Source organism: Colossoma macropomum, unplaced genomic scaffold (genome assembly GCF_904425465.1).
Source record: "Colossoma macropomum unplaced genomic scaffold, Colossoma_macropomum, whole genome shotgun sequence".
Classification (NCBI taxonomy): Eukaryota; Metazoa; Chordata; class Actinopteri; order Characiformes; family Serrasalmidae; genus Colossoma; species Colossoma macropomum.
This window is the reverse complement of record NW_023494803.1, coordinates 17,795,040-17,939,218: the sequence shown is the minus strand read 5'-3', so window position 1 is coordinate 17,939,218 and position 144,179 is coordinate 17,795,040. Positions and strand designations below refer to the sequence as shown.

At 38.1% G+C, this 144,179-nt stretch overlaps 3 protein-coding genes across 5 annotated transcripts in view; 1 reads left to right on the top strand and 2 right to left on the bottom strand.

The window, feature by feature from the left end:
• The window catches only part of LOC118823886 (adhesion G-protein coupled receptor G1-like), a 14,959-nt gene extending 11,324 nt beyond the window's left edge, over nt 1-3,635 (bottom strand). Inside the window, exons 1-5 of the mRNA XM_036593730.1 lie at nt 3,535-3,635; nt 3,206-3,297; nt 2,566-2,652; nt 2,376-2,450; nt 1,257-1,409 (exon numbers count right to left, since the gene is read on the bottom strand). Coding sequence (XP_036449623.1) covers nt 1,257-1,409; nt 2,376-2,450; nt 2,566-2,652; nt 3,206-3,297; nt 3,535-3,581 — 454 coding nt within the window. The 5' untranslated portion in view covers nt 3,582-3,635. The remainder of the gene's footprint in view (nt 1-1,256; nt 1,410-2,375; nt 2,451-2,565; nt 2,653-3,205; nt 3,298-3,534) is intronic.
• Nucleotides 3,636-27,456: 23,821 nt separating this feature from the next.
• fsip1 (fibrous sheath interacting protein 1) lies at nt 27,457-100,972 on the top strand. 3 transcript variants are annotated; one of them, XM_036593512.1, is made up of 11 exons: nt 27,457-27,507; nt 28,525-28,699; nt 28,775-28,838; nt 29,431-29,585; nt 29,708-29,789; nt 31,852-31,947; nt 33,120-33,256; nt 37,790-37,909; nt 44,503-44,670; nt 76,217-76,369; nt 100,479-100,972. In XM_036593512.1, exons 2-11 carry the CDS (start codon nt 28,532-28,534, stop codon nt 100,716-100,718), a joined length of 1,383 nt encoding a protein of 460 aa, XP_036449405.1. In that variant the 5' UTR covers nt 27,457-27,507; nt 28,525-28,531; the 3' UTR covers nt 100,719-100,972. The 3 variants fall into 3 exon arrangements, with proteins under 3 accessions (XP_036449405.1, XP_036449406.1, XP_036449404.1); XM_036593513.1 differs by having other exon boundaries at nt 27,460-27,507; nt 28,522-28,630; XM_036593511.1 differs by having other exon boundaries at nt 27,460-27,507; nt 28,522-28,699.
• A 3,732-nt stretch (nt 100,973-104,704) lies between these two features.
• LOC118823447 (thrombospondin-1-like) lies at nt 104,705-114,576 on the bottom strand. The gene is given in 24 exon segments (XM_036593071.1): nt 104,705-105,879; nt 105,999-106,138; nt 106,228-106,325; nt 106,443-106,714; nt 106,800-107,027; nt 107,132-107,366; nt 107,842-107,960; nt 108,063-108,222; nt 108,731-108,813; nt 108,816-108,837; nt 108,931-109,149; nt 109,398-109,550; nt 109,641-109,768; nt 109,881-110,054; nt 110,209-110,385; nt 110,534-110,707; nt 111,190-111,286; nt 112,040-112,165; nt 112,468-112,577; nt 112,681-112,773; nt 112,889-112,964; nt 113,103-113,662; nt 114,165-114,249; nt 114,382-114,576. Coding segments are annotated over 23 exon segments (3,516 nt in total). The 5' UTR covers nt 114,229-114,249; nt 114,382-114,576; the 3' UTR covers nt 104,705-105,871.
• Nucleotides 114,577-144,179: the final 29,603 nt, after the last annotated feature.

Here is a 144,179-nt window from a genome sequence, read left to right as displayed (position 1 = left end):
AGCAGTTAGCATTTTGGTCATGTATTTGGAGAGCTGCTTTGTATTATAGCACTTCCTGATGAGACTGTGCTGAATGTGATCTGTGGTACATTTATGGAAGCCCACACAGACACTGGGAAAAAATATAGCCATTTAGTAAGTCACAGCATCTCATAATTGACTCGCTATCTCACAATAATGAGATAATATCTCATAATTATGACTTTGTATCACATCATTTTAAAATGTATACATTTTTAATCTATATATTCTTCACAGATTATCCCTTGTTCAATATAAATATATTTGTACATAGCAGAGAGGTTTTTTTTTCTTACATAGGTCCCTTCTGTCTCTATATTTTGTGTATATTTTGTGTATATTTTATATATTTCAGTTTCAGTACTTTCTGTAGAGTGATTATCTGAGCTTCACCACAAGCATTTCAGTGCATGAATGTCCTGACATGTTGTGCAAATGACAAATAAATTTGAAACCTGAACTTGAACATGATCATTACTACTTAGCATCTCACTATTATGACATCTTATCACATAATGGAATTCTATGACTTATAATCTGATATTTATGATTTGCTCATAATAATGACATTCTATCTCATAAATATGGCTTGCTATCTTTCTTACTATGACTTGCTATCTCCTAATAATAAGATCCGGTCTTGAAACTGTAACAGTATCTCATAATGTTGACTTGCTATCTCATAATATGGAGACATTTTCTCATAATTTTGCCTTAGTATCTTATTATGATCTTAATTATGATTTACTATCACAATTTTGACTTGCTATCTTATAATTATGACTTCATATCTCATAATTATGACTTAGACAATGACTAAAATTTTCTCATTTTTATAAGATATTAATTCGTAATTATGAGATAGCAGGTCATAACTATGAGAAACTTTCTCATTATTACGACATACTATATGGGTTTTTTTTCAAGTGGTAAAAATAGGCTTCTGTTCATGTTAGGTCGCTTAAAAAATAATAAAAAGAGATGCTTTTCAGTACCACCAACACACATCTGAGTAAGGTCTTAGTGCGAACAGAAAAAAAGGAGCTGTAACTGTAGACTGCAGGCTGCTTCATATGCTAACAGACCAAGAATCCGCTGAGACAGGGTGTTTTTAAATCCAATTGCACTCATTATCTCTAGATAGCACAGCACACTTCCCTAACCTTTTCATTCTGTTACTTCTGAGTCAGCAGTCAATAATAAAATGGGTATAAAACACTGTGGGGATAACAAACCTGCATTAGTGTAAGTCACTGATGGCAGTAGTGTAGAAGCATTTAGTATAAATCGTACAGTAAGTCCAGAAATGTCATTCAAATAGATTTCATATTTCTCTTTAGGTGTCGTCACATTCCAGGTGTAGTCAGATATTCCGATGGAGCAGATTCCTACAAAATAAAGCAAAATATTTAATGTCATTAAGAAATAAGGTACATACAGCGCATTAATGTGTACTGTTCACTTTTTCATTCCAATATTCTAGTATCTACTGTTAGTGTTTTAACAAATCCTAACAAATGTTATGAATAACTGTCCCTGTTAGTGATTTAACCTTTATAACATTTATTTTAACATCAAATATCTTTAGTTTATGGGTTTTATTAACTTATACTATCTTATTATCTTTTACTGATCGGTGGCCACTTGCATAAAGCATCCTAAGTTAAAATTCTTAAGACAGTGGTCACCAACAGATCTACTTTCCTGCAGAGATCAGTTCTTACCTGCATCTAACATGCCGCCCCCACCTTACTTAACACCAACACAGCAGATAGAGCCAATTAGGAACTTCTGAGGAAGCTAACTAGCTGGAGCAGGTGTGGCAGATTGTAGTTGGAGATAGACTCTGCAGGAGGGTGCAGGGCTGGTGACCACTGCCTTACAGGATCCATTTTAAACTGTTCAACTGAAACTTTGCAAATGTAAAATCTTCAGCACTGAAACATTAACTCAGAGTCTAAAACCCAAGTTATGGTTGATTCTGTTTACTTTCCATTTAAATATTTCACTGAAGTGATTTCAAGTAGCTCACTTAAGGTAAAGGGCAAAACATAAGGCCAACGTTCACTTATATGTTATGCAAGTGATGGCTGGACAGTATTTCTACTGCTAAATACCATTTCAATATACTGTGATGGGTAACAAGTTACATGAACTATAAGGAAAAAATGGATGTGTTTGTACTTTGCTAAGTATTTTCAAATGAGACCTTTAATTCTGCTTAAGTATTTGTGAAGAAAATAATCTGTTTTTACTCAGTTACATTAAGTTATTAATTCTGAGCTGCTTTGAGACATAATATGACTGACCCAGTAATTAATTCTGAGCTGCAACAGAGGCATAATATGACTGACCCAGTTTTGACAAATTCATGAAACACTGATTCATGATCCAGGGAAAAGCCGTTGGCAGACTCTGGTTTTGTGGGTCTATAAAAGCAACATAAACAACAAGAAAATAGCATTGCTCAATCCAGATTTTCCACGTTTACATCCATTTCAATATAAGATATAACAGCATTATTATAATGTATTACAAACTCACAGGAGCTGAAGTTGCATGCTGAAGTTAAATTAGTAGCTCCCACATACGAAGAGTTGAAGTCGGTTATGAAAATATACTTTTTACAGGCTGGAACGATAAACAAATAAATGATAACACTTTATTTGAAGTGGTCCTTTGTAGATGATTAATTAACTCTTAACAGATTATCAGTAACACATCAACAACATCATCAGTGAAGTAGCAGTAGTGAAGTATCAGAATACATTGTAGTAAGTATCTTGTACATGTACTGTTGATACATTACTTACAGTAAGTAGATATATTGTTAATGTGTTACTTCCATTACACAAAACCTAACCTTACCCAACCTTACCCAAAACCTAACCCTAACCCTGGCCATAATCCTAACCTTAACCTCAACCCAAAACCTAATCCTAACCCTCACCTTGGTCCTGATGTTACTGAGAGTCTGCTGAGCGTTAGTTTCAACTTTAGAAATGACACTGGCACATTTTTCATGAATTGAATCTGACTTCAGAATAGCACTATTAGCAAACTACATCAGCAGTGTTTTTACTCATGCTAGAATGTAATCTAGAGACGAATGCTGTTATTTTGACTGTAAAAACTAATAATATAATGGATAACGTTAACTCTACAAGCTTTAAATGTGACATACATTGAGATGAGACGTGAGGGTGAAAGAACGTCAGAGCTGCTGACAACAAGAAACTCCACTTGATCAAAGACATCATTCCCATCTTCTGGGGCCTGCCGGAGACAAGAATACCTGAACATTAATCCCCTTGAACTACAGCTGTAAATTATTCTGTAACTTCTTTGAAAATAAAGTGGATGTTATGTAGTAATGAGAGAAAAGTATTGAAGTACCCCTGCAGATTAAAACTATAAACAAATTAATTTAATGTACAAGACTAATGTTTATTAAACGTATATGAATATGACTGAATACTGTAACTGTAAGCATGAATACATAGGAGTTCTTACCTGAAGAGAGCCAGTTCGTATATGTTCATAAACAGTGTTATGAGCATTCAGCAGCATCATCTGTTTATTTCACTTGCAAATCATGCTTGTTCACTGACGAAGATGTAGGTTATTACTGGTATAGGGTTAGTTACTTATGAAGAAACTCTGCTTATTTCAACTAAATACTATTCTAACCCAGTAGATCAGAAGTCCAGCTGTTTCTGATATGTTCAAATATCACAAGTCCTACTCAAGCCCAACCCCAATTTCTCACAGTCAAGTTAACATTCATTTATCCTTGTTCTGTCAGTTATGAAATTATTATATCAGGAGAACATTCTTAAGTTTAATGTACAAACGTCTGGATGGTATGTGACATGCAAATAAAAAAGAATACAGTGATGTGTAAATCCATACTTACCTGTATTTAAACAAGAACAGCACAAAGACAAGATATTCAATATTTTACCTTTTTAACATTATCGTTTTTTTTGTTTGTTTGTTTTTTTTTTAAATATATGCTCAATCTGTGGCAACACATTCCAAAAAACGTGGATTAAGCGCCGTTTAAGACAACGGAAACAATGTGAAATGTTCAAATAGCATCATAAGCTGGTGATGCAGTCATGCTTGGGTATAAAAAGAGCATCCAGGAAAGGATTGAGGCTTACCACTTTGGCAAAAAATGCTTCAGTGATTAACCCAACAGTTTAAAAATGTTTCGATTTTAGGTTTTCCACTCCCTATGGTGCATGATATCTTTAAATTATTCAGGGAATATAGATGTATTTTGGCGTGTACAGGGCACGGCTGAAAACCACAAATGTATTCCTGTGACCTTTGATCCCTCCCTCATTAAAACACACACACATGGGCTTGGGAATACTTTGACTTCCACTGTCAGTAGTCATCACTGCATCCACAAAGGCAGGTTAGGGAATGTACTGTGCACAGCAGCAGTCATATGTCAGCAATATCCAGCAATGCTGCTGACTTCTCTGGGCTCAAGTGCATCCGAAATTGAATGGTGCACATTGGAAATGTGTATTGTGGTTTGACAAATGAACTTTTTCAGATTGTTTATGCAAATAATGGATGTCATGTTCTCCAGGCCAAACAAATAAGTTCAAAAGCCATGGTCTGACAGGAATATGCCTATTTCAGCATCACAACTTTTTGTTGCAGTTTTTGAGCTAGGGTTGCAGTTTTAGAGCTAGAACCATACAACTTTCCAAAACCACGCGGTCTGTATGGAAATAGTACATTTGTGCTTTGGGGACTGATTGCATGTACGATTTTTGTACATGCATTTCAACATTTTGAACCTGCATTTAAATACACATTTTTCCCATTAGAAATGAAAGGCAGAAAACTGAAATTTAACTGCCACAAAAGATGTCACAATGTCACACAGACATTACATACACACATATTAGCAACCACCTGGGATACCATAGCAAAGGCCTATCAACACCTTAGTATCCATCTGGGACAAAATAGCAACAGCCTAGCAACACCTTAGCAACCACCTGGGATAACATAACTACAGCCTAGCAACACCTTAGCAACCATTTGGGATAACACAGGAATTGCCAAGCAAAACCTTAGCAACTGCCTAGGATTCCATAGCAGTGGCCCAGCAACATCTTAGCAACCACCTGGGACACCATACCAACAGCCTAGCAAACCACCTGGGATTTCATAGTAATGACACTGTGAAGCCAACTTAAAGATCGCTCACAAACTTTCTCCTTCTACTTTAAAATGCAGCTTAAGACCACCACAGGCAGAAATGACAAATGTAGTGTCATAAAAAGAGACTCCATACCACTATCCCACCTCCCCATAGACAATGAATACCTTCTGAATAGTGTTTAAGACTACATGCAAGCCTACATGCATGCCAGGTTCAGAATGGTAATTCATGCTGTGAATAAAATGTCATTCGATATGCATCCTTGATGAATGCTACTATATTGATGGTATCTTTGAGTCTAGTTCCACAGTAGACAAGTGCGTAAGTAAACAGAGTACAACGTACACAGATTATACTAAGGGCCGTTGTATGTGGACAGTTTTGCTGTGTGCTTCATGTAACTGTTGCAACTCCATGCAAATAACCTCCAGTTGTATCTCCAGGTATCTAGACTTGTTTGTGACTTTACAAAGGGATGCAAATGAATTTCTAAACAGAGCTTCATGCATGAAAATCTATTGCCACGGAGTCAGTTAGGCAGCACTGAGAATAATGCTGTTCAGTACTCCTCTTACGCAGATGGAAATCAGACACACAGTTTTTTCCAAATTTCACGGCACTCTAAGTAGAATAGATCAGCGGAACTGATAGCTTTTACATGCAAATATTTAATATTTAATGTGACAATTCCTCACTAAAAGCTTAAAGTTTCACTGGTATTTTTAAGGTAACATCAAGCTGATAAAACAACAGATATATTTTAATAGTCTTTTAATGGCCTGTTGATGAATAGCAAAAGTGAATGATGGAATAGAATATCATATTATTATACATAATTCAGATTCTCTGAGCTGGCATTTGTTCCTCTGGTTGGGTAATTTACCACAGCATAATTAAGGTTCAAATTTAGAAATGTATGACATTCATAATTTCTGTGGAAAACTAAGGAAAGCACCCTCAGATACACCCCCCCCGTGCAGTTACACCTTTATGCAAATTATATGTAAATCAACCTTGCTCGTGACTTTGTGATTAAGGCGTATCAAAACTTCATACTAAAGACTAACTAAAAGAATGTTGGATGACATTAATCAACATAGGCCATATGGGCTGTGGCAAATTAGAATCTTATTAACATCAGCGTTGATGACCCTGAGAGGCTCCACCGAGTCAATTATATGATGATGGGAATACCCAGTCCTCTACCAAACACTGTAAGACATAATAATTGCATTAACTTATTATTATTTTTTCGTTTACTTTACTAATCTGTCAAAATTACTAATGCAAATCTAGGAACACACATACTACTTCTGATATAATCCTAAATTACTAAGGAAAATCTCTTTAAGATCAGTTAATTTGGATAAATCCTGTAGATTAAAGAGATTTTTGTCCAAGCACTCATAGCAGTTTTGTTAGTTTCTATTAATTACCTCTTTGCAAAATGTTTCATTGCACACTCTCATATTAAACATTTTGATGTGTTTTACATGTTTTTGTCATTCTCACAATGATAGTGTTTTGTATACGGGCTACCAGTTCAGCCCAACACCATGAATACTAACAGAACGGCAAATATGTATTACAGTTCTCAGAAATGGATAATACCAGTTTTATCTAAGCCACTTATTTGTTCCTGTACAAAACAGTCCAATTAATACAATGGAATTGTTTTAATTGATGAAAATAGATTACACAAAGAAGAATATTTGATTCAAGTTAACCAGACTAATACAAGAGTAAGCAGTAGAGTATTACCAACTAATTGAAGTTTACAATGCAAGCTGCCGGTATGTCTGGTAGGATAGATTGGAGATGGCATAAACACGTACTTAGCTCATGTCACAACATCCTTCACAAGGAACATTACAACAAACCTCACAGAGACACTAAAGCTACAGCACTATTATTCCTAGGTTTTTTTTTTTCTTAGGAAAAATCTTCTGTATTAAGATGATTCAAATTTATTCGATCTCTCTGATGTACATATAATCCAAATGTTGATGTAAACACAACATGGAAATTGAATGTTCTGCAGGCCTACTCTCAGCACATTTACTGAATGGCTGTGCCCTGGCTAATTTTGTAATTTCATCTGAATGGCTGCATTTCTGTGATTTATTCCCCCAGACCTTTTGATTTATTTTTTATTGTTATTATGTAAGAGTAATCTATGAATTTAGATATATGATTATGAGGAGCTGTGGTGAAAGCAATTCATTTTAAATGCTAAAGGCTCTAACAGTGGGGCAAGACAGGGTTACAGCATTTTTAATGTTGTCCCATAACAACAATATTGCCTGCTGTCCCAATTTATTTGCCCTAACTGTGTGCTGACCTCATCATCATTGCATTCATGCTAAACTCATGTTCAAATATAGTTTATTTATACAGTCAACACAAACTGCTGAAAGGGATACCAGTGAAGCAATATACAGCTGCATGCAAAAGTTTGAGTAAAGTTCAATCAACTTACATGTTTTGTTGATCTTCTAAGTAAAAATAAATTAAGAAATCCTATATGTAAACAAACATAAATATATTCGCTGTGTATGCAATTTCCTGCAAAGTGTAGAGCTTAATTTCTATTTATTTGCTGAATTTAACATAACGGAAAAAACACATAACTTTGTGCATGCCACATTTTTTGTTCTAATCTCCCCCATGTGTTAAATTCAGCAGTGCAACAGTAAATGTACACTAAAATGTGCAGAAGTGTATTCATGCCAATTTGACCCTGGTGCCCAAACTTTTCCTTATGACTGTCTACTTTCTAAAGTGAAAATCCTTCATACAGCCTTCTGTTATGACATGTTTCAATTTTAAGTCAAATGTTTCAGTCAAACTTTCAGGAAAGCTAATTTGCGTAAAACTAGAGGAAACTTTGTTCAGGTGGAATGCACTCCCCCTCAGCTAGGTTAGAGCTAGTCTGCTAGCTAAGCAAAGTTTGTAAGGCAGAGTATTTTGAGATGTCTGAACAAAATGTGCATAAATTGACATAAAGCTTTGCTTTAGAAACATCATATATTGCCTTTACTTTTTAGGTTTTTGCTAGCTGTGTAGACTTTAGCTTGCTAACTAGCATGCTAGCAGACGAAAGTAATAAGCCCTTTTCAAAAAAAAAGAAATACTTATGTTCAAATAACTTCAGCCCACTATGGAAAGGTATATCACTTCATCTTTGTCATAGTTGGCAAGATCGAAATTTGAATTGTTCAGAACAGTTGGAGGACACCAAACACACAACACTGTGGAAGTCCAAGCTGAATAAAGAATATAAATTGTTTGTGGAAGAATTGCTTCACAGCTATCACAGTACGACAGCATCAGCTAGCGTCGGCAGAATGATAAAACAATGGATGAGAGAAAATAACCATAATGAAAAAGCTAGACTAGCCATGTTAGCTGGAGATGTTGAAAAAGCTTGCTAACTAGAAAGTAGTAGGCAAAAATATGCACACACAGACACAGGCCGGGAGGCCTGACAGCTTTTGAGGGAGAAATGAAAACTGTTCCACTAAAGCAGCTGAAAACAGCACCAACTTTAAAGAGTAAATTGTCATCAGTGTAATGTTAGCAAAATGCTGACACAAAGATACTTCCATCAACTAATGGCACAAACCCATTTTTTCTCTGCTCACCAGACTGAGGTAAGGTTGCTTCAAACTCAAACTCACTTCAAGATTGTTTGTTGATCTTGTATTTGGCCATCAATGTTACTGTAGTTGTTTTAGGCAGTTTAACCCAGCAACTTCTATTATTTCAGCAGAAAAAAAAACATTGTATCAGCAGCTAACCCCTTAAAATCCCTTATTACGTACTAAGGCTTGTTATCCAGTAACTACAGGGACGTCAATGCAAACTAGCTGAGTTATTTCTAGGTTATAAAAGTGTGTAATAAAATTTTGAGCCTGCCAGTTGGCCTTGACCATTTAAGGGGTTAAGTATAACAGATGGAATAGTTTGCTACCTAAAACTCAGTCTGAACATAGCAAATTAATGCTATGGTAAAGCATTTTAAAGCATTTTGTTACTATGGCTTTAAACAGCATTTTTTGGGGGTTTGATAATGGAAAAGCACCAGAATGCAATGAGTTCTGAAAAAGTTCTGCTGCTAAGGTCAACACTTTGCTCAACGTCTCACCTCTCCAAAAGCTTACCATAGGTAATTTGACATAGTAGTGGGTTGTACGGCCAAATAACAATAACAATTTTTATTTATATGATATAAAAACAAATTTATATCATAGTATAAATAAAATTTCTGACAGTCTTGGTATATATCATGCTATATATACACTATATGGCCAAAAGTATGTGGACACTGACCATTACACTTGTGTGAGCTTGTTGGATATCCCATTCCAAAACCAAGGGCTTTAATGCAGAGTTGCCCCTCCTTTGCGGCCATATCAGCCTCTACTTATCTGATAAGATTTGGAAGAGTGTTTGTGGGAATCTGTGCCCATTCTGTCAAAAGAGCATTTGTGAGATCAGGCACTGATGTTGGATGAGAAAACCTGACTCACACCCAATGTTCCAATTCAGCCCAAAGGTGTTCAGTGGGCTTGAAGTCAGGGCTCTGTGCAGGCCAGTAGAGTTCCTCCACACCAAACTCATTAAACCATGTTTTTATGGAGCTCAATTTGGGCACAGTCATGCTGGCTTCAGGCGTCACAAGTGCAGTAATCAGTCTGGTGTCCATGTTAGGCTAAGGCTATACCATATGAACCAGTAAACTGCCCACTACTAAATGATGACAATAGAGAAGCAATATCAACAGTCTGGACCTGCTATGTTATTTTTTAAATATATTAAATTATGTTTTGAGATGGTGATCAGCAGCAACACTGCTTGATTACGGGTACATAAAAGTGTTAATAGAGAATTTGCTAAAAAGCATGTACAAATGTGAGTTTGCGGTTATTAATGGAAAGCAAAAACATTTTTTTTTGTTTTGTTTTGTTTATGGCAAAGAAACCTCTGCAAAAACAAACAAAAAAAATGACTGTTTGCCTGTCATGCCCTGTGATGGACTGGTGACCTGTCCAGGGTGTATCCTGCCTTCCACCCAGTGACTGCTGAGATAGGCTCCAGCTCCCCCCACGACCCGAAGGATAAGCAGCTTAGAAGATGTGTATGTGTGTGTGTTTGCCTGTCATCCCACCTGGAAACTCTGAGTCCCTATATGGTTATATTTCTCCACAGAGTAGTTTTTCCAGCTGCCATGACAAGAGGAAACTGGGCCCTAACTGTTCAAAAGCACTGTGGCTTATTTGCATGTGAAACAGGCTACTATTCATCATGGGGCAAAGTTTTACAGTCCCTTCTGCTTACACCAATCAGGCATAACATTATGACCACCTCCTTGTTTCTATGCTCATTGTATCAGCTCCATTTACTATATAGGTGCACTTTGTAGTTAGACACAGCAGTGCTGCTGGAGTTTTTAAATACCTCAGTGTCACTGCTGGACTGAGAATAGTCCACCAATATATTTGTGCATTTAATCACACAAAACATTTGTGTAGGAAGATTGTCAGGTGAGGTATTTTATTAGATGACTCTTTTGCCAGACCAATGCACCAAAACCAACAAAGGCAAAATATTTAATTATAGCGTGGAATTGAGTGATGAGAATGAGAGAGTATGCAGTACACTTTAGTGACCCCTACTGGTGATGATCACACCCCAACTATCTTTAAACAAACAAAGTTAGATGAACATACATGCATAATGTAGCTGTTTTTATTCCAGCAGATGATAAAGATATCTAAAAGACCTTCTAAATATACAGTACTCAATAACTGGTCATATTATCAATCAGTCATGCCTAATTTAATATGCAGAATATTAGATGTTAAAGCCCCAGGGAACCTAAATGGCAAAACACACAAATGGGATGACAAAGTGATAACATAATAAAACCAACATGCACAACTGACAGGGGTTACAGAAAACACACAGACAAGTTACCAGTGCTAGACTAGTGCTTTTAATGTGTGCTTAGTAAAACCTTATAGATTTGCTTTCATCTCTCCTTGTGACGATGCAACAGAATTCAGATGCTTGCGGATAAAAAATGTACGCCAGGCTTTATTTGAGTGCGACAAAGAAGAGGTCAAAAAACATGTGTGGGTCGTAAACAGAAAGCAGTACAATATCACCTAAGTGATCATAACCAAAGCAAACAAAACCAAGGGAGTGATCCGATATCGTAGTCAAAAAACCAGGCCAAAAAGTCAAAACACGTATCCGAAAACAGTCAGCAAAAGTACAAGAAGGGACAGGCAAAAATCAAGGTCAGTGAAACAAAACGTAGGTCATAACAGGTAGTCGCAAACAGATAATAGAAACGCTCAGCAAGTTCAAGAAGAAACAATACCTCGCAACGACTAAGACTAAAGCCCGGGCTTATAAACTATACTAGGTGGGTCATATGACAATAAACACAGGTGAATGTATTTAGTACGCCGGTGAATGTGAGCGCTGATAGGTGTGTGCACAACCATCCAAAGTCATATGATCTCCCGAAGGGTTGTGGGCAATGGAGTCCCTTCTGGCTTCAGAGGGAAGTTGCTCAGTCACATGATCTACTAATGTATTGTGGGAAATGTAGTCTGAGTCCTCCTGAGGCATGACAGTCAAAGAGTCCGGGCAGGTCTCAGATCGAGACCTGCCAGGACAACCACCACGCGCACCACTGGATCTCCGAACAGGGGCAGAGCCTGAGCTGCCGAGGCGCTGGACCGATGAATCCTTCTGCTGTGAGACTCCTAGACGCATGGGAAGAGAGCAGGACAGCTGTTTCCTCGGACGACCCCTGGGTCTGGGAGCGGGCTTCTGTGGGTTGTGGCTGTGAAAATCCGCAATCAGAGTCAGGTCCAAAACGTCTTTGGCAGCCACCTAGCACTGTTCTTCTGGACCATAACCCTCCCAGTCAACCAGGTATTGCAGCTGTCCCCCACGTCTCCAGGAGTCCAGCAGCCTACGGACAGCATAAACAGGAGCCCCATCTATCACCTCTGGTGGGGGTGGCAAGACGTCTGGCACAGCCTCCTCCAACGGCCCTGTAATGGCAGGTTTGAGAAGAGAAACATGAAATGATCTTGATACTCTAAAGCGAGGGGGTAAGTCTAATCTATAGGTAACATCATTGATGCGCTTCACTATTTTAAATGGCCCAATATATTTGGGTTGAAGTTTCTTTCAACTTCCCTCTGAGTGTCGAAAGTCCTTCGCAGCCAGCCATACTCGATCCCCGGGTTGATACACTGGAGTAGGTCCACGGTGACGGTCCGCCTGTTCCTTGTGTTTTTGGAGTACCGCTTCTATTCGCTGGTGAGTTTCTTCCCATACTCGTTCGCTCCTCGTCATCCATTCATCCACAGCGGGGAGGTCCGTCTGTACCCCTGTCCAAGGGGCTAGAGGTGGCTGGTATCCTAAAATACACTGGAATGGGGTCATGCCTGTAACAGAACTGGTTAATGAGTTTTGTGCAATTTCTGCCCAAATCCAATACCTTGCCCAGTCCGAAGGGTTGTCATGAGAGAAAACCCTCAGGAATTTACCCAGTTCTTGGTTTACTCTCTCGCATTGCCTGTTAGCTTGCGGGTGATATCCAGAAGTTACGCTGACGGAAACCCCCAAATGTTCAAAAAATGCTGCCCACACTTGTGACGTGAATTGAGGTCCTCTGTCTGACACTATGTCTTCGGGGATGCCGAAGTAATGAAACACCTGCTGGAACAATGTCTTGGCTATTTGAAAGGCACTAGGAATTGTGGGGAATGGAATGAATCGCACACCTCATGAAAACCTATCCACCACTGTCAAAATGGTGGTGAATCCTAACGATTCTGGCAAGTCAGTCACAAAATCAATAGCTATTTGGGACCAGGGTCGGAGGGGTACAGGTAAGGGCATGAGTTTGGCGTGCATTTAATCTTTTAGCTTTACAGAGGTATTCGAGATTTTTATGGTCTGTGATGACCGAAAAGGGATGATTTGCCCCTTCTAGCCAGTGCCTCCATTCTTCCAAAGCTAGTTTTACTGCCAAGAGCGCTCTATCTCCTATCCCATAATTCTTTTCTGCTGGTGATAACTTATGGGAGTAAAACGCTATGGGATGCAACTTTTGGGGAAAGCCTGTGTGACAAAACCGCCCCTACTCCAGTTTCCGAGGCATCTACTTCTACTACAAAGGGTTGTTGTGAGTCAGGGTGCTTTAGAATGGGGGCAGAGGTAAATGCTTCCTTGAGGTTTTGGAAGGCCCTTTCTGCCTGTGAATTCCAGACAATTCTCTTTGGGTTTCCTCTTAACAAAGACGTAATAGGGGCTGCAATAATGCTGAAATTTCGAATAAATCGGCGGTAGAAGTTTGCGAAACCTAAAAACCGTTGCAATTCTTTTACTGTTTCAGGGACGGGCCATTGTATAACAGCATCCACTTTCTGATCATCCATGACTACCCCCTGTTGACTTATAATATAACCTAAGAAAGCCACAGATTGCAAGTGGAACTCACATTTTTCCCCTTTCAGATACAGATTATTTTGCAAAAGTCGCTGCAGTACAGTTCTAACATGTTTTACATGGCTTTCAAAATCGGGAGAGTACACCAAGATGTCATCCAAGTAGGTGACGACGTATTGTCCCAACATGTCCCTAAGAACGTCATTAATGAAGGCTTGGAAAACAGAGGGGGCGATAGAGAGCCCGAATGGCATCACCGTATATTCATAGTGCCCCCTGGTGGTCAAAAATGCAGTCTTCCGCTCATCTCCCTCTTTTACTCGGATGAGATTATAGGCGCTTCTCAGATCTAATTTGGTAAAGTATTGAGCCCCTTGAAGTTGTTCTAAGGCCACAGGGACTAGGGGAAGTGGATACGGATAGGCTTTGGAAACCTGGTTAAGGGCCCGATAATCAATACAGGGACGGAGCCCCCCCATCTTTCTTCTTGATAAAGAAGAAACTTGATTCTATGGGTGAGGTGGAGGGTCTGATGAAACCTTGGCTGAGCGCTTCTTGAATATAGACATCAAGAGCCTTTTGTTCTTCTTGAGTTAGGGGATAAATTTGGGCTTTGGGGAAGACAGGATTTTCTACTAAGTCTATTGCACAGTCATACGGCCTATGAGGGGGCAGTCTAGTGGCATTGTGTTTGTTAAACACTTCCTTCAAATCAATGGATTCAGAAGGGATTTCGAAGGGGTTTTCGGCGTTGGGGCTTTCTACTGAGGTCGAACTGAGGGTAAGGGTAGGAGTATGTATACAAGATTGTAGGCAAAAGTCCGACCATCTAATTATGGTGTGTTCAGACCATGATATGACAGGATTATGTCTCTCAAGCCAGGGGAGTCCTAGGATGAGTTCAAATTCAGAATGTTCCAGAACTAGGAATGACATGTTCTCTAGGTGTAGGGCGCTGGTTTGAACTTCTAAAGGATCTGTAACTTTTGAAATTGTGCCCACGCCCACTGGTCCTCCGTTCAACGCCGCCACCTTAAGCTGAGTATGTAGATTTCTTACTGGAGCTTGTAGTTGTTCAACCATCTTGGCGTGGATGAAATTCCCCTCTGCTCCAGAATCGATCAGGGCTGAAACGACAAGAGATCGGAGATGACAGTATATTGTGACAGGTAACAAAAGATTTCGAAACCAACCCCTTTGTGGGAACACTCACCATATTAGCACGTGGAGTAGACTCCACGTGCTGTCCAGGGGTCGGCGCCTTGCGTTTTTGAGGTCGGACGTGGCACTCCCGTACTTGGTGGCCAGCCTTTCCACAGTACAAGCAGAGGTTGTTGTCAAAACGATGTTGCCGTTCTTCTCGTGACAGCCGGGAGGAGTCACACTGCATGGGCTCGGCAGTGTCATTGTCTTCCAGCCGGAATCTCCGTCTATTTGGAGCGCTTCGTGGATTGCGATCACTCTTGACTTTGTTTCTATGGTGGATTAGCTGATCAAGCTTTATGCCTAGTGTGATCATCGTCCTTACTAGCCAATTCACTTAATATGTCCGCATGCAATCCTTGGCGAAACATAACTAAAAGTGCCGCCTCGTTCCAGCCACTGCTTGCAGCTATGGTTCGAAATTCCAATGAATAATCAACTACAGATCGATTCCACTGACGTAAGTTCACCAATAACTCCCCGCTAACTTTCCCTTCATAGGGATGGTCAAATACCGTCTTGAAGTCTTTCAAAAATTGTTCATATGAGAGGCGGTGTATACGAGCCCAACTAACTGTAGCCCATTCGAGAGCCTTACCGGCTAAATGAGAAACTATAAAAGCGATTGTTGCTTGATCAGAGCTCGCCAGAGAATTCTCGAAATACACAGAACATTGGAGCAAAAACCCTCGACATTTATCAGGCTCTCCATCAAATTTATCCGGTTTACTTACGGGAAAGACTACACGCGAGGGTGCAACAGTCATGGTGGGTCCTCTGGAAATAGCGATGGGTTCAGTAAGGGTCATACTTTGTAGTTGGCCTGTCAAACCTCTTACGCTAGTCACCAGTTGGGCCAGTTGAGCCTGCTGTTCCACCTGTTGAGTCACCCCGGATAGGACCTGCTGGTGTCGTCCAAGAAGTTGTCCCTGTTCCGTCTGGATCCGCCGTCTGCACGTTAGGCGAGGTATTCTGTGACGATGCGTTGAGTTCAGACGCTTGCAGATAAAAAATGTACACCAGGCTTTATTCGAGTGCGACAAAGAAGAGATCAAAAAACATGCGTGGGTCGTAACCAGAAAGCAGTACAATATCACCGAAGTGATCATAACCAAAGCAAACAAAACCAAGGGAATGATCCGATATCGTAGTCAAAAAACCAGGCCAAAAAGTCAAAACACGTATCCAAAAACAGTCAGCAAAAGTACAAGAAGGGACAGGCAAAAATCAAGGTCAGTGAAACAAAACATAGGTCATAGCAGGTAGTTGCAAACAGATAATAGAAATGCTCAGCAAGTTCAAGAAGAAACAATACCTCCCAACGACTAAGACTAAAGCACGGGCTTATAAACTATACTAGGTGGGTCATATGACAATAAACACAGGTGAATGTATTTAGTACTCCGGTGAATGTGAGCGCTGATAGGTGCGTGCACAACCATCCAAAGTCAAATGATCTCCTGAGGGGTTGTGGGCAATGGAGTCCCTTCTGGACTCTGTGTCAGAGGGAAGTTGCTCAGTCACATGATCTACTAATGTATTGTGGGAAATGTAGTCTGAGTCCTCCTGAGACGTGACACTCCTCCTTTGGCTTCCCGAAGCGAGATCCAAAAACAAGCAAGCAAGCAAACAAAGAAAGAAACAAACAAAACCCCCAACAAATTAAAAGTCAAAATATAGTTTGAGGAAACAGTTGAAATATTTAATCCTGACTTTTATAGCTTGTTCTAATTAAGCTTAAAGGCATGTTTCACCCAAAAAAGCCAGTTCATAGTGAATGTTTGCATAGGAAATGGAAGTCTGTGAGCTTATGCACAAAATGATTTGGTACCACTTCTATTTTTCATTTACAAGTTAAATGAAATCAATTCTATTAAATCTAATCACAAACTTACACTTAACCCTAACCTTACACTCAATATTAAACTTAACCAAACCTAAACATAACCTATACCCTAAAACGACTAATAATCAATTAAGGCTGGCACTGAACTCTAAAGGAAGGTAGATCTCCAGAAGCAGGGTTGCTGACCACTGGATTCAATGGTGGGCAAAAGGCAATAATTGAACAGTTTGCTAACATTTACATTTACACACAGCACAAGATTCACCTTCCTGTATTCTACTTCAGCACTTTTCTCAGCTATCAGTCCATTACACCGTCTTGCTGCCCAGTTTCTTTAGTTCATTCCTCTAGCCAAATCGTTTCATCCACTTCAGCTTCACTTACTCATCCAAGTTCTCCCAGTCAGGCCTGGTAGTATTAATGTCAGTCTTCATCGGTCTATTGCCTTTCAGGGGTGAGACCCCCATGTGGATCAGAGGGAGATGCAGCACCCTTGGAAAATCAGTGTGGAGGTGGGAGGTCTCAGGATGGAAGGTAGGCCCAGATACAGCTACTCTGTTGAATGGCTCCAACAATATCTCTTTCTCCATCCCATTGTTCTCCTCACCACCCACCTGCTGATACTCTTCACCCTTCAACTCTTTTATTACCATCTCCTCTTTCATCTCCACTTCTGCCTCCGCCTACCTTCCTAACCTGCTCCTCCACACTCACAATTCTTCCCTTGGTTTGTGACTTTCTCTTAGCATGCCTTGCTTGGTAGATTAGAACTGTGTGTGTGGTGATTATGCTGAGTTTGATTAATTTAAATGGCTTTTGTATGGAGTTCATTTTGTGGCAAAATGTTTGCGAGACGATCATGACGTTTGAGAGAGGAATGTTCCGGTTTGAGAGGACAATGCATTTCCCTTTCAGAGCTTGTACGTGCAAAACACTCTGGTTTTCACTAAAAACTGGAAAACTTGCTCAATCGTGCTCTTCACCTTCAAAACTCGTATGTACTCGCAAATCATTTCTGCTCTCAACTCCACAGCGTGCTCTCCACTTTCACATCTGCTCGCTGTAAAATGTCTGAACATTTGTGTCAAAACTCCAGCCAATCAGAGCTGTCGAGGGGCCGTTCCTGTCAGCGCACCAATCATGGCATCTTTTCTTAAGCAGCTTTATTGCAATTGGTCAAGGTACATTCGTAGCTGTGGTATTGAGTTGGCTAGTGTGCTTGTAGCCTTGACATTAGCTAGATGGTTTCTAGCTTTTTAGTATCAAATTAATAGAAATGATTTAGCAGTAATACTCACGCATTAATCTAACTAACATGGGTAGCTAGGCCATTTGTTTCCTACCAGAGGCTTAACGTTAGCTAACTTCAAATAAATAGCTTAACATTAATCAACTTAGCTGACGTTAGTAAAGTTTCTTTATATGTAGCTAACAATGTCTACCAGTCCTTACTCTCCTATAGCGATTGTCTGCATAGGCTCATCATGTTAATCCTGTATATTTATCTTGTATAATGGCCTCATCAAAAAACAATACTGATGTTGTGCAGTTATATAGAGACAAAAAACTCTTTTCAATGAGTACAGGGAGTAATACATTTTCTAAGGCCCATACACAATGTTTTTTCCTCTGCTTGATGTTAACACATCGGTTACTGTAAATCATTGTTCAAAAATTTCAAGCACACAAAGTATGAATATAAGTGATCATTTTTCTCATTATCAGCTCTTTGCTACCATCTCTGGATTTCCACCAAGCCCTTTGAATAAGTAGTATACTCTAAAACCCTAACATAAAAAACAGATTATTCTGAAACTTACTGTTAAAAGACTTAATTGGCTGACTTATCATCTGTTGTCAGCATTTCGATGTGTTAATGCAGTTAATATCCTGGACACTTACTCCCGGTTAAAAACGTACTGCTGCTGTCGTGTTTATGAGAGCAGCTTAGGGTGGGCTTTGCAGTTAACTAGTAGTCAGAGGTGTAAAGAGTACTGAAAATCCCTACTCAAGTACAAGTACTGTTACTGTAGTGACAATTTACTCAAGTACAAGTAGTATTAGTAAATAAAATTACTCAAGTAAGAGTAAACAAGTAGTTCGTTGAAAAACTACTTAAGTACTGAGTTACTTAGTTACTTTTTCGTATTTCCGCTGTCACAACCTGAACATATTTCTGCGCTGACTCGGCTACATCACTGGAAATAATCTGTACAGAAAAACACTACAGCTAAAGTTCTGAGAGCTGAGACTGATCACAGTTCGCTCTGCTAGTGCACATTTACACACCTTTTTGTGAACTGTGTACGGAACATGGTTTACATTAAACTGCAGGTGTTTTATGGTTAGATGATTATATAAGATGTCCTAGTTTATCTGTTTACAGTAAAGTATTTCAGAATCCCTGAAAGACTGTGCAGAGATTGTTAATGTTTAATTAAGTTCATTTAAGAGAAAAAAAATGAGTCAAAATTATGAGTAGATTGCTTAATTAATATTTCACTAATCACTAATTTTAGTGAGAGTCCTGCTGCCCATCAGCTCCCTGGACTCTAGCTAACGTTAATAGGTGTGAAACTCTCACAGCCTTCAAACTGTATATTTTCACTGATATCTGTTCAGAACATTTACACCATTAAAATCAGCAGCAACAGCAGCAATTTACCCAGCTTTGATTTTTACCGTAATGTATTTCACATGCTGATCACTTCATACAGAATCAGAGATTATTACTGCATTCGTCAGTTAAACGGCTACACAGCCTCTCACAGTTAAAGACAAACACCAAGGCAGAAAGAAAGAGAGAGAGAGAGAGAGAGAGAGAGAGAGAGAGAGAGGAAGAGAGAGAGAGAGGAAGAGACAGAGAGAGGGGAAGAGACAGAGAGACAGAGAGAGAGCAAGAGAGAGAGAGAGAGAGAGAGAGAGAGAGAGGAAGAGAGAGATAGAGAGAGAGAGGAAGAGAACGGAGAGGTGGGGAGGGATCAGATCAGGCTAGTCAACAACAGTGCGACAGAATCACTGTCCAGAGTTTATGAAGAGTCTGTTTTAGACTAGACTTCCTGTATCACAGCCGTTCATGACCATTTATATATATTATATATTATACTTGCATAAACAGGCAAAAAGCGTTTTATTCTATTTGGTAAGAAGGTTTATATTACAAAATTCTTCAAAACGGTGTAGAGGGTAAAGTCTATAACATCATTAAATCAATGTATGTCAATAATAAATGTGGAATAAAAATTGGCAATAAAATGAAAGATCTCTTCACTCAAGGGTGTGGTGTGAGGCAGGGTTGCATACTACCCTATTTAATCCCTACTCTATTTAATATATACATTAGCGATTTAGTGGTGTTACTGGAGCAATTTCTCCTCTACGCAGATGACCTTGTGCTGCTGTCGCCCACTGAAAAGGGCCTACAGCAGCACTTGGATCTGCTAGAGCAGTACTGTCAGAACTGGGCCCTGACAGTAAACCCAAATAAATCTAAAGTCATGATCTTCCAAAAGAAAGCCAGATCTCAGGAAAGCAGATACATGTTCAATCTAGGAGACACCACCTTGGATCAAACGCTTTCATATGATTACCTGGGACTAAAGATTAGTGCCTCAGGAGGCTTCGGTCTGGCAGTCAATGCACTGAAAGGAAAGGCCTGCAGAGCTCTCTACTCAATCAGGAAACAATTCTACAAGATTAATATCCCAATTAGAATCTGGACAAAGATCTTTGACAGTGTAGTCCTGCCCATTGCGCTTTATGGTAGTAAAGTCTGGGATCCACTCAGTCATCATGACTACACTAGATTGGACAAGCATCCCACTGAAGTCCTGCATGCAGAATTTTGCAGAATGATTTTAAATGTCCAAAGAAAAACACCATCAAATGCATGCAGGGCTGAATTAGGCAGATTCCCTCTAATCATGAACACTGAAAAAAGAACACTTAAATTTTGGATGCACCTTAAATCAAGTCCCAAAACAACATTGCAGTTTCAGGCACTCCAATCCCAGGAGCTGAACCCTGAAAAGAGTTCCCTGTGTCAGCTTGTACAGAGATTGACCACCTCACTGACCCCCAACAACCCAAAATCTCTGACCAGCAGTGCTTCCCAAACACCAATCAGAGTAAACCAAATTATTAAACAAAGCACCTACCTGGGACACTGGAAACAGCAAATTCACTCACAAAACAGACTGAACTGCTTTCTGGCCCTAAAACAGGAATATAAATTGGCTGAATATCTTGTTATTGCCCAAGATATGAAGCAGAGATGGAGCCTCACCAAATACAGACTCAGTGACCACAGCCTGGTCATCGAGAGAGGCAGGTTTAAAAAGTCCTGGCTAGCAAGAGAGGAGAGAGTGTGTGGTCACTGCAGGACAGATGAGGTAGAGACAGAGGTGCACTTCCTACTAAACTGCCCAAAATATGAATCTATTAGAAATAAATATTTTAATCAATTTGAAAAACAAATAAACAACTTCAGGACGTTGGGGGATATTAGGAGAGGTTCATCAGCGTCCACTGCAGCCAGATATGTGTGCGAGTGCCATACACTCCGGGACAGTGAGTGACCACCAAACCACAGCCTTTTCTTTTACTCACTGTTATATATGTATATATGTAATATAGATGTCTTTTTTTCCTTCTCTTTTTTCCATTGTTACTCACATAAATATATTTGATAATTAATGTTTTTTTCTTCTGTCACGCATCCCCATGGCTCAGAGGTTTCCTTGGACTCCTGACCCTCCAACATGCTCCTATCACAGAGCTCTCTCTCCTGAGTACTGATCTGTTACACCTGTTGAGCTCTCTCTCCCAGGCTATTAGAACAGTTCAGTGCGAGGTATTGTTTCTTTCTAGAGCTACTGAGCGTTTATTTCCTGTGTTGTGCTTTCCGGTTTTGCCTTATCCTCTGTATTTTGACTCACCCGTTTTTGCCTGACCCCTTTTGGATTGTGTTTGCCTGTTGTTTTTACTTGCTGCCCTTTCTGGATTTGACCTGTGCCTGTTTCTTGACAATGATTTTGATTGATGATTCAAACAGTAAAGCCTTTTTTGTTCTTTTTATCTCCGAGCGTCTGAGTGGTTTTGTCACGTTACAGAATACCTCGCCTACAATGCAGACGGCGGATCCGGAGGCTTTACAGAAAGCTCTCGCTGAGCAGGGTCATTTTCTGGGCCGTCATCAGCAGGTGTTAGCAGGGGTTTCTCATTCACTCGAGGCTTTGGCACAACAACAAACAGAGCAACAAACCCAACTGCTACAGCTCGTGGCAAGTGTGAAGGGTCTAGCCAACCAACTACAGACCCTGACTACTTCCAAATCAGAGGAAAACACCACCAGTTCTCCACCCCAAGTGGAAGCATCTAGAGCTCTGTTCGCAGTGAGTAAACCCAACAAGTTTGATGGAAACCCAGATAAGTGTCGTGGGTTTCTGCTACAGTGCTCTATTTTTTTTTAATAACTCCCCCGTAAGCTCAGATCAAGCCAAAATTTCTTTTTTGGTTTCTCGTTTGTCAGAGAGAGCATTAGAATGGGCTACTGCTAGCTGGTCACATGTCCACAATTTATCTTACTCTCAGTTTTTGAAAGAATTCCAACTTGTTTTTGATCATCCCCACGAGGGCAAGATAAGTGGTGAACTTTTAGTTAAACTACATCAAGGTTATCGTTCTGTGGCCGATTACGCGTTGGAATTCTGCACGCTAGCAGCAAGCAGTGGATGGAACGAAGCAGCTTTGCTCGTGATGTTTCGCCAGGGACTTAACCAGTAAGTTCTGACCGAACTGGCTTGTAGGGACGATGAGCTAACTTTAGACCAACTGATCACTCTCTCCATCTGCTTGGAACAACTCATTCATGACCGACGTAAACAAAAGACTGATCAAGCAAGAGCGAAGACACACCCTGATCCCATTGAGCACAAAGACGTGGAGGAATCCATGCAGTGCGATTCATCACGTCTGTCTAAGGAGGAGAGGTTCCGATGTATAAGAGAGAACCTGTGTTTGTACTGTGGCGGTGCTGGTCATCTCCTCCGTGACTGCAGGATCCGTCCACTCAAACATTTGGCACCGACCCCTGGAAAGCACGTGGAGATTACTCCAAATCATTTCAATTACCAGTAGTTGTCTGCTGTCATCAAGTCTCTCTTGTGATTTCAGCCCTTATAGATTCTGGTGCAGAGGGGAACTTCATCCATTCTCGTCTCGTGGAACAGCTGGACATCCCTGTGGAGGACCTGAAAACCCCCTTGAGAGTGGCTGCCTTGGATGGAGGTCCTGTTGGAGTCGGAACGATCACAAAGAGAACAAAACCAGTGCAATTTGAGAAGCATAACCCCACCATATCTTGGCCTGAGCTTGAGCTGCTGAAGTGGTCAGAAACCTGTTTACAGACTTGTATAGCTTCCCCCTCAGTAACTGTCAGGTCCACCACCATAGAAAGCCCTAATGCTGAGGTTGCTATAGAAATTCCCCGTGAGTATAAAGACCTCAAGGAGGTTTTCAACAAAAACAATGCCATTAAATTACCCCCTCATCGCCCCTATGACTGCGCCATAGACCTGATAGAAAACCCAGTCCTTCCCAAGTCTAGAGTTTACCCTTTGACACAAGAAGAAGAACACGTTATGGAAACATATATCCAGGAGGCCTTAGATCAGGGATTCATTAGACCCTCCACTTCACCCGCAGCTTCTGGATTCTTTTTCGTCAAGAAAAAGGATGGAGGTCTACGCCCGTGTATAGACTATAGAGGACTCAATCAAATCACCAAAACATACCCTTATCCTCTTCCACTGGTCCCTGTAGCACTAGAACAGTTGAGGGGAGCTAAATACTTTACCAAGCTAGACCTCAGAAGTGCTTACAACCTCATTCGAGTTAAAAGGGAGATGAATGGAAAACTGCCTTTGTGACCACTAGGGGGCACTATGAGTACTTAGTGATGCCTTTTGGTCTCTCTATCGCCCCCTCTGTTTTCCAGGCCTTCATTAATGGTGTCCTAAGGGACATGATAGGGAAGTACGTTATTGCCTATATTGATGATATTCTGGTTTACTCCCCTGACTTTGACACACACATTGAACATGTTCTTTCTGTTCTGAAGCCACTCCTGGACAATAATCTGTTTGTAAAGGGTGAGAAGTGTGAGTTTCATCTGCAATCTGTAGTTTCTGTGGGATACATCATTAGTGCTAACGGGGTGGTTATGGACGACCAAAAAGTAGACGCAGTAGTAAACTGGCTCGCTCCAACTTCTGTAAAGGAGCTACAAAGATTCTTGGGTTTTGCAAATTTCTATAGATGTTTCATTAGAGATTTTAGCAGACTTGCCGCTCCCCTTACTGCCCTCTTGAAAGGTAACCCGAAAAAACTCACTTGGACCGAACAAGCTGAGAGCGCCTTTTGTGCACTTAAAGAAGCTTTTACCACAGCTCCAGTTTTAAAACATCCTGATCCTTCTCAGCCTTTTGTCATGGAAGTAGATGCTTCGGAGACTGGGATAGCGTCCTTTCTCAGCGTTCTGGTAACCCAGAGAAACTTTACCCTGTCACATTTTATTCCCATAAACTTACTCCTACAGAGAGAAATTATGGAATTGGAGATTGTGAGTTATTAGCTGTGAAACTCACACTAGAAGAATGGAGGCACTGGTTAGAGGGTGCTAATCATCCCTTTGTGGTATTAACAGACCATAAAAGCCTAGAGTATCTTCATAGTGCCAAACATCTCAACGCTCATCAAGCTCGATGGTCCCTGTTCTTTTTTTGATTTCAGTTTAGTATCACTTACCGTCCAGGTTCTAGGAACACTAAAGCAGATGCCCTCTTAAGAATGTATCAGGGTGACAATAAGGATATAGATCAGTTTGAGCAAATGCACATTCTTCCCCCTAACATTACCATTTCCTCTATTCGCTGGGAGGTTGATGTAGAGATCGAAAAGGCATTAGAAGGTACTCAAATTCCTAGCCAGTGTCCCCTTGAAAAGCTTTATGTCCCCAACCAGTTTCGTGACAAGTTGATTACCTGGGCCCATTCCTCTCTCACAGCTGGACACCCAGGGGAAACACGTACACAGCAGCTTTTGTCTAATCAGTACTGGTGGGAAACCATGAAGAAAGACGTTCACTCTTTTGTTGCTTCTTGTTCTGTATGTTCCCAATGTAAGACTCCTAAGACTTTGCCCGCCGGAAAACTAGTTCCTTTACCAGTACCTAATTGACCCTGGTCTCACATTGCTATCGATTTTGTCACTGATCTGCCTGAATCACAAGGTTTTACCAAGATTCTCACAGTTATTGACAGATTTCACGCAGCGTCAGGTTCATTCTATTTAGTTCACTCCCCACTGCATTTCAAAGTGCTGAGACTCTTTTCAATCAGGTGTTTCGTTATTTTGGTGTCCCTGAGGACATTTTATCTGACAGAGGCCCACAGTTTACATCGCAGGTTTGGTCTGCGTTCTTTGAACACGTGGGGGTCTCTATCAGCCTGACATCTGGATATCGTCCTCAATCCAATGGTCAGTGTGAACGCATTAATCAGGAATTGGGTAAATTCCTTCAACTGTTTTGCTATAATAATCCGACAGACTGGTCGCGATTCCTTCTGTGGGCCGAAATCGCCCAAAATTCACTCATCAGCTCTGCCACAGGATTAACCCCTTTCCAGTGTGTACTGGGTTACCAACCTCCTGTAGCACCATGGACTGGCACTACGACAGATGTTCCTGCAGTGGACACCTGGATGCTACGGAGTGAGAGAGTTTGGGAAGCGACCCATCAGAGGATCAAAGTTGCTCTACAACGCAACAAAGAGCAAGCGGATCATCACCGAGGAGAGACACCCATCTATCACCCTGGAGATCGCGTGTGGCTCTCAACAAGAGACTTCAGGGCCTTTGAGGGAAGTAGGAAACTGCAGCCACAGTATATTGGCCCATTTAAAGTACTTAAACATATTAATGAAGTGACTTACAAACTTGACTTACCCTCCCGTTTTAGAGTATCACAGTCTTTTCATGTCTCACCCCTCAGACCTGTTATTTCAGGGCCATTGGACGAGGCCACGCTGGATGTCACTCCACCCCCTCCGGAGGAGAGAGATGTTCCGAGGCCACCCTGGACTCTTTGGGGGGGGCTACTGTCACGCGTCCCTATGGCTCAGAGGTTTCCTTGGACTCCATCTCCCAGAATCCTCTGGGAGATCACATGACTCCTGATCCTCCACCATATCACAGATCTCTCTCTCCTGAGTACTGATCTGTTACACCTGTTGAGCTCTCATTAGCTTTAATATAAAGCCCGGGCTTTTAGAACAGTTCAGTGCGAGGTATTGTTTCTTTCTAGAGCTACTGAGTGTTTATTTCCTGTGTTGTGTTTTCCGGTTTTGACTTATCCTCTGTATTTTGACTCACCCATTTTTGCCTGACCCCTTTTGGATTGTGTTTGCCTCTTGTTATGTTTGTGTGTCTTTACTTGCTGCCCTTTCTGGATTTGACCTGTGCCTGTTTCTTGACAATGATTTTGATTGATGATTCAAACAGTAAAGCCTTTTTTGTTCTTTTTATCTGCAAGCGTCTGAGTGGTTCTGTCACGTTACATCTTCTCTTTCCTGTTATAAACTACATACACATAATAATACAAAACCTACTGAATATTACATATACTTTTATATTATTAATTGATAATTAACACTTTCTCTTCTTAATTGTATTATCATACATTAATCTTGGTTTGTATTTTGTTTATTTTTTTGTTTGTTTTTTTATTAACTTTTAATATATAGATCATTTTTGTTGTGCTTTGACAATACAAATGTAAATTTGTCATGTCAATAAAGCAAACTTGAACTTGAGCAAATTTAAAGTTTAATAAACAGAAACATTATAAAAGAAAGAAGAAACCCGTGAACACGGTACCTGTTTAGCTCGGATCAGCTAGCTCGGCTAACGCTCCCTCAGGCTGGAGTCGAGTTATGAGAGCGGATCTCAGCAGGTTTCGTGTTTGGCCGCTGATAATAACGCCGTTTTCTTTAGTTCATGAGAAAATGAATACAGATGACCGTTTGGACGCGGCCTGTTCCTCGTCTGTGCTGGTTTAGTTCTCCTCGGTCCTTCTCCACTAAACTGGACGTCTCTGTGATGCTTTTCCTGCCGGAGCTATTGTTTTTTGATTGGTGAAGCTTTTCAATTTAACCGCTCTTTGTTCCCATAGGTTTCTGAATTTATACGCTCATAATTTATTTTTACTCTGTAACGTTATGAAAATTAAAGTAGCGAAGTAAAAATATTTCATTAAAAATTAACTCAAGTAAGAGGAAAAGTACTATGATTTAATTCTACTCCTAAAAGTACCATTACAGGGAAAACTAACTTACTCAATTACAGTAACGAGAGTAAATGTAATTCGTTAATTACACCTCTGCTAGTAGTTAGAATTCATCCTAGGTCGTGTTCTCCTGCCTTACGCTTATGTGAGTAGTTGTAGCGCTGCGCTGGGTTTTTTGCTGCCTCCTCAAAACAAAAAAGTTATTTACTTGTTTTCCGTATTTTCTTCTACACCGAAATTACAGCACTTTGGTACCTGTGAGTTTACTACTCATCTGTGCCCGCAGTCACGCTGTTTCGTTCACACCACTCAAACGGGGATTTCAGGATAGACGACTGGCAACCCCAGCTGTTGCCCTTGGATACCAAGTCGCCGGAAGTAAACAAAAACAGTTCCTATGAACTTCACGTGAGACATATAACAGTAAGTTTAGTATAGAAATATATAAAATAACATCTTTCAGCTGTAATATCGCATAAATCTTACGATTCTGCTGTCTTTTAGTAAAGATTAGTTTAGCTCCTTTCAGATAACTTAGCCTGCCTCAGTCTCAGGCTGAGGTTTGTGATGACATCTTTTCTGGCTCAGTTAACGTTAGCTACAGACTTAACTTCCAGACAGGGCCGAACACGGGGCCCTTCTCTTTAAGCTTTTCGGTTTAAGCCATGAGTGTGTTCATGCTTTATTAGGATAAAGGGTTAATATGTCACTGCGTTTTTTGAAAGCGGCGTGCAGTTGTGCTACTTTGTCGAAATGTCCTACGCTACCATATTTGTGCATGTTTATAGGAAGTTCCCTATATAACTTATAGGACATTTTTAGAGCCTAAATCACTCTGTTAGAAGATTTTACCAGCATTACAACTATATGTAGGATATTTTGACAGCGTAAAGCACCCTATCAGAAAATATTACCAGCATTAAAACTATATGTATGATATTTCGATCTCCTACACTGTAAAAATATGCAGCTTTTACACTCAAAAAAGTACGTAACCGTGTTGACTTGACATGTTGAGTTAATTGAACTTCAAACAATCAATTAATGAATGTAAAACACAAATAATTTTTCTGGTAATATTAAAAGTTAACTCAGTTACTTACTTTTTTAACTTGTGCAGACTCATTTGGACCAGTAAAAAGTTGAAAAATTAGCATTTAAACCTAAAAAAGTAAATAGTAACAGTAGTAACAGTAGTAAAGTAAGTAGTAACATCAGACGCTTCTATTTCAGTCAAAACATGGTTTGAAAAAGTATCGAGGCCACCGAAAGGTCCTTACCAAGTTAGCTAATCTAGCTATGAAAACTTATCTAAACTATATTGCTCAGTCTATAGACATTCCATATACTAGCAGTACAAGAACTTTTTTCTCTGATTCTGATTCTTCTATATGTTTAACCTGCTGTTCACATGCTTTGTGATTATATTAATTTAAGCAGATATTAAATGGACATCACAAAGGGCAGTCTGGATGACATCTCTCGGCCAGCTTCCAGTGAACGTTCTCGAGCTGGGAGTCGTGTGTCCAGCGTGTCTCTCTCTGAGGTAGGCAAAGTGAGCCAGGATAGGCCAAGGTCCTTGGAGGTCCTCAGCCCAGAAGTCTCAGAAACACAGGTAGAGTTGGCCTCCTTCTGCAAGCAGATAATGAACAGCAGTCCCCAAGTTGATGTCAGATCTCTCTTATACTAGGATCGATGGAGTGAACAGGATAATAACTCAGACTGCATGTCAGAAAATGTGCCTCCTGGTCAAGGTAGGTGATTACTGGGGGGAAATAATATTCATTTGTTTATGTAGTTCTGTTCAGGGTAGAAACCTGGTGTTAAGATTCTATGTCCTTAAAGGTCAACAAATGTAAATCTACAGAATGTAAACCACATACATATACAAAAAGAAATGTTAAAACTGGCCCCAGCATTTGCAATTGTGTGGTTTAAAATAATATTGCATTTATAGTGGTATTTTAACTTTGTACTCCAGATTTGAAGTGAAGCTACTATGAAGATAAAGAGCAGAACATTAACATTAATTTGTGGTTATATACTTTTACATTAATTATGAATTATATAGGAATCACAGCCACTCACCACATATATGATCTTAAAATATAGATGCAAATACCTTCTATTGTAGCTGACATTGTTCATTTTAACCTCATGGTCATTGTACTGGAGAACTGAGATCGTAAAAAACAACACACACACTAAAATTGTGTTCTTTTCTCATAACTTTATAGAACATGAAGCTGATATAAGCAACATAGTTTAAAATCAAAAGGTGAACTTGTTTCTTTTTCACCCAGTATCAACCATCTTGATACCCCTTCTGGATTGTTTGCTTTGCAGATGTATCTGATGAAGAAAATGAAGATCCAGAGTTACTAAAAGCCATCAGGAAAATGAAAAGACTAGACAGGATATTGGCTATGAGGATCTCCAATGAAAAAGAAGTGAAAAAGCAAGGAAGAGAACTTCACCAGAAACTTTGGCAAGAACTGGAGGTAATATTAGATGCAAATGAAGTTCCATAGAAGCAGAATCCTGATTTCATTTGCAAATGCCCATCCACCTCCATCAAGGATGCAGTCTATAGTGTTCTCTTTTGTTTTGACACACTTCGTAGGATCTCAAAACCGAAAGGACTGCAGAGTGCAGTGATGAGGCAGAAAACACCCGCTTGTTCTTGGCACTAACCTCCAGCACGTGTAAGTCCTGCTAACAGAGGGAAATCTTCAAAATCATTGCATGCATAGTGTTTTCGTATGTGCATAGTGTTTTCTATTACCTAATTGTAATATGAATGGATAATCCGTAAAGGTAATCAGTTGCTTTTGTGGATATTGTTTTACATATTAACAGTAACCATGACAATAACAGTCAAACCTATATTTTCAATATTACATAAAAGCTGCTGTACTCCTTTTATTCAAATCCAAAGTAAAAGTGATACGTGAAAGAAAGCTTGCAGAGCCACCATTATGGAATATGTGATATCTTAATTTTGTCAAAATTTCAGAATGTAACATTCACTCTCCAGTCCATGAAGTCCAAATATGGAAACTAAGCTGCAAAAACAGTTTTGAATTCAACATGTTTGTGTTGTCAAGCAAACCAATGCATTTACATATCTTGGCTGTCGGGATGAGATATGTATCTCTATAAAGTAACTTTAAAGAAAAGGAAGAGATATTATCGGCTTTCAATTGAACTTAATGGAATGAGATCTCATTCTAAGTAACTGTGGGCCATATCTCTTGCTCTATTCATAATTTCAATACAATGTTATGGGCAACTGTCAATTTACAATCTTGTGAAAAAAATGCTAAAAAGACAAAAATGTAGATGCGAGTTTTTGTTCCCGGCAGTGACCTTACAGTTTAGCCCCAACCACTCACATTGGACTTATAAGAAGTGTTTCAACTGATTTTGAATAAGGCACAGAGCAGCTAATTAGAACAGAGATCATTGGCATAAAGGTTTGAAATGGTTGTGTAAAATGAATGAACCCACACAGACATTATAAGTGAGGGAAAAATAAAATGTAAGAAATCTTTGGGATATGTCCCTAGAGCTGGGCAATATGGCCAAAAATGTTATCACGATAAACAAAATTCATATCGTTCGATATCGATACATACCGCGATAAATGTCAAATCATTATTTCTTTAAAGGTTGAAGGCTGATTTTTGCTCCTGGGTGGTTAATTGCTGTTTTAAACTATCCTTTATGGTCGGAACACGACAAACACTCATCAAACAGTGGAACATTTCACAAATCTGGCATGGGAGAGTGAGAGAAAGTGTCTGCTGAGCTGTTTTTATCAGCTGGAAAAGCATGGCTATTTTGTAATAGTCATAACTTAAGAAAGAAAACAGATTATTTTTAGCTGGTGACGAGCGCTCGGCTACCCCGCTACAAATGACATCGCAGTATTCAAACACCAGCTAGCGACGACTGGATATTCAATTGTAGTAGTTTAAGTGGTGAACTGCAAAATATCAACACTAGACAAACAGAGTCCTCCTTTTAGGTTTAAACTGAAAGCGGTGCTTTTGTGTCGTGTTTGATCTACAGTATCATCAATTCTCCGTGTTTTGGAGTGACAGAGTGCAGCTTCAAGTTAGCCAGCTGCTAAAAACAGCTAGCCTGGAAAGATAGCGCTCCCCCGCTCTCCAATGCCTCACAGCTTCCTCAGTTTACTTTCATTTAAATCGAAGCTGTAATTTACATGAACCCACTTCTTTCTTTCACTTTTGTTGCTTGGGAATGCACTAATACTAAAATATGACTGCCCGAGCGCTGCAACAGCGCTTTAGTTGTGAGGATTGTGATTTAACGCTGCTAAAGCTGGTTAGGATGTACAGAAAGAGGTGAGTTCGCTGTAGGTCAGTACAGTTACACCACTGACCTCGTCACTCACACTCGGTCACAGGAGAGCAGATTGTCGGTCGCTCCACTCAAACAGGGAATGTATAACTCTGCTAAAGACTCATCTTACTCCTGACCCCCTCCCTCTCTAATCATGTAGAAAAACTCGGAAGTGCGCCCTCTCCTGGCGACAGCAGAGTAGTGTCGCCTTCCTTGCAGTAGAAAACGCCTCCAAGGCTTTCGCTGAACGTGAGAGTGTGAGAATGGTGTATTACATCGAACATTTATCGAACATGTCGTATCACTCTATCAAGGAAAAGTTAAATCGCGATAATTATCGTTATCGTTTTATTGCCCAGCCCTATATGTCCCCTTTAATTGTGTGTATATTCCTTGTAGCCAAGGGCTGCAGTGAAGAAGTGGACTTTACACCTGTGTTTGGGACCCAAGTTCCGGATGAAGAGAATGACCTGAGCCTCAGGCTGGGAAATGAAGGCAAGAACTATTTATAATATATAATGTTTTACATTACATACATGAATTCAGTTCATGAAGGCATTGCTAATTAGCTGATGAGCTGTGTTTAATGAGGCAGTGTGCTGAAGTCTGCAGTGTTTTGGCCTGTGAGGAGTAGAGCCTGACACATGTGGCTTACTGTGTTCAGTGTAGATCAGCACCTGATTCAATTTTGCTGATTGTGCACTAGGGGGAGTCCTAACCTCACAAATAATTATATCCATTCATGCTCCAGATGTTTGCAGTTTTGTTTGATGTGGGGTGGCGGTTTTCATGGCTGTTCAGAGATTTCAAGAGAAAGTAATGGAAAGATCTGTTTAAATGTTTAAAGAGGGATTACTCTGACAAATAATGAGGACCATTAGTACAAATAGGAAGAAAGATTTACTTATGCTCCTTTACATTTACACCAGTGGTTTCAGTAGACCAAAGTGAGTGCTATATGTGTTTATTCTCCATTTTGTTGAGTCTTTCCAGAGGTTTTATCTCCGTTCTTTGGGTTTAATCATAATGTCTGTGTAAAAACAGTTGTATGCAAATGTTTGAACACCCCTGTCAGTTGAGATGTTTTGTTGATTTTGAGTGAAAATAAGTTAACACATTCTCTATAGGGAACAAACTTAAATATGGTGTTTTCCTATCAATGTTTCAGCAATTTAACCTATTGCACAATTTCTGTTTATTTTCTGAGTTCAATATATTGGGGAAAAAAAAACAAAATAGAAAAGATGCCATAACTTCTGCAACTTCAGATTTTTTGTTTTATTTTTTCCCCAATATGTTAAATTCTGCAAACATGTAATTGTACATAAAAATGTGCCGAAGTGTGTTCTCTGTAGGGGATGCATTGACTTCTTATTTTCATTTAGAAAATCAACTTAACATGTAATTTGACCTGGGGGCCCAAACTTTTGCACAAGTGTCTCTTCCTGTCACATTTGTGCGTTCACTCTAATTATTTAAATTAATCAAATTCTGTTGAAATTTGAGTTTGCTAATGGATCATAATTGGATTTTGAGATATAGATATTTCAGATATTTACAGCTCTTGGTTAAACCCCATCCTTTTGCTTTTAGAGCTGAAGTTCAAACTGTCTGCTGAATGTACTGCTTACTTGATCTGTCTCCTGTATGTTCATGACCCCACACAGAGGTCGAAGTGCACTCTGAGTCTTCAGGCTCTGTAGAAGGGGGTCAAGAGGTGAGGCGAGACAAGCAGACAGACAGCAGACAGACCTTGAATGGCAAGAGCAAGCACAGACAAGATTTTGTCAAGAAAAACATTGAGGTATGTTGACTTCATGTCCGTTCAAGGGCTATATGGGTGACTGAACAAGTCAGCCACTTTTTCACATTCAGAATAATTAACAGAAGCACAGTGCTCAAAAGAAGTTTTGAGAAACGTCTTGAAATTAGGACAAAACAACAATACATCACAGCAGCAAAGAACTTTTTTCTGAGTGGAAAACACGGGTAGCACCAGAGAACTTGTAGTGAGGAGAGTTACCACTCTGTAATGTCTTCCGGGTTTCTCAAATGCTAGAGGGCACTCCTGAGCGAGCTCAAAATTAATGGGTTAATAAGGAGGATTTGAGTAAAATCATAGTTTATAAATGCTTAAATGCTTAAAGAATGCATCCATATCCTGAACACAGAACAGCATAAAACATTTTAACACCACTGTTATATTTTTGAACACTTTTGAACTCGTGTTGTAGAAGTTTACAACGGCACCTCATGTACGTTCATGTCGGCAGTGAGCGCAAACAGCCACTGAGCTGCTTCGCTCACCAACCATTTGGCGCTCACTAGCAGTAATGCTGGCGTTGTGCTGCTGAAAACCCGCTTGCTGTAGAAAAAAGGAAACATACAGGTGAGTTTTCTTTGCTTTTTTAGTGAAATACATCCTTCTACTTCCTAAAATTAAAGGAAGGTTCTGGGCAAGTGGTTTCATTTTTAGCCGTTTAGTTCCGTTCACCCCCATTCATTGAGGACTAGCTCGTGGGTGCCCTCTGCTGTTTTACAGTCATGTTTTGATATAAGGGGTTAATAGGAAGTGGCCAGACTCCCCGTAAACCGGCTCTGGTAGCGCTGCACTAATGCAATAGGATTTTGTACTAATCCTCAGAATTATTTATTAATATATATATATTCTTTCAGCTCATTTTAACTTGAAGTTTAGCTAAGTCCTAGTTAATTTTCTACCTGCTCAAGTTCATTTTCTACTCAAGAGACAGCTGGAACTGTTATCTACAGTTAACAAATGAATGGTCTTTTTGGTCAGTTTATGTAACTCTAAAACGTCTAATTTGGCTAATTAGCTACCTCACTTGCTAGTTAACTTAACATATAGGCTCATATGAAACAATATACTGCACTGTTCTGCACACGCACTCAGATAAATCTCTTACACAGAATCATGTGTGATTCAGTATGAGCTAAAACACTTGTTCTGTGGTCGTTAGCATAAATGCTATTAGCGTTAGCTCCTTAACTAGCTTATGCTGCTTTATATCAGACTCCTCACAAAGTTATAGTAGTAGTAATTATAAAAATAGCATATTAACAAAACATATTGTCCTAGTTTACATTTTGGTGCTCTTGTTGGTTGTGTGGTAGTGCTAAATTATTATTAGCTTCAGCTGCAGGTGTTAGCAAAGACAGAGGATCCTACTACTAAAGTTACCTGCTCATTAAAAAAGATGGTTCTTCAAGGGGTCTTTAGTAAAGACAACATATCTATTCAGAGTTTCATGCCTAAATGTTTTTTTGAATGGTGAAATGGTTCTTCAGAAATGGTTATATATAGAACCTTTTTTGAAAATGGTTCTACTTGGCACCAAAAAGGTTTTCTATTGTTATAAGCTTGACATCATAACAATAGAAAAACCACTGCCTTTTCGAAAAATCCCTTGAAGAACCGTCCTTGTTAAGAGTTTGTTTGTTAAATTGAAAGCTGAGTGTATTAAATCTGTGACGTACTTGGGTACGTTTGACATTACCGCCTAAAACACTTCTAAAAGACATTATTGCCACTGTTTTGCCTGTTATATGTCTATTTATTGTAAATTGTGCTGTAAATTGAGCTGCTTCCATGCTGACTGGAAGCAAGTATAGCCAAGCATCATGCTTACAAACATTCTGATTTAGTCTATAGCAAGCTAAAAAATATTTACCTAAACACTCATTTTACTTCAGAACAAACTTTGGGACACTAATCCAAATGCATATGTTCAAATCAGAGATCTCTAACGTACCATTCAACTCTCTTCACTCTAAATTTCTTAAACATTCTGAAAGAAACTAAGAAAGCTTAAATATTGAGTTGAATTAATGTCACAAAGAAAACTCTGTCTCTTGGTAATAAAATGTCTCTGAGAAAGACTACAGATCCACTGAAACTCCAGAGTGAAAAATATAGAGCAGCAGTAGACAGGAGACAGGACATTTGTAAAACCTGCCACACTCTGTCCACCCAAAAGTGAACATCCAACAAGCCTGGCTGAACATCAGTTTTGCAAACTTATGCACTCATGCCTAGAACACTTCAAGCTGTCATCCAAAAGACGAAATACACAACAACACACTGACCTCAATAAAATACTACATACTGACCTACATAAAGGACAGAGATGCTGTTTGTCCGTTTCTGATGTATACAGATGAATAAATTATACATTTGTCTTGGAAAGTAGTAAATAAAAAAGATATAGATTGTATTTGGAGAGTATCCCAAGTCTACTTTTGAGGACTGTAAATTAAAAGGAAAGATAATGTATTAATCAGCCTGTAATAATGAGTTTGTAGTCTGCAAAAAAAATTCTCATTCATTGTTACATTTAAGTCCTTACTTGGTAGTTTTGTGAAAAATCAAATTTGCATTATTTAGTTTTCCAAACCAACTTACAGTACAGGGGTGATATGCACTATGTCTGCTCCCTGGGAACTGAACCAATGTTCTTGGCATTGGTAGCTCCATACGCTACCAACTGAGCTACAAGGCCGCAAATAGACTAGTTTATGTGGTTTCTGACACAGCTCTCTATAAAATGGACAAAAATGTTGCAAAGCTAAAAACAATAGTATAGGCATCTTCAAGGCTGTAGTTTATGTGTACTTTGTCCTATATTTGTATTTTTAAACTACATAAGCAAGATTATTTACGTGTGATTATTTAGACACGCAGTTTGCACAATGCTAATTAGTAGGTAGAAGCTTTTTGCATAATTTAATTAAGATGTAAGCAGAGTCAGTCAGAGTGGTTTAATGTGAAATGTTCTGTTCTAGAGAAACTTGCAGAGTCAGAATTATTCACAGTGGTGGTGATAGGAACCAGATATCTGAAGAGTTTAATCACTGAAAGCTATTTCACAAAATGGTTACAAATACACTGCCTGATGCCTGAAACATCATGTTCCAGTAGTGTTGCGATAAGAGTTTGGCCTAAAGTGTATTTTTTAAACTCCATTTACTGGGAGATGTACAGTACTGTGCAAAAGTTCAAGGCACCTGAGAAACTTAAAAGCAGTTTTTCTGGTCAGTTATCATTTATTTCTCTGGGAAAAAACCAATATTACACTAAATACTAATAATATTAACATATTAATTACTGATTTTATGTTTAGTGGGGTCCAAAAGTAAAATAAAGAAGAATTATTTAAGATTCTGCACTATTTCTAGGTCTAAAGTTGAAATGTAAGCCAGTTTATGATCAGGAGTCTTTTGTTTAAGAGGTCCGATTTTTTATCTTATTTCTTCCACTGAGGCTCGTGTTCTGATGACTCTCTGGAAGACTTGATCTACTCATCAGAGGCTTTTGCACAAACTTGTGGAGTCTGTACTTGCTCACATCCACACTGTCATTAAACAAAAGGAGTGCATACCAAATACTAAAATTCTGAAATTCATGTTCAAATTTCAAGGATTTTACTTGTCACTCAGTTGTTATACTGATGATAGAATTTGTAAAACAAAAATCTTTGTATGAAATTAGAAAAGAATGCAAAATAAAAGCTTTTTCAGTAGTGGTCTGTATCAACCGTTTAACCATTTCCAAACCTCTCCTCATAGAAGCCCAGTATTATTTGTGTTTATTGCCCAATTTGGCTAATCATTGCTTCATATGTTAAATTAAGTGTGCTGGTGATAAGTGTCCAAAAGAAATCTTGAACCAAACCTGTGTTCATTAAAGTGGAAGACAAGATATGATCTACAATAAGAAAAATGATTTCACAATAAGAAATTCTAATTACTTTTTACTGTATTTATGCTTTTTTTACTTCTATTCTAATGATATATGGTGATTTTACAAGCAAAAACATATTTATTGCCAGGACAAATAGTTTTCATGTAGGGCTTTTGTAAGACAAAATAGTCCCAAAGGAAATGTATTTTTTTTTTTCACGCACCACTGTTTTACCATTATCAACATTACATATAAAAACTCAGAAGACATGTGTAGGTTCACTATTGGTTTTGGATAGTAAATAAATGGCTTATATATCTGTGTGGTAGGCATCACCACCCCTGGTTCCTTTTACCACCACTGCAGAGAGTCTTTCTATGATGAACTGTTTCACATCAAACCCTCTGAATGACTTTGTTTACATCTCAGTGGTTGAATTCTTAAAGCTTCAGTGCAAAACTAAACAAGCAAACCTTGGGCACTAAAGATATCTTGACATTTGGGGTAGTTTGTGTAGATTTTGTTTGTTTGTCTGTATAATTGCTGCAAAAGCAGAACTATGGCATTTATTCCTGTGCTGGACCCTCAGTCCGTCCATGCTGAAGATGATGTGATGTTTGTGTGGAAATGAGGAAGCTTGCAGGTGGTGCGGGAAGTCTCATACTGGTGACTCAGGAGGAGAAAGAGCGCTTAGAGGAGCTTCTCAAGGACTTAGAAGAAGAGGAGGCTCATGTTGAGCCGCTGAACAACCCTCAGGTACACTTCAGACTGCGAGAATATGTTCTGTATTAGGAAGGTTATTTTTCTCCGTTGTGTCTAGGGTACTATTACGCTGTTAAGATGTTGTCTGAGATGTGAAGGGCAGGTCACATGTCTTATCTTGCCTGGTCAGTCATCCCATTGCAACTCAGATGAATTAGAGGAATTACACTCTTCTTTGATAAATGATGTGTTGGCAAGCCCTAAGGCAGAGTTCATGGCTGCAAAGGGTGTGTACACACTGTCTTGGTTTGATTTGATTAATTGTTTATGTTGCTCATTTGGCTTTTGATTTTTCTCCCTTTCAGTTTGTTTATGCTTCATTTTACAAATGTAGAAATGCAAAGTACTTATTTATGTACTGGGAAGAAAATTGGGCTGAGAAGTAATATTATTTGAATGATCATTGACACTTATTCTGTAAGTCCTGAATAGTTTCATATGCTGTAAATGGGTCATTGAAAAATCTGAGATTTCAAAATGATCATTTTAAAAATTCTAAATTCAAAAAGTATTACAAATAAATGTAAAAATATTGAAAAATATGCCTTGTGCATTTTTATATCTGCAAGAATCTATTTGATATGTTTAAACATATTTTTACATAGTGGTATAAATTCATAAACACAGTAACTTTACCACTCAGAAAATGTCACATGGCATAACCACACATTATTACATTTATACTTTCACATTACTGGAAATGTATAAATCAGTCTTTGTACTTGGACACCCGTAGAAACCTTTGTCCATGAACAACAGAAAAAGAAAATATTATAATAATAACACATTTTATGGTTTTCCTGGAGTCACACCGCCTGACATGGTAAACTGAACCAGCCTAACCAACACTTTTTTAGTATCTGTGAAAGGGCTACTGACCTTTGCATTGCATGTTAAAGGCCTCTTGAGATCTTCTTTAAAATGCAATACACTGTCCACTCTTTCTTATAAGCGTGCCAGAATAAAAGTCCTTTGTTAGTGGTTGTGCCATGTGACATTTGAGGCAATCAGAATTTACAGACTATACAGTTTTTTAATGAGTTAAATACTTTTAAAGCTGCCTTATTTAGCAACATGGTTTAATTTTAAAGGTTTCAAACATAAAATCATACCAAACTGTTTATTTTGACTTTAATTTGACTAAATGATCTTTTGTAATAGTTAATCTGCAGATATGGTTGAATGGTCACACTACCTGACATTTTTAGACTTTGGGAGGCGTAAATGCATAATGAAGCCACAAGAGGCCATGCGTTACTGCGATTTTATCACGGGGAAGACACGACGCAACACACACTTTTCAGACAACAATTTAAAAAAGTTATTAATAATATTCGACATAAACATGTATTTCTTTAGGGTATGGTGTCATTGCCAAACAACCATGGACCATTGAAAAAGGAGAAGAATGCCTATCGCTGTGTATTGCAATCATTTCATGAGCTTTTAAACTTTTTGTTGTATAACAATGAACATATGATAACACAGCACTGTTTAATGCAAAACTTTTGCTTTATGAGTACTTTTTGGTCATCAAATTACCATAGCACCAATCCAACGGCGCCCCTCCTGGGGCTGAATCTCAAATGGGTCCCTGCTCCCTACGTAGTGCACTACGCAGTAATTTCAACACCAGTTCCTGCAGCCCAACAGTGAATAATATAGCTAAAATCCCTAATAGTCATTAAGGATTCAGCAACATCCATACTCAATAAATGATGCACTATTTGGCTGCAGAGGCTAGACTTTCTAAACTTTCAAAGCCAGCACAGTATTTAGGGATTTGCCTGGGTTTGACGCTACTTCTGACTGAAACACAAACATTTGAACCGTGTAAGTAATTCAAGGGACATTCTTTAATGTTTTATATTGCCTTTTTACAGTGAATCATAAGTACTTCAATTCAAGCCTGTGATATTAATGATGGAGTTCTTTAGGCTGTTAACTATCGTGTAGCCTGTTAGCTAGCTGGCCAACCTAGTTCTAGTTAAGAAAATAAGGTGCCAGCTGCTCAGTTTTAACAAAAAACGGGTTCTTACTTCGTCAGTACACTTGGTGGTTCCTGCGTGCAGCATTAGAGTCAAAGATTATTCCATTAACTGTACAAGGATTTTTTGTGCTGTGGTGCAGTAATACAGAATTCAGTCACTATGAGGCGGTCATAGGTGTGCGTAAATCATGGATTTTACAATGGCTTTGAACGCGGCTCAGCCAGTCAGATCAATTAGAACTATCTGTTTTATAAAATGAATTTTATTTTGAAACACTGAAAATATATTGGCATAAAGTAGTTATTGTAGAATAATGGATCTGCTGTGTGCCCTACTTATAGCTGTAGAGAGCGAATGCATTTTATCTGGGTTTTTATTGTGATCTGCTAGGAACTTCCAAGTCTGACTATCATTGGGTTTAAATTAACATTCTTTACTCCATCATTGGTGCCAAGACCTCATCTGTCCATTTCCTTTGTTTTTCTCCATTAACCCACTTTGAGGCATCTACTCAAGGAAAGAATAGGTTTGTTAGTATAGCTGTACTATCTATACCGTCTCCAGCACACATTTACAATACTTTATTCACTGTTTTTGAAATTTGTGAATGGTCGTTCTGAGACATAACGTCAAAAAATGACATTTTCCTTTCCGTCAGCCAATAATTGAAACAGTATGTGAGCTGTAGCATACTCTTCGGTAGTCTGTAACTGGATTTTCTTATGTATTTTTACACTATGCATATGATGTATGCTTCACTTGCTGAGAGTTTGGAAGCCACTCTGATAAATGCTAACTAGAGGCTTTATTTAGCTCATTTTTTTCCCCCTTTCATGCTGCGTACTGCAGCTTCTTTCACTGTGCAGCGTGTTGCCAAAGGAGCTGGCTGCTACGTTTATGGTGTCCTTCTTCCCTTTGCAACTCGTTCATCTGCAATTATGCATGGCAACCAAACAGAGAGCAATACAGATGCTCAGAGGCCTCCTGAAGGGTCACACCAAAAGACTTCCTGTTATTGCGAGACCCTGTTGTTGTGCGCACTGCAGACATTTTTGATGTCTTTTGGCCCTTCGCGGTGACATGTGAGTGACCAGACACAGAAGGGTCTTGGCAGGCTTCGATATGACCTCATAATCAAACACAGATGCCTCCTGTTCTTCTCTTCTGTGTTTTATAGCCCGTCAGTCCGGAATCGTTTCCCAAAGGCGTTAAAATGTGACTTCTACCTGTGGCAGGGATATCTTTACGCCTGAGTGCTATTTGAAACGTTCCTCTTCAGACAGGAGTTGCTGGAGATGGTTGATGATCTTAAAACTAGTTTGGTAACAAATTCGGAAAATGGAAAACAGAAACTGGAAATGAACTGAATTTTTGTAGGAATAAAAATAAAAACGTATACCTAATCATCCTTAACCAGAGATTCTCTAACATAAGGGGAGCTGGCAATCCTCTGCTGTTTAACACTGACCAATCAAATCAGACCTCCTAAGTTGTACACCAATCATATTTTACAAGTGTTCTCTTCAGTAATGGCAAAATTACTTATCACTGCTGTTATAATACAGTGTTTACAAATTTTAGCCCAAAATTTAGCCCTAAATGTACATGTACATACACTATAAAGAAATGTCTATGCTGATGCTAAAGCTAACCTTTTGGCTGATTAACTCCATATAGGGTGAGGGGAAAATAGTACATTTGCATTTATGCATTTGGCACACATTTTAAACATGTAACAGAGGTAAGCAAATGTAGTGTTGCCCAAGGATTCTTTTTGGTGTAGTGCAGTGTTTTTTTATCAAGGGGTAGGGCTAACAAATTTGGGCAAAATATCTAATTGGGCAAAATGTCTTAATTTCTGGTTTGTGGCTTGAATATTATCAACAGTCTACTAATCAGATAATGCTGTCTAAACGATGACATGACCTAGTTTAATGCAACTGAAGTCTACTTGCTCATACATAAAGACGTTCATCTTGCCTTAATCTTCACCATTTACAGTGCAATAATACAATCCTTGTCTTAGGATTTCCTTGTCTTATGTCTTTCCTACATATAAGGAAAGTAGAATCTGTTTGCATTAAACTAGGTCATGTTATTTGATAATAGTAGATTTCCAGGAAAAGAGAAGCATTACTTACACTCATTATATTCTCAACAAGCAACTTAATAATCTTTAATTGCATTCTTGACCTTTGTCCTCCTCTTGCTTGATGTGCTTCCATCCACTTTTTTCTCTTGGTGTTTTCTCCACACATCATAATACAGCAACCAAGGGCTACTTGATATTCAGCACAACCACAACCACATCCAGATGTTTGGTATTACATCATTCTTCTTTTTTAGGGTGTTTAGGCAGATAGGAGCAAATCAGCTTCGGAAGTAGTGGGCGGTCCCTTAGTTGTATCTTAAATCTTGTGTTGTGTTGCCATGGAAGTGGCAAACGGAAAAAAACAGTTGATTAAAGTAGAATATTCTGACAAAATGTTTATTTTTGTGATATCACATTTGAAGCATAAAGCTAAATCAAAATGTAATAGATGTCTAAGTTTTTATTCTTCATTACTGCAGAGAGTCACTGAATGCTGACTGAACTGGTGTTTGTGAATAGTGTTCTAGTTCATTGATTAATACTGAGACCCTTTTTGCTGCAGTTCACTTTTTACTGTCTTAAAACCTGTCCCATTTGGCCCCCATGTCCCATAAAACCCATTGTTATTTCTCAGAAATATGTCACTTCAATTCAAAGAGGTTTTATTGGCCTTCCATCGACTATTGCAAATAGCTCTAAATGCTAACTTGTTACCACTTGCTATTGGTAATCTCAACCAGAAAAGTTCCCCATATTCTAATATTGCCACTCAGTGAGATCATAGTAAGAGGCAAGGAACAAAGCGATTTGGACATATAGTGACCCTCCAGCCTGCTGTGGGCAGCAAGACAACCATTACCTCAGTCCTTCAGTGCCCCTGACCTCACCATATACTGCACTGCCTCATAGGCCCACGGTCTATTGGGAGATTTGCTCATTTGGAAACTGGGGTGGGAAGGTTAGTCAGTAGTGAGAAACTTGCTTTTAACTAGGAGCTTTTGGCTTGGGAATTGAGCAGAGCAATAAGGGTTTTGTCAGAATGCCAAAGGCAAATACCAGGTGCAAGAAAAACACTAGACCTTTCTTTATGTGATGAAGAACCTGATACTCATTTGGAGTGTAATGTTTAGTTCTGTGCAGTGTTTCAGTTCTCACCAAAATAAAACAGTCAAAAACAATAAACAAATACTACCCAGTATTAAAACCTGTTATACCATAGCATGGTATATAGCAAGTCATTTTCTTATTGTTGTAACACAACCTTGGATCTCTGAAACTTTTGTGTGTTGATATAACAGATTTTATTCTAGGTCATTTTAGACCAAAAGATTGGTCCATTCTTCGTGAAATGTTCACACAGTGTAACGGGTAGGTGGTGTTGTTAAATGTAAAAGTGGTGATTTGTTCATCACATTCCTACAGTATTAACCCTTTTGTGCCAGTTTTCTTATAAATATGATCAAAAGAATACATATTCATGAGCATAAACAGAGATGTTTAAAAAAGAAAAAGCAAAAAGTATTCTGACACCGCAAACTAATAACATTAATACTTTGCTGCAGAGCCGTTGTTGGCAATTACAGCTTTGAGAATTCTACAGTAAGACATAATTGGCTTTTTAGCAAACTGTCTTCAATTCCTCAATGTTATGAGGGCCCTCTGGTTGGTTTGCAAATTTAAAAATCCTCCATATTTTTTCAAAGGAATTCAGGTCAGGAGATTGGCTAGACCATGGAAGCACTTTCACCTTTCTGTTGAAACGCCAAAATTCTCGCCAGTCAGTTTCTTTGCTGATATGATTAAATTCACACTACATCACACTGTTTGTGTTTCCTTCAATGATGTGTAATGCCCAATTCTTCTGACTAGAGTACGTTGTTTCAAAAGAGGTCTAGAGGTCTGATTTGTCTAATTGCTTGTGTGCAGATTTTATTCCTGTTGCTTTCAGGATGTCCTACAACATTTTTGGAGTGACTGCTAGCCTCTCTCTTACCTTCATCTTTAAATTGAGAGCATGTTGTAAAATCTTGCATGGTGCACTTGTCTCTGTAGCTTTTTCCATTCAAGTGTTTTTTAATGATGTTGTCCGTGAGAACTTTAGTAAGCTAATTTGCTTTCACCCTGATTGATACTTGTTACATGTTGCATTTATTTATTTTAATGTAGTGCCTTTGAAACTCTGCACCTCATGAATGTGTAGTGAGTAGGTGGTCTTATGCACAGTTTGTGTGACTCCCAGCAGCACAGAATCGTGTGTTAATTTCAGATGCATTGTGGTCAAATTTTGCAGTTTGCATCAAGATCCATAGCTTGTAACAGAACCAGGCTAAGTGCTGATGTGCTGAGTAAATTGTTACCCACTTATAGTGATATTTATCAGATTCTTTTCATCAATCTTAGTCACAACCTTTATCCCCATGTTTCTGTACCCATTTAGGATCTATTTCTACTTTTAACACATCTCCAGTATTTGCTCTAATCCTATTCACTTGTCCTCTTTTCAGGCAAATGTTTCTCTGTGTACTGTACCCACAACATCTGGTGAAGGTTACACACCCCAGCCAGACGAGCTTGACCAGCTCCTTCATATCGATGCCAGACTGCAGCTTCTACTTCCTGTTGAGAACTTTCTTTCTGTGAAAAGCCCTTATACGGACCGCAGCCTGACCCAGGTATGTGCTGTTGTCCTCAGTTTGGAGGTCTGTGACTTTTAGGAGCCTTTTGTTCACTGAGTCTCTGTTTAACATGTGCAGAATGCGAACCGCCTCAGGAGCATGACCAAAGCCATTAACTCTCACTGCAGTGGGCGCAGTAGGGATTTAGCCTCAGGTCCTGAGGAGAAGTCATGGTTTCTCTAAATGAATCCCAAAAGGGAGCTTGGCATTTGTTTGCCATATACTGTAAAATCTTTATTTGGGGGTGTTGTCTTTCCCTTAAGAGGAACAGAGCTGTGTCACTTTTTCCACCTAAAGCATATTGCATGTTCATGGCTACGTTACCACATTGTGGCCATGCAATGCACCCCCTGCTTCTTCCCCTGGCCTAAGTTAAAACTCATAAAGATATATCTCAGATCATCTATGTCCCATCATCTCTATAGAAAAACTCAAATCTAAAGGTGCGATTTGTTCAACAATATAGTGGGAAAAGGTTTAACCTGATGCTTGAGAGCAGATGACTGTCAGGGGAATTAAGGGGTGTGTATGGAAATTTACATTACTTTGGTAGAGGATGACTTTGGCAGAGCAGATATGTGCTTTAGGTAAAGGGGCGTCAGGTTTTGTTTATAGCCCCAGGAACACACACTGATGCCAGTCTGTGAATGCAGCCAAAGAATGAAAGATGACAGAAGTGCGAAGTATACTCCTATTCTTTTGTTTTAAAGTGGTAGTTTGTCATGCAAAATAAAAATTGATGAATTTTCGGCTTTGTTAGATCATGTTATTTACATATCAAACTAAACAGCACTGAGAAACCAGATTATTGAATGGAAAACGTAGGTTAAAAGGCAGAAATAGCTTTTTTTGGACTCTTAAAGGGTTAATATGTAGCAAACAAATACTTCTAAGAGCCTGTTATTGAAATATTTTCCTTTAGTAAATGAGGTGCGACATTGTGTTCCCCACAAATAAGACACCTTAATCGGCTTAATCCGAAATGCCGTACTCACTTAAAAGTGGTCTCTGCAGGGCATGAACTAATGACTTTTACACAGTATGAAGAGCAGTACTAAAAATCAATTCGTGCTGGCTTTTGGATTCAGCCAAACAAGCCTCAAGAAGCAGCATTTAGGATGATTCCAGATTTATCACTTCCAGATTGATCTTCCGTTATGGCACCTAGGCTAGTACCACATGCACATGTTTCTTATTTAAAAGGCCAGAGTGATCTTAAAAACCTGGTGTAATAAAAGGTAGAGGGTTACATAACAGTGCCGTAACAGTCACAAAGACATTCTTTGGTCTGCACAGAAGGTTTGGAAATAATTTAGCCAAGTGGTCAGAGGTGAAGCTCCACTGAAGACACACCAAAAAGTGTGATAATATCTTTATGATAATAATATGTAGCTGTCATAACTGCACCCGTATAGATTCTTTAGAATATATATATATATATATATATATATATATATATATATATATATATATATATATATATATATTCTAAAGAATCCCGTAAGGGCACTAGCAGAAATTAGCATTATGATAGGTGTATTTCCTTTCATTCTTTTTGACAGAGTTTTGATATTTATGACCTAAAGTGAAGGCCTAGCAATAATAGATGAGGTTCACTACTGCTGAATATATGTTTTGTATAATCTTAAGAAGTTTTTGATTTAGAGGTTTGTGAGTAAATGCGTGCAATTTATTTCCAAATAATGTCATGGCCAGTTTCACCTGCTTGCTAGGTCTCCCCCTATCACAAGATGCTGCCAATCCGGGGGGTTAAAGGCATGTTTTTCTTCCGAGACACTTTATGTCATAAAGTCAGACATTGCATCTTTTCAAACTGCTGCTAATCACTGAACAGCTCAACACGCTTGGTGGTGAGCATTAACTGCCAATTCAGCTGTGTCAGCTGACAGATGCCTGCATTCAGCATCATACTGAATAATGGTTAGAGAAGGGGGAGCCATCTTACCCACCCAGAGAGAGCCAGGCCAAATATGCTGTCATGGACTTACGGTCATGTGGTATCACCGGGGATTGAACTCGGGCAATTGTGCCACTTGGGAGTCTTCCAAAAAAAATGCTCCCTCATAAGGTGAACGAAGTCTCAGCCAGAGGCAGGCAGTGGAGACTAAATGAATACTCAAGTGAAAGTACTGATACATAGATAAAATAATGACACAAGTAAAAGTATCTTCCCAAGAAACAACTTGTGTAGTAGTACAGTATTAGAAAAATACTGAGTAACATACAGACCTGCAGTGGAACCTCTTAGTAAAACCAGCATCTATCAGCATAGCAACAGAAATTTGTTAAGCTATATTCTTCTCTTTTTGGGATATGTTTGGTGTAAAATAAAAGGCAAAAGCTCCAAAGTCAGAGGTGTGACCAATTACAAAGCAGTACAGGTGTTCTCACTAAAAAATTTTTTTTTAAATGAAACACAAAAAAGGAATTAGTAACTAAATATGAATGACTAAAATGTAACAGTGTAAAAAGTGGATTCCTTAACTCATTAATACACCTGAGTAGAAGAAAAAGTATAATGATTGGGAAAACGGCCGGAGAGTACAAATACATCAGTATCTTACAGAAGTATATGTATTTGAGTAATGAAGCAATAAAAGTGTGCAAAGCTGCATGAGGACAAAGAGGAGCTACTTTGAAGAATCTGAAAGATTTTTATTGGTTTATCATTGTTTTGGTCACTGCTTAATCCCACATGTCTCATTTCATAGTTTTGATGTCTTCATTATGATTCTTAACTGTGGAAAATAGTAATAGTAATAATAAGAAAACCTTATTATTGACTAATAGTCCTAATCAATCCCCTGTGTGGTAGCTCAAAGTCATGAGAGGCCAGGCCAGGGCTAGAAGTCATCAGGGCCAGATGGCTTTTGTCCTATACTGAGACTCTGATGAGGGACAGGAAATGTCATGAGTGATGAAATATTGAGATCTGTCTTGGGAACTGATTCAGATATTCTCTTCTTTTGACTTTCCACCTGGGAGTGAGGCAAGGCCTATAATCGCAGCCTTTGGGACTATAGCATTCAGTAATTTGCTGCACTGTTAGTAGGAAGGAGTCACAAAGACATGACTTAAGTGAATGTGAATGTCCATTTTGCCTTGGAGGTTTTCATCACTGAGGCCAGTGATCAGAATCACAATGTGTCAGTGAGGTAGTATGCTGTAGAGTTGTTATATGCTGTTCTGTAAGCAGATGAAGGGTGGGAATGGGACTTCAAGCCCTTCTCCCATCACATCCTACATGCATCTTGGTTCTGGCCCTCAACCAAAACCACATTTGTCTGCATCTGCAGACATTACATCTACACTCTAACACATGTTCTCTGAATTAACCTTCATAAATAGCCATGCTCCACTTTATTTGTGAAGGAAATGGGAGTACAGTAGAGGGGGGTGATCTGGCAAAGATAGATTATTGCAATACTTCAGGGAATCTTTTCGTAATACACGATATGTCACAATATTTATTTTTTCAGATCTCTGGTCAGTTGGAACAGAGAAAAAAGAACCAGTAGTACATTTTAAAAATAATATTAAAAACTGTGAATACAGTGAGACTAATTTTGCTCTCTTTATAAAGAATCATGCAGTTGGTCAGTGTTCTACAAGTACTGACAATATCCACAATAATGACATATATCGTCATATTGTCTAGCCCTAGAGTACATTAAAGTACAGTATCGCGCAAAAGTCAGAGATCACTCTTCATTTATTTAATTTCCTGTCCTTTTTATTTAATGTAAAAATGATTCATTTTTCAGGAGATACTTTGGAGGAGATTAAATATAATACACTTGTATAACGAGGGGAAAGTCAAAGGAGAATAAGTGAGTTTCCGAACCTGAACCAAAAAATGATCAAGATTTTCCAAATCAAGAAATTTGGACTCCAAACAACCGTGCAAGACCTGGTAGACCACCAAAACTGACACCTTCACATAAACAGTATGTAAGCTCTCATCTTTGAGAGAGAGGAGAAAATCAAGCTCCACTCTTGCTTCAGGTGTTACTGTCCATCCTTCCACTGTGAGAAGACATTTCAACACTATGAGACTGAAACAGATGTGCAGCTGTCAAGAAGCTGCAAAAAAGAAGAAAACTTGCAAATTAAACTAAGAAGCTGCAGGTGTTCTCAGAACAGTACACTGACCACCCCAGAGTCCAGAGCTCAACATCACTGAATATGTTTGTGATTACTTGGATTGTGCAACCAACTTCTAAGACTGAACTTTGGAAATATGGAAAAATGTCCCCACAGACTTTTCTTTAAAAAATGTAAAGCTGTAATAAAGGCAAATGGTGGACACACTAAATACTGAAAAATATTTCTGTGTAGTTCTAAAAATCTTTGGTTAAATTTTCTGTTTTCTGCTGTTTTTGTCCAACACTGAAAAAAGAATAATGTGTACTTATTGGTTGTTTGGACTGGAAATTAAATAAATGAAGGATGCCTCTTAACTTTTTGGCATGTCTCTCCCTTCTGGGGAGATTCTACTTGGACTCTCCCTGGCTCCACCCACTTGCACACCTGCAAATCATTCTGGACTTAACTACCTCATATAAACCCCTTTGTTTGATTCAGAGGTTGCCATGTCTCTGTGTTTTCCCAAGTTCTGAGCCCATTTCTTTGTGTTGGTTTTCCTTATTCCTGACCCCGACTTATTTCTCCTGTTTTTTTTTGGAGTATGGATCTACCTCTTATTTTGCCTGCCTGTGTTTTGTCCCCTGCCCGATGTGACTAAGTACTGGACTGCCACAAGTAAAGCTACTTTGCATTGGCAACCTGTCTCAACATCTGTGTTACAACCCTGTGTTACTGCCTTTATGTTACACTTTTGCACAGTACTGTATATGGTGTAGCTTTCATTCAAAAGTAATCATAGTGAAAACCAATTTAGCTGAATTATTCTGAATAATTGTGCTTTTGAAAGAAAGAATGATAGAAATTATACAGCTGAAGAGACAAAATGTTTGCTTTCTGCAACCTGCAGGTTTAACCAGTCTTGTTTTACCAGCCCATTTTACCAAAGCAAAATCAAAAAATGTTCCCCTCCTTCAAATCCAAATCTCAGTTTGCACTGATTCAGATAAGACACACCAGCATTTTAGAGCAGGAAGTGGGACTACATCCCTGTCCCTCATGACTACATGGGGAGCAGTTAGATCCCATTGTTTTAAAGTAAAGGTGAAAATCACTATGTAACATAAGAGTTGTCATGACTGAAACACCTATTTTCTTCAAATAAGTAATAACTTTTTTGTGTTTTACTGAAAAATATGATTTTATGTGTTCAACTGTTCAGAACAGTGTTTGCTAGTTATGTACTGGCTAGCGTTTTTGAGTCATGCTCAAAATTAGCCAAAATTGTCATTGTGATTCCATTTGTTTCCAAGTGTTCCAAGTGTTATGATTCAATTTTGTCACTAATAAAACGATCATTTGTTTTAATAAAATGAACATAATTGAGGTACTTGCTCACTTAAAGCAAAATAATTTTGGTCTAAAGTCCAAGTCAGTTAAAAGTCTGAAATGTGTTTTCACCTCTGACTTTGAATTGATTTGTTAGAATGATGTATGTGAGAAATGCGTAACTAACCCTGAACCTCCAAGTTCTGACATTTGTGACTTTATGAAAATAAAAATATAAAGGCTGTACTGGTGTGTTCAAGAAATGCTAAGCCTTCTGTATGGCATACGGTGTTTGATTCAGTCTCAGGGTCGACTACTGAATTATTATGCAGCTGCATAGACGCTTGATTAAAACCACTTGGGTAATACAGCCCGTCTACTCACGTGCAGAATTGCTCACCTCTGCATCGTTGTGCACATTGCCTGCTGGACCTGATCCCTGTGAAACCCCAGGTTGCACATTTTACCATTATTCTGATTGGCAAACACAAGCTGTCTCTTCCACTGGCCAGAAGAGCATTGCTGGGCTATTCTATCATTGCACAGCACTTCCAGGATCCATGACAGAATTGCTGTTGGAAGGGATCGTTCGATTTGTTTCAGGCCTGTCAGCAACAGGAACATTTGAAACAGTCACTAGCTAATCTTCCTTAGGTTTTCTGTCAGATCTTAACCCTTCCATATGTTGTCAGACACATGTGCAAGACTGGAGCCATGTTTCCGTCCCCTTGTAAAGGAGCTCAGCTAAGGTTTCTCAGGCCTAGGACCAACGAGTTCAACTGGGATCGAAGTCAGTTTTCCAAAGGTTACATCCAGCAGAATGACTGGAGACTTTGTGGACAACCTCCAGTTTTAATAAAAAGTCAAAGTAGCCTTCTGTTGTAGTCAAAAGCATTGCATTTTCTTGTGACCTTGTAGAGTTTTATAAGAATCATAGCATGAGTGCTTTCTGCATGTACCGTGACCTATTATGTTCATTACGTTTATTATGATTGATATTTAGAAGGTTAGGCATCATTTAGTTTACAAATCTTAATTCCAAAAAAGTTGGGACATAATGTGAATTGCAAATAAAAACAGAAAGCAGTGAATCCACTTTCATCTGTGTTTAAATGTAAACGGTACAAAGACAAGATATTTAATATTTTACCTTATGAACTTCATTGATTTTTTTTTTGTAAATATATATTCTGAAATCAGTGTCTTCAATGCATTCCAAAATTTGGGACTGGGCAGTTTAAGACTAGGAACATAGGATTACAATCATGCATAAGTGTTGAAGGAAAGGCCTAGTCCTTTATGAGCAGGCTACTCACAATGTACCTCAACAAGCAACTGCAAGGATTTTAGGTATTTCACCCTCTACAGTGTAGGACAAGGCCAAAAAACACAACTGAATGACTGTGACCTTGATCATTCAGATGGCACTATATTAAAAACCAGCTTGCTTCTGTGGTGGATGTGACCACATGGACTCTGGAATACACAGTTCATTGCTGCATCCACAAATGCAAGACTGCACGATGCACAGCTGAAGTCATATGTCAACAATGTCCAAAAATGCCGCTGACAACGTCTCTGGGCTCTGGCTCATTTGAAATGAACTGAATCACAGTGGAAACACGTATTGAGGTCTGACAAGTCAACCTTTTAAATTGTTTACGGGCATAAAAATAATGGATAATGCTTGATATGCGTCATGTTTTCCAGGCCAAAGAAGAAAAAGACAATCCAGATTGTTACCAGCAGAAAGTCAGGATCTGTCATGGTATGGGTGTGCATTAGTGCTAACTTGCAGATCTGTGAAGGCACCATTAATGCTAAAAGACATATACACATTTTGGAGCAGCACATACCACCTTATAGACAATGTCATTTTAGGGACGTCCATGCTTATTTAAATATGACATCACCAAGCCACAGTCTTTATGTGTTACAACAGCATGGCTGCATATTCAGAGAGTACAGACCTCTCTCTCATTAAAAAAGCATGTAGTGCAGTATGAAGCTGAAATAAGTGAAGTTCCCACACAGTTGTGCAGCTGAAGACAAGAATGGCAAAAGGTCCTGCTTTCCAAACTGGATCAGTTGGTGTCTTTAGTCCCCAAATGTTTATTAAGTGTTGTTAAAGGTAAAGATGATGTAACACAGTAGTAAACATGCTCCTAATACAATGTTCTTTGGTTAAATTTTCTGTTAAATATAAACAGAACATTTGTGGTTTCTGCTGTTTTTGTCCAACACTGAAAAAAGAGTAATGTGTACTTATTGGTTGTTTGGACTGGAAACTAAATAAATGAAGGATGCTTCTTGACTTTTTGGCATGTCTCTCCCTTCTGGGGAGCCTCTACTTGGACTCTCCCTGGCTCCACCCACTTACACACCTGCAAATCATTCTGGACTTAACTACCTCATATAAACCCCTTTGTTTGATTTAGAGGTTGCCATGTCTCTGTGTTTTCCCGAGTTCTGAGCCCGTTTCTTTGTGTTGGTTTTCCTTATTCCTGACCCCGACTTATTTCTCCTGTTTTTTTTTGAGTATGGATCTACCTCTTATTTTGCCTGCCTGTGTTTTGTCCCCTGCCCGATGTGACTAAGTACTGGACTGCCACAAGTAAAGCTACTTTGCATTGGCAACCTGTCTCAACATCTGTGTTACAACCCTGTGTTACTGCTTTTATGTTACACTTTTGCACAGTACTGTATGTGGTGTAGCTTTCATTTAAAAGTAATCATAGTGAAAACCAATTTAGCTGAATTATTCTTCTGAATAATTGTGCTTTTGAAAGAAAGAATGATAGAAATTATACAGCTGAAGAGACAAAATGTTTGCTTTCTGCCATCTGCAGGTTTAACCAGTCCTGTTTTACCAGCCCATTTTACCAAAGCAAAATCAAAAAATGCTCCACTCCTTCAAATCCAAATCTCAGTTTGCACTCATTCAGATAAGACACACCTGCATTTTAGAGCAGGAAGTGGGACTACATCCCTGTCCCTCATGACTACATGGGGAGCAGTTAGATCCCATTGTTTTAAAGTAAAGGTGAAAATCACTATGTGACATAAGAGTTGTCATGACCGAAACACTAAATTTCAGAGAAATAAGTAATACTTTTTTGTGTTTTACTGAAAAATATGATTTTATGTGTTCAACTGTTCAGAACAGTGTTTGCTAGTCATGTACTGGCTAGCGTTTTTGAGTCATGCTCAAAATTAGCCAAAATTGTCATTGTGATTTAATTTGTTTCCAAAGTGTTATGATTCAATTTGATCACTAATAAAACGATCATTTGTTTTAATAAAATGAACATAATTGAGGTACTTGCTCACTCAAAGCAAAATAATTTTGGTCTAAAGTCCAAGTCAGTTAAAAGTCTGAAATGTGTTTGTATATAAAGGTGATGTAACACAGTAGTAAACGTGCTCCTAATACAATGTTCTTAGAACTTGGCAGGCATTCAATTTGGACTAAGTGTATATTTACCTTTAAAAAAATCCAATGTTTTTGTATTGTTTTCAGTTTAATGCAGGTAAAAAAAATGTCTAATCACTGCTTTATACACATTTCACATACTGTCCCAACCTTTTTGAATTTGAACCATTTTGAATAACTCTAACAGCAGATCTGAGTGATTTTAGTATCAAAAATGTGCTTAAATCATCCTGGAGTCAAAAGGCTGAAAGGGCAGAAAAGATATACAGTTCTCCTCTTTAGCTGACTTGAAATTTAATGTTGAGGATACACTGCCATCAGACTTACTAAAATTATTCTGTACACAAAATTGGATCTTGTCTAGAGATCAAGTTTAATTTGCTTCCGGTTGGACTCGGATGTTTACCTAGCTTGCCTAAATAGCTAATGACTTTCACTAGCTAATGGCCTTTTGTGTCTTGCTGTATTAATGCTGACTTGTTCTTGTTTTTAGAATGATTAAACAAGAATGTAGATTTAGTCTGTCCATACAAGATTTGTTGATATGCAGTCACTGAATTCAGTGCAAAAATCAAGAGTTATATTGTAAAATTTTACCAGTCACCAATATTTCTACATAAAAGTACCAAATGCAATTTCATCCAATTAGCACATTTGTACTTTGGAAACATATCCAACAGAACTCTTTCTCGGTCTCGTCATGCTGTATTGTGAGACAGTGCTGCTCTGGAGAATTGCACTGTGAAATCAAAACAATCACTGCGGTGGTGTGGAGGGGTCAGTACTACTGTTGTGCCATTGTAGCATGGCAGCGCAGCTGTAGCAAGTCAGGGACTCACAAACTGTGACTCGGAAAACCCTCTTCTGACCACCTCCATGTGGTCACCACATGAACAGAGCAGATAGACTTTACTCAAGCTTGTTTTATGGTGAAATGAGAGATTGGCTTTTCTCACCTGTCCACTGTAGTAAAATGTGAGCAGTAATACTGCAGCTTTTTTTTGCATTCTTAGCCATTTTTGTCTTTGATTTTCACTGTTTATGGCTTTGCTTAATGTATCCTCTGTTGCAGTGCCTAAAGTGAAATGCCTGTGTCCCACTTTGGTAGCCAGACAGTCTGTTTTTAAATGTCAAATATTTCCATATTGCATTCATATTGCAACAGATTTCAATTATGACATAACTAACAATATATTAACAACACATTAGGCAGTCCTTGATGTGACGTGGTTAAAGAGTGGCCTGTATTAGTTTTTATCAAAACGATTTTCATTAGTTGAATCATGTGAAAGCCTTGCTTTTTGTGAACGCCCACACTCATCTTCAGTATCTGTGACTGGTAAAGATGTTTAAAAAAATTTCACTATCTGAACAAAACCATCTCCATTTTTGTCATTTTTCATTTTTGACAAATTTTTAAAAAAACTGTCTATTGTGTAGAAACGTTGTGATGAATGATTAGTAGAAATGATCCAGCGTTGCTTGGAATAAATTCTATTTCTATATCTACATTGACTTACGCTAAGAGTTAAGAATGTTTTTCCTTTTCTTGGAAAGTTACTGTTTTTGGTCCATAGTGACGACACATGGCCAGATTCCGTCCTGATCCTTAAAGGGCCCACATCACGGAAAACTGAATTTTAAGTAAAAGTTAATGTAATATGTAAAAGTTGCTCAAGTTTCAAAACTTACCATTAACTCCTCAGTCCATAAAGTCTATATATGGAGAATGAAACTGTGAAAACAGCCCCTTTTGAATTCATTGTCCAATTCAGTCAGCAGCTGTTTAGCTCTGCCAATTCACACCAAAGTTTTAAGAATTGTTTCAGCCCAGACTGCTCTTTAAGTGAGGCACAATACAGGGCAACCAATTAGGATATGGGCCCATTAAGTCACCATGGTGGTGATTAGGGCACTGGTCTCACCTTACAGCTGCAGTATTGTTATGCATGGCCTAGCTAAAAGCCAGTCAAACTTGAGATGTTAATGAGATAATACATAATAAATACATATTTGAACAAATTCTACCAAATAAGTAATTAACTGCAGTTCTACAGTAAAAAATAAAAAAAAAAAATTATAAGGTTTTATTTTTGTTCAATTTTTCAAAGATCTTTTTGATTTGTTTTAAAGTGAAGATGAAAGATTTAGATTTATCGTGAGTTTATTTTTATTTTATTATTATCATTATTATTTTTTACCCAGTTTCTCCCCAATTTAGTCGTACCCATTTCCACCCACTAGTTAGGACTTGCTCAAGCACACAATACCACCAGCACTAGGAGGGTGAAGGCTAACACAGGCTTTCTCCAAGTCCTGTGAAGCCAGCCACTGCATCGTTTCGAACTGCTGCTAACGCAATGTTACTATACAGCCAATCGCATTTAGAGGAAAGCGCCAACCGCCAGATCTGTTATGTCAGCTGGCGGAGGCGGAGCCTTCCAACCCACCCAGAGAGAGCAAGGCCAATTGTGTTCTCTTGGACTCCCAGCCGTAGATGGCTGAAGCATCACCAGGGATCTAACGATCTTCTGATGATGGGGCCAACGCTTAGATGGATTGCAGTTCATGTCACTGCAGAAACACAGAACGTTTTCATCCATAGGTGGAGTCTCATTTTAGCCACACCCCTGCATTTTAGAGCAGAAAGTGAGACCACATCCCCATCCCTCATGACCACATGGTGAGCAGTTAGATCCCATTGTTTTAAAATAAGTGTGTTCCAAAATCTGAAAATCAGTGTGATGCATTAAGAATTGTCACTATTTAAACACATATTTTCTGAAATTCAGTAAACTTTTTGTGTTTTAATAAAAAATATTATGATTTTGTGTGTGCATCTGTTCAAAGCTGTATTTCCTAGTATACTAGATATGTTTTTGACTTTTGCACAAAATTGTCACTACCAAAACACTTGGTAAAATCTTTTGGTAATGATTTGGCATTTATACTTTTTTTTTTACGATAAGAATACTTGAGTATTTAGAAGCTTTATCTTTGTCTTTTTTTTCAAGCCACAACAATTTTAGCCTAAACACTGAAACAGAAAATGTGAAACATGAACGGATTATAGCTGGTTTAGATGAACACATCATCAAGTCATGCTAAGTGTCCATGGCACCTTACCTCAGAGTGCAACAAACTGCACAGCTTTCCACACGGCCGTTGAAGCTAAAAGAGCAAAAATGCATCAGAAAGAAATCACGTATGGAAGCACTTCAAATGATCAGATTAAATTATTGCTTGAAAGCCAGTTTAATCCACTTCTCCGCTCTTTAGCCCAGCTACAGCTGAGATCAGCTCGGCCAGCGTGTCGCCTTTGCTGCTGCTTTCCGTGATAAAAACAGCCAAATTAGCCTAACATCCTTAGTGTCTGTGTGACTCATAAAAGCTGCATTTGAACAAGAGGGATATACATACATACATACAGTGCATGAGCAGCTGGCCTTCACTGTTGTTGCTGCATATCTTTTGAACTGCAGTAATCTGCCTGCTATAAAATGTTTCAGATAACAAAACACAAGCTTTCATCTATGAAGTAGTGTCCACCAGGCCCTTGTCATATGCCGGAAAAACATAGAAACCTCCCACCTGATGTTGACATAAAGAAACGACCACATCCTTCAGGACCCTTTTACTTGTACTCTTGATGTATTATTTTGGCTGATCTGGTTGGCTGTACACACAGTTCTGTCAAAGTCCCTCGTTCACTAGTGTGTGTTTAATCAGTGCAAATGCGTAACCTCACCAGCAGATTGTTACCAGCTGAAAAATTCAAATATTATGCTTGGTGACACTGGTGCCAATTGTATGGATTTCAAGGACAAGTGTAGGAGGAGACTTTGGTCAGACCCGGTCCAGATGCTTTGAATAAATATTAGAGAACTATTTGTGTCTTCAACAATATGAATTCAGTTACCTTATTTTGAGACAAGAAGACATTGTTCTGAGATTTCCACTTCTTAAAACTTTCCAACTTGGCTTGAAGCTCTGCCCTGTTCTAGTGCTGTCCCTCGTTTGTCAATTCAGCCCATTTCCTGGACTTTACTGATGTACTAGAGCCAACTGCTTCAGTTCATTCAGCTCTAAAGATAAAACTACCCCAGTCTGAAGCTACTCCTTTCTGTACTGGTTGCACTCTTCTACCTCTTATTTTCATTCCTTGAGCCAGAAAGCACAGTCCAACACTGGAAAATGATGATACAAGTATTTTAAAGAAAATTAAAGGTGAGTTTCACTGAGAATATCTGCATAATTCAGTAGATAAGATGTAAACAGAGCCAGAGCGGTTTGATTTGAAATGGTAGAGAAACGTATCGACTCAGTTTTCTTTACAGTGGTGGTGATAAGAACCAGGAGTTGTGATGTCTATAACATTAAAATAGGCTTTTTATGTTATTTCTAAAATGACCAGTGAACCTATACATGTCTTCTAAATCTATACATGTTGACAATAGTGGTAAATCTGAAACAAATATGTCTACTTTGTCTTACAAACCCTTGCATTTACTTCTCAACCAAATATATATGTAAAACCATATGTTTTAGAACAACACTGGATATTAAAACCTTCTGTATGAATATGCTGCCTCAGACATCAGGCGGCATATTCATAACTATTTTGTGTAATAACTTTCTGTGAGGGATCTTTTAGAGGCATAAAACACTTCAGACTTCTGGTTCCCCTCACCACCTCTGTGAACTGTTCTGATTAAAATGTAAAATTTTAAAAAAGTACGACTAAAAAAGTACAGTCGGAAAAGATGAGATTCAATTTGAAAGTGTTACCAAATGATTCAAATCAAATTACATTAATACATGGGTAAATTGTGGGTATATGTGAGATTTTTCAGAAACTATTGTTTAAGTAATTTTTTGATTTTTTCTCTTTTTTCCAAAACTCTGGCTTGGAGATATAGTACATAAGGGTTATTACCTGTTTCAAACACTGGTTGGAAAGGCAGTGCCTCAGAGTGGCTGGACACCAAAGTTGACTTGTTTAATCAAATGAAAAAATTGTGACCAATTTCCTTCCTGTATTTTTTAAGTCTTTGGGCATGAATGAGTTAAGCGTGCTTTTTGTGCCTATGATAGTATTTTAGACAGTATAGTTGCTTATTATATTACAATGTAAAAATGGTTTGTCAACCTAAAATAGGGCTGTCCAATCTTATCCGCAAAGGGCCAGTGTGGCTGCAGGTTTTCATGCGAAATGAACTGGAGCACACCTGATTCCCCTTGCTTGATCAGTTGGTCTCCATTTTCACCAACTGATCACGTGTGCTGCCGCACTGTTGGAATGAAAACCTGCAACCACACCGGCCCTTTACGGATAAGTTTGGACACCCCTGATCTAAAAAAAGAACTTTGTATGGAAACAAGCAGCTAAACTGCTTTGATTCAACTCAGATACTTTGAATGAAGTAAAGTAAATAGGTTAGAAGAACAAAGGCAATATTTTATCAGTTCAAACCTCAAAAGCACTCCAAATCAACCTCTGCCCTGTTCCATTTCTGACAGCTTAGGTCAGACATATAGGTTAAAAGAGCTTATTTTACGTTGCTATTTAAGACATATTTTATGTAGATTTTTGGTGTCAGCCCTGGAATCAATCAATCACCATAAGTGTGTGCTTTTTTTATGTGCGTCATGTATTTTGGGCAGCCATGCGGTTTTGATCTGTTGAAAGCCCACATTTATCCAGACCACCCTCGCTCTCCAAAAGCAGCGCTAGAGTGTCCAGATGATCCACAAGTTTATCTTCTAATACTCCAGGAATGTGTGGCCATCAGAGCATCATCTGTGAGTCATTCAGCATTCACAATTGTAAAAACAGAGCTTTTGTGCTCATCAGGGGAAAGTTAAATTTTGAGATAGTTCAGTGGCATCACAGAGACGTTTGCTTGCTTCTCCACAGAATAACAATACCTGTCAGGGCAATTACTGCAAGAATGCATGAAAGCTTTTTTTTGGGTTAATGTTTTTTTTCCTCAGTATTTTATTTTTGTTTCATTGTGATGAATGTTTGAATCAAAACATCCATCAAGTCAGTTGGGAGCCCTCTGGGCTATCATGAGTTCTGGGAACTAAAAATATATGTGTAATTTTTAGTTCATTTTTGTTTAATGGAATCATCATGTTTGCTTTATTGAAACTCTGCAGTTATACTCTTATTTCATTGTTAAGTTTAGGTTGGAAACAAAAGATCTTGAAATGCCCAGTGGAAAAAGATCCAATCAGGATAATTTTCCTGTGGTATCTAGAAAGATACAGCAAAGCTAGCTGTCTCATTGGATAGGCCTTCAGGAGCTGAACAGGAGGCTGTAAACATTTGATCAGCTACCAACATAATGAGGAAGAGACAGAGGAATCGATCATGTTTTTATTTACAATGAGTGGGACCAATTTTATGAGAAAAGAACATCATTCAAGGCGTTCTAAAAGTTCTAGATACTTCACTGACTGGACATGAGCTGTAGTCTAACCAGGTTTCAGTCATTTGTTAGAATTAGAAAAGAGCAGCAGCTCTAAACCATGGCTCTTTACTGAAGTAGTCACTGTAAAACTGCAGTACATAAGGCAAATATGTTAATGTCTGTTGCAAGCTTGAAATAAAAAATATAGAATGTCCTTTACTATTATGATTATTAAGTATGATGACCATATGGATAATGTTTCTCCAGAATATCCTGTCTTCTATTGACAAGCTTTAAATATCTGTGTTTAATCTAGAATGGGCAAAAAATCATTTGCACCAGTGTTAGCTTACAAATCCTGTAAGGGTGCTAGCAGAAATAAAAAATCTTTCTAAAATTAATTAATCGTTTTTTTTTAATGGAGTTTTGACATTTATGGCCATGACTGAATGCCCAGCTCTAACAGTCACAGTTTGCTACTGATACGAGTATATACATATACAGTATGTTCTAAGGAAAAATAAGGTAACACATCCTCTACAAATAACACACTTAAATATGACATCCTGCAAATTTTAGAGCACATTTTCTGTGTAACACATTAGAAAGAAATAAAGCATACATAATTTAAATATAAAATAAAAAACTAAATATGCCATAACCTTTGCACAGGCCTGTATTTTATGTTTTTTTTTTCTGAATATGTTACATTCAACAGATAAATTGTGTAATTAAGCACAATTAAACAAGCAATTGTGTGTTAAAATGTATAGAAGTACATTTTCTCTGTGGAGGATGTGTAACTTTCACTTACAAAATCAGCAGAACATGTAATCATGGGCGCCCAAACTTTTCCATACAATGGTACATACAATTGAAATGTTAACCATCCTAAAAAAGTACACATTGAGTGCGTTTACATGCCCTCAATACTCCAATCATAATCAGATTTCTGCAATTATCCGATTATTCAAATGATCATGTAAACAGCATACTCTGATTTAGAAATCTGATTAAGAATTTCAATAAAGAGAGCTGGACTTTAGCTCAATAATCAGACTTCTCGGTGCATGTAAACTCTTACTCTGATTTCTTTCGGATTTCTCAGTCTGCACATGTGTGAATGCAGACTGGAAATAAGCAAGCAGAGTTGCTGCGAGATGGCAAAACACTTTTGGAGCGATGAAGAAATCATCTACATTCTCTATGGAATGAAGTATTTCAATATTCTTCGTTCTCTAGATGATGTATGTTCATATTTTCAGGTAAAGTGGTGCAATGTTTTTAAAAAAGGTCACAGCATAAAATTTGAGTTTTACATTACGTTTATATCACGTCAAGCTTATTGGCCGGTGGCAAAGCAGAAATCTGTTTACTGCCTGACTCATGTAGACCTGGAGTTTCCACATTATTTGATTACTCAAGTGCATGTAAACACGTTCATCGGATTACTGACAAAATCTGACTCTAATACAAATAATACTAGGGAAAATGTGGAAATATTCATAAATAACTCAGTAATATCCATATGACAAGTGAGTCGCCCTCTGGCACAAAAAAGTGTGCCTGGTAAATATAACTTGCATTAAATCTTTTTATTTGATTCACAATCAGTAAGTCTACAATAGACATTCCAGGATGACGGTAACAAGCTAGTAAAAAAGTGTCCTCGTAAATAAGAAGTCATTGGTGTTCTTCTGCCTTTAAAACTCACTGGAAAGAATGGATCAATTCAAATGTCTTAAAGAAATCAGCCTGGGAGAAAAAACAGTTACAAAAGGACACAGATCATACTTTTGACATTTTCAAAGCAGTTTTTACATGCTTATGTATTCTTTTCTTCATGGAAATGAGAAAATCCAATCTCTCTCCCTATGGTAGGCATTCACCAACTTAACTATGATTTTTTTGCATGCTTTTGCCAAGTATGCTCTGTTGTTTGGCTGGCCTACTTAAGCCAGTAGGAAACACTGGATGTTTTGTCTCATTCCGTGCACGTAGCAACCTCCACAATTTATGTTTTATTTTATTTTGCAGGGACATGGGAAAGTGTTTTATGTTGGGGTGATGAAATTTTAAGCTTTACATGACATGAACGATCATGCAGAATTATGTATTTTTCCATTTTAAATTTTTTGATAATTTACATGTAACAGATTGAGTCATACTGTACTATAATGAGGTGAGAGACAGCAACATTTAAATATAACTGATACTTCATACCACTTATGCACATCTTTACTTTACTCTCTCATTATGGATAACTTTATGTAAATTAAATAAAAGGGGAATTCTACCAATTCTTTTCAAATGTTTATTTGTTGTCCACAGGACACCTTTCCACTTCCCCTCAGTCCATATTAAATGAGCTCAGGCCCAGAGAAGGTGGCAGCATTTCTGGATCCTGTTTATATGTGGTTTCTTCTTTGCATTTTAGAGTTTTAACTTGCATTTGTGGATGCAGCGATGAACTGTTTTCACAGACAGTGGTTTTCAGAAGTGTTCCTGAGCCATTCACAAGTGTTCACAATTTTTGAATGACTCAGTCCTTGACATGTAAACAGAGTCATCCAGAGTGGTTTCACATGAAACATTGTAGAGAAACTTACAGACTCTGATTTATTAACAGTGGTGGTGATGAGAGCCAGGGGTCACAATGTCTGCATACAAAACAAATATAGTCTTTTTACTTACAATCTAGAAACTGCACATGTCTTCTGAGTATGTATATAATGTTGAGGATGGTTGATAATGGTACCTCAACTTGTGCATGTTTTAGCAACACGTAAATAAAAATAAAAAAAATACAAATCCTCTCTAGAACAAACACATGGGTCTTTGCTACAGTCAAATTATTAAAAAATTGTTTTTAGCAGTAGCCGTCCTGAATGTGGAGGTGCTGCAGTGTTCACAGCACCCCTACTTTCTGCATCCATGAATAATTGTAGTTTTAAAATGGGCAGAGGTGTGGTATCTGTAGAGAATGTGTACTTATTTTTATGTAATTTGACCAGGGGTGTCCAAACTTTTGCATACAACTGTATTTTGACAGCTGCTGTTTTGTCCCATTTTCACAAAATCCAGTTTCCATTTTTTGTGTCTTTAACAAATTCCAAAGAGAAGATATTTTATATTGTTTTGAATACTGTGTTGTTTGGCTGGCCTACTTGAACCAACATGAAACCCTGGATGTTTTGTCCCATTCACTGCACATAGCAACCATTGCATTGGATAAAATCTGAGCTGTTGATATGTCTACCAACCAGATGTTTTAATTTTTTTACCGTTGTCTAAGCACCTTGCATTAGAACGTGACTGTAGTAGTCTTTACTGTGCCTCTTTGTTGGTCATCAGTGAGCTAATGGGCAGTGGTAAGACTTCATATAAGAAGCATTGCTGCTCTTTAGATTCAGTGCTCTTAGCATGGCAGTGGTGAGCTGTATGACGTTTTCATGTTGCTGTGCATTGGACCTGAGATCTTTAATATGGCCTGTGAAAGAGTTTTGGCTGAGGTCCTCCTTCCACGTGGCAGTGACTGAAAAGCCAGCAGTGGAGGGGCAGACTATGTGACTCACACTGCCTCTGTTTTCGTTAGACTTGGGCCAACTTCCAGAGCTCACGTTACATGGCCTGACTGTGGGGGCACACAGGAGAGCAGCTCCGGAGCTACTCCACAGCCCAGCGCTGTAAAGTTCAATGGAAAATGTTTCATATTTCATCTTATTTAGCTCTGCTGTAGAACAGTTATTCATAATGGAGGGCTTTTTTGTTCTGGCATTGCTAATCATGTGAAGATCACAAGTGAACTTAGTGTTTCCCCACATATAGGCTATACTTGGTTCCCCAATGCACAGTCATATTTAAATGTTTGAATACCCCAGTCAAATGACATGTTTTGTTGATTTTAAGTGAAGTGAGTGTAAATCTTCTACATGGAACAAACTTAAACATGGCATTATTATGAAAATCTCAGTGCACAGTTTGTAGTTATTTGGTGAGTTTAAAAAAATGGAAAAAATAAAACAAAATATAAAATGTGGCATAACTTGTGTGCAGTTTTTTGAGTATGTTAAATTCAGCAAATCAACAGTAAAAATGTAATGAAATGTGCAAAAGTGTGTTCTCTGTAGAGCATCACTCTATTTGCCTGTTGTCACTTTAGTGAAGTCATTTATAGTGTTGTCACAATACTGAAAATGTCAGCTTAAATATGATACTTTGAAATATATTGAAATTTGATACCATGTTCTATGCCAAGGGCAGATAAAATTGAGGGTCTTTTATTTGTTTAGATACACATATCCAAATAAACATTTGATTTCTCATGTACATCACTGTTCCAAAGTGAGGCTTAAGTTCACACAAGCAGTGCAGATAGAGTGGAATGAGGGACAAACACAGCTACTTTGGTTATTAAGGCCAAGAACCTTAATTCTTTATTTAACATCAGAAGCATTCAGTTGTCAACACACCTAAATGCTAAGGCCATCACCTGATGCTTTAAGGTAACTTCAAGTTAGCTTAGCTGTCATTAGCACTTATGGCTCTTAGCACAAAAAATAGGATGATAAATATTTACCAGGATGATAGTTTAGACACCTTGTTAAATGTTTCAGTGATGCTTAAAACAGGAGCAATCACCATCCTCTTGGAACTCGCTGTACAGGTCAGTGTGCTAGTAATGCTAGTAACATTTTCTGATAAGGACATTTAGACTTTCAAACTATTCCAACATGTAGTTTTAATATGAGGCTGAAGTTGTCTTCCTGTTCAGCAGTTCCCCAATTTTCCCGTTCCACCTTAAATGGTGCAGCAGTTACATTCTGGCACCTGAAGCTGGTGAATAAGAAACTGACTTCAGCTTTGTAGTTTTAATGCTGGTAGTATTTTTGATAAGGTGATTTAAGCTATTAAAATTCCACCTAGAGTTTTGTGTACAGAGGAGTCTATAAACATACACTATGGTAGGACATTTCGACAAGGTAGCACAATTCGTCAGAACAGCCTGTCTATCCTTATTTGCTTCAAAGCCAAGGTATGTCCACACAGCACTCCTGATGTTTTCTTTGTCGACTGAGATTGGTCGCAAAGGCTGTGATCTCGCTCCAGCTTCCATTTAGCATAACAAACGGTCTCACTAGCGGTGTGTTATGGAAGCCTATGTGTGTCAAAAGAAACCACAAGCAGAAAAGCGCATTTGATATGATTAATATTGATACTGCAGGAAACGAGTATTGTACAATTTCAAAATGTTCAGTATCAATATGTATTGATATATTTTTAACAACACTAGTCACTGAGGTGCTTCACATCTAAAAACAAAATACAGAAATGCTTATTTATTGGGGGACAAACTGAAACTTTATCCAAACTTAGCATATCTGTGGACACATTTCCTTGTTTTAAGTTCTTCACACTTTTTTACAAACTGAAATTGTTTGAAATGAAAGCAGATTCAACATTTATACACTATAAAAACAGAAATCTGTAAATAAATAAATAAATAAAGTAAAAATGGTCAAAACGGTAAAAATCCGGCAGCACGGGTGCCAGACAAAACCTGTTAATTAACTGTAAAAGTATGTACACTGGTACTGGTATGGTACAAATGTACAGTGGTACTGGTATGGTACAAAAATTGTAGAATTACAGTCATTTAATTTCTTCAATTCTGCCTTTTGCTGTTGTTCAACAGTTTCACTATTGAACTAGTTATTCTGACATACAGTATTTTACCATAGTGATAACAGTAACAACTAAACTAAGATTAAAATAAACACAAATGTCTGTGAAATATAGATGATATTTTTTTTTACAGTGACAATGTTATTTTTGCTTAATGACAATGAAAAAACACTACAAACAAGACCCTTTACAGCCTTTTCTCTGGCTGCACAAGTATCAAACTGAAGATTTGGAGCAGGACGTGGAAGATGCAGTCCTCTTAGTTATTTTTAGAGAAGTAGGAAACAAACTAGTTTGGCATCCTGGAAAAAATGAAACTGCAAAGAAATGAAAAATGCCTTTGCCTTAGATTTTCCCTGGTATTTCTGTGGAAATTTGAAACCATCCCAAAATACAGCTCCTAGTACTCACATCAGAGTATACAGGCCAAATGGAATAATTTATTAAAGCATTATTTTCTCTATATTTAATAATTTCCCCAAGCCCAGTATTTTAGCTACTAAATGTCATAACATATCTTCTGCTATTTATAACTGAACACTGATTGATTGCATTCTCTTAAAGCCCCAGTCAAAAATTGCTGAAATGGCACCATGACCACTCAATGGCTGGCTCAGCGTTTACAATATTGCTTGTGTTTTCTTTTTTGTCTTTTTTGAAAACTGTACAAGAGCCTGTTGCAGTGATCTCTGGTCAAGGCTTTAATTAGAAAATGTAGCTATTTGCACTTATTGCAACTTTTCCATAGAAAAGTTTGCATGAGTGTACAAAACAAACTGCGCAAAATCAGTGTCAAAAAGAAAAAAGAAAACCAAATCCTGAAAAAGGTACTTGAATCAGAAAAAAGGAAAATAATAATGCTCTAAATTATCCTAATATTTTAAAATCAGTAAATATTTAATTGGTTTAGGAATTTTGTCTAGATTTTAATAACGCTAATTTGATCTGGTCATAAAAATCTAAAATTAGTAAAACTAGCATATGAATTTTGTTTGTTTGCAGCATTTTCTTGAAATCGATTAAATTTCCGAATTTCTTGAAATGAGAATGCTTGAGCATAACTACATGGGTAAAAATGTCTTTAAAATGGCCTCAAACCATTAATTAACCCATAATTTGAAATGTGTTCCAAAGTCTGAAAATCATTGTGTAACCTTAACAATTGCCGCTACCAAAACGCATATTTTCTGCAATTTAGTAAACTGTTTTAATGAAAAATGTGTGTACAACTGTTCAAAGCTGTGTTAGCTAGTCATGTACTGCTCGAGTTCTGCTCAAAACGAGCAAGAATTTTCACTACTGAAATATTAGGTGAAGTTTCAGAGGCATTCTTAATGTTTTGGTAGTGACAAAATGAAATGTTCAATCATTTGTTTTAAGGGTCATTCATAATAAATGAAAGTCAGTTGAAAGTATGAAATGTGCTTTTATTTCTGATTTTGAACCAGTTTGATGATGATCTGTATACAAATCTAGTCTAGTCTGCTATTTGTTAAAGAAAAAAGCAAGATATTCAAGGTTTTCTGGCTTATTAAGATTTCATTGTTTGCAGTGTAGTAAATGAAACTGGGAATTATACATCTATGTTTAACACTGTCAGTTACTGCAGTCTCCTGTTTCAAGTTGTTTTCTGCCAAGTCCAGGGTTGTGGGGTTTCTCTCAGGGCATGTAACCTATGTGAGAAGGTGATGGAATTTACCAGAATAGGGGGAGGGGGTGTATCCCAGCTGGGAAAAACATGACCTACTCAATACTTCATGACAAAGGTGTACAAGGTCAGGTTAATTGTTTGCTCTGGTATTCCAGGAGGAGTATTGCCCATTCCTCATGTAGGCAGTATCAGCTATTACTGATCGTAGAATCAAGTTCAAAGAATTATTTTGAATTTGTAAATGTTCTTTATTTCACGGATAAATGGGTACAGTATACCAGTATATCAGCCAGGCCTGTCCCAATCAGCTGATGATTAATCGCCATATAAATAACTGAGATTAACAGTTTAATCCCATTTTACAGTAGCCATGAAAATGCAATTTCTGCCTTTTTTTTAAGGTTCATTCGTTACTGAAGAAAAAACATGCATTTTTTTCTTCAATAATGTTAATATATACTACATGTCCAAACTTATCCAGACACTCTTTCTAATTAGTGAATTCAGTTGCGTTTAGGTGCACAAATTGCTGACACAGGGGTTTAGTTCTGCACACACAACTTGTGTAATCTCCATAGAAAAGCACTGCCAATAGAATGGGATGCTTTAGAGTGGCCACACATGAGCATGTCCAATGCCAAGTGTAGGTTGGAGAGGTATAAAGCCCCCTAGCATTGGGCTGTGGAGCAGTGGAACTGCCTTCCCTGGAGTGATGGAGCTCCACCAAAACCTTTGTGATGAGTTGGGGTGGTGTTGGTGAACTGGAACTAATCATCCAACAGCAATAAAAAAATATTTTATGTGATTATACTAATTAAAATGATTAAAGTCAGTTTCCATTATGCTGGAAGAATGGCCACTAGAGGGCCTGCCAAAAGAGTTTGTTGGGTTTGTTTATTAATTGTTCACAACTATAAAAATACAATCCCAAAGTGACCAAATTGGCTAATTAACTATTGCGCCTTCTAGCTGTCAGCTTCAGACTGGCAACAGAAACAGCACCAGCTCAAATAAACAAACATTACTCACTGCTGCCATCTAAAGGTGTTATTGCAATGGTCAGAAATTGCTTGTTTTTGTGAGACTAGAATTCCAGAATTCAGCACCATTGGCCAACTGTGCTTGCACACAAAGGAATCAGACTTCTGCATTTAACCCATCCATGCACACTAGTAAACACACACACTACGGGGCAATGAGCACACCTGCCCAGAGTGGTGGGCAGCCCTATCCACGGTGCCCAGGGAGCAGTTGGGGGTTAGGTGCATCGCTCAAGGGTACTTCAGTCATGACCTGTCAGTTCAGGGGATCGAACCAGGGACCTTCTGGTCACAAGGCTGGTTCCCTAACCTCCAGCCCACGACTGCACGTGCCTTATCAAATTTTCTGCTTGTGGTCAGCTATCAGGCAATTGAGACAGGCCTAATATCAGACTCTAAACCGCTTATCCTTCTGAGTCACGGGAGGGGCTACTGGAGCCTATCCCAGCGGTCACTGGGCAGAAGACAGGATACACACTTGACAGGTCGCCAGTCCATCACAGGGCAGGCAAAAAAATTACTCATTATAAAAATCAATAAAGTGTCCTGAAGATGAGTTTATGACATGTAGTCTTTCTTTATTGGGCTTGAGGCCCTTTATATATTAACATAGAAACGTGATACAATTCCATCTCATGAGTGCTTAGGTAATGTTGATACTTGCAAGCTGTCTTTATCCCACAGAGCCTTGCAGTCAATCTAACCCAGAGTTGTATACATAAAACCCCCACACTTATTAAAGAGGGTTGAACACTATAGCAGTAATATGTCTGCGATGGATAGCAGCTTCAAACATGACCCACTTTTCAATCCCACTGTTGTTGTGCTTGACCGAACCTATTCACTTCAGTGTCTGTATCAATAGAAGTCTGGATGTTGACTCTGGCGGGGCAGATAACAGCTGGAGCCCACAGTGGAAGAGAAAATAAGATGTTTTGTCCTTCCTCACATGATTCAGTGTCAGCTGGACATACTTTAGAATCTGCTCTGTGTTGCCACCTTTCAGTTATGTGATCCTGCTGCATTACATCTCAGTTATATTAAAATCTTTTTTTACACCATTTGAAAATGGTAGCTGTTCTTTATGTTATGAACATTCCATGATGAATAGAAATAGACATGCTCCAGAGTTACTTTTTAATCAAATCTGTTTGCAGTGAATGAGTTTGAGGGATTGAGTTTAATATGTTATATTTGTGGTGTAGTATTTTGTAGCGAAGCTCAACCTCATCAGTTTGACAGAATTCACAATTTTACATTGCTTTCATGTTTTCATTCATCAGTATTTTCTCACTAAATACCCTGCATACATTATACATTGTATAACCTTAGGAATCTTTGTGGTGTCCTGGCTAGCTTAGCCACTGATCTAAAGACTATTAAATACAACTAAGCTAGCATTTGTGTTACTCTTACCTTCATTATCAGACAAAATAAAAAAAAAATAAAAAAAATAAAAAAAACAGCGGTTCCATCTTCATTCGGCACAAAATGGATGCCAGAGACAAGTTTTTTTACCCTTTCAGCTGGAGAAAGTTCCAGATAGCATAGTAGATACCTTGCTAACTTCAGCTTTTAGCTTGTTGTCCTCCTCACCTGATCAGTCAATTTTGTTGCTTGACTACTCCATTTTCTCCATTATAATGACAATTTGAAGGTGTCCCCTCAAATGTAATGACAATTCGAAGCTTTCCCCTAAAAAAATCTATCCCAAAGCAGTTTGCACCTTCAAGATCATCATTAGAACTCCTAGTAAAGTCCTAGTGTTTAAAACCTGAAAATCTCAGTCTAGATACTACTGCAGCACTGCTAGATGCAAGTAAGTATGTTTACAGATGAAGCAATGGTTACAGTTTTTATTCTGGCCAAAATATCCCTTTTGGGACATTTTTTCCTCTCTTATAAAGTTACTGTTTCACCTTTGCAATGACATTTAAGTCAAACAGCTGCATCTGAAAAAGTTGAAGACACTTTGAAGTGCAGCTCTGAGAGTGCATATGCCTGCTACACTGTGAATAAAAGCTAAGGCCGCTGCTAACTTTGACAAGCTTTGGTGAGTCGGCTAAAGGATAAAACATATCGTTTCTATCATTTGAAAGATATTGAACGCTCATGTGTGGATGTGTGGACTCTGGAAGTTGTTCCCTATGATAAAATCATAATCAGTTCGGACAAGATATGCGCTGAAGAACTGGAACAATTTGTTCTGGACCCTCTGTTCTGGCTGGCCTGGATTTGCTGTTGTAGTGCATGTTGAGACTAAAAAGATGTTTATGAGCTTCTGGCTGAGGTTCACGTGATCAGAACAGGGACCACGAAGCATCTCCCCCTGACCTTTTATTGAGATTCAGCTGCAGCAATGTCCTCACAAATCTGGGTCAGATAGAATTAAAGGCAGTTTTGAAAGACAGAAGTTGATCCAGAAGGCACGGTGTTATGAAGCAATTTGGATTTGATTAAGGTCAGGGACAAAGATTTCTTATATCTTACTGCAGTTTTGTTTGAGTTGACATACTGACAGTATAACAGGTTTGGACGACCATTGTAGGTCATGAAAATGTGTAATTACTTGGTCAATTAATTCTGCGAAGAATTTGCCTAGTGAAATCATTTTGGATGGACTTAAAAACAGCCCATCTGGCTGAAGGTGAAGGGTGGAACTTATGTAAACCATGTGTGTATACTAAAACAATACCATAGCCATCATTAGACGGACACTGAGATTTATGAGGGATACCAAGCCAAACGTATTCATTTCTACAGCTTAAGGCAAATTTCTACAGTTTGAGCACATATTTTATTGGTTTTCTAAGTGTGAATAAGGTAAAGGGGCATTGCAGCCTAATCTGTTATTTAGTGGTACCCTAAAATGAGATTTTCTGGCCAAAATGGGAAAGCTTAAATTTAAGGCACAAAAGTTTTTGTTTTATTTATGCTTTTTGTCGCGACTCCCTCAGGCCCAGCTAAGACTACAGCCAGCTCAGCTGCCTCAAACTACAATTCCCAGAACCCCTCGCGCCCTAACATGACTCAGGACTCATTCAGATCCACCTGTCCACGTTCAGCTTCTCCAGACTTCTAAATCACTTTCACCTGTTCCTCTGTGTATTTAACCAGTCAGTTTGTACATGCACTTTGTGAAGTATCATCTCCTTGTTGTGCACACTGAGCGTTTCCTTCATGTCTGTTAACACATTTACATGTATGACCTGTTTTCTGTTTATGACCTTGCTTTTTGTCTTGCCCCTTTGCTCAGTTTTGAATCTCTGATTTTTGATGATCCGTTTGTTTTTCGACTGTGGTTTTGGATGATCCTTTTGGCATTAAAGCTTTTAACTTTTAAGCCTTGTCTGTTCGCGTCTGGTTCCGTCTGCCACCGTTACACTTTTAAAGAAAGAATCCAAACACAAAAGCATTTTTACATTTTTACTGTCGTAAATCTGCTTTCAGTCTGACAAAACTGAGCTGACAATAAATAAATATAATTTTCAGAAATTAAACTTGCTAAAATGATTGCAGTATGTAGGCTAGAGTATGTGCCACGAAATCCAACGCCATAAACAGCAGAGAACAGTTGGTCGTCCAAGGCAATGAATTCCTGAGGTTTTAGTTATACTTCACACTTTTGCAGTCATTTATGAATTTCTTTCATCATTTAAAGAAAAAAAACTGAGGCTACATGTGACATTAGTGTGCTAGCAGGGACTTTCCTTTTGCTTCTGTTGTTTTGCTGTATTCCGTGTATCGAAGTGGTATCAAACCTGTAGTGGAGAAATTCTTGGTTGTTGTGTCCTATCTTGATACATGGTATGAACAGAGTTCCATGAACAGAGTTATCTGTTCCACCTTATTTAGTTATTCTGAGATTTAATATCATGATGCATATTGTGTATTGTGAAAATGTTTTGCGATGTAATATTTTTGTCATGTGGTCCACCCCTAGATGTGGCAATGGTTACATTTTTCAATTTGCATAAACGTGGGCACTTTTAATGCACGAATACTATTTATTTGCTGAATTCGACATATTCATCATAGTTAAATTAGCAAGAACATAGAAATTGTGCCATAACATTTGGGCCACATTTAACTTCTTTGCATTTAGAAAATCAACAAAATGTACATGACTGTACATTTTATGACTGTGCTCCTGCAGCTTCACTGTTGTCTGGCTTCAGTAAGTGTATGAAAAAAGCTGGACTGCCAAGTTGCAGAGGTTCATAATTGCATCTTTGAAATCTTTATGTTGGAAGTGTATATTGCTCCTTACAGAACTTCTGCATAGGATGCCTGTAAATGTTAGGTTGGAGTTTAAATTTAGGCTGGCTATCCTTGCTTTATGAGACAATGAAATACCACAAGGCCTCTTTAAAAGTGGGCGTTGAGTGAGAAACACCCCATTACAGCAAGCTAAATAAACACAGTGACCTCACCGTTTAATTACAAATGCATACTCTGCACGGGATGTAACTTTTCTTCATCAGCGCTTTAGTGCGTAGCTCCAGGCATGGCAACATTCAACAGTCTGCATAAAAAGTAATAAGTACTTAGTACCAAGAATTTAGTAATCATGATTACTTTTGTAATGATTTTGAAAGGCAGTTTGCATATATGCGGCTGTCTGTGCTGCCAGTGAGAGAGGCAGATTGAGAAAAAGTAGGAAATGATCTTATAGCCATACTCTAAATTCGTTCATCTCTTTCTTGAATTTAAGGCACAGAAGTGGCTATTTCTGCATTTCAATCTTCTTTTCAACTTTAATATTATGATCATGAAAATTATGATCACAAACAACCCTTGTACCACAAACTACTATTTCAACAAGCATACAAACAGTAATGTACTTCACATATACTTTGCATCCAACAGCAGAGGCAGCAGCATGCTTCTTTCACACAGTGACAGAAAACAGATTTCAGTGAGTCAAAGGGAACAAAGTCTTATCGTGTATTTTAATGTATTGCCAGAATAAAGTTAAATCCTGATACTAGCAGGATATTAAGCTTTCCCAGAAGTCCTGTTGTGTAATCTTACAATTAATGATGCACTGAAATGAAAATTCTTGACTGAAATCAAAACTTTATATAATAATGCTGCTGATGCTTCAAAGGCAATATGGTCAATTTGGAAAAGAGAACTGATGTCAGGCTTGGACAGAATTCAGATGCTTGCAGACCACAGTGAAGTAAAATAGGTTTATTAACAAAAGGAGTATCCAAAAACAAGGTCAACTGGTCCAAAGTCAAAAGCCAGATCACAAAAACAGTAACCATGAGGAAAGTCCAAAAAACAAAGTCCGAAATCCAGAAAAGAAGGTCAACCTAGAAAGCACAACAATACTGAGAGGGCTAGGCAAAAGGCAAGGTCAAAAACAAACAAAGGCTATACTTCGCAAAGGTCCTATGCTAAAGGCTGGGCTATATACTAAACTAATAGGTCACATGAAACAATCAACAGGTGATGTGAATCTTTAGATGAAGCAGACCAGTGGAGAGTCATGTGAGGGAGATCTGTGGTCATGTGATCAAGTGAGGTGTTCTGAGAGATGGAGCCCGAAGGTGGCGACAGCGGAAATGTAGGGAAGCGTGTCAACCAATCTGAGTACTAATTTCATTTTAAACAGCTTGCTAAATAATATTAAACATTGGAACATTTTGAAAATATAATACTTCATGGATTTTAAAGTTACAGCTGAATTCCAAAGCGAGTTCCCTATAACGGCAAGAAAACACCTCTTTTTTTTAATGTAAACTACATGGATGTAGCTTTGGAACTGCATCTAGCAGTCTCAAGTTTCTCCAGCATGAAAGTTACTTTAATGTCCCTCATTTAGAGAAGGAAAAGCCATAAACCTTGGCAGGATCTAACAAATGCATGTGCTTGCATCTGTGTTGAATGCATCTGTGCTGACCAATGCAGGACAGCGAAGGAAACAATGAGTTTTTAATCACTATTTGTGATTTTCATTAAGATTAACATTTGCAACATTAACAAATGTGAGATTGTGACACTTCATTGTAGGCCTACATTGTATGGCTAAAAGTATGTGGACACCTGTCCATCACACCTATATGAGCTTGTTGGGCATCTCGTTCTAAAACCATTGGCATTTATATGGAGTTGCCCCCCATTAATTAATATGGAGTTGCTTACATTTTACACTAATGGCACTTACAGTTGACTGGGGCAGATCAAGCAGGGCAGAAATTTCACTAACTGATTTTAGACACCTGTTAGAAATGGGTGTGGCTAATCATCTGAATATGTAATAATTTGGAGGGGTTTCCATACACTTTAGGTCATCTAATTTTTATTTTGGCCAACATTTTCAGCCTTTTTTCTCTTTTGGTCAAAAATTGAAAGTGCCAGTTTTTCATTTTCAGACAATCATTTTCTGTGTCACTGACATTCTGAATAACTAGAATGCTGTCCAAACAGACACAGGACCTTTAAAAGTTGAGAGTTTTGTTTTTCTATACTATTCAAATGTAATTACATAATTACACGTTATTACAAAGTGAGTTATGCAGTGAATCACTTTGTACTTTTCTGTGTCAGCAGGTTTGAGTCTGCACATCTGACTTTATTTGTTTCAATTTCATGTTTTGACAGAAGCATGCTTTCTGTAAACAGGGCCATATTTAGTTGTTCTAGGGGTCAAGGCAAAAGACAAGAATGGGGCCTCTGGAAGGACATTTTTAAATTAGTTGAGGCTCTGGGTTGAGGCTCCCACTACACTGCAAAAAATGATATCCTGATAAGTGAAATCATCTTAAATTAGTCATTATATTCATTATAAAAGCTGTATATATAGTCATTATATAAGATAAGCTATATAGAATATAAGATTTCTCCTTTTGATACTTTTGTAAGAATATTATAAGGTCATCTCACTATATTGGCAGATAATTTTGCTTGCTTTATGAATTATGTTTCAAACAAGCAAAATTAATTAATTATCTGCCTATATAGTGAGATAATTTGGTACAGAGTAACAGAATAACTTAGTGTGCAATGAGATTACTTTAAGAAGTATAATAATCCTATTACATTTTGAAATTACTTTGGACGGCTGTTTTTTTTGAGTAATTAACAGTAATTAACCCGACACTGGAATTATCTGTAATACTAGCACTATGTACAGTCTGCTGAGCCTGTGCCTGTTCTAACTGAAAAAATGTTATCTTTGGAGGTGTAGCGACAATTTTTTTGCTGTCCTCCCTGTTTTTGCATTTGGATGACTTTTTTGATTTTTCTTCTCTGCAACCAGAAAATCACACTTGAGAACATCCTCTCCCAAATGTAGATTATTGCTTGATTGCCTTTTCAGTACCAATCTGTCTACTCAGCCGTGTCATCACATGACAACATGGAATAGTCCATTGTAACCATGTCTGGGTGGGGCTGCATTGAAACTCATGAAAATAATCACTAGAATTGCAAATAACATATATAACAATATACATGTTTAAAATGTATTTATATTTTAGAATAGATTATTTAACATCAACACGTCTAGTGCATGTAATTTGTTTTTCAAGGAGCCCTTGGCTCATAGAGTCCCTAGACGGCTGCATACCTTTCCGCAAAACAAAGACTAGGTGCAGAACACTAACTTCATCAAATTCAAATATCACATGAAAATATAATATCAGCACTTTTGACAGAATTTCTTTGCTTGTTTACATGAGCTATGAGTGAGAAAAAATAATGTGAGAAATAAAATACTTATTTATCAGTTTACACTATGCTTTTATCACTTGTGATAACCTTGACTTTTAAGCGTTAAAGAAAGTGCTTTCATCTTTATTTAATAAGACATTCTACTGAACATGTATAAGCCATAGAAACTGTCCATGGCATAAATGCTTGACTTGTGCTGCAGTGCGGGCTGCACGGTTCGGATGGAGAGCGTGTTGAAGAGCGGCCGCCGGGGGAGAGGGTCCTGCGGGACATGAAGGAGAGCAGAGGGCAGGAGGAGCGCCTGCGAGAGATCCAGCAGCAGCTGCACCTCCTGGGACACAGCCAGCAGACCACTGTGAGTTCAAAGAGGCTGAACTACACTCAGACACAGGGAAACCCACACTTACCCCAGACCAAACACTTCCACTGTAAACACCATGTGCATTTAAGCTATACACTCACTGAGTGCAAGTGCAAGACAAAATACACGTGCAGTTTTTTTTAGGTCTGGGCTACGTCACCATACACTTAACCTGTGTTTGTAGATAGCCAGGCTTTTGTCCAGTTGTCCAGTTCAACAAAACAATTAAGCAAATGTTGCAAAACAATTGTGGGATAATTATGGGAATAATGCTGCATCTCCATCAGCTCTGAATAAAAGAATTGTAAAATACTTAAAAAATATTTCAGTTTAATGTTGAGCAGCTTCTCATTGCTGTTTGTTTATTTTTAAGGATGTATTTTAAAGGGCCCTTATCCTACATTTGTCTTGCAGTTTGTTTTTTCCACTGAGGTCCTTTCATGACCACTTGTGTGGTTCTGTTTACCAAAAAGCATTATAATTCGTTTGTGCATGACCATTTTCCGACCTCTTTTTATCCCTGAGAATTAAACAGGCTGCTTTTTGTTACTGTGCCTTTGGACTGAAATATATAAATGACATGTGTTCTGATTTGCTGCCCTGTATTATGCCTTATTCAGAAAGCAGTATGAGCTGATACACTCCTTATGGTTTCCGTGTGAATGGGCGGGGTCCAAATGCTGAAATACTGCAGGCTGAACGAGCGGATACGTGTAAATGCAGACTATCAAGAACTTTTGTTTTTAAAAATGGAGCACATCTTGTGAACTAAATAGAAGAACAAAGTTTGGATCCAGATTTCTCCTCAAAAGCCATGACATGGATTTATTAAATCACCAGCACAGCTGATTTAACGTAATGAGGTAATGATTTAGACAAACTAATTACTGGATGATAACTACAATAAATATACAGGGCTGCCACAAAGAAGAGATTTGGAAATGGTTATATGAACGCACTGATTTACATAAAATCACTGCTTATTGTATTAAATGTCATTCAAATACTGGTGGTTTTGAGCAAATGCACACTTACTGGGAAATGACAGATATTTAACAATGGAATTGTCTTTCCTTTTGTGCCTAAAACCTTTGCGCAGTACTGAACATCTAGACATTCACTAGTTATTCATAGGCCCTATATTGTACACATTGGCCCTTATTCATCACGTTGCATACAGTCAAATCTGATTGTAAGCTGAGCATGCGAAAATTTCAGCGATTCATCGGTTTCATCTTTGGTGTGTCTGTATGATCAGACTCACGTCTGGTAGGAGTGCGTGTAAATTTGAGCGTAAAAGTGTAACAGCCTGAAAAAAAATACTTGATTTGCGGCTAACTAACCGGAACTATTAGCATAATCGTCTCTACTACCAATAATAAGAATAAGCATAGAACATAACAGTAATGCTAGTAAGTTATGTGCATGGCAATCTAGTACAAAAGTAAATGTTCTTATTTTACATGTACATTGGTATAAACAAATCCTGCTATTCCACACTATTCCATGTTTCATTTATTCTTTCTAGTCGTCTTAATTTTAACCCTATAAAGTTTTGTCCCATAGGGGGAGCAGTGCACTCTCTGCTCCACCTCAAAGCTATAAGCACAGCTTTTGGCTCACGAGATGCTGAATGCTGTCGTTTTATTGGCTCCCTACTAAAGCGTCTGTATGAATTAGGGCGTGCTTTGCAGAGCAGTTTGTATGTTTTACGAACTCTGTGCACTTTGCTTTATGCAACTTTGATGAATAAGGGCCATTGTGCATATTGTTTGCCCACAAAACTAACATTAACCCTTTTAAAGCCAAAGAAAAATGTATGTATGCCATTTAATCTTCTCCTTTAATAATACGATTTCTCACTGCTGTTGCCATATTTATTTGATTTGTAAAAAATTTGATCTAACAAGTTTTGTTTTTGTCACAGAAACTACCCTTTAAAACAAGACACTGCATAAATAGGAACTTAACTTATTAGTCACGTTTTATCGTCTGATCAAACAAAATTTTCTTAAGAAACAAACAAAAAATAAGCATTTACTTATTCAAAAGAGTTCTGAGCTCTTTCAGAGCAAGTGCAAACTCATTCAGAACTCTATTTTGGATCAGTAAATACTTATTTTTGTTTGTTTCTTAAGAAAACAAACATCACAGTGCATCCAACAAAAAAGTCAGCATTGCGTGTCTTTTATATAGTGATGGAAAATGTGGTAACACTCAGAAAGCTCCAGTTTTACATGCTGATACATATTCCTGCCCACAGTGGACATGCATGCGCCATAGCTCCTCTAGCGGCAGACTTAAAGAGTTGTATTGTTGGCAAGACATCCAATTTGACAGGCTTAAACTAATTAGACAGCAGTCATATATTTAGGTTCCTCTAGGTTTTCAACATAGCTTTAGATTTACTTTAGCTAAGGTCACCTATTTGACTTGTTCTTATACTGCAAATTGTAAGAACCAGACATGATATTATTCTGCATTCACATGCTTGCATTGAAAAAACAGTGGTTCCCCACCACGTAGTGGTACGCAACTGACATCAGCATTAAGCCAGGCAACTGTTGGCGTGGTGACAGCATTACCAGCAAAAATGGATGATCGTCAGAGGAGAGCCTTAGCAATGTAGAATGTTTATTTAAGGTGGAAAAAGCTGGAGGACGCTTTGTACTCTTTTGTTGTATAATACTGGTTTCGACTGGAATTCAACAACAAGACGTTTGGCATCCATGGCTCCCAAAAAAATCCACATCCAGTTTATTTCATTGCTGCCGTGGTCGACTGCAGGAAAATTAAGCTCTTAAGGGATCATTCCACTCACTGCTGCGTTTTGTGGCACGTTGCAGTTGGCGGTGGCAGAATTTTCCGTCATGGCTCCTTTGAAAACAAAGGAATATCCGTTTTACTATCGTCCGTCTACTGCCAACACGCAAACGCAGCACTAATCGCTGAATTTGCAGTAATTAGCACGCTTAAAAATAATCTAATTTAGCCCTAATTAACAATAAACTCTAAATTGTTATGGATATCATAGTTTAATTACTGTAAATGGTGACATTTTGGACAGCTTTGTCTTATGAAACACTTGGTTTCTCACATTGCATTTAAACAAAATGAAAACCGAGCATGCATTCTGGGAGTTTTTCATCTCGCAGTATAAACAAGAACTAATCTGCTTTTATGGATTTCAGAGACATTCTGTCTATTTATGTAATATGAGCATTGGCCATTTTGCAGCTCTAAAAAAAGCAGTACATTAAATTATCTTGACTCAAATATGTGCATCATTTTGACATGAATAAATTGTATTACATCAACACAATTATTGTCAAAAGTAAGTAAACTGAAAGCGTTGGAAATTGTTGAAATTATGCATATTTGAACATTTAGATGAACATTTGATGTGAATGATAGTAAATGATGGTAAAGATGTTTAATTCCTTCATATTCAGAAGCTTCGTCTTGTGAACTCTTTAGCTCCCACCTGAATTCTAAAACGTTCCCATGGATTCCAGGCAGTGTTCAGAGTTAGAGGCTTATTTATCACTGCTTTAGACAAAACATTTTATCACTGAGCTATAAAAAAATATATCATACCAGGTAATCTTAAAGACTGAGCATTGATAGCCACACTTCCCACTACAATTTCACAAGTCACCCCTTGTCTTTGGAAGACTGAAGAAAGATAAGTTAGTGGTATTAAAATGGCAAACAACATTTAAACAAAAAGACATAGCCCACTATATATTTATTTGATTGGCTATAGTTTTGACTGCTGAATGACATTCAGGTGAAGAAGCCGAGCTCATCCTCAGTCATTAATTTACTTACAGTGGAGCTGAGAGACATAGACAAACAAAGATAGCAAGCTAAATAATCAGTTCACCTCATTCCTATTTAACATGAACTGCTGTAAATCTATACAGATTTAGTATAAAACATTGAAAATTCACCAAGTCGTCAATCTTCAACCAGATATATGTTTGTGTATTGAAGTTATTTTACTCATAATGGAGTTGAATTTGGACCAGCAAATTGGAAGTGGAATATGAACTTTGTTATCCATTCAGTAAAACAGCTAAACTTACTATGAAAACAGTCGCTAAACAAAGGTTTTAAAAGATTTACATCTTGAGCTCACTTCTGTGTCATTGCTGCAGTGTAAGTAAGCAGAAATCCAGTGAGACTCATCTCAGAAACTTGTACAGAAACACCAAGTATTTGAAGCCTGTAAAATGCTGCTTGGGTCAGCCCTACAAATCTGCATTAGATGAGTTATGTTGGTCCACACATAAAGCATTTGAGACAATTAACTTAAAATAACATGTTAACTTTGAAAGCCTTTTCATTCTGTACCATGGTGAGAACTCAGCCTCTTTGCTATAAAAAGTACCCTGGCCTGACACGCTGCTTCATTATCTCGCAAAACCTACGTTGCCATGCCTTGCATGGTGGAATGTTCTGGCTGATGTCTTTGCTTTTTCCATTTGCAACAATTCAGAGGCAACTGAGAGAATGTGTGGTAAAATGTAGCTACCAGTAACCATGTATCCTTACAGTCTGAAGTATTGATGGCCTATCTGTCCAGGAAAACAGTGTCACTGCTCCAGTGGCTTGGCTGAAAGAAATGTTCTTATATCACATTACTGGATCATGCAGCATGGCACATTGGCACAGTTTGCCACAGAGATTTCTCTTTTTTTAGTGACTGGTGTGATTTAGATAAGCAACATCATCCTCCATGCTTAATCCACTTAGAAATAGCTTGTTAGCAGTGAAACTGTGGATGTACATTAATATCAGACTTATGTCAGTATCAGAATATAGTTTTTCAAGTAAAAGCTCAGCATCGGACAGATTTGACTGACATTTCAAGCTGATATTTGGTAATGCATTTATTGTGCTGCTAATGTGGTGGATTTAGACCCAATTTTAGACTAATTCACACTACATGATCCGAAAGAATTTGTGGCCATCAAGAAGTCATTACTGAGAAAAGATAATAGACAAAAAAATAAAAAGAGAACATCGCAAACAAAGAAGCTGCTGGTCAGAACCATGACCTGACCACCCCAGAGTCCAGTGCATGTGAAAAACTGAAAGCAAGTCTCCTGAAAAATGGAAGCTGTAATAAAGGCCAAGAATAGACACACACAAATACAGAAACATATATTATGTTTAGTTCATTGGGGCTTCTGTGTAATTCTCTGGTAAATCTTTATTATAAATAATACTGGATACTGGCATCAGCCCACAATTCCAATATTAGGGCGTCGCTAAATTAATCCAATCACTGCATGTTCTACCTACATTCTATTAACAAGGCTATGAGGCAAAAATTAAACAAAAAGAAGAAGCTGCAGCTCAAAGGCATTACTGTTTTCCCACTTACTCAGGCTAGCCAAGACTGGGCTTTCTCAAGACCTGGTCCCAAAAGCCCTGGCCTGCCTACTGATTGTCTGTTTGCTGCCTGGTTACGCAGCAAGCTTGGCAGCACATAGCACCTCTTGCTGTTTGATTTGTGTCTCTGCTGTGGTAGTAACAGAAGAAAACGCTACCCAGATATGCCAAAAACTCCCTTATCTCGCCGCTGAAAACACCACCTGGTCTGGACATTTGGGAATTCCTCTTCTTTGGTTAGTTTAAGGATTTTTAGCATGGCAAATGAGGTTGTTTAGCAGTAGATTTAAGTATTTTATCAGATATTAGTTTAACAGAAAGATTTTGAATAAGCAGAAACAGGAGGATGAAAGGACCTCATTGCACATCCCAGTAAATCAAATTGTTAGCAACCCAGCACTTATATCAAAGTTGGTCTGCAGTGCAGTGATAGTGTAAAACTGCCAAAGGATTTTACTGACAAGTTATTTATTTTTCAACAGGAAAAAACAGAAAACATGTTTTACAGATAATTACACAGAAATCAAATGTTTACATTCTTTTCTGGAGACCTACTTTCAGTTTTCCGAAGAAATCTGCACGCATATTTTTCCACACCTTCAGTGTTCAGTCTTAGAAGTTGATTGCATTTTCTGCATCTCTTGATTTAAGTAATCCCAAATGCATTCAATGATGTTGAGCTCTAGACTCTGGGGTGGTCATTCCATTGTTCTAAAAATCCGTCAGCAGCTTCTTTATTTGTTTTGCAAATATCTTTTTGGTCTATTTTCTTTCTTTTCTCAGTAACAGCTTCTTGACAGCTACACATCCTTTCAGACTCAAAGTATCGAAGGATGGACAGAAACACCTGTGGATATTTTCAGATCTGAATCAAGGGTGGAGCTTGTTTTCTCCTCTCTCTCAAAGATGAAAGCTTTAAGTACTGTTTGCCTGTTAGTGTCAGTTTTGTTAGTCTAACAGGTCTTGTTTGCATGATTGTTAGGAGTCCCATTTTCTTTTTTCTTATATTTTAGTCACTTTTTGAACTCTCTGTTTGGAAAATGTTTTCCTCTTCCTTGTGCAAGTAGATTATCTTATATCTAATCTCCCCAGAAATATGAATAACTTGTACCTAATGGCCATTTTGACTGAAAATTTTTAAACTGTATGTTTTATTATATTTTGAAATTTTATTTATCACAGATCACTAGAGAGCCCGAGGTATGCATTTCATTTTAAATTGCCTCACAGTAAAAGTGAAAACCTCTACTGGTGCTGTATTACATGACTGTAGCAGGGTGAGGGGCACTGCCACTGGAATTTAGAAAGCCTCAGAAAAAACATGCCTGCTGCTGAACAAGGCTAAAAGTATGTTTAATTGGAATGTACCTTCACATTTATCATTTATATGACTCTGTCGTGATTTTCTGTGAAGCTCAGTTTATTGACTGCTCAGGCCTCACTGTGAATTACAGGTCACAAATGGCCATTCAACCGGCTTACAACAACTGCCCATATACAGTATATCTTGCTTTATAATCTTACATCTGACTGGATGAAAAAGACTAGCAGTTCAGTCCAAAATCAAGCTTGAGAAAACAGCCATAAATGTGTTGACATCTCTAAGCTTATTTCAGGTTTACTGGCTGACCGCTGTTTAACTTGGGTCTGAGATGATTCAGGCTGTAGCATGTGAAAGTATGGTAATGCCTGCCTGTAAAACTGTTGGCAGAAATGCTCTTAAAGCTTGCAGGATGTCTTCTGTTTTTGTACACAGCTGGGTGTAGAATTAAATCAGAGCATCAGAAAGGATGATGAGAGTGTTAGACAGCATTGATGGGAACATTTTATTTACAGGCCATCTTCAACCCTAGGCTTTTTTTGTCTTAGACTTTTTATCTTCAACCGCTTTTTGGCTGGTATTATAATTGGGGCTCGATTTGTAGGGAAAGCATGAATTGAAAACAGCACCAATTGGTCCAATTTTGAAAGAGATTTTCTTTTTGGCTGTTCTTCTGTTATACTAGTCTTCAAATGCACAACTGCATGGGGCCTGCATGGGAGACAGGTTTGGACTGCTAGTCTAGCACCTGCACTCTTTGATTACGCAGCCATGCTGTTGTAACACATGCAGGATGCGGTTCAGTGTTAAGCATGGACGTCATGGAAAAAGACTAGAAGGCATCATATGTTGCTCCAAAATATATAATATGTATATATCTTTTAGTGTTAATGGTGCTTTCACAGATCTACTCAGATGTTACCCATGCCATGGGCACTAACACCCCCATACTATGACAGATCCTGACTTTCGCACTTTATGCTGGTAATAATCTGGGTGGTCTTTTTTGTTTTTGGCTTGGAGAACACTATATCCATGACTTCTATCTGAAAAGATGATTCATCAGACCAGAATACACATTTCCATTGTGCATCAGTCCATTTTAGATAAGCTCAGGCCCAGAGAAGTTGACGGCGTCTCTGGACAGCTTCTGTCTTAACTTTTGTTAACATTTGTGGATGCAGCAGTAAACAGTGATTATTGACAGTGGTTTATCATTGTGTTCCTGAGTCCATGTGGTGATATCCATTACAGAAGTAAGTCAGTTTTTAATGTAGTGCATCTGAGGGATGGAAGGTCACAGGCATTCAGGTATGGTTTTTGGCCTTACCCTTTATCCACAGAGATTTCTCTGGATTGCCTGAATCTTTTGATGCTATTATTCCCCATACATAATGTAATATCTAAAATCCTTGTAATTGCTCATTGAGGAACATTGTTCTTAAACTGTTGCATTATTCACTGACACTTTTTTTGTTTTGCAAAGTGGTGAGCCTTGATTCATCCTTGCTTATAAAGGACTAGGCCTTTCCTGTTTAACATTTCATAATGGTCCTAGTCTGAAATTGCCCCTGTCCACTTTCCACTTTTCCACTTTTTTTGGAATGTGTTGCATGCATCAATTTTACAGTAAGCGTATATTTACAAAATACAGTGATGTTGAGAGGGTAAATATATCTTGTATTATACACATTATATATATATGCTGTTTTTTTTTAAGTACAGGTAAAAAATTTACAAATCACTGCTTTCTGTTTCATAGGAACACCACTGACCAGATATTTGGGTCAGCAGTGACAGCACTATGGCAGTGGCATGTTAATGAATATTGTGCTGCAGCGAGTGTACAGCAGCATTGCTAGGCTTTTAAACACTCTGTACACTTACCTTCCCCCTTGTAGCAGCACTGTCCATTATCATGCCACTACCACATCAGTGTCACTGTTATGCTAAGAACAGTCCACTACCCAAGTAATATGTGGTCAGCAGTGGCCCTATAGTAGTCCCTTTCCATTGATAGACAGGGTAGAGGGTAACTTAACTGACACATGTCCACTTTATGATAATTAATATAAATGCTGGAACATGGTGTTTTAATAGATTTTGGCATTAATGAGGCCTCAAGTACCGTGTGTTAAGCACCCTATTCAGGAACATGCCTCAGACTTTATTAGTTTCTTCAGACTGCATGGGTCATGATTTGGTCTGCTGCCTCTCAAGCCGTTGTGAAACAATTTTGGGTTTATATGCACCTATTCTAACCTTACACGCCCTTAAAGCAGTGTTGCTGCTTTGGCTAGCCATGCTGTGACCTGTTGTTAAACCCAACCAGACCATAACTGCACAGCCAAGCCCAGTCTCTTTATCCTATGTTCCCCAAAATCACGCAGAGGGAGTCAACGTCCAGTGTGTTCCAGCTGGTCACATCCTCATATTCAAACTCATGAGCCAGTCTGGTCACTCACTCTTACCGCATAGCTGTGCAGCTGGGCTGGCTCTGGGACCTTACAGCTTTCAATATTTCATATACACAGACAAGCTTTCTTCAAATGACATGTTTAGTATACGCTATAATTTAATTGCCTTTACGCGTAAATATATACACTTGTGGTATGCATAGTGGATGTTTAAAGAAATTGATCAACTTTAATGGTCTAAATCAAAATTATTGCTTGAGACACCTTTTTTGGATAGTGCTATAGAAACTGTGCAAATAAAATGCAATGGTTTTGTTATTGGGTTACTTGATCTTACTTTCTCCTGATCAAAATATGGGGACAAATCTAATCTTAACACATTTACCAAATCCTTGTATAATAAATTCAAAAATTTCATCTAGATCATTGCATTCCTGGGATTTTCCTCTGGAAACTTTTTGGGGTCGGTCGATCTGATTTTCTGTTGTTGGATAATAGTGACTTTAAGAACAAGTTTTTGAGCAAGAAAACTCATTTAACACATGATCAGAGGGGGTTGTGGAAAGAGCAGAACATTTGGTTTTGAGATATAGAATACATTTTTTTGTGTTTTCTTTTGAAGTGAAGATGTAGTTAGTTAGAAGCTATATGCTCCCTTTAGCATACTGACCCATAAATATTATTCAGATTTTCATCATAAAGACACAAATTTGTTCAGAGGAGTTTCACTGACTAGCCAGCATTAGCATTACATGCTGGCTGTGGCAGTTGTTAGCTAGAATTAGGCAACGTTTTTAGCCTCATCTTCCTGGAGAAGAGTTTGTCTGGGAGTTTTACAAGTCAGCAGAGTTACATCCACACTTGATTTGTCATGTCTAATAATTATTTGAACAAAGCAGTTGAAGGCTACTGCTTTGTTCACATTGTGCTACCATTGCAAAAACAATAATATAACGAATCTGTAAAACTTAGATGACAATGCAAGATTCACCACAAGGACTTCTTAACCCAGGCAATGGGGCTTCTTGTCCAGATAATGGGGCAAGTCGTGCCTTTACAAGAGTTTCTTTTTTTTGGTCATTGCGAACTGGTTTTGCACAGGCCTCGTTTGTTCACTTTAAAGGGGCTGTTTTTTTAAACCATGCAGTTTTTCAGAGATACATTTCCACATTTCTAAGGTTTCAGAAGTTGATTGCATTTTCTGCTTTTCACAATTAAAGTAATTCCAGACACGTTCAATGATGTTGAGGTCTGGGCTCTGGGGTGATCAGTCCATTGTTCTGAGAAAACTTCTGGCTTCTTAACACCTACACATCCTTTCAGACTCATATTGTTGAGTTTTCTTTCACAGTGGAAGGATGGGCCGAAACACCTGTGGATTTTTTCAGATCCATTGCAAGATTGGAGCTTGATCTTCTCCTGTCTCTCAAAGCTGAAAGCTTTAAGTACTGTTTATCTGGTGGTGACAGTTTTGGCAGTCTACCAGGTTCTGTGCTTTTATTAAGGGCCCAATTTTCTCTTTTAATCAAATTTTAAACTCCAGTTCTACAAACTCCTGTTTTTTCACATACATACTTTTTTTTCACACCTACTTATGCAAGTAGATCATCTTATATCTAAAATCCTCAGAAATATCTCCTGGAAAATAAATAACTTGCACTTAATGGACTGGAAATTAAATAAATGAATGGTGGTCTCTAATTTTTGCACAGCGCTGTATAACCATCAGTTAACAACATGTTTTTGAGATGTTGGTTTTAGTTCCTCGGATGAGTGTCAAAGAGGTGCACATGCATTTTGAACATGCATTGTTCCTGATAATGTGAACGCTGCATAAGGATTAAAATGGCTGGACCTGCTGGCAAGCCCAGTTTTTTTTTAAACACCTCTGTAACTCTTATTACTGTAGTTATTGTAGTTCATGTAGTTACTAAATAGTAAAAGTTAGGAAATAATACACCTGGAATTTAAAAGGGGAATTCCATCAACGTTTTAAAATTTCTGCATAATTCGATCGTTAAAATGTAAACAGTGTCATTCAGAGTGGTTTGATGTGAAATGCTCTATTCTGGAAAATAAGATCTAATATGAATTGTTCATAGTGGTGGTGATAGGAGCCAGACATGAAAACTGAAGAGTTTAATAGCTCCCTCACAGTACATGATTGCATGAAATTCTTACACATATGCTACCCGATGCCTGAGACACTGCTTTGTGATAGTTATGGCATATGGTTTTTGGTCTTAAAATGTATTCTTTTTTTTATTACTATTCATTCATGGCAGAGAGGTAGAGGATGTTGTAAGACAATCTAGTTCTCAAAGAAAATATATTTTTTCTGATGTACTACTGTTTCACCATTATCAACATTACATATAAAAACACAGAAGACACATGTAGGTTCACTGTTGGTTTTGGCTAGTAAATAAAATTGTATTTGTGCTGCTCCTATCACCACCACTGTTATGCTTTGTAGAATGATCCATTTCACATCCAACCACTCTGAATGTGTGAGCAATTGAAATAGCAGAAGCTTTGAAAAGTCGGTAGAATTCCTCTTTAAGGTGTTACACCACAGTGTGAGTTCAGTGAGATCAAAAAGTTCAGTGCTCTTAAGCTTATCTATGATCAAGCAGGGCCAGAGCTATGTGCAGACTGGCACAGAATTATTAAAACAAAGGTTGTATTTGGTATCTTCTGAGTGATCTTTTGTGCTTTTTTGTCTGTCATAAAGCACTATGATTGATTAGGTATTTCATGTGTTTTACTTTGTTATGAAGTACTATTATGAACTTAGTTTTTTAAGGTAAAAGACAAATGTGTGCTACTGGATTGTTTAGTCTGAAGATCTATTAAAACTTTGAAAAATTTTAACAAGCTGTTGGTCTAAGCCAATGATTAATGATCAAAGTCACTTTTACATGCATTGCAAACTGTGAGTTGCACTGTTTAAGGCTTTGTTGATAGTTTTTTGACACTCTGAGACTCACCGAAGATTTATTAATTATCTGACACTGAGCTACCACAGACCTCTACATAGCTCGCATTTTAGACATATCTAATCAAAGGGCACTGTATGTCAGTATAAAGTCTGCTCTCAATCAAGCTACTATTAGTGAGCCTTCTGACCTTACAGCAAAGACTGAAAATATTACAACAGCACTGACATGATGGATTGTGAGTTTGTCTTCACTGTAAAGTGAAGGAGGAAAGTGCATAAACGTAAGTAAGACAGAAAAGAAGGCAAGTGAAACTAATAAGATTTAATGTTGGGCCTAGAGCAATGATTTGACAACATTTTAATCCTTTAATCCTGATCCAAAAAGTGTAATTTAGTCTACTCTTCTCTGTTCAGAATATGATGTCTCATTGTATCACTACCATTTTAACCAAGCAAACATAGGAATAGAAGACATTGCCATTGTCCAAAAAAAAAAGTATTTCCTAAATGGTAACTTTACATGAGAAGTCAAAAATGGACTTTTGATGTTAATTAAGATTAATTTTGAAACATTTCTATTGATTTATTTATCATAAAATTTCAAACAATGTAAAGGGCAGCTGCTGCAGTCAGATGTTAGAAAACTAAAGCAGAAAAAAATTGTTTTTTTATTGGGGGGGGGGTAGCAACTTCGCTATAGTTCACCTTTTATTGTTATCCTGATGAAACAAATCAATAACAAGCTTAAACCAGGGCGTACAATTCTAGCAAATAGCAAAAACCAGAGCATCTCACACTTCACATCAGTCTTTCACAGAATTTCTTCTGCCGTAAGAGCGCACACATAAGACTTTTAGGACGAGAGAGGCTACCACACACATAATAAGTTACAGCTGAGAATAAGCCCTCAAAACTCCACATCTCACCGTTATCATGTAACTTGAGCAAAGCTGACACTACACACAGTGAGCTTAGCGAAAAGCATTTCCTACAAACTGCCAAGCTGATGGGAAATTGTGAAATGTGAATGTGAAATTCACATGGCCCTTCATCTTTTTGGTAAGGTTCTGATCTTTTACACAGGGATAGAAAACACTTCTTTCGTCTCACAAGTCAAACTTCTGCCTGTTGTCACTATGAGAGGAAGGACCACTAGAGTGACTTGCAAACCAACCACAGAGCGTGGCATGTAGTGGTGGTCCACTCTCGAAACAAAACTACAACAAAAAAAAAACCTACAGGAAACTGGATAGTGTCAGAAAACACACAAGGATCTCTTACCTAAAGCTAAAAAATGTTTCCATAACTTTTAAGTAATGTAACCCTTTAACAATCCAGGTTTATTTCATACAACGCCTTATTATTCAGTAATTACAAGGACTTCGGTGCAAACTAATGGAGTAGTTCTTAGGTTATAGAAGAGTGTAATAAAGCTTTGGGCGTGTCAGCAGGCCCATGGCTTGACTTTTTTAAAGATGTGATGTGGTGAACTTCAGAAAGCTTTGACTGCATTGGTCCATAAGGCTCAGAATGTCATGGCACGCAGAGCTGGCAACTGCATTCAAAAGGGCGTTTTCCATCTGACTGCTAAAAACATGGACATACGGATAGCCAATCGGAATGCAGCTAACAAAATCCCGATTTTAGCTCTCAGTAGATATCAGATGCTCAGTTTACTTGCGGACAGAGTGTCTGCGGTTGAGACTTAAGCTTTGTATACACTCCTCACTCTTGCCACGTCTACCTCTCTCTCAGAAATGATATCAAACGTGCAGGTGGTGTGCTGCTTTGAACTGCCTGCTCTTCTGTTTCGTAACACTTTTCCACATCATAGAGGGTGAACTCTTTGGGTCAGCTCGGATCTCTCCAGAGACATTGAGGAAATCAAGACAGAGTAGAGCAGATGGCTTTGATAAATGCCTCAGATAAATGCTTATGCTTTCGGGAGATGAGATTCTCAATGATAATGGATAGTCTAGACAGACTGGGCTTTTCTGTTGTGTTCATTTAGGAAGTGTGGAGCGGAAACTTTTAGCAAATGGACAGAGCATTTACAATTCAGGAGAGAAGAGAGTATGAGCCAACTGAGGCTGACTTAAAGGTTTCATTAAGATCAAAAAGAAATGATTGTTTTTCATCTTGAGTATGGAGACATTTGTGCATATTGTGGCAACAAGACAAGGCAAGTGAAGTTGCTGTCCTTGGATATAGGGCCATGAAAATGTTTGTGCCCCCTTCTGATTTCTTTTGCATATTTATCAAACTTAATTGCTTCAGATCATCAACAAAATTTAATATAAGGCCAGCAGAACTAGAGTGAATGCAAACTATTTTTTTGAAATAATCACTTCATTTATTAAAGAAAAAAAAAATTGTTGCTAATTAGGATCAATTAAACTAGACATACCCAGGTTTGGTTCATCACTTAAATAGAACCTTTCTAGCAACATTAAGTAGGCTAAAAGGTCTCAACGAGCAGCACACTATGCTAGAACAGAAAAGAAAATTACACAGAAATGACAGAAATTAGAATGAAAATTACTGAAATATAGAAGTCTGAAAAGGGTTAAAAAGCTATTTTTAAGGAATAATCTGGAATAATCTAGCCATTATCTCCAAATGGAGAAAACCTAGAACAGTGTTGAATCTCCCCAGGCCGGCCTACCAAAATTCCTCCAAGAGCACAGTGACCAATCCAGAAGTCACAAAAGTTCCCACATAAACATCTAAGAAACTGTAGGCCTTGCTCGCCTCAGATAAGGTCAGCATACGTGATTCCATCATTGGAAACAAACTGGACAAAAATGGTATCATTGAGATTTGCAAGTTGAAAACTGCTGCTAAACAAGATGAACCTAAAGGCTCTTCTTAAAACACTTTGATGACCCCCAAGCCTTTTGGTTAAAATGTTCTGTGGACTAATTAGTCAAAAGTGGAAAGTTTCGGAAGATAGATATAAAAGATGGGACAGAAAAAAAGACACACAAAGAACAGAAAACAAAAAGAAAAAAGAAAACAGAAAATAAAGGAAATCAGCAAGTGGTGCAAATATTATACATATCTAAATTAACATTATAAGGCGGGATTAACAAGAATGATTAATTGGTTCGTCATTTTCTTACATCCTGAGCTGACCATCAGCTGCGGTGTGTCTGTGTATCCTCACTGATCATTCCATTCATGTTTATTCATGCCAAAAATGAAAAAGTGGTTATATTTTGAAATGATCAAATTTCAGTCACAAAGCAATCTACATGTGTTATTTATTAAGTTGTATCAACTACTAATACCAGGATGTTTCCACTGTGGGGAAAAACTTGAAAAATATTACTTTGGTTTTTAGTTCAAAAATCTTTTTTCCATTCCACTGATTTAAAAAAAAATGTGATACAAATTAAAAAATTGTGAAAGATATCAAATTTGTCTGTGCTCCAATTTCAAGACCTAGAAACAATGAGATATTTTGATGCTTTGAGGCAGAAGCCAAAATTGTGGGAGGATATTTCAAATAAGGGAACGCTCCACCAAGAAGAAAAGAATAGTGATTGGAAGAGAAATATCACTTACACGGAAAGACAAACACTTAAACAGATCTGCTATTACAAACGCTGAATAATCACCTAACACTCAAACTCAATTTAAAACTCGCTCTTCCAGTCCTGGCCTGAACTTGACTTTTAGAAAATCTGATCAGTATGGTTGCCATTCGGACTCCAAAAATATTTTACTGCAAAACATAACCATGTTAAAAAGATTGAATAATACAGTTTTTTAATGTTACTTAATACGTTACTTATACAGCCTGATAATATTAGTTTTTTAGCCAGTTATCAGTTGCAGTTTTAGTAGTCTTAGCACAATGTTTTTTTGAAGCAATGCCATAGCAGAACCACTTTTGGTTCCCTGAAGAACATTTGGTAACACTCTACTGGGTAAACATGAACTATATAGGATTAAGTTCATAGTCTATGTGGCAAAGCACATGCAGTTCTTAAAATACTATACAAGATACTTTAATCCTGACAAAATTTCTAACTCACGTCATTCCTAAAACAACACAAAATGGCCTGAGACTATCCTACATCAAGGCAGTTTTCCAATGAGAATTGAGAAAAAGAGAGAAAGGAAAGACATGAACCAGCATTTGAGGGCTAGAATATTCAGCAGAAATGATTTAATGAAATGGAAATAAAATAAACATATCTGATTTCCATGTTTTTGCATTACCATTAGGATCTTATAAATAACAATATGATATTCACTTTACTTCACAGGGGTCAGAGAAAATATACATTCAGTGTCATGGCATCGTCATAGGGTTTCTACTAATCTTATAAGCATAAATATGATACTTTACATTCAATTTTATTTAAAAAATTAAATACATAAATCAAAACCTACACAATGTAAATACAGTTCAGTAGGTTTTCATGGCAGTGATAGTACAATGTGTCGAAGCATCTTTTTAGAAGTACTCACCTTTGTTTGCTTTGTCGAACAGCCTCACTTGTCAAGTTGTGCAACAAAATGACCATTATGAGTTGGACAGCAACAAAGTCAGTTGTCATAACATGCTGAATAATTTCAGAAAATGTTATGATAACACCTAATGCCAGCAATATCCTCTTACTTGACATAGGTGTTATGTCAGTCCGACGCTGAAGTTGACAAAAGCAGCCTTTATGGCAACTGCTGCTTACTGGAATAAGCCTTTATAAATGTTTGTCATGTGGGCCTTGTGAACTTGACCTGCAGTATTGTACGGCTACATATGCCTTTCATGACAACTGACATCCGTCCACTGTGTTAGACCACTTCACTTCAAGGAATTTTTCAGCAATTTACTGTTTATTTATAGGACTTGTACTGTATTTCTAAGTATAGTTGATAATTGTATTTCTACAGTGTTTTCCTTCATGTGGTTATATGCGAACCCACCCACAACTGTCTGAGATGCAAACTGGGTAGCTCTATCTAGCAAGCTTTTGATAGCAAATGCTTGAACATTCATGCATGATTACAAAAACGACAGCAAAGTACTGTGTATTACTGTTTATACCATGAACTGAACATCAAGTTACAGCAATTACTGCATGTATAATAGTCATTAAGACTATAATGACTGTCTAGCAAGTAACCAAATATCTACTAATTATAACATTACCTGATGAACTACTTCACTGAAACACAAAACAGCACTCCTGGTTGGAATACCAAAACACATAGAATGCAGTGAAATGTATCTTTGTGGTAGGAATAACATTACATAAAACAAACAACAAAAAACTGTATGAACTGTAGAAACAAATATGAAAGCAAATAAAAAAAAAAGGTTGGTGACCATGGCCATAAGAAATGCCAGGAAGCTCCACCCCTTTTTTAATGATACCCAGATCAGGGACAGGCTGCTCAAGTCTGCAGAAAGTACTGGATGTATTTGGAAGCTGGACCTGTTTCTCCCAAAATGCAGCTTTTTACAGTAGCCTGTTGTATGTAAGGAAGTTGTGTCATGACACTTTCTAGTGTGAATGACAGACTTTGTAGCTCAGTGTATGTCACAGTGGCATAATGCTGATAATATGATATAACTTGCCAGGCTGGTGGAACAGTGAGCATTTTCTGCAGCTCTTCCGTAAAGTGAGTTTCATTTTAGCAGTCATAAGACTGAAGCTGTGTCACATCATCATTAGTCATTTCATCAAAAAAGAAAGTGTCATCACACGAACCAATGTCTGACCTGATATATGTGTTGGCAACTTGACATCAAAGTTGACAAAAGCAGTCTTTATGACAGATGATGCTTATTGGAATCAGCCTTTTTTGTGATAAGCTAATGTAGATGTCATGTGGCCTTAAGAACAGTACCCTACAGTAAATTGTTACAAAACCTTTAAATGGCTAGTTGTTTAAATAACTGTAAAAAAAAGTTGTGTGAATGTAAAGAAACTTTTTTAAAGAACTTCCATACAATGAAAAGTTTCTATATCAATTTTTCAAAGTTTTTTCCTAGAGCCATCTGCTCAAGCCAAGAATGACTTAGGAACATTGGGCCTCATTCACTGATACCTCCCTTAGTTTTTTCTTAAAGTTGTTCCTGTGAAAGGTCCCAAGAAACTGTTTACATCAGATTCATTACGTGAATGAGACCCATTTACTTTATCATGTAATTCAGCGCTAGTTTGCACTCATAGCTCAACAAAATGACAAATTCTATTAAAAGTGCGAATTTAAGACTTTCCATCTGTATCACCTTTGTGTTTGTAAGTAGAAGAGGAGTTATTTTAAGATTTGAACTTGATAAATGAATTGATTGATAATAATAGTTATAGATAATTTTGTGTGTCTTGGTTTGTGTCATGTTCCATATATTGTAGTATAGAATGTAATTTGAAGTGCCTTGTATACAGTATATTGTGCCTTGCAAAAGTATTCAGCCCCCTTAAAAGTCATCAAATCTATTTGAATTACAAACCACATTAACACAGATTGTTTCAGCCAGTATTTATATTGCAAACCAATATGCTCTTAAAGTCAAAATTCAATATTAATCAGCAGATCTTTAAAAAAAAACTGAAAACTCTGGACAGTGCTTGGGTGGTACGATGCAGCTTCCATTTTCATTGTCCTCTGGGATTTTTTTTTTTCTTTTTTTAATTTCTTTTTTATATTTTATTTTTTTCCAATCTTGTGCATGTCTGTAACTTTGTGGTTAAATATGTGTTTGCATAATTACATGTGAATAGTACAGAAAAATGACAGTAATAGTTTGACTTCTAACGGTTGAAAGGCTAAAGTGTCTTTTACAGTACTCTGTACATTAGAATGCAGCACTAGTCTGAAGCATGACTCCTAGACTGAGCCTGTTGAAATGTCTCTTTTGAAACATGTGGCATGGCCTCAGGGCTGGCAGGGAGAAGTGTCCGGAGCAGCGGCTCTCTCATTGTGATGCTGCTGTGTGCTGTAGACGAAGACGCGCTCAGGATCTGTCTGCTACTGTCTTTGTTCTGCTTTGCAACATTTCTGTTTGTCCATTCATCATAAGTTGTAATGGGCAGCTGGTGTTTTCAAATGATGTAAGAAAAGAGATGATATGCAATCTGAAGTCAAACTGGCTACTTCCAGCATTCAGTCTCCATAGTTTCCTTTCGTTATTTGTTGTGTTTTAGTATGAAACAGCACAGTATGTGTGGAGCAGGAGGTGCCAACAGAAGTAACGTTAATTGTACCAGTGGACTTTTCACCTAATATTTTTTAAGGCGTGATCTGTAGACTTCACACCATTCACTAGTATTTAACATGTCTCTGTGATTCTTGTCCTGCTCACAGAGAAAACTGCAAGAGTCTCCTCAGCTGTCTAAGTTCCAGCGTGTTCAAACACATAACTCTCCAATCCAAAGGCATGTTTTCCTCAGGCCAGGCTCCAGCACGAAAACGCCAGCGTCCGATCCTAACCACTGACCTACTTTGTGTCTTCAGAGGGTTGGGATTGATTTAATGCCCACCTGTGTTAATATGTAAGAGCATAGCGTGTTACATGCTGTAATTTAGAGGTCAAGTATTCTCAGTTCATACCGGATGCAGTTTGTTTTAATGTCAACACAGAATTTTCTCCAGGATCTCCTGCTGTACTGCACTTCGCCCTGCAGTGGCCACTTATTTATTTTAGTGTGGTGAGAGAGAAGCGGCACAGTAGTCATTTCAGATGGACTCGGCACAAAGGTTAACAGAATGAAAGGTGTATAATAAACAAAGAGAGACTTTGTTTACTCTCATGTAACTGGTCTGGTATCGTTTAAGAAACATGGCCTTACTCTTTAGAAAGTACAGTGCTGTGAAAAATTCTTAGGCAAGCTGAGAAAATGATATGTAAGGTTAAAAAAGACATTAGAACAAATACAAATAAACACTACACTGTGACTTTATGTGCATGAGTACCTAAACATTTCTAAAGCTATCTTTGAGAAAGTATCCAGTATTTACAGTTACCTGCTTAAGCTAATCAGTCCTTCATTAAATCAGCTGCTGCTGATGGAATCTAATAAATCCATGCAATGGCTGCAGCGCAGTGAGAAGTGAGGAACCAAACCTGTGTTCTTCTCGCCAACATATTAATAACGTAGTGTTTTTACTGGCAAAAACACACTTACTGCCAAGATAAATAGTTTTAAACAATTTTTTGCCTGCCTAAAGCTTTGGCGCAGCACTGTATGACTAGTAGTATTGCAGCTAAAAGGCCAAACAAGATGTAGTCTGATGTTAACGGTGTAGACCACAAATTAAAGAAGTGGTTCACCAAATATCTAATTTAAACAATTTTCCACTTTCCCCAGATGTGATCAATCAGCTGAAACATGTTTGATGTCCAAATGTTGCTTCTTAATGTTTGAGCTAGAGCTGCAAGACCAACGTTGCTAACAAACACTGGAAGTCAATAGTCACCAAAATGTTTTCCATAAATACATTCCCAAAACTACTCTTAAACCACATTCAGGGCACACAGACCTGTTGATGTGGTTTAGGACACAGTATGACTTACTGTGAACTATAAAAATGAACCAAATTTTACAGATTACCTTCTCTTGTTTTTGTTTATAACCATAAATCATCAGTTTGACAAAATTCAGTGTTAAGTTATTACAAAAAGAAACATGTCATTTGTGGTGTCCATATGCTTTCGTGAAGTACATCTTTAGTTTAAAGTACCTCCCTGCTGCATTCAGCTACACAGTGAAGTTTTATTCATGTTCCCAGCTCTCAGTAAGTCATATGTGCCCTAAACCACATTGATAAGAGTGAGCATCACCCTAAACACTCTCTCTACCAGCCAAGATGATCTTAACACTAAGATGTTTTCAGAAAATGAGCCCAGAGTGGTTTGATGTGAAATGTCTTACGGAATATTTCATATTACAGAGGTGATAAGAGGAACCAGAGGTCTTGCTGTCTACAACACAAATATAGCCATTTTATTTCCATTATATTTAGCAAAATATCATTGAGCCTGCATGTGTCATCTGATGTTTTTATGTGTAATGTTTATGATGGTAAAATAGTGGTAAATTTGAAAAGAATGCATTTTCTTTGGGGATTATTTTGCCTTGTAACACCCTGCATGTATCTCCCTCCATAAGTGGAATTTAAAATAAGTTATAAATTATCAGAATACGATGTCTCAGGCATGAGACTGCATATTCATAAGAATTTGATGTAGTAGCTTTATGTGAGGGAGATTTTTTGAGGCATTCAACTCTTCAAATAATCTGGTTCCTATCACCACCACAGTGATACAGTGAACAGTTCTGACTCTGTAAGTTTCTCTAGAACAGAGCATTTCATATCTCTCTGAATGACTTTACTTATGTCTTAAAGATTGAATAATGCAGACAATTTGAAAAATCAGCACAATTTCCCTTAAACTAGTCGTCTTAGACTGAGGATTCTGTTATTCAAGTGTAGAGGTTGAAGGTCAGGTCTGTGGATATAAGTCAAGTCTATGGAGCCTGTCTTGACAGTTTGAGGAGTGCCGAGGAGCTTAAGTGAAAGGTGAGGAGCTGGAATGTGTCTGCGAAAGAATAGCCCTTTGCATTAACATTAGATCAGAAAAGGAACCGAGGCAATTCTGATGATTACAAGAGAGGTAAATTGAGGAGCACCACCCTCCTCATTGTGGCCTGAGGCAGATCATTAACCCTGACAAACTGTGCAAGAGACAGCAAATGATACAGCACAGCAAAGGTCTGTGGAAAACCTGCCGTAGGTCAGAGGCATTGTCATGGATGGAGATGCTGGAGGTTCACTGGGGGCGTTGAGTACAGCCTGAGGGGGGTCATAGGAGACCAAGGAATGGTGGTGACCTTCCATCTTTGCAGCAGTAAGAGAAGACTGATGAACAATGCTGCTCCTTTCTGCACTCTTCAGCAGTAAAACACGGGTTCCGTTAATAGAACAGAGACACAAGACGGTCTGCGATGGATTTGTGTCAGGGGGTCATATGATGTGGTGGAACATTTAAGATTACACCTACCAGGAGAGGAGTAAGTCTGCTTGGCTGGGCTGTTGTCTGCTTGGCTGGACTGTTTCGATGGTTTGATATAGAGTGGAATTGATGAAGATGTGGAGTGTGAAAGATAAAGCCCGTCATTACTGTCAAGCCAAAAACGTGCTGTGTTGAACGTGGCCAGAATGAGTGGGTTTATCAGGAGGAAAAAATGTGTCATGCATTGTTCAGTTCCAGCAGTGGAAACGTGGCCGTACAGTAGTTTTTAGGCCGGTGGTTCTCAGGATAGTCTTACCGGCATCGTTTGATGAACTAGCTCTGCACTCCCACAGTCCCTGAGTGTTAGGCGGAGACTCATCACAGCTCCAGTTAGAAAAACAAGCAGTGATTCCTCTCATTCCCAGATAGAAAAACAATCTGCTCTCCAACTGGAACTGTCCTACGCTGTTGGCTGTGTTTATTTAGGCCAAAACTAGACCTTCTCTGGGACGAGTGCAGTGCAAGTAGCTCGGGGGACTTTGATGACAGTTTGATTCATCATTAGGAAATACCAGAGCAAAATCTGGTGATATAGTCAGTGGGTAAACAGGCCATGTAGTGATAAAACATTTGCACCAATTACCATACAACACATGACTTCTCTGAGGTGTTGATCTTGTAGTATTGAAGGGTACAATAAGAGGATGCATGTATTTTTACACGTCATCAAGGATATAGGTGTATTATAATGTCTTGTACTTGTCACAGCAATGTTCTCAGAGGATGTAACTGGAGTTTTTTTTATTTCATTTGATTCCTTTTGTTGTCTTCTACAGTCAATAAAATGAATAGCTGTATGAACTAGGAATGCACTGATGATACCGGATCTTGTAGGTATCAACCTAAAAACATTTGACTGATATTTCAACCCGATATTTGTTGACATAGTTATTGTACTCCAGAAGAGCAGAACATTTAGGTGATGCTGGGGGACTGCACTAAAATGTCTTTGTTTTATTCATTTTACTGCATTTGTAACCCTCTACAAATCAATATTACATTTGTCTGTAATTCTAAACCAGGTAGATGTAGTCCCAATTTCTACATTTTATAAATGTTGGCATCTGCAGATATGCAAACTAAAAATATCCGATATCGGCATCGGCCCAGAATTCCAATATCAGTGCATTCCTAGTAAGAACTCAAAAGGCCCATGGTTTATACTATTCTTGTTTTTTTTCATTTACTTTTTCCTTTTTTCCTTTATATATATATATATACCAAAAACAGTCATAATCTATTTTTATATGAGCATTTTCCGACCTCTCTTTGTCCCCTAGACTTCAATAGGCTGCTTTTGTTACTATACCTATAAGGCAAAACCTTGTTTTTCCAAAATGGTAACTTTACAGGAGGGGAACAAAACTTTCTTAACTTATGAATGTAAGAAGATTTTTTCTAAGTAATTTTTAATTACTGCGCCATTCATTTCATTCTATCGCACTGTAATGGACAGCTGGTACTTCCAAATTCTGTTTAAAAAAAAGATAATTTGTAAATAATTGTCTCTGTTCTGATTGGCTGAGTATTGTGCCCTGTTCTAAAAGCTGTCCAGGCTGAAACACTCCTTATAACTTTGGTGTGAATGGGCAGGGCTAAACTGCTGTCAGCTGATAAGGCGAATATATGTGAATGTGTAGGTCAATGTGACGCCACAAAAACAACAATGTGCAGTTTAGTTTCCATGTATGGACTGTATGGACAGAGAGATAGGTTTTGAAAATTTAGTGAACAAAATGTGGTTTTCCATTAATTGGGACCTTTAAGTTTCTTTTGCCACACAAATCCATTCAATCAAATAGACTACAGTTAGCACATAGGAACCTTGTTCCCTCCACAAAATGCATCTGTAAATAATGTTGATATATTTTCAGCTTGTAAGTCAAACCCCCTTGATTCATTTTCCTGAGTGTAGGCAGGTTGGTGTGCTGTACTGTTCACCGAGCAACTTACTTCAGTTTCTCTGATTCTCATGTTTTCACCTGCAGAGTTTACCTGAGGACCAACTAAGGAGCCTGTTGGTGGAGTGTGAGATGGCCCTGAGCAGATGTTCTGGCTCAGGTACAGAAGACTCCTCCCCAAGACCCTATTGTGCTTTAGAAAGCCACGCTATGTCTCTGCTGGCCAGCACGCCCCGCCTGTCCAGTTCTGCTATCTCGGAGTTACTGCAGGAAGCTTGTGGAACTCCCAGCACCCCCCATGAGAGTGAAGAAGCCACCCTGGACTGAATCCTGCAAGGTTAAGTTGTAGTCTTAATGGAGTCAGAGGAAATGCATGGGCATATTAGATGTTTGACATGGTGAGAATGCTTAAATACCAGTTTTGTTATTTGTGTTGAAATATTGGAAAAAATCATTACCATATTGTATTCTTGTTGAAGTATAATTAAAGCTGTTGAAAGTTTGACTGAAATAAAAAAAAATTTATTACAGCTTGATTTATGGAGAGAACATTCCAAGCATATTTGCCCCAAAGTGCTGAATTCTCTTCGTCTACTCTAGCTAGAGGTTTTTTCCTCTATATACTGCAGCCAAAGCCAGTTTTATCCACAAGGTGAGTTTCTGTTCAGGGTGTAGTAGTTTGTCTTTGCTGTGTGCACTGACCTAAATTAAAGTTACTAAGATTTCACTTCTCACTCCATTATTTAAATCTGTAACATGAAAAATTATGCTTTCTGGTTGCTTTACATTACCATTTAGTTACACGTGCGAGCCATACTTTGAAACCAGGGTAACACTTTAGGTCAAGTTCATAAGGCTGCTTGACAGTTACAAAAGCCCTTCATGACAACTGACATAAACCTACATTAACATTTATAAAAGCTTATTTCCAATAGCGACAGTTATCATAAAGACTGCTTTTATCAACTTCAGCACATTATCCCAGCTGACTTAGTGTCATTTGGTCCATTTCCCAGTTCAGACAAAGTCTATGTAGAGTCTTGCACATTCAGTATGTTAAGATGTTAAGGTTAGCCCAAATCTAACCTTAATTTCATTTAACTAAGCTACGCTGAACTTGACTGTCACAGACCAGTTAATTATTGACTAAAAATCTAATGGACTAAATAACATACTGATAACTCTTCTTACGTACATAATTAGCATCTTAAGTATACCACAATTGTACTGTTTCAAACATCAAATTGGCTTGTAGTAGCTACAAAATGCAGCAGAAATCAAACTATAATGCAGTAACTGCTGTCAAAAAGCTATGAATGTGCCCAGCGATGTGTTCTGTGCTTGTGATTGTGATTTCTTTGTGACACTCTAAAAACAGAGAGAAAGAAAACCAAAGCATCTCACATCTTCTGAACAATTAAGATAAAAGCGTAATATAGTGCAAAAATATGTTGACCAAAACAAATAGAATAAGTGAAAGTGTGTGTGTGTGTGTGTGTGTATATATATATATATATATATATATATGTGTGTGTGTGTGTGTGTGTGTGTGTGTGTTTAATTCAGCAAATAAACAGTAATTGTGCATTCAGACTTTGTATGCAACTGTATTCTCTACAAAGAGCACACTTTTGCACATTTTAATGCACAATTACTATTTGCTGAATTGAACATACTGTGGGGAAAAAACATGAAAGTGACCTGTGCAAAAGTAATGGTGCATTTATATTGTGTGTTTTATTTTTTTTCCAATTTGTTATTTTCACTTAGAAAATCAGCAAAGCATATAATTTGACCAGGGGTGTTCAAACTTTTGCATACAACCATATATTGTTTCCCATCCAGTGTGCATAGTTTTGGCAGACAATTATACATCACCTATAATCTATCATTTTATGTCTTACAGCAGTACACTTTTCCTGTTCGCCTTGTTTAAAGACGCCTTGTTGAAATTGGCCTTTGTCTTCATGTCATTATATGACTTTAAAAAGAGAAATAATCCAAAAGGACAGAAAGTCATTTGATTAAATTATTTTTCTATAGTAATTCTTTGGATTAGGTTACAGATTACATTTGTAACAGGTAATCAGTCATCTGTACTGGAATACATTTGTTTAGAAATGGCTGTGCAGTGCTTGTTAAAGTGGAGCTTTAGTGCTTCAGTGCTTCAGCTGTTCAAACAGGATGTGAAAAGTCCCAAAATCCGTGCACCTGATTCTATTTTTAGATCGTGGTCTTAAGAGCACACATTGAACAGTCAAAGAGCAAAGGCTGTCTCTTAGAGGAATGTAACAGTAGCTTCCAAAATATTCTCTCCCTTTTTCAGTGTTTGTAAAGGCAAAGTAAGGGTGTTTTTCAGTAAAACCATCGACTGCCATGCTAACACTTTAGTCGCCATCCAGAGCTTAGTATAAGTTTCCTACTAATGTTTTGACTACTCAGTTAAGATCTGGGATGTATTTACTTTTGGTTTGCCTCTGTGGAAGGTTTGAAGAGGAATTCCACTATTTTTTCTGCATAATTAAATGGTTAAGATGTAAGCAAAGTCATTTAGAGTGGTTTGATGTGAAATGCTCCATTCTAAAAAAAACTGTCTGAATTGTTCACAGTGGTGGTGATAGGGACCAGACGTCTCAAGAGTTTAATGCCTCTTAAAGCTATGTCACAGAAAGCTGTTGCATTAAATGCCTGAGACATTGTTTTACAATATCTTTGACGGGCCTTTTATTACTATTACTCAACTATCACCTGTCTGTAAAGCGCTTTGAGCTGCTACTTTGAAAAGTGCTCTGTAAATAATAATTATTATTATTATTAATAGAAGTAGTAGTTGTAGTTGTAATAGTAGTAGTTATAGTAGTAGAAGTAGTAGCTTAGTAGTAGTAGTAATAGTAGGAGTAGTTGCAGTAGTAGCTATAGTAGTAGTAGTTGTAGCTATAGTAGTAGTAGTAGTTATATTAGTAGTATAGCAGTAGTAGCTATAGTAGCAGTAGTAGCTATAGTAGTAGTCGAGTAGTAGTATAGTAGTAGTAGTAGAAGTAGTTGTAGTACTTGTAATAATAGTAGTAATAGTAGAAGTAGTTGTAGTAGTAGACAGTTGTAGTAATAGTATAAGTAGTAGTAGCAGTAGTAGTAGAAGTTGTAGTAGTAGTAGAAGTAGTAGCAGTAGTAAAGCAAGACAGGCAAGTTTATGTACATAGCACATTTCATACACAAAGGCAATTTAATGTGCTTTATTTATTATTATAATGTAATTATTATTATTATTATTATTAGTAGTAGTAGTAGTAGTAGCAGTAGTAGTAGAAGTTGTAGTAGTAGTAGAAGTAGTAGCAGTAGTAAAGCAAGACAAGGCAAGTTTATGTATATAGCACATTTCATACACAAATGCAATTCAATGTGCTTTACTAACTGTTATTATTATTATTATTATTATTATTATTATTGTTATTATTGTAATTATTATTATTATTATTATTATTATTATTATTAGCAGTAGTAGTAGTAATATATATATTCTAAAACATGGTAGGTCAGATCCATTCACAGGGGAGAGGTGCATGCTGGCCATTGTAAGGCAAAGTAAACTTTTTTTTACCACTATTTTTCATCAACATTACACGTTTTTTTGTGTAGTAAATAAAATCTGTGTCGTAGACATTGAGTAGACATTCCATCATCACCACTGTAAAGAAACTTGAGTCAATATGTTTCTCTCCAATGCTCCATTTCATATCAGATCATTCTGTGTTGAGTGTTTTTTCTTTTCAAAAGTTTGAAAAATGTCTGAAATTCCCCTGTAATACTTTGATCAAAAGAGACACATTCTGATATGTTTTCAACTGTTTATTGTTCTGTTGTTCTTTTAAAGTAACTGATATGAATAAAAACAGCATTTCTGTGGGTAAAGTTTGCAATATTAAAATACAAGGTAGCCCTAATTGTACAAAAAAGGGGGGGGGGACAAAACAAGCAACAAACAATAAACAACAAATAAAAACATCCTCAAGTCAGTGTGCAAACAGTTTATACAGACAAAAAACACTTTCAATGTCAGGTCACACTTCCTGATAAATTATTTAAATAGCATATATCTACACACATGAAATTACGTTTTAAAATAGATAAAAACAACTTTAATAATAAGTTATTCTTTAAAAAGGCATCATTCATTCACTAAGCACAACATAACTTAAAAAGAAAAATCCATTTATGCCCTGTTGGGGTATTTTACGCTCCAAAAAATATCGTGTATTATATACATTTTGAAAAATATATGATTGTATTACACTTGCTAACTACTTTTTTTTTTAAAAGAAGCCAACGGGTTTATATTCTGCAGCTAAAATGTAGTTGTATTTTAGTTGGTTTCAATTTACAACAATGAGGTAATATTTGTATATTTGTTTTCCTTTGTTTAGAATACAGAGCATACTCATACGCACTAGTCATGCACTCTGTGCTGAAGGACTAAGAAACAACTATAAATTTGTTTTGGTTTGGAACAAACTTAAGAAGTTCTACATAATTAAGGCAATTTCACCCCAACGATCCAGTATGTTCTTCAGTTTTTATAATTATTAAGTGAAAGTTGCACTGAGATGAGAAACGATTCAAGGTGTGTCCATATTGTGCCAACAATTTAAGTAAAAGCAATGTCACAACTGCCCGCTACACCCCTCTAACAGGCTTTTCTTAATTTGAAATGCTCTGAGCATAAATATTGCTCTAGTACCTACTGTTCTGCTTCAAAAGACTGATGACAAAGGTTTTTTTAACCCTGAGAACAGCTTGGAGAACACGTCTCCAAATAAGGCAAGTGGCTTTTCAATGGACATGCTGTCATCAACTGATATCCGATTGTTACGGCCATGAAACTGCTATAAGGTATAATTTTAAAAACAAGTCCAAGTTTGGGATGTTTGTAACAAACACACAGAAAACACTCATTCTCTTGAAGTAAAAGACAACAGTCCATTTCTGTTCACACCATCCTGTGCATCCTCCCTCAACAGTTCTTCCGTGGGACCTCAGACCCACTAGAAAGAAGTGGAACTCCTTTTGCTTTTCTTCATTTTATGAGAGGTTTCTTCCTTTTGTGATTATAGTCCACAGCAGATCTGAGGTTTAACTTTGCAATTATAGACAATAACTCTTCCTTTTTTGGTCCTCCACAACAGGAGGGGGAACCTGACCAGTTTAGAAACTCAGAAGTCTTTTAACGTTCTTTCTCATTCCGTGCAGGGATGTCCATTCTCTACCTGCTTTTGTTGCAGGCTTCTACTGTCCTCTTCCAGATAACAGCTACTGTCAGCCCCAAGGTCACATGAACTGACCTTGTAGCTTCTCCCTTTGATCCCTTGGTCCCATCATAGGAAAGAGTTGTAAAAGTTTCATCCCAGAACATACATAACACATTTAAATAGACTGACGACAATAGGTGAAAGGCACATTCTTCAGGGAAATCCCAAATGGTCGTATTATACATCTGAACAAACAGAAAGAACAGGCAAATATTAGTAGAGGAAATCAAGTTCAGTCAAAACTGTCCAAAATAATATTTATGTTTAGAGTTGTATCTGGAAAAAACAACATCTAATATTTTACCTCTGCATTCATATTTGAGATCTGAGAAGTAAACCATCTCTTGAGAGAAGACAAAGAGACCAAGTCTTCCACCAGCATATGTCTTGTCATTAATGCTTCCAGAATCTGCCATGACTTTCTTGCCCTCGTACATGATAACTCTGAAAAGTAACAAGAAGAAAGGCTGTGAGACACAAGTTCTCAGCTTCCATTGTCGGTAGTTTAAAAGACCTTTCTGAAGCAAACTAACCTGATGTATCCAGTTTTAGGTCTGTGGATCAGGTGCCATCTGTAGGCAGTGTAATCTTTCCAGCCAATGTTCTTGGGGTCATGCCACAAAGTACGCACCTGGAATTTAACACAGTCCAAATGGAACATGAATATCACAATCCTCACAGATCTGACTGCTTAGCTTTTTCCATTCTGAAGAAACATTCTCAAGCATAAGATGAAAGTGCTGCTTACCTGTCCTGGTGTATCTCCAGTATGCCACAAAGCATTCCTGAGATGCTCGCCTGGCCCTGTGGTTGAATTAACCACTTTGATGGACAGTCCAGAATAGCCCTGAGCTCTTGTTGGCGTGTGAGACCAGTATGTCTGCGTGATCTGTTTCCACATCACCACATAGAAGCGGGAACTGGACTGATAGCCGAACACAAAACCGGCATAATCGTCATCTCGGTCAGTATTGATGAAGAAGGTTCCGCTGAAGTCCACCGCATTGAACTCATCATAACCTGAGATAAAACAGAAGACAGTTATTGATAATGGATTGATGAGTTTATAGAGTGTTCTATTAACTTAAGGATTTCTGCTACTTACCAACAGCAATACCAGGGTCGCAGTTGACTGTCTGAAGAAGCTCTTTTCCCTGATGGCGGACCACCCAGTTGGGGTCAATTTGTGACGTTCCTGTGGGGTCGAGAGGAACCATCTGGAACCTACGGAAGTCTGTCTCGCTGATGGCAAAGTTCTCTGGACAAACGTCTTCAATATCAGGCACATTGTCTTGGTCAAAGTCATCTTTGCAAACATCACCACGTCCATCACCTAGGAGAAATTGCAACATTATGACCAGGTTAAGAAAGTTTAAAAAAAAAAGTAAAAAATGATCAGAAAAACAACATCATTTGATGCTACTGGACTGTCCTTACCATCAGAGTCAATCTGGTCTGGGTTGAAGGCCAGTCTGCAGTTGTCTCTCTCATCAGGCACACCATCATTGTCATCATCGTGGTCACATGCATCCCCTTTTCCGTCCTTGTCATGGTCAGCCTGGTTGGCATTGGGGATGTATGGGCAGTTGTCCAGATTATTCTGATGGCCATCCTCGTCAATGTCCTGGTTGCTGTCGCACTTGTCGCCCACATTATCGGAATCAGAGTCAATCTGTAGGAGAAGAGGAATGAATGGAGCTTTTGTTTAAGCCATTCTTCTAAAGGGATGCTAACAAGCTTTGTACTGAATTATTAATTCAGTGACTCTTCACTGAAATGTGTTTGTCAAATACACTTGCATTCATGCTTCATGAATTGAATGTACCGCAGATGAAATTCTGCCAGCTTATCTTTTCTGCCTGTTTATTATAATTGTTCATCTCTATTTTAACACAGTGAAATGCTGAAAGATTCCAGCTGAGAAAACCAAAGATTTAATTACTAGTAAAACTCTCAACCCTTTCCAAGAAAACTCCCCAACGTTCACTTAGCTAAATTACAGGTACAACTCAAAAATACTGTAAGGAGCTTTCAGCTACTCTTAAAGCAAGGCGATGCAGAGAAACGTTGCCTTAACTCTACAATCTTAGGTTGTGAAACATACCAGATATACCACAAACTTGTTTCAGGAGTGGAGAGAGACTTACCTGATCAGGGTTGTGCTCCAATGGGCAGTTATCACAATGGTCTCCAACCCCATCGTAGTCAGTGTCTCTCTGGTCAACATTGTACACGTATGGGCAGTTGTCCTTCTCATTCAGAATACCTGAACAATAGATGGCGCATTCATTACAAAGTGTATCTTTTGATTGTTCCCTTTAATTACCCATTTAGGCTGCATGTTGCTTCTCATTTGTTTCTCTCTTACCATCACCATCAATGTCAATGGCACAAGCATCGCCTTCTCCATTGTTGTCAGTGTCAATCTGGTCAGGGTTGCTGTCGTATGGGCAGTTATCACAGCGATCACCGACTTCATCATGGTCTTGGTCATACTGTCTTGGGTTGAAGACGAACGGGCAGTTGTCCTATTTAAGACAAAAAAAAAACAAAACATGCTCAACACTGAAAACCTTTACTCAAACATCAGTACAGCCAAGTCAATGGCAAATAGATATACTCAAGCAACGAGTCAAACATCTGGGGCTGTTTTCTGCTCTACAGATGGAAAGTTAGAAATACACTTTCACTTCAAAGCGAGTACTAAATCAATGGTTGGAGCTCTACACCACAGACTCTAGGCTTCAGGAATCAACTGTGTTGGTATGTACGATTTGGCTCTGAGGCAGCTACTGTTTACTTGCCCAGTTATACATTTTTTTTTCTCCCAACATAGAACTTTAAATTATGGATATAGAATGAAAGGTCTTAGACCATTGACATTATGCCCATTGCAAAACTGTTATTTGTATGCTCTTGGCAGGGCTGTTGACTGTTCTGCACTCTCCAAGTCTTTTGTTCACTCTCTCTTTTCCTTTAGCGCCGCACTCTGCTCACACAGGTATTTGAAAATGGAGGAATGTGTTTTCGTCTCACCCTATCATCAGGGATCCCATCGTTGTCATCATCGTAATCACAAGCGTCTCCGATTCCATCTTTGTCGTAGTCTTCTTGGCCGAGTTGGGAAGGTCAGGGCAGTTGTCCTGAAAGAAGATGTGTTTGGATTAAGGGGTTGCAACCTCAATTATATGGCAAGGTCGTTTTTAACCATAGGGTGATGGGGGGTGGTTGGATACCTTCTTGCAGTGGTAGGTGGCATTCTCCACGCAGTGGAGGTCAGTGTTGGGCCAGCCGTCCAGATCAGTGTCCTCTCCACAGATGTAGCCGTTTCCAGCATAACCAGGTTTGCACTCACACCGGTACATGATGTCTGAGAACACTCCCAAGTAAATACAGTTGGCCTTTTTGTTACACTCATGGCTTCCATCCTCACAAGGGTTCCTTGGCACACAGACCTAGAGGGAGATAAGATGTGATTTAGAGCTTTTCTCTCCACACATAGAAGATTATCTGTTCCAATGGGGTCAGTACTCTCCATTTACTGCTAGAGGGACATAGCACTTGCATACTTCAGCATTTCTCGTCCTTCAGCAGACCTAACGCAACTTTATCAGTTAAGTAGATGGCCTTAGTGGACGTTACACTGTACACTTTTTGGAGCATTTTGGAGAACATTAGTTTAGGTCAACAGAACTTTACTCACCTGTTTGTTGGCCATAGCTTGTTCAATACCCTTTCCAAAAGGCTGACGTCCAGAGTAGCGAGGGGGGCAGGGAAGGCAGTTATAGCCCGGCTCTGTGTTCTCACAGCGATGGACTCCATTAATTGTGAAACAGGCATCAGGAACATCTTTGCACTGAAGAAACAAGGTAGTGTTAAGACGCAAAGAATGGTTGTATTGATATCTGATGTGACTGGCTGATCTTTTTCTTCACAATTCCAATACCTCATCAATGTCCTCACAGTGGATTCCATCTCCAGTATAGCCAACTGGGCACTGTCCACATTTCCAGGAGCCATCAGGGAAGCTGGTGCACTTACTGCCAGCAAAGCAAGGGTTGGAAAGACAGCCATCTGTTGAGAAAAGACAAATTTGCTGAACATATGCTTTCACCATTAGTGAAAACGATCATTTTTATACTGAGCCAGAAGCCTGAGCAGGCAGCAAAACTGTTAGACTGCTTACCAATGGGACAGTCCTGGGAGTTACACAAACGGGTGCCTTTAAAATCACCCACACATTCTTTTCCACCATATTTGGGCACAGGATTGTTACAGAGACGATTCCTGGTCTGCAGTCCTCCACCACACGTGACAGAGCAAGTGTCCCATGGTGACCATGGCCCCCAGCCTCCATTGACTAAATGACAAGACCAAAGTCACAGAAACAATATGATGAGTCTTAACAAATTATATTTTTACACTTTTCATGAACATCAATCCTTACTTAATAAATAAGGTAACAGTACATTGACTTGTTTTATATTAGGCTCTTCATATTAGGCTGCCCTTACCTGGGCATGGAGACATCTTGCATGGTTCAGTCTGTCGGCCCTCTCCTTGGCAGTCCTTGCCACCCATTTGTGGAGTAGGTGAGTTGCACAGGCGGATGCGTGTGATGACGCCTTCTCCACAGGTCACCGAGCATGAGGACCAGGGAGACCAGTGGCTCCAGCCTCCATCTTGCTTGACTGTGGAACAAAATTACAACCACGGTCAAAACACGCATAGACACACATCTTTAAAAACATGATGTACACTTTGATTTAAAAAAATCATAGTGCAGTAGATCAGTAGTGAAGACATGCAGATTGAGATTAGATTTCAGCTCTGACTCACAGCGTTTGTCGCATTCTTGCAGGTAGCAGTCTCTGGTTTGTACTGAGGTGCCATCGCAGTTGCTATTGATGCGGTCACAGGAGCGCCCACGCTGCTGGATGCCACGGCCACAGGTCACTGAGCAGTGGGTCCACTCAGACCAGGGCGACCAGCCATCTTCAGCATAGTCACTCGCTGGAGAAAAAGGAGAGAGGTTTGGTTAGAGCTTATCACTGATGTCTGTGTTATTAATAACGACAAATAAAGCTATCATAGAGAGTCAAATGGAGGTTAAAATGCAGTTGTGTGCAAAAGTTTGGGCACCCCTGGTCAAATTACGTTTTATTGAAGTGAAATTAACACATTTTAATCCTCACTTACTGTTTTTTGGCTGAATTTGATATACTGAAAAAAACATGTAGCATGTGCAAAAGTTATGGCACATTTTATATTTCATGTTTTACTTTGTCCAATATGCTAAACTTGGTAAATAAATAGAAATTGTGCACTAAAATTTGCAGAAAATTGCCATATGTGAAAGTGCCATGTGTCTTATTTTTATTTAGAAAATCAATAAAACATGTCACTTAACCAGACGAGTTTAAACTTTTGCAGTCTTTTGTATTTGTGTGCAGAGGTGACAACATTTTTCCAATGGTAAAAGACATTGAACTTACGAGTTCCACAGCGCGGGCAGCATTCACCATCAGGCACGGTGGCATTGGCACAAGGCATGAGCGGGCAGGAGATTTCCCGACAAATGGTGGCAGAGTTCTATGGAAAAGAATGCTGTGTTGAGTTGAAGAGTCTTGGCTCTCATCACTGAATTCAGAAACTTTACAGTAAGTAAACACAAGTCTCTCTTGCAGACCTAATGTCTGTGTTTAGCCGTAGATGAGTGACCTTTGGGTTGGGCAGGGAAATCCTGTGGTGTTAAAGCCCCAGGTTGTTTGTGGTTAGCTGGGGTGGGTAGGGCCCTCACAAAGGTCTATAACTGGCACAGTAGGGACTAATTTGATTCTGTCTAACTCCTTGCTTAGTATGAGGTAAGGTTTACTGCTGCTAGTGAAGGCCTTTTTTCAAGCAATTAACTGCTGCTAGAAAAACATTTTGCTCCACTCAATTTTATGGTGAGACCATGGAACTCAAAATGAGTGGAATGCTTAAAAAAAGAAAGTCAGATGCTTCCAACTTCAGTTCTCTGAACTAAAGCAGCAGATTACTCCCACTGCTCTGCTGGCCTTCACTTTCTCCTAATCGCAGACAAAATTCTGACTAATGGCCAGATGCTCTGTGGTCACAGAGCTGCTTCTGCAGAGTTCACGCAAGCACAGCACTCCATTTGCACTTCATTATGACCCCTGCTTTCACTCAATCTCTACTGGCTGGGCTTACCAAAACCTGCTGGCAGCTACTATGTGAGACGGATGAGTGCAATTAAAAGGACAGTTCAGCCAATACCTGTTTTTTTCAACTCATTGTTGGTTGTATCCCTTTAATTTTACTCACTGTAAGCTATGGGCTTACCTGGCAGGTGCAGTGGGTGCAGCTGTCCACCGTCCACTCGTCCTTGTCTTTGTAGACAATGCCATTGTGCAGGCACACCCCACTGTGGATCGAAATCTGGTTCTTTATTAAGTTGTTATCTGCAGTCTGGAAGGGTGAGAAGAAGGAAGAGAGGGCGTTTTAGCAAAAGCTACTGCACCAAGGGAGGCATAGTCTGCAACAGGAGGGATTCCACTGGATATGAATCAGAGGGATGGAAAATGAAATAAAGAAGGCTTGTTGCTATTCACATGAGGCTAATTTGAGGTTTGGCACAGAGTAAGAAGTGACTATGAAACAAGTGGCTCGGCAGTTGAATAGAGAGATAGACAGAAAGACAGACAGAGAGAGAGAGAGAGAGAGAAAGAGAGAGAGAGCACAAGCTGAGCACAGCTGGTTTTGATACTGACCACTTGGCGGAGCTCGTTTGACAGCTGCTTAACCACCACACCAAGCCCCTTGAGCTCCTTAAACATGCTGGCCAGGTCCTCACAAGAGAAGCCACAGATGTCTTGGAGATCTGAATCACAGGGACAGGGGCAAAACATTCGGTCTGAGACTTTACAGGCCTGCAAGGAGCCCTGAGATCAGAGTATAACCAGTGAGAGAACATGGGAGCTTACCTTTGGTCTTGTGTCCAGTGTAATCTGTGCGGATAGCCGGACTGGTGCCGTTCACAGGGTTGTCTAGGGTCATGACGTCTGTGATGAAGGTGGCTACGGAGAGAACAAACATGGTTTGTATTGCTTGCATGGTTTGGTCTGGCTTTGGCTACACAATAATTGACTTTAAAAAACTTTGTGGGGTCGTCTGATTGGCATAATCACTTACAGCTCTCGCATCCCATGTTCCGTAGGATTGTGTCCAAAGTGGTTCTAAAGACAAAGCGCACATTCTGGAGGACTCCCTGTAGAGACAATTTGTACATATTTAGAACTTCAGGAATGTAAGTGACATTATTTTACAAACAATAGCAAAAGGCCACCTCAGTGTTTAAATGAAAGTGAACAACACTGATGAAACATGCAAGTTCGTAAACACTTACCATAAACCTGTCTTTCACTGCTCCTTTTCCTATCCGCAGGGTAGCAATATCGACAACCTCCTGTGTCAGAATTTGGTGGATAGGCACATCCAGCTCACTAGTATTTATCTCTTCGCAACCAACATACAGTTGTGCACGGTCGTCCTGCACGAACAAGGTGATATTCTTCCAGCTGCCGCTTGCCAATTGGGCATCTTCAATTGAGACCACATGTTGTCTGTTAGCTGTTGTGTAAACCAAATCCAGAGTGTGGGCATCTCCATTGGAGATAATCTCAAAAATGGGCCCAGAGCCGTCTTTCTTCTCCACGGTCAACAGGCTGCCTCTGGTCTTTTTGGCTTGCTTCAGGTTGACCATGAGGAAGAATCCCTTTTCTGCCTGGATGGAATAAATGAGGTCCCTGAAGGAGTGCTCTGGGATCGAGGGGATCAGGTTGGGGTTAAGAATTTTGTAAGCGGGGCTGTAAGGATCCGGACCCTTCACCAAACTCACTCCATGGTGCCTCTTATTGATGCGTGCAAGCTCGAAAAGGTCATACATACTGTTGTCATCTCTGTTCTCTGTGAATTGAACGAGAAAACACAAGATGTAAGAGGGACTGAAGGGGTTAAGTTTAGGAGCATTCCTGTTGGCCATATGGAAATACATTTTTTCTAAGGATTAGCACTGATTTTTCAATAAAATAATGACTCAAGTAGAAGTTAAAGTAGATATCAAAATAGTAGGAATAAAAAGCATCAGGGTAAAAAACTCAGGTATTAAGTTCTCTATAGAATCGTAGGCCGTTATCTATCTGCAAAAGAACTGAGGTTTGTTAGGTTCTGTTCCCTTTTTGTGCTACTTTTGGTCTTAAGCTCGAAAGCTAGAGGTTTTAGCAACAGCAAAGCAGTTCAGGTGCAATTCAGTGTGAATGACTACAGTGGAACTGGCTTCAGAGTTAAATACATTAGAGGGTACGTAAGAGAACCAAATCCATTAAGCTGGTCCTAAAGTCCATGTTTAAGCAGCACATACTTATTCACAGAGGCTGAGGTTACTTGAAAAAATGAATCAGGTTCTTACCTGCCACTCGGCCACCTTCTGAAGTCCAGAGCATCACCAGTAAAAAGAGTGCGGTGAACATCATGGTCAGAACTCAACACTTATTCTAAGAGAAGAAGGAGCAGATTTTAAATCAGTGGTCCAGTAGACTCAAAATTTAATATCGTATCCACATGTTCGCAGTTTTAGTGGACGTTCCATTCATATAATGAAAACAGTTTAGCTTACAAAGACTCACCTGAACGAGAAGAAGTTATCCCAAAGTAACGGATAAAAAGGCGCTGGTTAAAATCCCTTTACTCCTGAATCTCCGAGACTCTGTAAGCCTAAATTCCAACGCGTTCGGTTAAATATATACAAGTATTACTACTATCTGAACACTTTCTCCATTCGTATTCTGCTCCTCCTCGTCCTTCAGCTCGTACTCACTACAGACCTGCAGAGCAAAGCGCTATTTAACCAGTTTATGGACATCCCTGAGGCGCTGGCTCCGCCAATCAGGAGCTCGGAAGCAGGGAAACTGGGCGAAGCCTGTGTTCTTACCTCACAGCGAGAAGAATATCCGAGAAAAAAAGCCGCATTCCACTGCAGAATTTCCATCAGCGGAGAAATATTTTAAAGACGAGCCAAAGCGTAAAAGGAAAAGCAGATCTCAAAGAGTAAACGGTCAAAATGTCCTCATTAACTCAGGGGTCAAAGTTTTCTTTGAAAAAGATAACATTACTATACATGTATTTGAGTGGAGTTTAAATGCGAAAATGAATTTTCACCAACAAGTGATTACATGTCACTAGTTTCTTACTCGAGCTGGTTAAAGTATATTACAACATTAAAAAGAGAGTTTTATATGCTGCTTTCTCCCGGTTGTCTTTGGTTGTCAGAGAAATGGCAAAACACAAAATAGCGTTGCCGTTCTAAGGTTGTCCACTAGGCGCCGCTGTACTCCCCTTTCTTACAGAACTGCCCTCAGGTCAGTAGAAAGGTAGTCAGACTGCTTTAGTTACTGGAGCTGTTATGTGGTTTTCTGAGACAAAGATGTTTAAACCAGATTTAGGTGAAAGGCGGCACATTTATTTCTGGAAACTGATGATTTAATGAATACCTGAACACCAACTACCGATAATGACGTTTTGATGTCAAGCCCACACATACTTTTGCCATACAGACATCTGATAGATGGCAATATATGGGTTCTAAATATATGACATATATTATCATCTGTGGTTTTCCCTTATACCCAACTTATATTTGTGACATATGGACATGTATGTGACATGCTAACTTATATGAAATTGGCCATTTTCGAATATGGGACATATTTTAGTCATACATTACCATATACAAACATATATGTGTAACACTTATATTTAACAATATATGATAGGAAATATTATTCATATGTGGATGGCATTTTCTAGGTTCATGTTATTAAAGGTTTTTATGCATCTTCTATGTTTCTTTCACATACTTTCTAATGAAGTGGCTACACAAAGTCTGAAGACATGCAATATTTTCAATTATTTCACATTTTAATTGTTTTATTGCACAGCTTACAAGTACAATAGAATAATTAAAATGTGAAATAATTTAAAATATTGTTCCCTGACACATTTAAATAATTCAATATTTAAGAGCAAACAGATAATATAGTAACAATTATAACTGCACTGGGAAGTTTTTTTCACCCACATATCAGACATATATGATCCATATATTATGCATATATGTCCAGTAATTGATACTTACATATATGCACACATATTTTTAAAATATATGTCTGGCCCTTGATATCAGCTTTCCAATGTTTCTCATAGGGGAAATGCAGATATCCTGTTAGTCCGTTAAATTAAGGAGGTATTACAAAATAGATACTACAGATTTAACAATACCAGCGCAGATGTTATAAGTCTTCTTAATTCTACCCTATTCTTAGTTAATGATATTTCCTTAAGATTATTCCCTGAGAACTTTATTCATTTTAAATTAATAACACATTCCTTGCCTTCTGAGTTGCTGTGTCTTTGCTGTCTGCCAGATTTAGTTGTCATTATTCCACTCAGTGTCATTAAAGCCAAAACTGTAGTACTGTGTTTTAGCTGTGCTCAGTCAACTTACTGGCTCATCACAAATGTTCAGATTCTGAACGGTTACATACAGTACCAGTCAAATGTTTGTACATGCCTGACTGATTGTGTTTTTCATGATCTGAGAGTAATTTTTATCTAAAGGCATTTTACATGTTTGAATTTTGTTTCTAAAACAAATAGTAAAGTTTTCTTTTTTTTCATATTTTGCATAATGAACTTATTCTTGTTGGAAAAGCATCTCGTGAAACTGCTTGACATAATGTGAAGATTGTGTAAAATTGCATCAAGGCACAGGAGGAGCTAAAGTGATGAATCTAAAATATAAGATTTTGTAAGTTTATAAGAAAATAAGTTTTGATTTAACACTTTTTTGGTTACTGCACAATTCCATGTGTTATTTTATAGCATTGATGTATACACTGTTGTTTTAAAATGTAGACAGTAGTTGTGTAGATGTGTCTAAACCTTTGACTGATAGTGTACACCTGACAGCAGCTTCCTCTTTTAGAGCATGTTGGAGCGAAAGAACAGGGATTAACAGGACTAGCTACTTTGTACTGCAATGTTCTTTACTTTACAATGTGAAAACTGTCAAAACAGCAAGTAAGTTATTCATTTTTCAGAAAAGATTTCACCAAAAATTACTCAGAAACCAACAACTAAATCTAACATTATAATTTTCCGTATTCATTGTGTCCACTATTTGCTTTTATTGCAGTTTCCAGTTGGAGGACTTGCTTTCAGTTTTTCAAAGAAATCTGCAGGGATATTTTTCCACACCTCCAGAGTTCAGTCTTAGAGGTTGGTTGCATTTCTGCTTCTCATGATCCATGTTTCTCCAAACACATTCTACGAGGTTGAGGTCTGGACCCTGGGGTGGTCAGCCCATTGTTCTGAGAACACCAGCAGCTTCTCTATTGGACATGCAGATTTTCTTTGCTTTCATCTATTTGCTTTTCCCAGTAACGGCTTCTTGGCAGCTACATATCCTTTTAGGCTCATAGTGTTCAGTTGCCTTTTCACAGTGGAAGCATGGACAGAAACACCTGTGGATTTTTTCAGATCTGACACAAGAGCAGAGCTTGATTTTCTCTTCTCTCTCAAAGATGAAAGCTTTAAGTGCTGTTTATCTGATGGTGACAGCTTTGGTGGAATGGCATGTTTACATTAGCTGGAGATCACAAAAAAGCCGAGCTGAACATCTTGAACATGTCTGAATGCTTTTATTTGATCAGGGGAAGTGTATTGAGAGCATATGATCGTGATGCTGTGGGAGCTATATCACAGCATTTCTAGATCAGGAGCGTTATAGTAGTGGACAGTGGATGCCTGGGGAACTGCAAACCTCCCATCCCATTGTAGTTAAGTAGGATCCAGTACGATCTAGCAGCCTCCTGCTCAGTATGTGTGTGTTTATTGGTTGTTAAGTTCCTGCGCAGTGTCGTCATCGTTCTTGGAACTCAAAGTGAGAGTGTAAATGCAGGTATGTTGAGACGTGTCTATGACTTCAATGTGTGGGCGGCAGAAGGAGGGCATGGGTGGGCACAGGAGCTTGCCAGATTAGGAGAGGAGCAGCTTCCTTGCCCACCCTCCGTCCTTCCACTTGGATTCAGTGACCAAGTCAGCTGCTTACTCTTTTCAACAGCTCCAAGATACAGCACATGTTCAGAACAGGGAAGCCTTTCTGTTCATTTTCACTTGAAGTGTAGTCACAAGGCAAAGCTGCTCTGCTTCCAGTTCTCTAGACTTCAAACCAAGCAGGAATCCAGGCTTCAGTTCAATCCCGTCAGTTAATGAGGAGAATTGCATTCATTAGTTAAATGTCAGCTGGAAATGTGCAGTAATTTGGGACTAAGCTGAGCTTCAGCACTTTTTTCTGAACTGAAATGGAATAGAAACTTAGAGCCCAAGTCAAGTGTGGAAAACTCTGGCTTTGCATCTTCAACATTGGTGTGTGACTAAATGATGGGAGATGAAAATTCTGTGTGGGCTAGAGATGCACAATGATACTGAAGTCATATCAAATTTGGCAAAGAACTGCTTTTGAAAAGTATATATACACTGGACAGATGTTTAGATTTGACTATTTTAAACTGATATTTGAGGACTTTTTTTGTGCTCCAGAAGACCAGAATTTTCAGGTGTTGCTGAGCCGCTGTGATTATAATTTCTGCATTTTATTAATTTTACTGCATTTCTAATCTTCTACAATAAATTAATGCTAATACAAGTAAATATAGTCTCAGTTTCTACATTTTACCAGTGGTGAACCACAAATGTCAAAAATGAGGAAATAAACCACGTCGACTATAATATTTGCTAGCGCCCTGGTAGTACATTAGAACTAAGCGGCGGGAGATTCACATAGACATTTTCTGGCCATTTTTTAAACATGGACATTTGCAGCTTGTAAAAGACTCCCCATATCTTTTATTTGAAGTTCCTGACATATATTTTGCCTTTGGGTGACTCTTATAGTAAAACGACCTAGCATAGAGCTGCTGCTTCTGTTTTTCATTTCTAACATCTGAGTGAAACACACTGGTCAGTCTAGCACTTGTACTTGCAGTTAGTGACATATCTAAAACTTCCAGAAAGCTTACAGTGATGTTTTTCTCTTGTAAATATTAGTCCCATCCATTGTAAATCAAAACGTGATTGGTTGATTTCGCTGTCACTTCAGTTTTGTTTGGTAAATCTGACCTTCAGTCCAGCTCCTAAACATATAACCAATGGGAGAACTTGCTTGGCTGTATCTACCCAGATACCATATAGAAAATTTCTGGTTGGGCAGTTTTCTATTGGGCGGTTCAAGAATTGAAACCGTTTTGTTTTCAACCAAAACGATTTCTGTTTTGGTTGAAAAAATGCAGTGGGGAACGTTCAGGGCCTTTTAGGCCTTCAAAAAAAGGTCTATTGATTTCTGTGAAGTAAAACGATACATGTCTGTAATGTTTTAATTCATTTCAACAATAGACCTATAGATCTAAATCAATAGACCTTTTTTTGAAGGCCTAAAAGGCCCTGAACGTTCCCCACTGCATTTTACAAGTGTTATGCACCATTATCGACATTTACACAAAACATATTTGGCCAGCATCGGCCCACAATTCCCATATTGGTGCATCCCTATTTTTTGAGAACATAAAACAGATGTTCTCAGTCCGGTTCTTAGGCTCTATCCTTCACGTCTGAGCCATGTAACTTGGCACAAGTATGTTGGACACTGTAAGAAGGCTGGATATCCCTAAAAAGACAATTAAAATGTTTTTTAGAGTGATGTTTTGAACACTGTGGCAACACAGTAATCTCACTCTCTAACTTAATAAGCTGGCCTATCCAACCGTTATGTATCCCAAATCATTACAGCGAGTACATGGTTATGCATCCTGCAATGTCTGTAATACAGGAACTAAATTCATGCTTGAATAACATTTGTTATCTGCCTCTCAGGACCTTATTGGACAGCAGTAGATTCATTTTAATGTGACACAAGTAGGTCAGATGAGCTGTACAGCTCAGAGAAGGTTCGACAGTTCAACACTTAGACGATGGCAAAAGGCTAAAACAAGCTCAGCAGTACTCCCAACTTCTCTCAAAGAGCTCACAGTCTGCTAGTTCAACTCAGCAGTTAATTCCAGTTCTGGATTTGCTACCAGACTCTTTGTCGAACATTTGCCAAAGTACGGTAGGCTGTAAACTGAAACAGATTACAAATAGAGCATTCAGTGATGCTTACGTCAATGTCTCATGATGAAAACAAGGTTTTTCTAAAGCTGATGTGGAGCCATTTTTAAAGTTGCGAGACGCTGTAAAATTATTCTGTTCTAATGATCAATTCTTTATTTCAAAACGTATGATGTTAGTTGATTTGCAATCAGGATATCATCACTCTCAGAACAAAACCTCCTTTGAACAAAATGTCTACGATAACAACAGCACTTCAAGAGAAGGAAATATGTTCTTAACTTGTAGTTTTAGTTGATTTGCAATCAGGATATCATTGCTGTCGGAACAAAACCTCCTGTGAACCTCTTTGAACAAAATGGCTTTGGCACTTCAGGAGAAGGAAATATGTTCTTGACTTTTGAGGTTAGTCAGTTCTTCTGCAGAAAGGATTCTTCTATTGCTTGACATCGTAACAACAGTAAAAACCTTCTGAAATGTATATAAAACATATATACATACTTATAATATACACACTCATAATATACATATAAAACACGTTCTCCATCAATCTCAAGAACCATTTCAACATGCAAAGAAAGTATTAATCATGAAAATAGGTTTTTGTGTGTTCCTGGTTGTATGTAAAACAACTTGGCCTCATTCACCAGTATCTTCCTTTTTTTCTTGAGAAAGTTCCTAAGAAAAAGTATACATCAGATTCATGACGTGTTCTTAAACTGCAGAACTGTTCGCACCTTTCCGCTCTTGAGTGTGTATAGATTCTGTTCTTGCCCAAGAACAAATCCCGACTGAGAAAACATTGGTGAATATTAGAATCTTTGTGAAAACTGTGTGTTTTTTAAGAAGAAATGTCTTAAGAATGGTTGGTGAATGAAGCCCATTGTCCTTACCAAAGAACCCATGAAGAGCCATCTTTAATAAGAGTGTACCTTCAAACCTTCGATCTTTTGAACTGCTTTGCTCTCATGCAACTGTTTTACTTCTACTTTACAGTTCATCTTAGCAAATGTGAACTCTAGCAGGTTGCATGTGTCACCCTGTTGAATGTGTAGCACTGAGTCACCATGACTGGATATAAACAGTGAGTAAACTGTATGAATCTGTCACTGGTGGGCTGGACTTCTTTTCAGCACGTTCAGCACACCCCATGCTTCATCGTCAGGATTGGCCTCAACATGACGAAGATGATCTGCATCTGCTTCTTGGCAGGTGAAAAGCCTCATCATCCTCCCCTGGGGCTTGGAACCAAGCTACACATGAATCAGGTAGCATGCATTAGCATTCTAGATTGGCTGCTTGGCTAGGCTCCATATCGAGCATGCCTCAAGCAGCACTTTTCATGTCTCTGCAAAGAATGCCTTCCAGTGACGCTTCCATTTAAACCTAACAAGAGGCAGTGGTATGTTCTCCACCTTGACATCACTGGATTATTTGCTGTTTTTATTTATTTATTTATTTATTTATTACTTTTTTTTGGAACTGGTTCCTTTGTAGATCATGGTAGATTCTTTGGCTTTAAATGGTGTTGGACCTCATCTTATGGGGAAAAATGTTCCTTATATGATTGCTTCCGCTCATAGTGCCAGGAGAGACCAGACACAGCTTACATTTGGGGGAATGTGAGGCATAAACAAGAGGATGAAGGGGAAATCAAAAAATCTTCACCATACACCCACTTTAGACCTGCAAACATAAACAAGGCATTAAACCACTGCCCACATATAGGAAAAAGAGACATTGGAATTTGTGTAGCTGCTGTGCAGAGGGAGATATTGGCCAATGTATGCTTCTTAATAGTGGAACTGGAATTTAGGTTGGAGCTGCTGCTGTGTCATTTACCGTCTTATTGGGGTTCTATGGTGCAGTCTTCAAAAAATAAAGACACCAAAAGACATTCCAGCGGCATGACTAGGATCTTAAGGTCCCCAGTGCTAAAACCTATGAATATGCCCCATAGAAAAATGGTTTTCATTGAATACAAAAACATACTTGTTTACTTGTTATTGTTGTATTTCAAACATGTTGATGCTTCCAAGGCATCTCCACCCACTGGCATAACGTTAATACAGTATTGTGTAAAACTCAATGACCACCCATTGTTTACTGTAAAAACAGTCATTAAGTGTTTCATTTTTCAGCATCAGGAAAAAACAGAAAACGTATATTTAACAGAAAATTGGTCACAGCAACTAAATATATTTTTCTCTTCTGTATGTACAACCTTCACCATTTTAATTATTATTTATTTTTTCGGGAGACTTGCTTTCAGTTTTTCAAAGAAATCTGCAGGGATATTTTTCCACACCTCCAAAGTTCAGTCTTAGAAGTTGATTGCATTTTCTGCTTCTCACAATCTGAGTAATCCAAAACTCATTCATTGATGCTGAGGTCTGGACTCTGACGTGGTCAATCCACTGTTCTGAGAACACCAGCAGCTTCTTTGTTTGATTTTCAAATGTTCTTCTTTTTAGACTATTTTCTTAGTAAAAGCTTCTTGACAGCTACACATCCTATCAGACTCACAGTGTTGACTTGCCTTCTCACAGTGGAAGGATGGACAGAAACACCTGTGGATTTGTTTCAGATCTGAAGCAAGAGTGGAGCTTGATTTTCTCCTGTTTTCCTTTAACTTTACCTTCCTTATGTAAGTGGATAATATAATATGTTAACTCCTAAAATATCACTAGCTTGTGCTCAATGGCCATTTTGAATAGAATTAAATAAATGAAGGCTGGTGACTGACTTTTGCATGGCACTGTACCACATGTTACAGGTTGTGAAGGAGCCATATAAAGTCATTACCATGGATGACATACAGGAGATGTCTGTGGAGCACTGATGGGAGCTAATGTGATCTTTCTGTCTGTTGCGGGTGTATAATTGTGTAAGTATCTATATGAGGGGCCGAATAAAGATTTTAGGATGCCTAGTCATTGTATGTCCCCCTGCCATGGACCAAAGTATGATTGCCCCTCCTCCCTAGTTGTTATGCCAGTGGATTGATTCTAGGGAGCAACACCATAGAAGAACTACTTCTTGTTTTTTTAAACAACCTTTCAATGGATAATTCTATGAAAAATATGAGATCAACAACCTTTTTAAATGTTTAAAGAACCTCCCCATAACATAAAGGTTGTATACCAGCTACAGTTATTCCTTGAACTGTATGTCCCAGCAAGAACCACTTAGGAACCATTATTTTTAAGGGAGCATATTCAGGTGCTCAAAAATGCCACGTGGAGGATAGTTTGTAAAATATGCTAGCAGGCTTTAAACACAGCAGAAATGACATCTGCTGACCTTTGTCCTAGCAGTTTGGCTTTGTTGCCCAAAAGGGTAGAGACTTACCGCTATACTGGGAAATTGGTGTGACTAAGTTGGAATAAAATGTGAGGAAAATACATTCTGAAAATGTAAAAAGATGACCATTGGACATGGTAGAGGCCAAACTGTTGACCAAGCCAAGACGGGAGACGTGGGAATTACTGGCAGCTATTGGAACTGACATAGCATAACCGCAAAGAGCATTAAAATGTTGGAGAGAGTGCCCAAGTAATAAAGCTGTTATCTTGATCCAAGGGCATGCATCTTAAGCAAAATTCTAAACTGTCAAAATGCGTCACACATGTTCACAAAAGCTTCAGTATTGAATCAAAAGTTGACTGAGAGTAACTCTCCACAGCTGCAGTGCTTCCAAAGGGCCAGAGTTTATTACTCCATGACAGGAATGACACTCCAGCCAAGTAGGCCCACGTCAGGCAAGTGTAATTTTAAACAAAGTTGAGTAATTAAAACCAAGCAGTGAGAGCTCCATGCTGCTGTGGTGGAAAAGCATATACCGTGCTTGGTGAAGCATACCTAGAGGATCCTGTACTTCATACTTGAGAGACATGTTGAGAGAGATGTATGGGGTGCTGCGACGCTTTCCTCTATCCTGTACCTGATGTCAGTGTCGGGTTATGTTGGATCCTTTTCCACAGGCCTTGAGGGTAAACCTGATGTTGATAAAGCAGAATCAAGGCAAACATCTGTTGTCATTAAAAGTCAAATATTACAAGATGGGCCAACAGAACATCCTGAGTTTTCACTGGTTTGTCTATTTAGGTCCATTCTGGCCATTTTTCCACAAAAAGTCTCCATAAATAGAATATGAAGACCAGACGACACTCATTTTTGGGGTGAAGTAATCAGAATTATGGGCTCCATTTGAATCTCTGGAATGTTCCATTTAAAGTGCGAGCGCAGTGCGTTATTGGGCAGTAAAATGAAGGCAAACTATTCGGAAATATTTGTGACATAATACATGAATATCACTTGGCCACACAGGTAGTAATTACTGACTTGCATAGTCTAGCTCAGTCCTGTGGACTTAAGCAACATCAGGCAGTAAAGAAAGTGTTTCATTCTGGTGAAATACAGAGTCAAGAGCTGTTCTATCACTGACTGTCTTCTTATTCAGTGATTTGTAGTTTCTATCAGTTGACTACACATCTTAAATACAACATTACAATGTTTGTATTTCCTACGTGTAACAGCAAATTAAGTAGGAAATTATCCTCACAATATACAGTTGTATGCAGAAGTTTGAACAATCCTGGTCAAATTACCTTTGTTGAAGTGAAAATAAACATATCAACAGGGAACAAAAATATATAAATATAGAGCATTTCTGCAAACGTAACTGCACAAATTTCTATTTATTTGCTGAGTTTAAAAATAAAACATAAAATATAAAATCTTCTGTAGCTTTTAGCATTTCACCCAATATGTTACATTCAGAAAATAAACCGTAATTGTGTATTAAAATGTGCAGAAGTGTGTTCTCTATAGACTCTCAGAAAAAAAGGTATGAAACTGTCACTGTACCCCTCTTGTCACTGGGGTAGTACCCTCAAGAGTGCATCACAGTACCTTTAGTAAGGAAACATAATTGTACCATGTTCCATTGAAATTATATTTTCTAAGTTGTATTTACTCCACACACCCCATCTCGCACCCCAGGCTTTTTCATTGTTCTGTTTTAAAACATTAGAAATTATGAAAAGGTACAAATACATATTTTGCCACTGGGAAAAACTTATTTAGCGTACACAATTAGATCTTAAAACCACTGCTTTACCTTTGAGGCTACATTTATATTGTTTGCACTTTCATGAAGGAAAAATATACTTGTACAGTATCTTGTACAGTGTAGAAGATGTGTTAACCCATTATGAGTAATGAGTAATTTGACCAGCAGTGCCCAAACTTTTGCATTAACTTTTTCTTAGTTCATCTCCCTATTCCTAATTCATTTTTAGACCATTCTTTATGTAATTTCATCAATGAGGGGGTTAAAGATCTTCACTTGTATACATCTTATGGTACATGGGACATTTCTAATAATTAATAATAATTTTCTAATATATTTTAAGTCCAAAATTGTTTATAATTTATATTATTTAAGCTGTGTACTATTCAGAGTGAAGATCTTCACCAACGTCACCAGTGAAGTGGTTAAAGATCTTCACCGTACCTCCCCCACTTTAAAGCATGGTTTTAAAATCTCTTCAAACAACCAGCCACTACAGTATACATTACACTCAGAAGGAAACTAAATGTTCTACAATACTATGTCATCTTACTGAACAGGAAGACCCATCCCCCTCTCCTAGGCAAACTGTGTCTTTTAAGGACCTTTGGTTTGTAATCAACATTAAAATAATTACAAATCACCAGCTGATGGTCCAGCCGGGACCTGAAACCAAATCCCAGCTGTATGATGCTGACAGGGTGATTGTGAGTGTATCTTTGGGAACAGGGCTGTTTTCTAAACGTTTTGGAGCCCTAAGCAACATCCTGCTTTGAGGGCCTCCACACTACCCCAGTGACATAATTTTATATGTAAATGAAGTAATGATGATAAAAAAAAGAAATACATTTTGATTAGGAAATTATAAAACACATAAAAACAAATAAAATAAATTACAGTGTGTGTTTAAGTGGTATGCGCATAATTTCTGCTTTCTTGATTTTTCTTGAAGACCTCAGTGATATTTTTATAAGATAAAAATTAAATATTAAATGGCCAATCTCATGATTAGTATAAATAACATTTAAAAACAAAATAAAACATTACATAACTACATACTACAAACTCATCGGGATCCCTTGCAGCTTGAAAGCACTTGCACCACTCATAGCCAGAATGAGGCCTTTTTGAAACACGTGTCACATTTATTGATTATATATATTTTTTTTATATTAGACCATGTCTAAATTTAGACCTTCTCTTCATGTTCTGATTTTTTATTAAGCAGTACAGTAATCATTGTGTCAGAATGTTCTTTCTGGAAATGTTGTGAAATATTGGTTATGGCTGTGGAACTCAGTGGATAATTGTCTAATACATGAAGGGAAATGTAGTGCAATAGGACAACTGGTACTTTTGTGCTTTTCCGATATCTCATATTGCATTTCCATTTATGGTCAGTGGAAGGAAAGGATCATTCCAGCTCACCCAATAGGATTTTAAAGCTACGTCACACAGCAAGTGCAGACGCTCATCCAGAAATGACAGCTGTGGCTGTGACGGTGCAGACGGTGCTCAGTATCACTTGGAAGACTCTGCTTCTGCTTTTGGTTGCTTCATATTGCTCTTTCCATTACAGTGTTCCACTGGCCAATGTCGCTCAGTAAACCGCTCCAAAAAGATTTCACTGCTTTTGACAGAAGGAACAAAAACTCCCGTACGTGTTCTCTGTTAGGATGTCTGTTGAGTACATTTCAGCCTTTTATCTAAAAGGGCTAAAACCACTGTACAAATAAATAAATACATTAAACAAATTTTTAAAAAGAGTGAAAAAAATGAAATCACAAATAGACAAGAAGTTATATATAATGACATTCATGGATGATGCTATCAACCCCTTTAAAAGGGCACTCAAGCCTAAAACTAGCATCTAATACGTGATTGGTCATGTTGTATTATATTCTGTGGTGTAGCATTTAAACTCTCAGCCTCAACAGTTTGACAGAATTCCTGATTTTGTATTCTATTTGTGCTTTTTTCCATCAGTGTTCTCTCACTACAATTCCCAGCATGCATGATGCAAATACATAATACAACCACTGGGAATCCTCCCCACTGCGCTAAAAAAATCCTGACTGCTAGCTGAGCCACAGAGGCTAATAAATACAGACGCGCCATTCAACTTCCTAGCAGCACCCTTAGCTATCTTGCTTCCTTCTGCATAGGCCAGCTAGAGGAAAAGCAAAAACATTTGAAACAGCCAGCGCTCAATATCCACCCGCAGAGCACTTGTAGTTTTTCAAAAGTTCCATCCACCTGTAAGATACATAATCAGAAGGTGGCTTTCTTAGAGGAGAAGGTGGAACAAAGCAAGGCTGAGCTTGATTATTCATACTCCACTGACATAAGCCTCTGGCCAGATATGTGGTCCCAGGACCCCATGATATGGCTGCTAGAACATTACAGATTTTCACACACAGCAATGCACAATTTAACAGTAGCAGCTCAGCAATACACTCAACTGCACAGACTGCACAAGATTGGACTATTTTTTTTGCATACAGCACATTCTGTTTTTATGTCTGTTAGAATTTGTCACAGCTACAAACACACTGCATTAGATCGCTGCATTTCTGCCTGTTGCTAAGGAATGGTTAGCAATAGCTAACTGGCTAGCTAAAATAGCCAAACTATTTGCTTGTTAATAAGCTTGTTAATAATAGATAGCAAAAAACTGAAATCTCAAGTGCTACACTGATCCCAGCTGTGCTAGCAAACTATCATTTTGACAAATGGATGATTCTACCAAATTGGTTTAAAGTCAGAGCTCAAACCACATGTGAGACTTTTAAGTGACTTGGACTTTAGACTAAAATCATTATGCTTCAGGATACTTTCATTTTAATTATTTTTCCAGCAAAGGATTGAACAACACATTTTGTCACTACTAAAACAATCATAACACTGCCGAAACCAAGTGTTTCATTGGTGACTGTTTTAGTGAAGACCATTATGGACAATTTTGAACATAACTCAAAAACGCTAGCCAGTGCAAGGCTAGTAAACACAGCTTTGAACAGCTGAACACACATAAAAACATTATTTTCCATTAAGACCCCAAAAAAAAATACTTAATTGAAGAAAATACATAGTGTTTTAGTAGTGACAATTCCTAATGTTACAAAACTAATTTTCAGATTTAGGAACACAATGGGATCTAACTGCTCACCATGTGGTCATGAGGGACGGGGATGTAGTCTCACTTTCTGCTCTAAAATGCCGGGGTGTGGCTAAAATAAGACTCTGCCAATAGACTAAAATTCTCTATGTTTTGGTAGTGGAATATGGTATACACTTGCCAATATGGGATTCTCCTGCCAAAGTGAGACCAAACCGATGTAATACACTTGGGATTTTAAAGGGTTAATGATGTACTATTTACCAGCAATTTGCTCTCTTATTTGCATATAAAACTTTGTACACTGAAATAAGTAATTCATTGGATTTGCTAGAGTCAAATGTGTGTAGCATTTAAACATGACTAAACATATTAACACAATTCTGTCTTTAGTTTACTTACTTTCACAGATATTGTGTTGATGTTATATATTTTGTTTTTGTGTAAAATGATGTGCATATTGGAATCGAGTAAATATTCCTTTTCTCTCTGTATCAAAGATAAGCAAGTTTGGCACACTGACTGTCTCACTCCTAGGTTTGAATTCTTGCCCTTGCCTGACATTTTCTTGGCCTCTTCCTCTCATGTCTGTTACGATTACATGGTGGTCCATGAATTTGCAGCTGTTTGATTTTCCTGAAGCTTTTCAAGGGCAGAGGGTTGCAGGAAATCATAAACTAGGGTGTGAAGAAACAAATGCACAGCAACATCTCCCCTCTGCATCCTCGTCACTAGTGAGAGTCTATTAACCACCCAGAACGACACATCAGGCCAACATCAATCATTCACTTGCCATCATAATGATGTGCTTGTGTAAAAGTTCCAGGCTTGTCAAAAGCTCTTTAAAGGGATTTAGTTTATTGGTCTGAGAGGAACTGCGCTTCAGTGAGCTTAAACATTTTCACTCTTCTTTTTTATATGGCCTGTGTACTCTACCACTATACTGTATAAAAGAGTGTGAGAGAAGCGTGGGCTGTATTGTGCTATTTCCAGCTTTCTTAGTTCAGCAGCACAACTTAGTGACCTTTGTATGAGAAGGAAAATGAAAATGGAAACTTCTCCATAATCAAATGTTGCTAGTGATTATGTAAATACAGCTTAACACATAAGATATCTTATTAATGAAAAAAGAGCAGCATAAAATCTTTGGGTAGGCCTATGACAACAGTGGCAACAGTGGCAAGGAAAAACTCCCTAAAACCAAGAGGAAGAAACTAAGACTCAAGAAAGGGAACCCATCCTCCTTTGGTCGACACTGGATAGCAGAATAACAGAAGAGCAAAATGAACAGTGAAGGTTTTAACATTAGTATCAAATATTAAAATACAGAAATGGGGAAAAACAGGTGAAGCAATGGTTATAATTAAATAGTTCGAGTTTGTGCAGCAGCAGTATCATCAGGAGGGTCAGTTCATGCAGGTTAGGTTTGCACAGCGTTGTACAGCAAGATGTTCCATAGTGGTCAAACTGGTCCAGAAGGCTGGCGAGCAGTGGGCACATGATCAAGGCAGAAAAAGCAACAGCATCAGACGCACAGGGTGGGCAGCTGTTCAACTTGGCATAGAAAACACACAGAGTTAGCTCTGGTAATACAGACTGATTGCTGTGTAAAGTGTTAACAGAGTGCAACAGACACTCCGGCAGGTCTAACTATTACAGCCTCACTAAAAGGGACAGCCAGAAGGTAACAGAGACATGAGGGCTCCCTGAGATATCAGCGCCCCACCGCTTCACCATCAACAAACCTGAGTGAGTGTGTGAGAGCAGTGGAACGACAGCACCAGCACTCCCAGTTTACCATAATGCTCTATCTCTATGAACCCCCAGATCTGCACCTTTTATCTAACAGGAAAAACTCTTTTCCAAAGGCTTGACTAAACAAGTAGGTTTTTAGCCTAGATTTAAAGACTGAGGCTGTGTCTGAGTTCCAAACACTGACTGGAAGATTATTCCAAAGCTGGGGGGCTTTGTACAAGAAGAAATAGTAAGCCAGAACCTTGTGATCTAAGTAGGAGTTATGGTTCATAATGAGAGATACTTACTTCCAAAAGCACTATGTACCGCAATATCATAACAACAGGCTGTAGCCTATAGCTGACAGCAGTGCTACCTATTACAGCACTTCTGCCCTATGGTGATACAAAACAATATCAAGACTGTATATACATTCGCTAGAATGATGGATTTACATAAACCCAAACCAACACTACAACACCCCTCACCTTAAAGCATGTGTCTACTCACCACAGACACAGCCTTTGCCTAATGAAGACAACATTATGGAGTTAAAATTGAAATGTTGAGGAATAGCAACATAGCAAACTTAAGACCTAAATCAAATCACCTAGGCTAAAGTGACATGAAAATGATTTATTTATGTCTTATCTTTGATGTCTCAATGCATTGAAGTAGATGTTTGCTTTGACATTTTGTCAATGCCCTTTGAGCTTTTGTAGTAAAAGAGCATCATAAGTACCACATTTGCAGATCACCGGCAACAACATAGTTTTTTAAATTAGTATTTGGCTTTGGAAATGGGTAGAAAATGACAACTGGAGCTTCAAAGTCAAACAATGGCATACAGATAACATACTAAGGGCCTTAGGCGATGGCAGATTGCTACGGTAGCAAAGCAGTGAGACTGAGAAAATTAGACAGTGCTTGGGATCAGTTGATTGGATTATACCTTGCACATTTAGGAATGATGCAAAAGAGCATAACGATATTGACTGGTTAAAATACAATGACAACACTTACAGAAAAAAATAATATTTTCTTAAAAATGTAGCTTCATAAAGATTCTTCCTGTATTTGATTGGTCAAGCCTGTGATCAATCTGGGTAGGACCAGGTCCACTCAGCCCTAAAATCTTTGGATTCCTTTCAGATTTCTTTGAGGAATTGTTTCGTAATTGAAAAGTGTGGTGAAGTTTGAAGTTTGAAAAACTTCTACAACTTCTTTATTGTTCTGTAACTTTTTAAGTGAAGTGAAAACTATACAACATGACCATGACATATTTCTGAGTGAAACATGATATCAGAGAGGGTCTCAGAGCTAGCTGAGTATTTTTGAGAGTTTTGGCATCACCACTATTTGAACGTTTCTGTCTCCTGAATATCAGGCAGTTAGAAAGGTGTGCCAGGAGCCATGTAATTAGAAAGAATGAAAACTTGTAAAAGTGTTTAATAACACAATATAAAAAATCATTTTGGACAATCTGCTCTATTGTTAATTTTTTTATTTGCACAGGTAACTTTAGATAGTGCTGACTGAGTATAAGGAACTTTTAGAGAATAGGTCACAGTGCTCTGAGTGAAATTACCTTTTTCATTCTCTCTTCTCGGACACAGAAATATGCACAGTTTCATGGCTAGAGTGATACAACTGTCTCTGCACAAAAGAGATCATAAAGGTGAATCCTGGCAATGCAGCATCCATCCATGGTATAAAATCTGTGCATAGAAAGCAATCACCCACCCCCATGCTGGGGGGGGCAGCATGGTGATATCATGTGATGGGCGGTCCTAACCTACAGATGGAAATAAGCTATGAAGAAATGGAGGGAAAGGAAGAAATGAAATTTAAAAAAAAAGAAAGATAATTTTTAAGCTGATAGAAAGAAAGCACATTCACTGTTTTAAAATAAGCTAACCTATAACTTTACCGTAAACTATGTCAAAGTAAAAAGGATAATTTTGCATATACTGGAAGTTCTAGATACATCACTGACTGTGAATACCAGTGGCAGTCTAATCAATGAGTTGTTAGGGATGGAAAACAGCAGCAGCAGCTCTATACTAGTCACTGTGAAACTGCTACAAGGTAAAATATATGCTAAAATGTCTTTCACAAGCTTCAAGTACAACATGGAATTCTTTTAGAAGCTTCAATTGTCTGTGTTCAATCTAGAATGGCCTTTTTGGAATTTTCCGTCCCATCTTAAATGATAAAGCAGTTATATTGCATTCTACCAATGAAGTGCTGCATCAGTAACATTCTTGTGCCGAAATGCATTTTAGCTTTTTTCATACAGGTGGGTTTTTTCTTCATGTTATGGCCAAGTTTTGTCATTTATGGCCGAAGTTGAAGGCCTAGCTCTAATAGTTTGCTCACCACTGCTATACAGTACACTTTTTTCATGGGCTTACACAGTTTCTGACAAGACCATGCCATATATCCACAAATCCCTAAGGTAAAAAAAATGATACTAACTGAGTTACATTGTAATCATTTACCAGTGATCCGTAGCAGTGAGTTGTAGCGTAACTCTTGTAATTAACAAAACATGTTAATAAATATTCAAGATGTTCTTTTTTATTGATTTATTGCATAATTCCACTCATTTTCAAAGCTACTTTACAACATCCTAGCCTCTCCATTACAATGGACAGAGGTGCATGTATACACCAAATGCCTGTGTGAACGTCTTTACATGTGTGCTGAGAATGTCCATTAACCGCTGCATTGTGAGGAGCTTTGAGGTCTGTCCATTGCATCAGTCTCTGTAAGGCCTGTACATTAGTCACTCTCATATGGATTTTCAAAGCCATTATCTGTGATTTCAGTATACTTAGAAGTGGAGAATCTTCTGGTTTGTTTAAAATGACTAAAGTGACTAAACAGCAGTATTAGCTACTAACAGCACAGGATGATGCATGATTGGTGAGGTGATCCATTACAGACAGGGTTATGTCACATCAAGGTTTGCGGAGCGCACTGACCAGAAAACAAATGAAGGAAAATGACGGAGAATTCCTAGAACAGAATTGGTCATGCAGTGTCCCTGCAGAGTGACCTGAAGGCACATGGACAGGGATGGGTGAACATTAGGCAAACACTCCATCACTCATGTACAGGAAGCACATTCCTTCATATTTATGTCAGGACTTCAGAAAGACCCCAACTCAGAACATTCTCTCACTCCTCAAACCAGTAAACAGGGTCAGTCTAAGGTCAGTTTATGCCAGTAACTTTATTTGCTGTTATACCTTGTGAAAAAGAAGCATTCTTAAGTACATACTTGAAGTATAAACAGAATACTAAGAGTATGGAAATAAACCAAAACTGTAAATAAACTTTCTTGTATTTTTTACAAAGTATATTTTTTCAAGTAACCAATTTTAAATGATATTTGTATGCTGTATGTAAATACCCTTGAATCAATGTATTTCGGATCAAAAATGTTTTTATTGTCATCCATTTATTGTTTCATGTTTGATAGAATTTGTGCTTAAACAATTGCTTAAATTAACTTCATTGCAACATAATTTGTTACAATTTAGAATAGAAAACTGATGGGCATAAGTTTCTGAAATATAATTTAGGCAGAAATAATTTGTAGAATATATATGAGTATAACAGTAAGTAATAAGATTAAGTTTACAGGATACATACACACACACATACACACACACACACACACACACACACACACACACACACACACACACACACACATATATATATATATATATATATATATATATATTTATATATATATATATATATAACAAACATATGTACAAACACACTTTATTGGAGTGGTCCTTTGTGGATGATTCATATAAAAATTATATTATATTGACATAATATATAAATATCTTGTAGATGTGCTGTTGATACATCACTTACATTAAGTATATGTATTGTTAATATGTTACTTCCATTATGCAAAACCTAACTTTACTCATCCTTACCCAAAACTTAACCCTAACCCTAAGTTTAATCTCAACCCAAAAACTCACCCTAACCCTCATTTTGACGTTTGACATGTTTTTGACATGTTACTGACAGTCCACTGAGTGTTTGTTTCATCTAAAAGGACCACTCAAAATAGTGTCACAATATGTATGCTATGTAAATTACATATACATATGTTATGCATACATATGTATATGATGTGTGTTTAAATGTATTCAGTGAAATTTAATTTAAAATGCATTTAAGTACACTTTAGTTACAATATGACTTAGAACATGACTGCATACGTTATGACTGCAAATAATGTACTTAAATCTACTTAAGTGCAAAGGAATGCATTTACTCATAGCTTAAGTATAATTTAAATACACCTAAGTTGTCATAAATTGTTCCAAAATAATACACTTAGTATGTATTAAAGTATGTTAAAAGTGTAAATAGTACTTTTCAAATTAAAAAAATTAAATACACTTTTGAAGTACGCTTATATGCAGTTTTCTTTCAGAAGGAAAGTGATAACAAAAACAACACATTAATATTAATATTAATATAATCTCAATTATAGTTCAACCATGCCATATTTGAGTTGTAAGTTGAAGATGAAATATTATATTATGATGTGAATTTGACAGAAAGTGATTTAGCACAGTCTTGTTGAAAAACAGCCTTTACATTTTTGTCTAGTTTTTGTCATTTATTGACATTAAAACAAAAAGGAAAAGTCAGAAGTGCAGATTCTAATCTGCCAATATGGGATGTACATGTAGTTAACTGCATAACTCACTACACCCCCCTGAGAGTTGTCTCGTGCTTCAGTGCCAGAGTCCTTTTTTTTCTTTGTCCTTTTTTGGAATTCCACAGATTCTTCAAAATGTCTACAAAAGTCAGAGGTTCATATGTAAAGTAATTATGAAAGAGACATTTATTAATGTGAGATGGTTTATTGTAGAGAAACTTGCTTACCATTTTATTTACTATCCAAAACCACCAGTTAAAATACACATTTTTATATGGAATGTGGATGATGGTAAAATAGTGGTAAAAAAATAAGTTTCTTTGGTGAGTATTTTGCCTACAACACCAACATGTACCCCTCCACCATGAATTTGAAACAAATAGTTTTACAACAGTTTTGAAAACCATCCATAAACTATCATAAAACAATGTCTGAGGCATCAAGCACTGTATTCATAACTATTTTCTTTGTTTTAAATGTTTCAGAATTCTATTCTATCTGTTGTTTAATTTTAGGCTTTCCAGATTTTCAATTTTTAAATGATTTTAATGAGTAACTACATTTGAATGTACAGAAAAATGATGGAAAGTAACAGATCTCGACTTCTGAGGGTTAATGCAGTGATATGAGTAAGAGTTGAAACTGATCCTAGATAAAAATCTGTGATGTTGTATTTGTGTGAGCCCTGGAGTCCAACACATGGAGTCCAACACATGGAGGCGAACAAATGAACACATGATTTGGAGTAACTGGCTGACCTACTTAGAGCAAATACAACGGCTATATATCACTCCAGTACAAATTTAGATGGGCTGTCATAACTTCATGGCTTCCTTGGGCTTTGCTTTTATAGGGGTCAGAAAAGTGTGTTCACAGTGACAGCCTCTAATTTACTTTTACGTGAGGATTATCCTAATGGCTGTTAACCTGACTGACTTTTATTACATAGACTACTTTGGCAAACTATAGTTAATGGCTTTACTTTGATGGGGAATAGTTAGCAGAGCAGTAGAAGGGCTCAGGCATTTCTGGACAAGCTTATTAATATGTCTTTGTATTTGGATTTGCCTTCATACTTCAAATAAACTGGAACTGATTATAAGCTCTCCCAGGTTGTTGACTGTTGCAAACCTTTTTCCAAGTCTCTGTTTTTGGAGAGTTACATCAATAGATTCTGCCCAAGTCCGTAAAATGTATTTAGGCTTTACTTATCCAGTATGTCCCTCAGTGTTAAACTCCTTTTTATGATGGGCGCCTATTTTTATGACCACAGAGTTCACCACAGCAGTATTCTGAACTAGTGTGATGAAACAGAACCAAATACTTTCCATGACACAAGATGTCTCTAGATGACACAATATGTGGAACATTGATCTTCAGTATTGATTCTAACAAATTTGATAGGTTGACAGGTTCAGAATCTAGTGTACCAACAACACCCATTTTTGATTAATTACACTGAGTTCTCGATCAATCAAATTTTGGCAGCTGTTGCAAAGTACACTATGCCCACAGAATGCCATTGATGTTTGTCTGTATCTTATACACTGCCTCATACAATACTGTGCAAAAGTCAAAGACCACCCTTTGACTGATACTTAATTCCAGGTAAAACTGTCATTAAACACAAGTTGCATGCAGTTTCCAATGTCAGGAAAAAGATCAATCAATCAATCAATCAATCAATCAATCAATCAAACAGTAAAACTCAAAATTACACAGAAGTCTCAACAAATACATTTAATTTCAATTCCATCTTTTGCCTTTATCACAGCTTCCATTCTTTTCAGGAGGCTTGCTTTCAGTTTTTCAAAGAAATCCAAAGGGATGTTTTTTCCACACCAAAAGTTCAGTCTCAGAAGTTGCACTTTCTGCTTTTCATGATCCAAGTATCCCCAAACACATTCAGTGATGCTAAGGTCTGGACTCTGGGATGGTCAGTCCATTGTTATGAGAACACCAGCAGCTTCTTTATTGGTGAGAAAATCTTGCTGAAGCAAGAGTGGAGCTTGATTTGTGGTCATTGTTGGCACAGAAGAAGACACTTTTGCAAATATTAACTCCTTAAAATCCCAGGCTTAATACATACTAAGGCTTATTATTCAGTAACTACAGGAACTTCAATGCAAACTAGTTGAGCTATTCTTAGGTTATAGAAGTGTGTACTAAAACTTTGGGCATGCCAGGGGTTAATACCAGTTCTCAAGACTTATGTTCTCTGTGCAAGTGGATTATTTTGTATCTAATCTCAAGAGTAATATCTCCTGAAGATCCTGAAAACTTGTGCTTACTGGCTGTTATGACTGGTAGGTGAAGAGGCTCTTAAGAGTCCCTATTGATGATATTGGGAACATTGCCTAGGAATGTTCTGAAGTGCAGCGGGTATGAGCTCGGCCCTGGTGTACACCGCTGTCCTCCAGTGGAAACCCTCAAACGAGCAGCATGGCTCCTCAGACAGCTTGGAGAGTGCTTAAAGGAAATTGCTGACTTCTGTTCATGCTGTCCCCTGTCTTGAAAATCTATTAAAGCCCCTGCTTCTCTGTGTTTTTCCTGACTGCTGCTTGAGCCGCGGGGGGCATCGGGAGAATGCTCAGACCTCAGAGCAAGCGAAGCTGAACTTGCCCTGGATAAACAGAGCTTGTGCAAATGGAAATGGCTGGAGACAGAATAAATATACTCAACTGTCACGAGCCCTCAGTGAAAACAAACTCATCTTAAGCTGGAGGTAGAACAGTCCCGTTGTGCATTTTGGTAGGTACATGCCTTTTTTGCGCTATCCTCATTTTCCAAGCGTGTTGATTGATTTGGCACTTGTACATCTCCACTAAGCTGAAGCATACTTGACATACAATAATTGCTCTTGATAGCTATTTTTATATACAATTCCAGTTGTGTATTTACTTCTGGCACAGCCTAAGAAAGACCTTGATCATTATTAATGATAGAAAAACTCGAGGGCTGACTCATGACTCATTAAAGTACGTTCCTATGGATGTCTACAAAGAAAAAGCAGTCTTCGACAACAGCTGTTGGCATTAAAACATGATTTGTGACTTTAGAAACTCCGAAAACAACCATTTCAAGAAACCACATAACAGACTGATTCTGACTAATGCCAGTGCCTACAAATGAAAAATGTAGTCTGAGGCCAACAACTGAAAAGAGTATAACCTTCTCCGAATGGTGACACTGTTTTCATTATAAGGCATCTCACTGAGCTGGTGATGGCTCTGTCAGATTAACAGAAGCTTTGTTTGGGTTCTGTCTAGTTGAAGAGAGAACTTGCTGATGTTGATTTGGGCACTCAGGAGGGCACTAAAGACACCACGACTTAGCTATGAAATGAATTCCTTTTGGACTCCTAGCTCTAGCTAAATGGTCCTGCTCATGATCAATGGTCAATTCCTGTCTTCTGCCTCTTAGGACTGAAGACAAAGTGGCAGACAGCAAAAAGCAGAAACCTGCTTAAGTAATAACTTACGTCCAACTTGACAGATTTATTCTGGTGAACATGGTCCGCGTGAACGTTTTTTCTAAGAAACATATGGACATGAGAAACTCAAAAACATCTTTAATGTATTTAACAGATAATATTAACTTCAATTACAAGCAGAGGTCAGTATCAAATATGAACCTATTTTGTACAGATTGAAATAATAATAAATACAGTAATAATTCCACAGGAACAGGCATGTAATGTGATGGTCACATTCAACAGTTAGGAAAAAGTGAGAGCTGGTCAACCTCATGATGGAATCATCTAGATACCAACCTTGAAAACATATTGCTGCCATGATTTATATATAGTGATGTTGTAAATGCTGCCAGTAGATCTGTGAAGACAAACGTGGAAGAGGATGGACAGCAACAAGACGGCCAGATATAATCAGAGATATCGTGACAAACCATTAGGAAGCCTGAAGACCCAAACAGAAGACAGGATGTTCTGGAGGAGCACTATTCAAATGGTCACCAGGTTTGGAACTGACTTGAGGGCATGAAATAATAGTAGATCTGGGTGTTTTCATGGCTAATAAGCTAGCTTTGGCAAGTCAGTGTAAAGCAAAGCATTGGATTTGTCCCATTTGAAGACTGATTTAATGTAAAATAGATATAATATCTTGAAGTGTTGATGCATAAACTACCTAAGGTCTTATTCACACCAAGTTCATTGTTTTAAAACCAAAAAAAAAAACCAGACTCCATTTTTTATTGTAGCGGAAACTTCAAATCAATACCATGAAGATTTATTTATTTATTTATTTATTTATTTATTTTTGAGTTATTCATTTATTTACTTCATGAATTAAATTCATGAAAAAAGTATGTTTTTTCAATGATGGTGAAAATCTGTAAAATAACAGTCACTTAATTTGAGCAATACTGAGCAATACAATACTTTTATTGTACTTTAACAGTTTCACTAGTTCAACTAGTCATTCTGACATCCTGTATTTTACCATAATTATAACAGTAACAACCATTAAAATAAACACAAATGTCTGTCAAATAAAGATCATTTTTTAACTTACATCATATTTCTGTAAATTATCAATAGCAGTGGATAAATGCAGTACATGTTTGGTTTATTTACATGAATCCCACTTTTTTTTTTTCAAAAAACATGTACTGACCAGTAAACTTTACACACCACACTGACACTGGATTTTTGTCAGTGCATTAAATAAAAAAGAGAGTTACATGGGGAGTTCCACCACCTTATGCAAGATCTAATCTTATATAATTACCTTGTATAAGCTTTTGTTCTCTGCCACAAACAAGATGAGCTGTTCTGCAGGAATCCTGACTTGACATGCAGCCATGACAATGGAGCTCTACTTGGTCTAGGCCTATTCATGGTGAGTCAGATTTTTTACAGCCACATCTTTCACATTGAGTCCAAAGCTGACAGCGACGTTGCCCAATATTCTGCATTGGAACCAGCTTGATTTTTTGCACTGTACAGACGCTTTAAAAATCAGGCTGACCAATCAGCACTCTGTTCTTGTGGTTGCAGTCTAAGTCTAATCTTCATCAAGATGGCAACAGAACAGCTTATCTTACTTGTGGAAGAACACAAAAGTGGGGGCAGTTTTCAGGGTTTGGGCTTGGCCCCTTAGTTCCAGTGAAGGCTAATGTTAATGCTACAGCGTACAAAGACATTTCAGAAAAATATATGTTTACAACTTTCTGGCAACAGTTTGGGGTTCATAAGAACATGGTTTGAAGAGTGTGGTGTGGAACTCCAGTGGCCTGCAGAGCCCTGACCTCAACCACAACGTATACCTTTGAGGACACCATCAATTGCAGGCCAGGCCATCCAACCTCAGTGCCTAGCTTCACAAATGCTCTTTGACTGAATGGGAATAAATTCCCACAAACACACTCAAATCTTGTGGAAAACTTTCCCAGAAGAGTGGAGGCTATTATTGCTGTAAAGTGGGGTCAACTCCATATGAATGCCTACGGTTTTGAAATTGGATTTCCAATCATATATGGGTGTGATAGTCAGGTGTCTACATAGTACATCCAATAATAAGGCAAGACTAGTGTATCTGTTATACAATTATAGAAAACACGGTAGCTGACAGAAAGCTCAGATTCTACACGCTGATATGTCTCACTCTTGAACATGCACATGCTATAACTCATCTGGGAGCATAGTGTAAGGTTCCAAATTCCCAGAATGGATCAGTGGTGATGTACTATGTTCAATAGGGTTAATATTTGTGTGTGTTTTCAAAACTCTACAGTTTTTTATTTTTTTTTTTCAGTTCAGTTCAGCAAAAACAACTTACCTTACACCAACACAAAGGCAAATCTACAACATATTTTCTTTACAAGAGTAATTTGCTTAACAAAAAACATGTGCAGAAATTGGTAGTATTCATTAAATAGTCTGTACTGACTAAACAGAAAATATATGACTGAACTGGGCACAATTAATGGTGCTGTTAAGAGCATATTAAAAGTTAGAAATTTAAACTGGCATGTACTGCATCTTATGACGATGCTGTGACGCATTTGGGAACATCACCGAGAAAAGAGCAGAACTGAGTTTGTGCCCAGCTCAGTCAATGCAGGGTTGTATGGCTATGTCTCTTTAACTTTTCTATGTTGTAGTTATGAATCTTTGGTTTCTCTCCTGGAACAAATGTCTCACTTCTTAGTATGTAACCGTAACACTGAGCGAAGAACAGAGGGGCCTCCATGTTCAGTGATTCATGCACAGGGTGACAGGGGTCACCATAAAACACTGAACATAAGGTGTCATTTCCAGGCAATTGCTTTGTCTGAGCTGATTCCAAGCTTGTGAATGCCTGAACGTGCACTGCTGATAGGACCTCGTACCTAATTAAAAATGTGCTCTAGTTTCCATACACACATTTCATCAATTGTGCTAGAGTTGCCACAAATGCTTCTGCCCTGACTTCTGTACTCATTCTGGAAAAGATAAATGTGTCATCTTGGCCTTAAGCTTGATAAAGTTTCCCGTTTTCTCTGCCTGGCCTCTGTTAAGACTTTCCAGTGTTCCAGTTTTGTAATTAAATCCTGCCTCTTAGTTCACATGAATCTTATCTCGAAAATCTAAGAAAATCTTATCTAGCTTTTTTGCATTACACAAAACAGTTTTCTCTGGTAACAGAGGCTTTTTTTTCTAATGGAAAATGTGTCTATGTCTGAAATTAAAGCAAATTATGTGTGGTTAACTCTTTTTAACAAATCAGAAAAACATGTCATTTGACCAGGGGTGCCCAAACTTTTGCATGTGACTATATTGTGCAAATTTAGCCTTGCAATAGAACAATATGGATCAGCAAGAATAGTAAAAAGACGGGGGGTATATTACCAAACAAGAGTATATTATGGCACAATGTGAATTTTTGTGTCCAAGTCATTTATTTTTCTACTAAATAATTTACATGATGTTTATCACATTATTCTATGTGGATACATTTTCAGAGCATCAGAATAAAACTCAATTTAGACATTTCTGCCTACCAAAGTCAAAAAATATCAAGTAGTGTGACCATCCAACCACGTACATTGTCAACTACTAAAAAGGGTTCAAACAAATTCAATTACATAGTTTGGCAAGATTTTATGTTCAAAAGGGCAGCTTTAAAATTATTCAACTAGTTAAAAAAAGACTTTTCTCAAATGTCACGTGGCACAACCAACCAAAAGTGACTTTTATTCTAACATGCTTTTTAGAAAGAGTGGGCTCAGAAAGAAGATGACAAATGACCTTCATGGTGCAATGCCAAGGTCAGACGTCCTTTCACATGTAGTGAATAAAAAAGTGTTTTTTGAGTCATTGTTAGGCTGTTTCAGGCAACCAAGTCACCAGTCAGGTGGTGTGACCACAGAAAAAATACAAAAATATGTCATTATTTTAATAATGTTTATATAGTGGAAAAATTAAACACACAAAAATATATGTAAAGATGTATATATAAGTTCAAGAACATGAATTGCAGTACAAAGACTGTTTATACACATTTCCAGTGGAGGTAACTAACTATAAAATTATAAATAATATGAAGGGTTTCATTCCAAAATGCATTACAGACTAAATATTCTTTATGATATATGTTGTTGGGAGTGAACTTTACACTATAGGAAATATCAGTGTTATGATTAATATCATCTTTATAAGAGAAATAATAATAATAATGTAATACATCAGCTGTTATTCTTTTATAAAATTTGCTATATCAAAAATTGTTATACATTTTAATAAATATGTGGTTTCACTACCTGATATTCTCAGGGTAGTAAAATTAATGAGCCTGTCTAAAAATATTTCATTTATAAATTATTCTATTACCATCATAAAACTAAAATAATAGTAAAATAATTACCATTACATTGAATATTGATACTTGCAGATACAAAATGCATATCATATCCTTTTTAATAAGAGTTTTTTTTTACTTTGTTTTGAAAGTGCTGGAGAAGCAAGGCATGGTGAAAGCTCATGGTGGTCACACCATGGCCACAGGTGAAGTAGAGCAGCCATCTCCACTCAGTCTTTTTCAGTAGCATGCCTAGCTCTGATATATCAATCATGGCATTGGTCTGCCCAAGACAGGAGCACTTTAATCAGGTTAGATAAGGCACAGTACCCAATCAAAAAACAGAAAGAGCTGAAGGAGGATGAGCCAGAAAGCCAAATGTTCTGGAGGCATAATACAGTTACAGACTTGATAGAAATATGGACTCAGATCCCAAATGAGCAGGACAAGGGCAACAGTGACAGAAAACACCTCTAAGAGCATGAGGAAGAAACACAGAGGGGAACCCAAAAAGGAACCTCAAAACAGAACCCATCCTCCTCTGGGTGAGACCGGATAGTGGAATTATGATTTGAAATTTAGAAAATTAGAATCAGAGGCCCTTGGATCAGACACAGGAAAGATTCACGAGATAAGCCAAAGACAAATGATGAACAGAGATCTGGCAGACTGCTAACTGTGTTAGACATACACAGACTATTAGATATGACAGCACAGCAGATAAGAAGCTCAAAATGTGCAATAGTCAGGTATATAATATCAAAAACCATGTCAGGAGTTCCATGGCAGACATTCAGATTATTCAAATCTACGGAACGTCCAGGTGCGGCTTATAATTGTAGCAGGGAGGTCAATGACAGATGTAAAGAGCTCCAAAGTGGGCATGATCAACAGTGACCAACACTGCTGATGACAAATAGAAAACACGTTTAATTTGTGCATGTTTGGAAACTAATTTTTATCAGATACATGAAAAGAGAGATCAAAACAAAACTAGAGTGACGTGAATGAGTGGAATCGAACCCAAGACTCTGATTGTTTGATTAAAATAAACAGGAGAAAAGAGTTACACAGGAAACATCTTGCAGCTACTTGTTTGCTTAAAACAGCCTCTTTACTGGAACATGAAAAATGATTGGAATGCTGTGCATTTTTTAGCTTGCTTTCGTCTTTTCCGTCACAAAAACGGACCAGTGAGATCCCCTTTTAGGGTGTCTGGAATCTCTCTCACTTTCTCCATCTCCTCCCTTTCTCTTCTGGCTGTATGCCTGAAGACCACCCTCTGTAGTATCTAAGTTTTGAGACGGCTGCCTGGTTCATGAGTGTGTGTGTGTTTACGGTAAGCCCACCCCCACCCCCCCCCCAGCTCTTCGTCTGGGAAGGATTCCCTATCAGGTGTATTACACAATACAAGCTGTAGAGTATTCTGAGGACCGGCAACTGGTTGCACCAGAGATCTTTATCCTTTTCTTGTATTTTATCTTCTCCCCTGAGGTCCACTTATTCCATTTATGCTATTTTATGCACCAAAACAGTCATAAATCATTTTTACACAGCCATTGTCCAACCTCTCTTTAACCCTTAGAATTAAACTGGCTGTTTTGTTACTGTTCCTTTAAGACTGATATATGTAAATAAGTTGTACTCTGATTGACTGTCCTGTATTGCAGGAGTGTTATAACAGGAGTCTTATATCTTCTTATTGTTATTGCAGGAGTCTTATAACTTCAGTGTGATTGGGCAGGGCTAAACTGCTGTAGGCTGAATGAGCAGATGTATGTAAACACATTGGTTTACGTTTAGTCATGAAAAAAGTGAAAACAATGAGAGCTGTT

Bases quoted from the DNA above. Each gene is read 5' to 3' on its own strand.
- fsip1 (XM_036593512.1), top strand. From the start codon at position 28,532: ATGGACATCACAAAGGGCAGTCTGGATGACATCTCTCGGCCAGCTTCC. The intron at 28,839-29,430 runs GTAGGTGATTAC...TTTGCTTTGCAG, and splicing joins AAATGTGCCTCCTGGTCAAG to ATGTATCTGATGAAGAAAAT. The intron at 44,671-76,216 runs GTATGTGCTGTT...CTTGTGCTGCAG, and splicing joins CGGACCGCAGCCTGACCCAG to TGCGGGCTGCACGGTTCGGA.